The sequence below is a fragment of the Akebia trifoliata genome, chromosome 5, assembly GCF_017979445.1.
Source record: "Akebia trifoliata isolate Shusen 1 chromosome 5, ASM1797944v1, whole genome shotgun sequence".
Taxonomy (NCBI): Eukaryota; Viridiplantae; Streptophyta; class Magnoliopsida; order Ranunculales; family Lardizabalaceae; genus Akebia; species Akebia trifoliata.
Window position 1 is genome coordinate 25,616,039 of NC_141379.1, and position 144,179 is coordinate 25,760,217.

Here is a 144,179-nt window from a genome sequence, read left to right on the forward strand (position 1 = left end):
ATTGGAAAACGACCATCATAGTGTCGTCATAATCACCATCAACTTCAAAAAATGATCTCGATGGTCTATCATTATCACCATCGTTATCGTATTCATTAAGGTTGTCATCATCAATAAAAAATTTCTCAAAGGTTGAAGATAACTATTTTTTATTTTTTTAGGTCCCTTTTTTTTAATCTCTAAGAGAAGATTATGATCAAGGGAGAATTTGAGCGTGGTGATGACGATAATGATGACCATCAGATCATCATCAAAAAATTATAATGGTACCCATGGTTTTAAAACTCGTCCAATACTGAGACATATCGCCCAAGTTAACTTGGTATCGAAGCTGAACGAGACCAACTCACAAATCACTTTTTTAATTGAGATTTAATATCTCACGTTGAATTTTTTGAACGAGACATCTCAAACGTAACGAAAAATTCATTCGAGATGATTCGATATTGAGTCTGGACGAGACAAGACGTGATGTGAAACCGAGTTTTAAAACCATGATAGTACCCTCATCATCATCAATATTGGAAAACGACCATCATAGTGTCGTCATAATCACCCTCAACCTCAAAAAATGATCTCGATGGTTTATCATTATCACCATCGTTATCGTATTCATTAAGGTTGTCATCATCAATACAAAATTTCTCAAAGGTTGAAGATAACTATTTTTTATTTTTTTAGGTTACTTCTTTTTAATCTCTAAGAGAAGATTATGATCAAGGGAGAATTTGAGCGTGGTGATGATGATGATGATGACGATGAAGGCATTGTTATCATTAATATTTCAACGATGGTAATGATGATGGGGGCGCTATTGTCGCTGATGATAAAGAACACTATCACAATCACGATCAGGATCACGATGACAATGAAAATATTAGTGATGATGATTTTGAAATCTTTTGATTAGTTAAGAAGAAAAGACCAAGGTCCAGGGGTCATGCCATCAATTCTAAAACATAAGGAGGTGTTTTAAATATATACAAAAGCTTCGGTGATTGCTTTGAACGTGACAAGGGTAGAGGGACACGTGTTTGGATTTCAAAAGCTTTTGAGGGACCCTTGTCTTTACATGACACGTGGCCATTTCATGCCCATGGCTACGCCTCATATCATGATTTCAAACTTGACCTAGCAAACGAGAAAAATTAAAAAACTTCAAAGTTAATCACTCAATTAATCAAATTAGATTAAGCAAAGAAATATGATTTTAAAGAGAGGGATGGAGGATTTTGATTTTGGAAAATGCTAAAATGACAAAAAGAATTTACTGTGATTCTCACAAGTCTGACGTGGGATGTGCACATAACCATAGATGTGTTTTCTCGCGATACAAGTAAAAAAATCATATACGATAATGTATGCATGTGCAGGTCAGAATTGTGAGAATCATAATAAATCCTGTGTCACCCCAGCACGACTCTTTGATTTTTTGAGACGAATGTTTAAGGAGGAGTTGAATTGTAGTCATGTTTTCCAATATACCATTACAACAATCAAACCATCATCTCATCATAATGACAATGGTGATTGATATCGATCTGGAATTTTGGTCATTTTTTTTAATCAATAAAAGACGCAAAGGCATTAAGTATCTCAATAATTTACCAAATAAAGGGATACCAATTCAAGGTAGTTGGATATCCAAACCGAACCAACGGGATCTGAAACAACGAATTTATATAGATAGTACCAAGACTAAGATGCCAAGTTTATCGGAAAATATATTTTTCCATTACATGATATTTGACAGGAACAAAAATCGAAACAATTTATGTTAATTGTTGTAATATTAAGCCGAATAAGATTTTGGTCCATTAAATTGATAAATATTATTTAAAAGTTATGAAAAACATTGATGATATACTCTTTGTGAAAAAATTCGAAACAAATATAGAATAAAAATGATGATGATGATTACAACAATGATTTGATGGATTCCATGGCTCAATGTAAATATTTGACCATCTCACCTTTTCAACCAAAATTATAATTGCATAAAGGGTTGCAAAGAAATCACAATTAGGGATGATGAGTCGATCAATCATTTGATGTCATTGCACATTTCCGACCCATTGATCTTAACCCATTAAAGCTAAGTCAGGTTTGGGTACCCCAATGGACAAATTTCTCTACGTCATTCATGAACATGAACAGGTACCCAAGTGACCTTATTCGATTTGGCCACGAGATCTCGATCCATTTTCTAGACCTGAACGAATGTTGCGGTTTTGATATTTAGGGTCTCACTTTATTGATAGATGGATGATAATACAAAATCGATTGATTAATTTTCCTTTGTAAGTTTTACCATGAAAATATCTATTAATCATGTTAAATTATAACTTGAATATAAAGAGAAATAGTATAGATTCTTTAGTCTCCTCAAGGCTCTATCTAATAATTATAGCTTTAAATATGAGAGATTCTTTGACTTCAAGGCTGTGTATATGATAAGTGCAAATACAGTCTTAAAAAAATCATTTACAAGAGACAATGAAGCCCAAACCTTTATGGATTTTTCACAATGGTCCAACTGTGCCTCTTCGGCCTGTTGAACAAAGAACAGTGTACTGCAACGTATCTTTCCATGCATTGGGGTTATCATGATTATTTTCAAATTATGCACAATTCAATTGCAAATTGAATTATTCTTAGTAGTAAACATATATTATCTAAGAGTATTTAAGAAAATCAGAACAAAAAACACGAATTTTCAAAGTACACACATAAGCACGCCTACACGATTGCAACATTTGAACAAAAAATAAAGGCTTAATCACGAGAATTAGTCCTATTATCAAAGGGGGTGGGGACACCTTGTAACAAGAATTTTCAAGATTAAGGTACGTCCACAGATGACATCGATTCCACCATGAAGACAAAAACATAGTTACAAATTACATCATTTCACCCAATATATATATATATAATATATATATATATATATGTAGGGTCTCGTTCCCCACCCTAAGCTTTACCCTACACTTTAACAAACGTGTTTTGTCCTACATGGGTTAGAAGTTTTGGAATGGGCTGATTTTTGGTGAGGATGATCTCTATGGTGAGGAGATCATCCTCACCAAAAATCAGCTCATTCCAAAACTTCTAACCCCATCAAAAATGGTTTACAAAAAATGGATGGTCCACGATTTTTCAACTTATAAACATGAGGCTAAAAATTTCAGAATGAGCTGATTTTTGGTGAGGATGATCTTCTAATCATAGGGATCATCCTCACCAAAAATCAGCCCATTCCAAAACTTCTAACCCTTGTAGGACAAAACACGTTTGTTAAAGTGTAGGGTAAAGCTTAGGATGTTGAACATTTCCCATATATATATATATATATATAAAAGGTCCCGTTCGACACCCAACCATTTACCCAACAATTTGCCCACCATTTTTGTCTTACATGGGTTGGAAGTTTTGGAATGAGCTGATTTTTGGTGAGGATGATCTCTATGGTGAGGAGATCATCCTCACCAAAAATCAGCCCATTCCAAAACTTCTAACCCCATGTTTACAAGTTGAAAAATCGTGAACCGTCCATTTTTTGTAAATCATTTGTGACGGGGTTAGAAGTTTTGGAATGGATTGATTTTTGGTGAGGATGATCTTCTCACCATAGAGATCATCTTCACCAAAAATCAACCCAATCCAAAACTTCTAACCCATGTAAGACAAAAATGGTTGGCCAAATGATTGGGTGCTAAACATTTCATATATATATATATAGGGTCCCGTTCGCCACCCTTAGTTTTACCACACACTTTAACAAACACGTTTTGTCTTACATGGGTTAGAAGTTTCGGAATGAGCTGATTTTTGGTGAGGATGATCTCTATGGTGAGGAGATCATCCTCACCAAAAATCAGCTCATTCCAAAACTTCTAACCCCATCAAAATTGATTTACAAAAAATGGACGGTCCACGACTTTTCAACGTGTAAACATGGGGCTAAACATTTCGGAATGGGCTGATTTTTGGGGAGGATGATCTTCTAATCATAGAGATCATCCTCACCAAAAATCAGCTCATTCCAAAACTTCTAACCCATGTAGGACAAAAAACGTTTGTTAAAGTGTGTGGTAAAACTTATGGTGTTGAACATTTCCCATATATATATATATATATATGGGAAATGTTCAGCAACAAACATTTTGGCAAAACATTTTTCAAAACATGGGTTAGAGGTTTTGGAATGGGCTGATTTTTGGTGAGGATGATCTCTACGGTGAGGAGATCATCATCACCAAAAATCAGCCCATTCCAAAACTTCTAACCCCATCAAAAATGGTTTACAAAAAATGGACGGTTCACGATTTTTCAACTTGTAGACTGGGGCTAGAAGTTTTGGAATGGGCTGATTTTTGGTGATGATGATCTCCTCACTATAGAGATCATCCTCACAAAAAATCAGCCCATTCCAAAACCTCTAACCCCATGTTTTGAAAAATGTTTTGCCAAAATGTTTGCCAAAATGTTTGTTGCTGAACGGACCCTATATATATATAGGGTCACGTTCCTAAGACTCATATTGAGACTCACATTGCGACACACCGTTTTGTCTTATATGGCAAAAAATGTTTAGAATGAGCTGATTTTTTGTGAGGATGATCTCTGTGATGAGGGGATCATCCTGGCAAAAAATCATCCCATTCCAAAACTTCTAACCCCATCAAAATTGATTTACAAAAATTGGACGGTCTATAATTTTTCAACAAAAATTGGACGGTCTAGAAGTTTCATAATGAGCTGATTTTTGGCAAGGATGATCTCCTCACCATAGAGATCATCCTCACAAAAAATCAGCCCATTCCAAATATTTTTGCCCATATAAGACAAAACGGTGTGTCGCAATGTGAGTCTTAGGAACACTATTCATATATATATATATATATATATATATATATATATAGGGAAATGTTCAGCACCCTAAGTTTTACCACACACTTTAACAAACGTTTTTTGTCCTACATGGGTTAGAAGTTTTGAATGGGCTGATTTTTGGTGAGGATGATCTCTATGATTAGAAGATCATCCTCCCCAAAAATCAGCCCATTCTGAAATGTTTAGTTCCATGTTTACATGTTGAAAAATCGTGGACCGTCCATTTTTTGTAAATCAGTTTTGATGGGGTTAGAAGTTTTGGAATGAGCTGATTTTTGGTGAGGATGATCTCCTCACCAAAAATCAGCCAATTCCGAAACTTCTAACCCATGTAAGACAAAATACGTTTGTTAAAGTGTGTGGTAAAGCTTAGGGTCCCGAACGGGACCCATATATATATATATATATATATATATATATATATATATATATATATAATATATATATATATATATATGGGTCCCGTTCGGGACCCTAAGCTTTACCACACACTTTAACAAACGTATTTTGTCTTACATGGGTTAGAAGTTTTGGAATTGGCTGATTTTTGGTGAGGATGATCTTTATGGTGAGGAGATCATCCTCACCAAAAATCAGCTCATTCCAAAACTTCTAACCCCATCAAAAATGGTTTACAAAAAATGGACGGTCCACGATTTTTCAACGTGTAAACATGGGGTTAAACATTTCGGAATGGGCTGATTTTTGGGGAGGATGATCTTCTAATCATAGAGATCATCCTCACCAAAAATCAGCCCATTCCAAAACTTCTAACCCATGTAGGACAAAAAACGTTTGTTAAAGTGTGTGGTAAAACTTAGGGTGCTGAACATTTCCCTATATATATATGGGTCGGGTTCCTACGATCCTTATTACGACTCACATTGCGACACTGTGTTTTGTCTTATATGGGCAAAAATGTTTGGAATGGGCTGATTTTTTGTGAGGATGATCTCTATGGTGAGGAGATCATCCTTGCCAAAAATCAGCTCATTATGAAACTTCTAGCCCCATGTTTACAAGTTGAAAAATTTTAGACCGTCCAATTTTTGTAAATCAATTTTGATGGGGTTAGAAGTTTTGGAATGAGATGATTTTTTGCAAGCATGATCCCCTCATCACAAAGATCATCCTCACAAAAAATCAGCCCATTCCAAACCTTTTTGCCCATATAAGACAAAAACGATGTCGCAATGTGAGTCGTAATAAGGGTCGTAGGAACGTCACCCTCTATATATATATATAAGGAGCGGTTCAGCAATCCTAAAGTTTGCCAAACATTGTGCCAAATATTTTTCAAAACATGAGTTAGAAGCTTTGGAATGAGCTGATTTTTTGTGAGGATGATCTCTACGGTGAAGAGATCATCCTCTCCAAAAATCAGCTCATTTTGAAATTTCTAACCCTAGTTTACAAATTGAAGAATCGTGGACCGTCCAATTTTTGTAAATCACTTTTGATGGGATTAGAAGTTTTGGAATAGGCTGATTTTTGGTGAGGATGATCTCCTCATCATAGAGATCATCTTCACAAAAAATCAGCTCATTCCAAAACTTCTAACCCATGTAAGACAAAATACGTTTGTTAAAGTGTGTGGTAAAGCTTAGGGTCCCGAACGGGACCCATATATATATATATATATATATATATATATATATATATATATATAATATATATATATATATATATATGGGTCCCGTTCGGGACCCTAAGCTTTACCACACACTTTAACAAACGTATTTTGTCTTACATGGGTTAGAAGTTTTGGAATTGGCTGATTTTTGGTGAGGATGATCTTTATGGTGAGGAGATCATCCTCACCAAAAATCAGCTCATTCCAAAACTTCTAACCCCATCAAAAATGGTTTACAAAAAATGGACGGTCCACGATTTTTCAACGTGTAAACATGGGGTTAAACATTTCGGAATGGGCTGATTTTTGGGGAGGATGATCTTCTAATCATAGAGATCATCCTCACCAAAAATCAGCCCATTCCAAAACTTCTAACCCATGTAGGACAAAAAACGTTTGTTAAAGTGTGTGGTAAAACTTAGGGTGCTGAACATTTCCCTATATATATATGGGTCGGGTTCCTACGATCCTTATTACGACTCACATTGCGACACTGTGTTTTGTCTTATATGGGCAAAAATGTTTGGAATGGGCTGATTTTTTGTGAGGATGATCTCTATGGTGAGGAGATCATCCTTGCCAAAAATCAGCTCATTATGAAACTTCTAGCCCCATGTTTACAAGTTGAAAAATTTTAGACCGTCCAATTTTTGTAAATCAATTTTGATGGGGTAAGAAGTTTTGGAATGAGATGATTTTTTGCAAGGATGATCCCCTCATCACAAAGATCATCCTCACAAAAAATCAGCCCATTCCAAACCTTTTTGCCCATATAAGACAAAAACGATGTCGCAATGTGAGTCGTAATAAGGGTCGTAGGAACGTCACCCTCTATATATATATATAAGGAGCGGTTCAGCAATCCTAAAGTTTGCCAAACATTGTGCCAAATATTTTTCAAAACATGAGTTAGAAGCTTTGGAATGAGCTGATTTTTTGTGAGGATGATCTCTACGGTGAAGAGATCATCCTCTCCAAAAATCAGCTCATTTTGAAATTTCTAACCCTAGTTTACAAATTGAAGAATCGTGGACCGTCCAATTTTTGTAAATCACTTTTGATGGGATTAGAAGTTTTGGAATAGGCTGATTTTTGGTGAGGATGATCTCCTCATCATAGAGATCATCTTCACAAAAAATCAGCTCATTCCAAAACTTCTAACCCATGTTTTGAAAAATGTTTGGCAAACTTTAGGGCTGTTGAACCGCCCCCATATATATATATATGGGTCAGGTTCAAACGACAACCATTTCAACACACATATAGACAACGTGTTTTGTCTTATATGGGTAAAAAATTTGGAATGGGCTGATTTTTTGTGAGGATGATCTCTGTGGTGAGGAGATCATCCTTGCCAAAAATCAGCTCATTATGAAACTTCTAGACCGTCCAATTTTTGTTGAAAATTTATAGACCGTCCAATTTTTGTAAATCAATTTTGATGGGGTTACAAGTTTTGGAATGGGATGATTTTTTGCCAGGATGATCCCCTCATCACAGAGATCATCCTCACAAAAAATCAGCCAATCCAAACATTTTTGCCCATATAAGACAAACACGTTGTCTATATGTGTGTCGCAATGTGTGTTGCAGGAACCCGACCCTATATATATATTATATATATATATATATATAATATATATATATATATATATATATATATATATATATATATATATATATGTGGGTGACGTTCCTACGACCCTTATTACGACTCACATTGCGACACCGTTTTTGTCTTATATGGGTAAAAAGGTTTGGAATGGGCTGATTTTTTGTGAGGATGACCTTTGTGACGAGGGGATAATCCTTGCAAAAAATCATCAAATTCCAAAACTTATAACCCTGTCAAAATTGATTTACAAAAATTGGATGGTCTAAAATTTTTCAACTTGTAAACATGGGGCTAGAAGTTTCATAATGAGCTGATTTTTGGCAAGGATAATTTCCTCAACATAAAGATCATCCTCACAAAAAATCAGCCCATTCCAAACATTTTTGCCCATATAAGACAAAACACGGTGTCGCAATGTGAGTCGTAATAAGGGTCATAGGAACCCGACCCTATATATATATGGGGGCGGTTCGAGGGACGTGTAAGAAAACTGCTCAAAAACTGATGGATGTCAATCGTTAGATTTGGGAAAAACAACGGTTTGGATCGAGTGAAACGTCAATTCAAGTCTTTTATAATATTTATAATTAATTCCAAACACCTCCCTCTTTTTTTATTTTTTATTTTTAAAATTATAAACTCTCTCTCTCTCTCGTCACTGTCTCTTCTCTCTCTCCCTTGTCACTGTCTCTTCTCTCTATTGATGTAGAAAATGAGTTTACAACACATGCAATCCTCCACTATGTGTGATAGTCAAGGTTGTTTCAAAGAGTTTGATGGGTTGGGCTCTCTCCCTCCACCACTAGCTTCTCTTCCTCCTAATTTTTGGATTTCTAAGATGGGTTTTCAGGATTTAAATCCTCCATTGGAGCAACATAAGAAAGGTTGAGAGTGATGGGGAGGAGAAGCAAATATTCAGTGCTTTGATGAGGTACTTCCCATAGCTGGCGACCAGAAATCAGCACCGTTACTTTTTGCCACTTGTACAGTACATGCAACTGGGACCAGACACAGTCCCCTGCTCCTCAAATCGTATTTCGTTTCATCTTCGTCAACTCCTCCTCTTTCATCCTATATAATTAAAGAAATAAATTAATCACTAAAAATTACTACTTTAAAAATAATAATAATAATATTAAATAGTAGAAATTAGAGAAGGGAATTGTCTTTATTTACAAGCTTATGAGCACATGAAGGCAGGTGTTGCAAATATGGAACTCAGGACCTGAATCAAACCATTAAAAAAAAAGGATATTAATAGATGTCTAGACTCTATATTTTTAATAATTTTCCTATAATTTTTCTTACCTGAACTTGGTCGTGAAGAAATCTGATGTACCCCATTGCTTCATGAAGAACTGAAGCTGTGTCTGTCTACATTTTAGTCAAAGTTAAACAGTACAGACATCGTTGTCGTTATTTCAGTATTAATTTCCTTTCAAGTGTTTAACTTTCAACCTACAATAAATTATTAAAACTACACGGCATATTTACAGTTTTTTTTTTTAATTCTCTAATACTTGTTCTACTTCACCTTTCCAAAGGGAGAAACTAATTGCTGTAACGCTGTTATTCGTTCTCCAATTTTGAGAGAGAGAAGAGACAGTGACGAGGGAGAGAGAGAAGAGACAGTGACGAAAGAGAGAGAGAGAGAGAGAGAGAGAGAGTTTATAATTTTCTTAAAAAAAAATAAAAAAAGAGGGAGGTGTTTGAAATTAATTATAAAGATTATAAAAGACTTGAATTGACGTTTCACTCGATCCAAACCGTTGTTTTTTTCCAAATCTAACGATTGACATCCATCAGTTTTTGAGTAGGTTTCTTACACGTCCCTCGAACCGCCCCCTATATGTATATATATATCAGGAAAGTCTAACTAGGGTTTTACATAATATTATTGAAATTACAAAAATATCCTTGAAAATTTTCTTTAGGGAGCTTACCCCCATCCCCCAACAAACTCAGTTCCAAGCTTGACAGACGCATGGCTTGATTAATATATATATATATCAGGAAAGTCTAACTAGGGTTTTACATAATATTATTGAAATTACAAAAATATCCTTGAAAATTTTCTTTAGGGAGCTTACCCCCATCCCCCAACAAACTCAGTTCCAAGCTTGACAGACGCATGGCTTGATTAACAGTAGCCTCCTTATTGACCAATACTAGCAGGTTCCACAACACACTTATCACATCTTAAATAAAAATAAGAGTAATACATGAGACTTTATACATCTTAAATAAAAATAAGAGTAATACATGAGACTTTATACATCTTAAATAAAAATAAGAGTAATACATGAGACTTTATACTTAAGTTAGAACAAAAGTTTTGTCTTTAATTTAAAATTTTCAAGGTTAGAAGGCAAAATACTTTTGTTTTCCATTAAAGAAAAGTTGTGGTGTCAAGTCTAAAATAACAACTGCAACCCACCAAATAATAACTTTGAAATATTTATTTATTCCAATAAATCAAAGGTTAAAGGAAATAGAGCTTAAGAAAATTAATATTAGAGTCAATCATGTATAAAATACGCTAGGATGAAATGAAATGTTCATTTGTAGAACTTATCTTTCGGAGTTAAATTAAATTTACACAACATAAAAGAAAAGAAAGTAGACACCAAGGTGAGATCAATGTCGTTGTCATCCGCATATGTAGACGAAGCATTGGACTAGTACATATACCAAATAAATAGTAAGAGTCATTGTGTCTATTCGGTTTTGGTCAGATTATGAACAAAATAGCCATCCTAATGGGGGAACCTCTCAAGTCATTTAAGATGATGTCAACTGTAAACTCTAGTAGAACAAGAATGCTTCTCAGAATTGAGCAGTTATGAGCAAACGGGAGGTACGACAAATCTTTGACATAAGAGGTCGAACTCCTCTCCCTTGATAGCCTATTCCCTTCCCATTTGGAAGAAGCCAAGATAATAGTTTGAGTGTTGTCTCTATAAACACCTTTACACGGAATGAAAATGAATAAGAATAATAAAGATATAGCGAAGAATCTGCGCCAGCATTTCATGAACATTGATTAGGTGATTGACGTACGCCCATGTATGATTCTGACATGTGTAGCATTTACAATCATCGATAATAGGTGATGTATCTTTCCTAAACAATGAAGTTGCAAAGAAAAATCAAGAGATTGTCATAATTATGAGCGTAAGAAATAATAACAATTGCATACCTTTCATATTTGGTATTTAATTACAAGAAACCGAAGTTTTAAAGTGACTATCTCGCAGGTTTCGCGAGATAGTCACTTTAAATCTGCGAAATTGTCACTTTAAAACCTCTGAATTTGTTACCGTTCACGTTTTGATAATTAAAATGAACAATGAGCTGGAATCATAAATTCTTCAAATTCAGCTCACGAAATGGTAATTCACCCTGATTACAAAACTTTGAGCAAAAATTAACTATATAGTGAAGAGCAAAATCAGAAGCTGTTTCATCAAAATTCAACTTAAGAACTTAAGAATACCAAGAAGAGCAGGGCAACCAATCCAATTTCAATTTAAACAAGAGTTTCCTGGTTTTATCCACTTAACCATCATATGCTCACTACTCTTTTTTTTTCTCGACTTTGGGGGGCGGGGGTGGGGGTTAGGACTCGAACCCGCAACCCATAGTCATCTGATGCTCACTTTCGTTCCCTTATAAAAATTCTACTTAATAATGCCCATTTCGTATTGAGTCACGATCCAGAATGATGACACGTTCCTATAGCAACATACAGTGCCTACGTGGTATGTTTTGGTTGGATATAAAACACATAGGGCTGCGTGCACGACTTGTTTAGGAGCCCGATGTTTTAAAATACCAATCAACACTTGCCACGTAGACACCATTCCTATTCTATAAGAATGAGACACCATCCTGGATCTTGATTCTTTCTCGAGTCTAAATCGTATGCACCCAGGGTAGAGGATTGAAGCCTCCTCCCACACCTCATTATACGTGCCATGTAAGCCAAAATCCAAGAAAATTTTAAAATGGAGATATTTTTTACATTAATTCCTTGAATTGTGGCTTACATGGCATGTCACCCTAGAATGATAGTCGAGATAACAATCACAATGAAAAAAGGAACCTATCAACACTCTTATTGAAAAAGCAGTGGAAAGCAAGGGTGGAGCTAGTAAGGAGCTGGTGGGGGCACATAACTTTGAGACACCCCTATATTTTCAACTAATTACATGCCCCAATTGTCCTCATTCCCTCACCTCTCTCCCCATTTGCCCCCACACCCTCACCTCCCTCCCTTTCAATTTTTTTGCTGATGACATTGCCTCTTGATCGGGCCTTCTCATATACGAATTGGAAATGACCTAAATATTCTTTTCTTCAACTACTATCCAAAAACCTCTGAATTTCTCCTTAAAACCATTCATCTTCAAGTTCTTCAACTATACAACTAACCCTACTGCAAGAAAATCCTGGCTCCGCCACTGGAAAGTCCAAACCATAATAAAAGAGAGAATAACAACCAAATACACCTGAAAAGAACTAAACAAGAGCAAATGGTCCAACATTTGATATAGATTCAAATGGGCCTAGCGTTGCATGCATTTATTAAGTACTTAAAAGTTATAAACATGGATTAAAGTTTCGTACCATATTGGTCGAGAATAAGTCATGCCTCTGAAACATTCAATGTTTCAGATGATCTTGGATTATTTCAGGATGTCTCAAATTTTTCTCGACAAGATTCTAATCCTCACTTACAAATTTAATCCTATTTTCTGAATTTACCCGTTATTCTTTATAAAAGTATAGAAATACGTACAGAGCCTACATTTACGTATGGTAGGGAATCATGATACAACACGAACATGAGCATTAGTTAAGGTACAGACTAACTGGAAAGACGGACGATCACCTAAACATAAAGAGCTTTACTATTGAAAATAATAGTATGAATAAATCTTCCTAAGAGCTTAGGTTAAAGAAAAAGAGGAATGAAGGAAATATATTCGAGAAGATTCAATCGCCCTTTTTAGATGGATTGAGTCATTGATTTCTATCTTATTTATAGATTTACAGAAGTATATATGTTTCCTTGATTCCATTAAACATAAAAAACAGAAAATCTAAAAGATACACACATATACAAGTGGTTGGATCATCCAATCATCAATTTGAGGCTGATCTAATCCATTCTGTTATTGCTGCTTCTGTTGGCGCAGTCTGGATCATCCAATCTAATATCTTTAACATTAGGTACCATTTATCATTTGATATGTCCTCAAATTCACTGATTCAATTGCTTCCACTTTTACAAAGAACTTCCATAGATTTTCTTATAAAAGTAAATTAACCAACTAAAATATATAACATTATTTACCTGAAACTTATTCGATTTCATGAACCTCTTATCCTTCCTCATTCGATCAACAAAAGACGTTAAGTCTAGAAAACTTTCCATACTTTTGTTGGGTTTACATGCATCTTTTTTATTCATCATGCTTGGGTTTCCTGCTAAGTTCTGCATATCGGCCCCCCATGAGCTGCAAAATTTCCTCCCAAAGACCTTCTGAAGAAGAACCTAGCGAATCCCCACATAACAAATTTGCACTACATGCAGCAACATACCAATAATCTGATTCTATTTCCTTTTTTAATTGCTCTAGCGTCCACCCGGCATACCCAACAAAAAATCTGAAATCCTGAGGTCTAACTATTCCTTTCTTCACTAAGGCCGCAGCTTCATCGAAACTGTTTTTACCACCAAAACGAAGGCCAGAGATGACCTGTTCAATCCCAGGAAGGTGCGAGTTCTCCTCTGTATTTAACAAGAACATAGTAGTCTCAAGGGGGCCGCCAAAATATAAAGAACAATCTGCAAAGGTTGTAGCCAGATCAAGATTTGTGGGATTCATATGCTTGATCTTTTTGTGGACTGGGTGGTTGATGATGACCCCGACGGAGTCCTCCCATTTTTTTGGTATCGGTAAACCTGTTTTAATTGAGATCAGCTTCCTTGGGTCCTTGGTTCCTGATTTGAGGAGAAGGACAACACTTCTTTCAAAAGCACTAACACCATCAAGCTTGTCGGTGGCAACCAAGACACATCCAGTCTCTGGTACTGAGATTGGATGAGCCCATTTCGGGCCAAGTGGTATGGAAGTTAAGTGGGAGACCTCACCATGGCAGGGAGCATCAATGTCCAAGAGTTGTTCCTGCATAAGACCTTCAACTGTTTATTTTGTTTTCATTTGTTCTAGAAGTAAGAATTCCAAAGTGTCATTTACTTTTATTTATTTACTTTTTTGTAAAATATAATATATTAACATATAAAGAAACCGATGGTACACATGACCATTGCCATACAGGAGTTACACTAGGCCAACCCTCTGGTTTAAATATCAAATTCCATCTTAATAAAAAGACATCTATATAGTAATCTGAAGTGAGAAGAAATAGGGCAAGTCTTCTTCATTCTATTTTTTAAACTTCATTAATTTAATTTTATCTTAGGAAGAATAAAAATACATCTATTGTAATCTGATGTTAGAAGAAATGTAATAAGTTACCTGCTCCCGCTCCCGAGCAACAAAATTTGCTCTGAAATTTCTCCAGTCCGAAACATCAAATTCGTTGTCGTAGCAAGTAGGATTGATTCCCATTGAACCATTCCCCTCTGGAATAGATTGATCACTGCTTCCTGTAATGAAAAGTATTCTCAAATATACAACTTGTTTTCAAATTTATATATTACACTTGAAGTTTTTGAAAGGAGGTTATAGCCTTCAATACGCTTCATGTGACGTAGCACACAAGGCACTATTCAGATTGCCCTGGATAGAGCAAAATTTATAAGGGTCAAGAAATCCCAATGATCTAAGTTGAGAAAAGATTTCTTGATGCTGATGGTCCAATTGTGGACCAATGAATGTGATTTCTAAATGTCCAGAATGCATGATCTGGATCAACAGATGATCTCCACTTTGGGGTTGTAGTTCATCTAAGGTTCTGACTCATAGAAGGCTGCAATGGATGAGGAAATTGTCGCAATCCATTACAACAATACTTGGACCTTGCACTCTTGAATGCCTTGTATCAATGAGATGATCTTTCCGTAGGTATTTCACACCAAATATCTCCCTGATGGCACAATTGACAAGTACAAAGCTCGCCTTTGTTGCTAAAGGCAATACACTTACATGGAATTTTGATGAAATGTTCAGTCTAGATTCTAGTGGTGAAACCTACCACGATTCGTCTAGTCCTGATATTCATAGTCAGGGAAAACAGCTTTTTTTTTCCCCCGTAAAAGTCACCTTCAAAGCACATTCTGTACCTCAAGCGAATAAAATGAGTAAAAAATACCCCTAAAAAATTATTACAAGACAACAATAAGACCAACAATGATTTATGGAGCTATATGTTGGGTGATGAAGAAATTAACGACATGTTCATAGAATGAGTACCATAACAATGGATAAGAGATTGTTAGGATGGATGAGTGAGAAATCTAGGAAGATAAAATCAGAAATTTCCACAATTGAAACTTTCAAATAGCCCCTATAATAGATAAATATAAAGCAAAGTAAACAGAAATGCTTAGGCCATGAAAAATGAAGACTATAGCACCAGTGAGAAAGAGCACCTTACTACATGTTGCATGGTGAGATGGATAATTGGATGTATTAAGAAAGAAAAAATTGGAAATGAACACATGAGAAGAACGTAGGAAAAGCCCCATTAGGAGATAAAATAAAGTCAATTGAGATGATTTGAAGATGTTTATTAATAAAGAGCAATGGCAGCATCGATGATGAGTACTTTATTCAAGTTCATCATTCCAAGACACTGAGAGAAATGCCATTAGATTTATAGGTTTGAACAAACCTCTTGACGAACACCTTATGAACCTTGAACACGGAATTTAGATGCTTGGATATTAAAATTTTACTTCAACAACTATAATTAATCAATCAATCAAACTGGTATAACACAATGGAATTGGTGGCCAAAGTTCATATAAATGTCATTTTTATTGCAACACTAGCACTTTAGCTCAAATATTATTTTCTCACTAGTTTTCCACTGCAAACCACGATTTGCTCTCGTCAAAATAGAGAGAGATGTGCAAAGAAATAATTACCTACTTCAGTACAATCCAAAGAAACTATTTTCTCATAATAATTAAATACAATCAAGAAACTGAATATAATCTCCTTAAATCTTAATTATACCCAAACTTATAACCAAGGACTCAGGGGTGTCATTCGAGCCTGCCGGCCGGCTAGCCCAGCCCAACCTTCCCGCCAAAATAAGGATAGGCCTTCATATTGAGCCCACAAGGGTAGGGCAGGGTTTAATAATTTTCAGCCTGTCAAATCCGGGTTGGGCTACACGAAATAGTTCTCGGACCGGCCTGACCCTGGCCCGCTATTAGCCCTCATTATATGTTAATAATGTTAATAAGGCATTAGTCACCAATTTGATAAGATAATCTTCACACACACAACTTATTGTAAAAAATATACTTCTTTTCATTAAAAAAATTGAATTCTAGACATTTTATTTGGCTTGAATCCGGCCAAAATCAAGACTGAGCCAGTTAGGACCAGGCTAGAGCTTAGAGGCTGTTTGTTTGTGCTATTTTCAGCGCTTAATGCTGAAAAAAAAATTCAGCACTTTTTGTCAAATTAGCATGTTTGTTTACTCCATATTTTCATCGCTTATAACTGAAAATAAGTGAAAAAGAATTCAGCACTATTTTAATACTTTTTGCGTTGAAGTGGTAAGCACTTCTCTTTTTAGGCAAGGACAAGTATGGGCTTATATTTAAAAGGATATTACCTTTTATATCCCATGGATAATTATATAAGCACCCCCACAAATTAATAAACTCACACCATGACCAAATTGTTTTGTCTTATATGGGTTAAAAGTTTTGAAATGAGTTAATTTTTGGTGAGGATGATCTCTACAATGAGGAGATCATCCTCACCAAAAATCGGCCCATCCCGAAACTTCTAACCCCATCAAAACAATTTCAAGAATCGTAAATCATCCACTTTTTTTTTTTTTTAAACCAGTTTTGATGTGGTTAGAAGCTTCATAATGGGCTAATTTTTGGTGAGGATGATCTCCAGACCATATAGATCATTCTCGCCAAAAATTGGCTCATTCCAAAAACTTTAACCTATGTAAGACAAAAAAAATTAGCTATGGTGTGGGTTGCCATTATTAATTCGTGGGGTGCTTTTATAATTACACATCCTTCATTTCCATCGAAAAGTATTAATCCAAAATTAAGTTCTTTCAATGTTGATTTCAAATTTTGGTAACTTGTGTGACATTATTATTTTTAATTTGAAATTTATAGGATTTTAAAATTAAAAATTATTATTTAGAAATAAAAAATTTGAGTATTACTTATTATTTAAAAATGAATTGTATTTTAATTTTATAAAAAAAATAATATATTTTATTGTATTTGATAAGAAATAAGCATTTGAAACATGCAAACAACGTATAATATGATTGTAAGGGTAAAAAAGGTAATTTATCAATTTCAACAACATGTAATTAACATGATTCTACATCTAAACAATTAACTTTTTCAACGCTTATAAGTTTCAGTACTTATTTTTTTCAATTTAACAAATAGCAACTTTTGGACTAGGTTTAGGTGGTGTTTGTTTGTGCTATTTTTTAGTGCTTATTGCTGAAAAAATAAAATTCAGCACTTTTTATCAAAATAACACGTTTGTTTACTTCATATTTTCAACGCTTATTGCTGAAAATAAGTGAAAAAAATGTAGCACTATTTTAATGTTGAAAAAAAGTGTTAAAGCTGTAAGCACTTCGCTTTTTTCGACATAGACAAGTATACCCTTTATTTTTTTGGGCATGGACAAGTATGCCCTTATACTTAAAATGATACCTCTTATATTCCATAGATAAGTATATGAACACCCCACAAATTAATAAACCCACACCATGACCAAATTGTTTTGTCTTATATGGGTTAAAATTTTTAAAATGAGTTGATTTTTGGTGAAGATGATCTCTACAATGAGGAGATCATCCTCACCAAAAATCAGCCCATCACAAAACTTCTAACCCCATCAAAACAAGTTCAAGAATCGTAAATCGTCTATTTTTTTTTTTTTTTTTAACTAATTTTGACATGGTTAGAAGTTACGGAATAGGATGTTTTTTGGTGAGTATGATCTCTAGACCATATAGATCATCATCACAAAAAATTGGTTCATTCCAAAAACTTTAACCCATATAAGACAAAAAAAATTGGCTATGGTGTGGGTTGCCTTTATTAATTCGTGAGGTGCTTTTATAATTACACATCCTTCATTTCTATTGAAAATTAGTCATCCCAAATTAAGTTATTTCAATGTCGATTTCAAATTTTGATGACTTGTATGACATTATTGTTTTTAATTTGAAATTTGTGGGTTTTATGAATAAAAATTATTATTTATAAATTGAAATTTTGAGTATTACTTATTATTTAAAAATGAATTGTATTTTAATTTTATAAGAAATAATATATTTTATTATATTTAATAAGAAATAGGCATTTGAAACATGCAAACAATGTATAATATGACTGTAAGGGTAAAAAAAGACAATTTACCAATTTCAGCAATGTGTAATAAAGATGATTCTGTATCTAAACAAATAATTTTTTCAGCACTTAAATTCAGTATTTATAAGTTTCAGCGCTTAATGCTATTCAACACTTATTTTTTTCAGTTTAACAAACAACACCAAAGTCAACAAAGGCCCGACAAGGGTACAGGGGTGTTTTAAGTAGAGCCCGACTCTTTTGGGCCAGGTTATGGTTCAATCAAAACCGGTCCAAACCCACGCATTGACAGGACTTACCAAAAATAAGATTTTTTCCGAAACTAAAAGTACAAACTTTCCCAAAAGAAAATCCCTCAAACCAGTCATCTTTAACCTCAAAATTTCTATCTACTTCAACCAACGAACCACAAGAACAAAAAGGATTTTTGGGGAATTAGAAGATGAAATCTTTTGCCCTCATCTTGAATCTGAAAAATATAACTACTTCAACAAGCTACATACTTCATGAACGAAGATGGGTTTTGGGGGAATTAGAAGACGAAATCATTTACTCTCTATCTTCAACCAGAAAATTTTTCTTACTTCAACAAAGATGAGTTTTGGGGCGAAAGACACGGAGTTTTTTGGTTATTATCTTTGAAGATGACAGATTTTTGGGAAGAAAATCGCGTTTGAGTTAGAGGTTGAAGACGAGGACATTTAGGTCATTTTATTTAGTCTCTTGGAAAAAACCTAGGTTAAGGGGCATGTCAATGCTTTGAAAATACAGGGGTATCTCTGATATTAATCAAATCGTAGGGGTATGTCTAAATCACTCTAATGTTAAAGAGAGATTTACCGGGGCAGAACCATCAGTTGCAATTTTATTACACAAACTGACGTACTTCATCAAATTTGTTACTTTAACAAACCTTACTTTATGCTTTATGAATTAGGCTATATTAAGGATCGTTGGGTAGGATCGGTGGGTCTACATCATGATTTTTAAACTCGTCCGAGACCGAGACATATCATCCGAGTTAACTTAGTATCAGAGTTGAACAAGACCAACTCATATAATATTTTGAAACGATCGTGTATCGTGAGATAAGCGAGTCGTCTCGGACGATATTTTCTAATATCTCGGGTGATACAAACGAGACAAGATAGAAAATGATTAATTCACGAGTTAAACGGGACGTATCGAATAAGATTTTCAAAATCTCGTCCGAATTAATCGAGACAAACGAGTTAAAGTCTCAACCCTCTATTCTTTCACCTCCAAATTGATTTTTTTTTTTAATTTTACATTTTTTGGGATTCATTTTTTAATAGGAATCACTTTTGAATTTTTTTAGATTTTTTAAATGGTTAAAAATCATTGTCTCAATGTCGAATAAGACAATTCGAACGAAATGAGATGTATCATCCGAGTCAACTCGATATCAGAGCTGAACGAGACGAGATGAGATACCGAGTTTAAAAACCATAATCTTCTAGATTTCATAGAAAAAAACATATCCAATGACATAAAATTCAAAAAATAATTTTTTTGAGTTTGATCGAAATATAATGGTGAAATTTTACTTTTATTATTATTATTATTATTTTAGACTTCTTAGAATTTTATCCTTTATAATTTGTGGTATCGGATCATGTTTTTTTATTCCAAAACTTGATGTAGTTAGGATCCACTCCAAATATGTTAAATAAAAAATTAGTTACATCAATTTGAATTTTATGAAGTGGATCGTTCTTACAAGGTTTGCTGAGTAACAAACTTGATAAAATAAGGTTTGGTTGGTGATATCTTAAAACTAAGATAAAATATGAAAATAAAACTTAACTTTCTACACATACATGTCGGATTCGGATTAAAATGGTAAATTTCATCGTCTAGAAATACCAAATAGCAGAATTTTTTTTCCACAGCTATATATCCAGGGATTCTTCCAAGCTCAACCAAGCAGAAGAAAATCATTTTGGAGCATAAACTTACTTACCAAAAAAATAATCTGGAATAAAGTTTTTCCAAGAAGTTTTCTTTTGAGAATCAACTGAACTTAAATGCTTTTTTTTTTTTTTTCAAAAACATTTTTGCAATCTGAATTCAAACAAAACTGAACTCTTACCAGAAGAAGACGAATTGTCGAGATTCTTCTCTCCCATCGCTGTCACCACAAGAGACGGAAAAGGCTTCGACTTCAAACCCTTAATCTTGAAAAAGCTTCCATTTTGAGATCTCAAAGAACCCAATCTCGTAAAATTGCAGGAAAATGATCTTCTAGACCATGAATTTGCCTGCGAAAAGGAGCAGAGTTTGGGACACACAGAGCCTCGATTACAGTTATTTAGACTGAGGTATCGAAGATCCATAGCTCCTTCACAGAGAGTATCGAAGGATTCTCTGATTCAAGATCGAAATCGAGAGCTGTTGCTTCGATTTTAAGGAAACGATGAAACATGAGATAGATGAAAGTAGCTTTAACTAACTGCCTAACAATATAACTAATAAAAAAAAATGTATACATAACAATATGGGAAAATGACACTTAACCGCGAAGTCTCGAATATGGAGGGACATACCAGTTCTTTGCCTTTATTCTCATGCTGGGGTGACAAAAACGAGTGGTGTCGCGCACATCACTTTAGATGCTTTTCCACGAGATACGTGTAAAAAGCATATACGGTTATGTGTGCGCCACCCCATCATTTTTTTTCTTCACCATTGTGTCATTCCAGCCTTTTTCTATTCACATCGATGTCATCGACCAATATCTTCAAGAACTACAAAATTTTGATAGGACCTTTGTCATCAGAGTAGTCTATTTTTCCTTTTTCTTTTTTCCTTAAAAACAACTGGTTAAGGCAGACCCACACCAGCTACAATCCAAGTATCAAGACATCACAGGCATCCTTAAAAATAACTAGGATTGTCTATTTGCACACATCAAAATGGTAAAATTTAGCCCCTTGCTTGTTATACCCACATTAACTTTAAAATAGGAGTCGTGATAATATGACTTGCCATGTGGCATAATCAATTGACTCCCTGATGTGACAAGCTCGAGAGTCATAGGTTTGTATCTTTCAAGATACACGATTGCACTTTCTAAAACAAAAAAGTATATCTCGAGGGAGTCATGTATTCCAAGGGGATACAAATTTATGATTCTTGAACTTATCCACGTTAGGGAGTCGGTTGAGTATGCCACCTGACAAGTCATATTATCAAGACTCTTAAAATAATTATCTACGCACCAAATAAATGTATTTGAACCTAAACTGCTTATTTCACCTACCTAAGGGCATTGGACCATTCTTCTTCTTCTTCTTCTTCTCTCTCTCTCTCTCCTCTCTCTCTCTCGCTCTCTCTCTCTCATTTAGTCTTCTTTTCATCTAGAAAGATTTCAAAGAGAGTTTTAAGTTTTCATTTTATTTATTTTTCATACCTAACCCTACCAATCAAATCGAAGTCATTCACATGAGAAAATTATGTTTGGTAAGTACCTACGAATTTGTTTTGTAAGATTTGATACCTACTAAATCAATTTTGTAATTTTCGATAGTGAATTTTGCTTGTAGGTACTTACCAAATCTACTTGGTAATTATATTTAGTAGGTATCTACCAAATTTTATAAAACAAGTTCAATTTGAATCTATCAAATAAAATATGTCAAAAAATCTATGAGTTCTTTGATTCAAAATTGTTGTTTTATGATTTTAATAATGATTTTTCCATCTTCCTTGATAATTAAATGCAAAAAAGTAAAAGAAATATAATAACTTGAAAAAAAATATATAAAATCTAATTTTCATTTATTCAACCTCTCACAAAACTTAAAAGGAGATGAATAATAATAATAATAATAATAATAATAATAATAATTAGTGGGTTTTGGGCTTTTTGTCCAGTAGGTGATATTGGTGTGTGCAATAAGTCAAAATGAAAGAGGTAAAATGATAATTTGAATTTTTTTTTACAAAAATCATTTAAGTGGATGTAATTTGCTATTTCGGTGTGCAAATAGACCGACTCTTGTCTTTATATAACACGCGCCATTGTACATTTTGGTGAATATTTAAGGTATCTTTATATTTTCAAAATGGTAACACGTCTCTTGACATTGGTCTTCTCTTACAAATTACTAAAAAATAACCTAATGCCCCTCATCATCATCATCACCACCATCACCATCATTATAGTCAACTTCTTAAATAAGATGATGGTATTGATTATAATGATGATGAGGGCACGGGGGTTATTTTCTACTAATTTGTGAGAGAAGACCTTGGTCAAGATGTCATTGGCTTGAGAACTTAAAGAGGTATCTCAGATATTGTTAGAAATATAGAAGGGCATATCAAAATTTTAAAAATATTAAAAGACACGTGTCAATAAAGGGAGAGTTCATCCAAAATTTTGAAGCTGATCGGTTCAACTTGGAACAGAAGATATGTGGGATCATGCATATGTGCCACGTCAACAAGTCAGTTTTAATGCTGATGTGGGACGCATGCAACTTCGCACAATGCTTTCCTTGTGAAGTCTCTGCAACCCTTCTTACACGCTACGTTTCCCATTATGGTCTTCAAAGTTATAACTGATGAGACATGCCACCCTCATTTTCTCCATACTTTCAAACTGATTCGGAACTCCCTTGGCCTTGGTCTGCGTTGGCTAAATGTCCTCGTGATTCGTGTTAGTTAGTAAGAAATTTGTTAATTTTTTTTATTATTTTTAAAAAGGATAAATATTATTCATTTGAATTATTGAATTATTTAGAATAATTTATAGGGATAATGACGGCAAATATCTATTTTTTGAAAATATGTATAAAAAAATCCCTCCTAAAAATCTATGCACTCTTTAATACCCAATTTATCAAATATTAATTTAAAAAAGATTTTGTAAACGGAAATACCATAATTACCTTTTCAATGATTTTTAAAGATTAAAGAAACATGTTTATTTGAGAATATTTGAACTATTCCTATATTTTATAATGACATGCCCCTTAACTATGATCATCTCTTATAGAGCAATTAAAAAATAAATAAATAAATCTTGTTTTTCTTACCAGAATTAGTAATCTTTAAATCACATAGATGATGATGATGATGGAGATGAGCTTGATCATCATCAAATTGATTTGGTTTATGTATATTAAATTTATTATATAAATAATTTTAAATAATTAAAACATAATTTTAAATTTTGACTTGAATATTTATCGAATTGATTCAACTCAAAAATTAGCAAAGTCGATACAAATGAGTCAAATAAAATTATATTGAATTTAGTTTTTAATAAATAAAATATTTATTTTTTATTTTTAACAAAAATATTAATAAGTAAATAAATTAGTCCAAGTTTTTTATTTGACTCCCTATATTTTTAGATCAAACACTTTGTAAAATTGTTAAAAGGTATTTCAGGTATTTTTTTTTTTAAATCTTCAAAAGATCCTTAGTAGACAAATATTTTATTAAGTGAGACTTAAATGATTCGTATTCTTTACTAAGGGACTATTTGGTACATATTCTCAATAAAGAGTCCATCAAAATCATTCTCCCTAATTTATATATTTAATTAAAAAATAAATAAATAATATATATTTTTTTACGAATTTTTATAAAATAAGATAAAAACACTATTTTAATATGTTGTATGTTGTAAATTGTAAGTTGTAACATGTAACACATTTTCTTTTTATACATTCTTTCAAAAATAATGACATATATTCCCCTTTACATTTGAAGTACCACCCCCTTCATTTTTCAAACTCGTGATTTGTCTCTAGACTTTAGTCTTTTATAAACCAATGAAAATAACCTCAAAAGAAGTCTTGTTTATTAAAATATTAAATAATGCAAATCATTACTTTCTTAAGGATTAAAAATAATAAATAATAAATTTTCTTTTCTATAAAATGTCTGTTAATTTTTTTAATCTAATTATCATTCTTCATTAATTTTTTATATATTATTTTTTCTTTAATGTATTGGAGAATGCTAATGTTCCCATGAGATCTTGGATGTTTGCATTCCCCATATATATAAGATGGTGTTCAGTAGCCAACGTTAGGGAGCCAATTTTGTCCTAAATGACTTAAAATTTTCAAATTGAACTGATTTTTTATGAGGATGATCTCTAGGGTGAGTAAATCACCTCATAAAAATCAACAAAATCTGAAACTTTTAAATCCATCAAAAGTGGTTTACAAATTATCGGTAAAAAAATGATGGTCCACAATTCTAGTCACTTTTGATGGGGCTAGAAGGTTCAGAATTGACTAATTTTTTATAAAGATGGTCTCCTCATCCTTCCCAAAAAAAAAATCAGACAATTTCAAAAAATTATCCTGTATAAGACAAAACTCTTTATTTAAGAATTTGACAAATGAACGACACCCATCTATATGGATGGCGTTCGACCCACCCAATGTCAGGGAGTCAATTTTGCCTTATATGACTTAAAGTTTTGAATTGAGTTGATGTTTACAAGTTGAATGGACATATGTAAAATCAAGAGTAAAAAAAAATTCATTTTTCAAAATACGGGGAGCGTTCAAGTATAATTTGCCCTCACGAAAAAAGAAAAAAAAATCTTGACTCCCCTCCTGGACTCGCATGTCATATAAAAGAGAGGGTTTCTCCAAATATTTGAAGCAGCTGACCATTCGACGTTGGACTCGTCAACACCCGACCGAACCAAATCCAAAAGCAAAATTGATCTCCCTTCATGTACTAGAAACATTACAGCTAAGGTGCCGTTTGTTTTCTATATTTTTAACTACTTGGTGCTGAAAATGTGAATTTTCAACATTTTCGTATTTTTTTTTTTTTTTTTTCTTTTAGTGCATTTGTTTCAGAAAACATCCAGTGCCAAATTACCGGAATTTTGGCCCCTTTTTTGTTTTTTTGTTTTTTGTTTTTTTAATAAAAAGAATTGGAACCTATTGAATACAAGAGGCTCCAATTCAAGATACTTGGATATCTTAATTGAACCAATGGGATCCGAAACAACAAATTTATGGGGAGCATACTCATTTAGTGTAGTACATTTTACACGATTGAGAGAGGATACCGACTTTGATGGGGGCAGCTCGCTTTAAATTTTGAAATAATATTTTCTCATTACAAGACACGTGGCATTTTGAGATTGAGAGAGGATACCGACTTTGATGGGGGCAGCCCGTTTTAAATTTTGAAAGAATCTTTCTCGTTACAAAACACGTGGCATTTTGAATTTATTTCACGCTATATATTTTCATCAAAATTTGAAACACTTTCTTGAAAATGCCACATGTAATCCAATGGAGAAGGTTTCTTCAAAATTTTGAAGCAGACTGCCTGCTTCATAGTTTTTTCCATTGAGAGAGCATCACATCAACAAAACGTTAAAATCCAATAATTTAGATTTGAAAGTTTGGTGACCTTCTATTTTCAAAGGCTTCCATTATTTTATTTTTTTTCAAATTTGATCTAGACCAATAATCTTATATGTGTATTATTATTATTATGAAAAAAATTTCAATGTGGGGCTCTAAAACCATCTAAACAAATTCTACAGGATTTAAGACTGTGCTTGGATTGAAAGAAATGGAAAGCAAAGGATAAAGGAAGAGAAAATAAATGAGTTTCTCTCCATTTCCCTTATTTGGACTATTAAGTGGGAGAGAAGAGAAGGGAAAAGAATTTGAGAGAAAAAAAAGGTGAGTTTTCTCTCTCCAAAAGTGGAGAGAAGAGAGAAATCCTTTTAAAATATTTTATAATTCCCACTTTACCCTTAAATCTCTTTTTAAGGTATTTTAAAATTTCAAAGTTGTCCCAAATTCTCTCTTGTCAATCCAAACATGGCGGAGAGAAATTGAATTTCACTTCTCTTCTCTGTCAATCCAAACATGAAAGAGAGAATCCGAGAAGAGAAGAGAAGAGAAACTCAGTTTCTCTCCTCCATGTTTGGATTGACACGAGAGAACTTGGAACAGCTTTGGAATTTTAATGAATTTCTCCTCTCCACTTCTCTCAATCCAAACATAGCCTAAGTATTACAGAGGATCTGCATAGTGCCAAGATTAAGATGTCAAGTTTATCCTAAGTATCACAGAGGATCTGCATAGTGCCAAGATTAAGATGTCAAGTTTATCCGAATATATATATATATATTTCCTTTATATGATATTTGATTGGAACAGAAATTGGAAAATAGAAATCAGGACAATTTATGCTCGTCCGGGGTCTACCCTTAACAATTCCAGAACAATAAGAATTTTTTCAAGCCAACTAAGATTTTAGTCTATTAAATTAGTAAATATTGCCTAAAACTTATGAAAAACATTGATGATACACACTTCGAAACAATTAAAAAATAATAATAATGATGCTGATGATGATGATGATCTGATAGATTCCAAGGTTCGATGTAAATGTTTGACCATCTTACCCTTTCAATCAACATTGTAATTGCATAAAGGGTCAGAGAGAAATCATTTGATGTCGCGGCCTGTTGGAAAAATTATCTACCTCATACATGAACACCCAATTGACTTTATTCGATTTGGCAATGATCTCGTAATCCATTTTCTAGACCCGAATAAATATTGTGGTTTTGATATTTTGGGTCCGACTTATTACTACATTCCTTTGTATGTATTATTACCATCAAAATATCTATTAATCATGTTAAAAACTAACTTCAATATAAAGAGAAACAGTAGAGATTCTTTACATTCCAAGTCTCTATCTAATAAATATTGCTTTAAAAAGGAGAGATTCTTTGACTTTAAGGCTAAATCTATTATGATTGCAAATATAGTCTAAAGAAAAATCATTTTACAAGATAAAATTTAGTCCAAAACATAATGGACTTTTTCCAATGCTCCAACTGTACAAATAACAGTACATTGCAACTTATCTTTTCGCCTATTGGGTTTGTGAACACAGGAAGAAAGCTGGGTGGTCTGTATGCGTTCTAAAGCATTACGAGGTATAATTATAATTGTTTTCAGATTATACACAATTTGATTGCAAATTGAATCATTTAGTAGAAAACGAATAATGTCTAAGAGTCTTCAAGAAAATCAGGAAAAAAAATACACACACACACACGAATTTTCAAAGTACAACTCAAAGGGTACAATGTACATGCAGAAGCACGCCTATGTTATAGCAACATTTGAACAACAAAAACTAAGGCGTAATCACTGGGATTACTAATACTTGCAAAGGAGGTGAGGGAGTATCACATCAAAGTCCAACCAAAATACTTTTGTTTCCATCCACGAAGAGGTTGTGTCGAGTCTAAAATAACAACTGCCAACCAACAGATCAAATGTTTAAGGAAATATAATTTTGAGAAAATTACTAGTAGAATCAGTCATGTATGATAAGATGAAATGAAATGTTCATTTATAGATCTCATCTTTCCAAGTTAAATTAAATTTACACAAAACATATAAGAAAAGAAAGTAGATACCAATGTGAGATTACTATCGTCGTCTGCAAATGTAGATGAAGCATGGGACTAGGACATCTACCAATTTTGGTCAGATCACACGAGGAAATAGCCATCCGAACAAGAATTATTATCAGAATTGAGAGGTTATGAGCATGCGACGGCAACAGCTAGCTCACGCCTACTCTCAACAAATCGTTGACGGAAGAGGTCGAATTCCTCTCTCTTGATAGCTTCCCTTATCATCCGGAAGAAGCCAAGATAATGGTGAGTGTTGTGTCTGCAACACGTAGGACAAGTTCGTGTAAGATATAAACACTATTACACAGAATGAAAATGAGTAAGAATAACAAAGATAAAACGAAGAATTTACATTTCTAGTAAAATCTGAGCCAGCATTTCATGAACATTGAGTAGGTGATTGATGTATGCCCGTGTATGATTCTGACATGTGTAGCATTCACAACCGTCAATAATAGGTGATGTATCTTTCCTGAACAATGAAGTTGCAAAGAAAAATCACGAGATTATCGTAATTATGAACATAAAAAGTAGTAACAATAGCATACCTTCTTTTCATATTTGGTATTTAATTACAAAGCTTGGAGCAAAAAAATTAACTGGAATAGTGAAAAACACATTGGAAGTGGTTTCACCAAATTTCAATTCAAGATCAGTCACCTATAAATTGTCGCTCGCAGATTTATCTTTGTATGGTCTCCACCTATTTCACTCTGTTGAGAGTCGGGAATACTTCTCTCAGTTCTGTTCAGTGGAAAAGTGAGCGCAAAACCTCCTATTGTAAGATGATAAATGTATCTGTAAAACAGTAATGTAGTAGTTCAAGTTTTATTGAAAAATGAAGAATAGGACATTAAAACATTGGCTTGAGCTACATACGTAGAGTCAAAGAGATCAACGCCAGAAGCAACACCCTGCAAGACCTCCTCTGTAAAGTAAAACCAGAATTTCATTTTGAGACAAAATAAATCAATCTAACACCACTTATTTTCCAAGAATGTGGCAGGATATGCCCTAGTTCTAATTAATGATCAAAGCTTCATATAAGGATAGAATAGTCATTCCTAGAGTGCAACTCATTGAGCACTAAAACTGATTCAAGCTTGAGCCAACTTGCCATTACTGAGTTGACTTGGAATGGAAGCCACAAAAACTGAATCAACTCAAATGTGGCAATATTAATTATGAGTCATGGCTTGGCTGAGACTTCAAATCAACCCATAGGCTATAATTTGCATTTACTTCTATGTTCGAACTATTCATGCAATAAGGGGCTTAATTCTTGGATCAAAGAGAGGAAAAGAAGTTCCACCTTTTAATTCAAATGATGAATTTTGTAGACAATAGTTGTGTTTGACGTGTTATAGAAAGGGTTTGAATGTCCAATAAACGGGAGTATGAGTAAGAGAACTCATACCTGGAAGTCCAAGTCCACAAATCTGGCGTGGCCTTTCTTTTGGCAAGATATCCTGAACATTGAACAATGACATCAGCTCCCTGAATTAATCAAAGAAACTATCGATATTTTTTTTTCTGAAAGATGTAAGATATGTTTATAAAATTAGAGTGATGGTCGAGATGACAATCACTATGGAAAGAGCAAACTATCAACTCTCTTATTTGTTGAAACAAATGCATTACTGTTTTGTGATGTTTATTTTTCCTCCACTTAATAGTATGTTCTTCTTTGTATGCAAAGAAATGAACATCTTACCTTTCAAAAAAAAAAGAAATGAACATCTGGATATCTTACTGGAATAGGACACTGTCCTAAAGTAACTTGCTGATGTTGAAATATTATAAAAAAATATTTTGGCAAATTGGTGAGTCTTGTGGTATGGTGATACCTACTTATGAAGAAAAAAGGGCATATGTGCAAAACTACAACAATTACCATAAGATCAAACTAATGAGTCACACAATGGGTCTATAAGAGAATGATGGAGCAAAGATTTAAGATTAAAGATGAGAGAAATGATATTAAAGAACCAGTTTGGCATCATGCCTAGGAGGTTAACATCACAGTTATCCCCTTACTCAGACAATTAATAGAGAAGTTGCAACAAAAGGCAGAGAATCTCCATATGGTATTTTATTGACTACAAGAAAACAAATTACAAATGTCCAAGAGTGTTAATTTGGTGGGTATCTGAAGAAAAGAAAGGTTTAAAATCTCATATCGATGTGTTGTTTCAGTTTTCCAAAAAAAATAAAAAAAACGAAATGGAAATGAAACATTTGGGATGTTCCAAGACATTATGAAGCATTCACTTTAAATCAGAGATGGAGCTAGTAAGGAGACAGAGGGGGCAATTGCCCCCCACAAAACTTTGAGAAACCCCTATATTTTAAATTAATTGCATGCCCCATTTGATCCAACTCCCTCACCTCCCTCCAATTTTTGCCCCCCTCAAATTTGTGAAGATGACCTTGCCTCTTGACTAGGCCTTCTCTCATAGACTAATTGAAAATGACCTAAATATCCTTTTCTTCAACTTCCAACCAAAAATCTCAAAATTTCTTCCCAAAACCATTCATCTTCAAGCTCTTCAACTGTACCATTAATTATAGTTTGCCCCCACTACAAGAAAATCATGGCTCCGCCCCTGTTTTAAATCATTAATTTAAAAAAAAAAAATTATTCTAATTAAAAATAGAAACTATTTTTTAAGTGTTTAAAATTAAAGTTACAATTAAAATCATATTTTTCACATTGATAGGCGCTAGAAATGCTTTGGAACATTCTAAAACAAAGATAGGAACCTCAAAATATTGCAATTGATGCATATATAATGTTGCCAATATATTTATTTGATTAAATGGATCTTATTAGTTGCAAAACTTTTTAAATGGTTAATCTAGTCAAAACATTGATTTCAAAATGTTAAGGGTTCAAACTTCAAAAAAATACCTTTTTTTTTTGTATGTATTGAAACATTCCAAAACAGTGCGATACATTTAAACTTCGCAATGTTTTAGCTTCAGCATGTCAAAAAACCAGAATGCACAGCCCTAACATCTCAAAACATTGAAATTTATAGATGGAATATTATAATTATAGGGTTTCAACTAGTCTAGTCTTGTCCCTTTCTCTTTTGGGAAAGGCTCCTCTCTTTGGGGGTTCTCCCTTCTCTATGAACTTATTCATTTATCAAAAAATGGGAATGATGTAGCAAAACTTAGAACAATGTAGATAAAAGGAGAGAAGATGCACATATAAAGTGTTATTTAACATATCAAAGTAAGGGTATGCTTGTTTATTGGGAAAGGATTATACTCAAAAAAATCGTGTTCTCGAGAAACCATTAGCGTAGGAAACAGTTTTCTCGAGAAAGTGGAACATTTGTGTAGGTGTGCATGAAGGAGGAGAAGATGACGTACCAACATTAGCCATTGAAACCAGTCATTGATAACAGTGGTTACGACTATAGCAACCATAGTTGACGGTGGTGAAAACCATGGGAGCAAGATTGGCGACGGTGGTGACAGTGGGAAATGAAAAATAGATGAGGATTGACTATTGAGGGGTGATGAAAAATACAGTTAGATTTTCAAATGATGCAAGAAAATCAATATGTGCAGGGAGAATAATTTCCTGCTCCTGCAAGAAAATGATTTTCTCAGAAATCAATTTTCCAAGAATTCAGCGAACCAAACAACATAAAATATCGAACCTGGGAAAATTTATTTTCCAAACAATTTTCTCGGCAAACAAACACACCCTAAGGGGAAAATATTACAATACAATAATCAAACCAACTAAGATATATGGGAACATTTCAAGCAAAATATTCCTTTGATCTATAACACACATGTATGCGCCCACCTATCCATGTCAGTTGTTCTTTTCTCTAATATTTCTACCTTTTATAAGTAGATTTATATGCTATTGCATGTAGTCCTTATTTGACCTTCTCTCAGCCGATTACAACCCCAATTCGAAGGAAAAAATGCAAGTTGAATGTGCTAACAGGGTCATAGGAAGACCCAAACGATCGAGGATTGAGATAGTGAAAGCTGATATGAACACACTTACAATAACAGAAGTCATGACTGTAGACAAATTGAATGCGTGATTTGTTTAGCAGCCCCCAAATCATTGGGATAAGATTTTGATGATGATGATGGTGATAAGATACATAAACAATCTTTTGGCAAGCATAAGATATAAAAACAAGGAAAAGGTTGAAGCATCCTACATTGAGGGTTAGTAGCTTACAGTAATTGCACTAAGGAGAGTGGGGCGCTCATCCATACTCTCTCCGAGTCCAAATCCTCCAATCCAATAACCTGCATCACGCAACCCGAAACCATTTTTGAAAGTTAAGATTATCAAAGTCCCTACAAAATTCAGTCAAATCAACAAATATAGGACTTTCGAGTTTTCCACATAATTCACAAAAGATTATGCATCACCATAACGTCCATAAAAGAGAACTAGGAATGTTAGGGAATGGATGAATTTTTATCTGCAAAATTATATATGTATGCAATCATTTAGTTATCAATCTTGCAGAGCTTTCTTTTCAACATGATCTTCCCAGTCAATTGAGGGTTTACTAAAAGTTGTACCAGTCAACATCAAGTGACCAAGCATGGACCAATGCAAGGACCAGTATCGTATTTCAGTTAACTGACTGTATCATTTTTCCCATAATAAATTTCAGGGGAATCCTGAAACACACAAAAGTTAGCGAAGTAGTAGTTGAGAATGTGTTCATACACGCATAAGACATGTGATGCAGGACAACTAGATCATGTACCAAAATTGATGTAAGACAAAAGAGTAAGCTTTTATTGAGTTCGAAGATCCATCAAAGTGTGTGCTGTAAATTTATGGTTTTATGGGCTGAAAAGTATGGTTCAGAGCAAAGGTTTGTCTTGGCATGCCATTTAACAAGGCAGAGATTTTAAGAATGAAGTTGTGTTTGGATCATTTTATGGTTGGGTTTAGTAGAGAAAGAAAGAGAGATTTGTAGGAAAGGTGAGTCCCACCACTTAGCTTATCTAAGCACATGACTCACAAAATAATTTCCATTCTTCATTCTACTCCATCTACTTTGGGATAAGTGGTAAGAGAAGCGGTTTCGGATCAGTGAACGCCTCCCACCCATGGCGAAAGATGGGGTTGTTCAATATCTCCAAAGATAAGGAGGCACCAGATCCATCATGGAAGCTAGCATCGAAAAGGAGGAAAAGGTGGAATCGTGCATCTAGAAGTGGTTCTCAGTCGTAGAACGGGATGCTATGTGTGTAGCAAGGCGAGTCGAAGAGAAGAATATTGCATTGGGGTTCACTCACTATAAGTCGAAAGGCGGCGACAGGCCCGTCCTTACTCGTCAAGAGCTGGATAGTCTTTTCTTTTAGTGGAGCATTCCTCCTTTATTGGTTATTGGTTGGCGTCGACAGGAATATGATTGGTGGAACGACAGAAGCAAGAGTCTTTCTTCGGCTTGAGGTCAGATCTCCTCGGATGGGCAGCTCCTGTTGCAGGGAGTTTTCACTTGCGGGTAGCGAGTTTAGGTGGGCGATGGAATAGTCACAGTGGAGAAAGAAAGCAGGATCAGTTATTCGAGTCAGCGAGTGATGCAAAACAGTGAGGGGAGAAAGGAAAAATAGGGGATTTAGGAAAATCCTGTTGGGGATTGGATTAAGGATTGGAGATTTGGTTAAGGATTTGGGCGACAATAGGAAAATGATTTCCAAAATACTAACCGGTTATATGTTGAAATGTAAAACATAAAGTTTTCACATTTTGAAATTACAGGTTTAGGGTATTAGAATTAGATTTGGATAAAAAATCAATGAGGTAAGGGTTAAAGAAAGTGGGGAAGAATTAAAGGTAAAATAAAGTGGGGTTTGTACGTTTCAAGAATCAAGAATCAAGAAAGAGATTTCAAGAATCAAGCATCAAGAATTCAAGATTTCTTGAAAAAAATCAAGAAAACAAAGTTTATGGGTTGGGTTCTTGAAGGATTAGAAGGCTCTTGATGGTTTCAAGATCTCTCACAAATAAACAAAAGAGCATAGAGGATAAGAAGATTAAAGAAAAAAAAATGATATTTACCTTGGAATCACCCCAATGATTTCTGTAGAGGTAAAATCTCGGATGTCGTCGATTCCTCGAGATTTACCCCTAATAATCGATCTACACTATTATTGGTGCACACAAAACAATAAAAAAGCACGCAGAAAAATAATCAAAGAGAAAGAGAGAAGATAAGAAGCAAGATTTGTTCACGGGGTTTGTCCCAAAACCGAACTACGTCCCCGGGTACTGAAGAGTCATTCCATTATTCTTGAAACCATTACAAGATATACAAAAAACCTAGCTTCTTATATCTTTCTCCTTCTCCCAAGAGCCTTCCTCCTTCTACCTAATAACTCTCCTTATATAGATAAAAAATCAAACCCTAAAAAGAAAGTAAAACCATTCAGGATTCTCTACAAAATCTATCTTTATATAGAAATAGATATTCTCTAGTAAATTATGAGACTTTTTATTTCAGGATAAGATTACAATCTTAACCTAATTTATTAGTAGAGTTGACCCAACAAAGTATATGAGTGGGGGCTAATTCCGTGTCCAATTCGATCAAGTCTATAAACTCAACCAAGCAAAATGGTTCGGTTTATTATTCGATTTTTAACCCACCAAGTCACGGTATATTAGAACTCACTTTTAACCTAATTTATGAGGCAAAATTAGTAAATTACAACTTGGGGGCTAATGGCCACGTTATATTCCATGCATATACTTTTATTTTTGGTTGCTGTTGCCAAAGAGATGCAAGTTACAGGAAAAACATTTAGCAAACTAGACTTGTTGATAAAGTCCAATTTACATTCTAAGAAGATTTCAAGCGATTAAGTTTCTACCCCGAGTGGCAAAATCGTCTAAAGTAGTGATGGTGGGTCCAAATTGACCAAGTTTCTATCTTGAGTGGTAGAGTAGTCCCAAGTAGATAGGGATCATGAGTGGCCAAGATATCACGAGTGAAAAAGCTGCCCTGAGTTGCTTAGGGGTCTTGAATAACTAATGTCCCGAGTGACAAGTCTGTAATGAGAGGATGAGGGCCCTGAATGACCAATGTCCCAAATGACTACTCTACCTAAGTAACTAAAGATGTCCTAAGTGACTATAGGGTTATAAGGGACTATCATCTCCTCAAAAGAAGATAAAAGAACAATATTTTCATAAAGCAAAGAGAAGACACGAGAGTAGTGTAATATTCTCTTAAGTGAACCTCGACCTCATTAATCTCCACCTATGAGAAAGCTAACTATAGAGGGTAAAATTGATATTAGACACGTAACGTAAATAAGGCGAATATTGGTCACATAGCAGATTTAATACGTATCTCAGGCATTGATTGGTATATCTTAGATTATATTTTATTTGGTTAAGATTGTACTCTTATCCAAAGATAAAAAATTTCCTAATTGACTAGAGAATATCTATTTCTAGATAATGATAGATTTTGTAGAGAATCCTCAACGGTTTTACTTTCTTTTTAGGGTTTGACTTTTTATCTATATAAGGAAAGCTATTAGGTAAAAGGAGGAATGTTCTTGGGAGGAAGAGAAAGATATAGGAGACTAGGTTTTTTGTAGATCTTGTAATAGTTTCAAAAATAGTGGAATGGCTCTTCGGAACTCGAGGACGTAGTCTGATTTTGGGACGAACCCCGTAAACAAGTCTTGTTTATTGTCTTCTCTTTCTCTTTGATTATTATTGTGTGTTTTTTTATTGTTCGTGTGCATCAATAATAGTGTACATCGATTGTTAATCTCGAGGAATCGGCGGCTTCCAAGATTTTACCTCTACAAATTGGCATCGTCCGTGTGAAACGAAAAGGGAAAACCACGAAAAATCACGTGGAATTATCTAGGCTTCAATCAGGAATTGGGGGCTGTAAAATGATTTGTTACATATTCTTCAATTTGAAGAGTAAATTGATTTGGATTTTCAAATACCACATGATGAGCCGATCAAATAGCAAGATTTTGTGCTTAGTGATTGCAAAATTTTGAGTTTATGCGAAGGATTAATGGGGGTTGAAACCCTAACTAGCGACAACCATGGTTAAGTTTTAAGAACACAAAGGCACCCATGGGCATAATCAACATCACATAGGGTTGTGGATCGTGACATCACAAACGCCATGCAAAACAGAGGAAGGTTGGGAAGGCTGTGTTAATGGAGGTTCGTTCTATAACAGAATACAAACAAGGTAAAGAAAGGTATGTGTTTAAAAAGATTTTACTTTAATATATCCATTACACATCAAATATTGATGTGTAATGCAAGCTATTGTTTCTGCATCAGTGAAAGGCACTTGAAAAGGAAAAGTTGGTGGTGTATCTAAGGGATATCAAATTTGATGTGCAGTAAAACCCCACATTGTAAGATAACATTGGAATCTAAAAGTGATAAGTAGGAATTGGGTTAAAGTTATGTGCTTGGCCTATACATGATCGTTGATGTATAGGATCCCTTTCCCTTGATTAAAAAAATAAAAATAATATTGGGTGAAGAATAATAAATTGTCAAAATAAATTGGGGGTTGTTGGATGCCTTAAGTGCATACCAATTTTATTTTCCATTGAAACCCTATCTAGATAATGGAATCATGGTATAAAAGGTAAAAGACTGGCAACAAAATTGATGTTTATTGGGACTCAATTGAGTTGATAGACCTAACTGGTTGGTTGGTTGATGACTCAATTGAGTCAGAAGGGTTCGATTTGACCCAATTTGTAATTTTGTGACTCGATTGAGTTAAACAATAGAACTTGGGGGCTTAACTCATGACCTTATTAGGGACCCATTTTATCCAATTTATTAGTAGAGTTGGCCCAACAAAGTATACGAGTTGGGGTAAATTCCGTGCACAACTCGATCGAGTTTATAGACTCCACCGAGCTAAATGGTTCAGTTTATTATTCGATTTTTAACCCACCAAGTCACGTTATACTAGAGCCCACTTTTAGCCTAATTAATTACAACTTGAGGGCTAATGGCCACATTATATTTCATGCATGTATTTTTAATTTTTGTTGGTGTTGCTTAAAGAATGCAGGTTACAAGAAAAACATTTAGCAAGCTAGACTCGTTGATGAAATCTAATTCACATTCTAAGAGGATCTCAAGCAATTAAGTTTCTTCCCCGAGTGGCAAAATTGTCCTAAGTAATGATGGGTCCTAACTGACCAAGTTTCTATCCTAAGTGACAGAGTAGTCCCAAGTGGATAGGGGTCCTGAGTGACCAAGATATCCTGAGTGAAATAGCAGTCCTGAGTGGCTTAAGGGTCTTGAATGATTAATGTCCCAAGTAACAGCTCTATAGTAAGAAGATAAAAGCCCTGAATAACCGATGTCCCAAGCTACTACTTTGTACAAGTGACTAAAAATGTCCTGAGTGACCACAGGGTTCTGAGAGACCATCGTTTCCTCAGAAGAAGAGAAAAGAACAATATTTTCTAAAGCAAAGTGAAGACACGAGAGTAATTAATACTCTCGTAAGTGGACATCAGCCTCATCAATCTCCACCTACAAAATGGGACAAACTGTAGAGGGTAAAATAGATATTAGACACGTGATATGAATAAGGCAAATATTGGTCACATGGAAGATTTAATACGTATCTCCAGGCATTGGTCAGTATATCTTGGATTAGATTTTATTTGGTTAAAATTGTAATCTTATCCCGAAATAAAAAATCTCATAATTGACTAGAGAATATCTTTTTGTAGATAAGGATAGATTTTGTAGAGAATCCTGAATGGTTTTACTTTCTTTTTAGGGTTTGACTTTCTATCTATATAAAGAGAACTATTATGGAGAAGGAAGGAGGCCCTTGGGAGGAGGAGAAAGATATTAGAGGTGTTTTTGGTAGATCTTATAATGGTTTCAAGAATAGTGGAATGGCTCTTTGGAGCCCGGGAACGTAGTCTGATTTTGGGACGAACCCTGTAGACAAATCTTGCATTTTGTCTTCTCTCTCTCTCTCTCTGATTATTTTTTTGTATTTTTTGATCGTTCATATGCACCAATAATAATGCAGATCGATCGTTACGGGTAAATCTCAAGGAATCGACGGCAACCAAGATTTTACCTCTACAAAAGATTTCCCCCTTATTCGGGATTTGATTTGTGAAATCCCACGATCATATGAATCTTACTCAAAAAATGGAACCTTCCCTATCGTATTCCAGGAATCATGGGATCCTTCCTAGAATTTTGGATCTTAACGAACGAAGTAACGAATTGAATGGATACTCAGATTCGGCAAAGCTGAATTATTGACTCATCTTGTATACCCTTTGCCCTTCGTAATCTTCTTTTTCCACTCTCCAATTCCTGTTCTCAACGAGACACGTGTAAGGTCTCGATGAGAAACTGATTTTACCCTTTACAATTACCCCCTCTCATGAAGACACGAATCTCCGCTACCATCTCGAGAAATGTTCCCTCTCCCGAACGGGCGTCATTAAGAGCACTTAATTTTTAACTCTAATCATTTTTTTGCCCCTAACGCCTTATCGCATTAAATGGAATGTCATTTCAAGTTACGGATGGCCGAGATGCTATGTTTTCTATCGTTGGTCGTACACGCGTCCCACTTAGTGTCATAATGAACCCTGGAGTGGCAACGGTTAGGTTAGATGGGATTTCGCTAAGGGGTGTACGTGCTCTCCTACATTCAGGTTATAAATAGGTCGCCACTTTGAAACTCCTATCTTTCTATTGCCTACTTCTCTACTTCTGAAATTTTGTCTCTCTGCCTCTAAACTTTCTAAGCCATCCAAGCTTTGAGCATTTCTCACTTCTTATTCGAAGGAAATTTCTTCCCTTTCTTCTTTGCTTATTTCGAATTTTAGATCCTAATGACCATTAACCTCACCAAATTTTGCAAAACCTATTTGATCCCTTCGTCAATGTCCCTTAGGGTTTGTAATGATCCTAAAGATTCTAATGAGCATCGTCAAGGGGAAATAATGGTTTATGCTGGTAAGATTAAGGCCAGCCTAAGTTTTCCCTTTTCTCCCTTTCTGAGAGAGGTCCAAAGCAAAATAAACTGGGCCCTTAGCCAGATGTCATGCAACTTCTACTGTCTGATTGACCGAGTGGAAGAGTTGGGGGTAACCACCAATGACTTCCTTTCCAAGTATAACCTGAAGTCCAACTTCCACCGTCTTGGTCATTACTCCATGTCAGCCAAAACTGCAGCACTATCCTTAGTGCCTGCCCTTCCCAATGTTGATAAGGAATGGCACAAGGATCCCCTAATCGTTTATGGGGACTAGGAATTTGGTTCAGGCGTTCCTCGTGATGGGTTCAGAGTGCCCCAAACATTTCAAGGTGAGTAGTGCTCCTTATACTTGAAATTTTAATGTTTGATTTCTTCTTGATACTACCTCTTTTTTCTTTTACTGATCTTCAGATACTTTTGCTTTTTCTATCATTAAGGCAAGGAGGGAGCAAAGACAACTCGAGAAGAAAAAGGCCAACAAGGATCTGTTTGTGGTCAGAGCTGCTCAACCTGCTCTGCCCTCTCTCGCTCCCATTCCTCTTTCGACCCAATCACCTCTTCTTGTCCATCCACCCCAGCCCATCCTGCAGAGCAAGTTGCGAAGAGCAATTCTCTTGTTATTAGCCTGCATTCTAAGAACTCTTCCCAGTTTTGTCCAAATTTTCTATTGTTAAGCTCTTCTGTATTCTGAAAGACTCTTAGGAGAACCAAATCCCCTTATTTGAATTCTTTATTACGAACCTTCTTGTTGTAGTGACTTTGCAACCTTTGATGATAACTTTCCAATCTCACTCATGCTGCCTTACGTTTTTCTTCTAACATATCTAGCTCGACCACCAATTGTTTGTCGTTCTACTCTGATTGTACTATCCTTGAACGTGTAGTTGGGAAGCTATTTTCTATTGGGATTATTGCCTCTATTACGTATGTCATAACAAGGAGATAATCGAGTTGAAGTCCTTGCAATTGTCCTGTAAGCCCAGAGAACTCCATGTAGTACTGATGTCATTTGTTTTTGCCTCTCCTAATCTTCTCTTCAATATGTCGACCAAGACTTTGTTTGTGGCCTCTGCCTGCCCATTCCCTTGAGGGTATTGAGGAGAAAAAACTTGGGTTATGTCATGCTCTCTGCAAAAACCTTTGATCTGCTCTCCTGAGAATTGTCTTTTATTGTCTGATATGATGGAATGTAGCACACCAAATCGGCAAATTATGTTTTCCCAAATGAACTTCTGTACTTCTTGCTAACGAATCCTAGCCAGCGGGCATGCCTCTACCCATTTGGTAAAGTAGTCCATTACCACAAGTAGGAAAATTAGATTCCCTGGTACTTTAGGGAATGGTCCAACTAAATCCATCCCCCGCTGGGCAAAAGGTCAGGGACTAATTACTGAGTTAAGCTGAACTGTTGGTTGGTAGATGAGTCTCCTATGCCTCTGGCATTTATCGCACCGTCTGACATATAGGGTAGCATCCTTCTGTAAATAAGGCCAGATATACCCTTGCGAGAAAGTGCTTTGTGTGCTAATGATCTGGCTCCTGAATGATTTCCACAATCTCCCTCGTGGATCTCCCTCATTACTTGTTCGACTTGTGGCCCACCATATAATCTCCTATAGAGCTAATCATCGATTAGGATGTATCGTTCTGTTTTGGTCTTAATTTGTCTGGATTCTTTCGAGACGAGGAGAAGTTGTTCTGATCAGAGGTAGGAGATAATCAGGTTCTTCCAACTCTGATCCCTGGATGATGTTACACAACTGACCTGCTCTGTTTCTTCATTAGCTAGTCTCTCCTGAAAATCAAGTAGGAGCTCTCTCTTGTCTTGCCCTGCTTACATAGGAGCTACGTAAGCTAAAGCGTCAACATATCTGTTGTCAGATCCTGGTATGTGCTCCACCATTATTTCCTCAAGCTAGTTCTAGATTGTTCTGATCTTCTCTAAGTAGAACTGCATTTTGGGATCTCGTGCTTCGAACTTTCCATTGACATGATTAATTACCAGTTGTGAATCACTGTAAACTACACCACCCCTGACTTCGAGCTCAACTAGCATGTTTAATCCGAGCAGCATGTTTTGTACTTAGCTTCATTATTTGAAGCTCTAAACCCTAATCTTGATGTTTTTTATATTTTTGTGTTTCAATGGTGACCACCATTATCCCTATCCCAGAGCCTTCCGAATTTGAAGATTCGTCTACAAAGACTTTCCATCCTAGTAGGATGCCAATCTCTTCCAACCTTTCTTCCGTACCAAGTTCCTTTACTTGGAGGTCTGCCTTGTCTTCAGTAGGGAAATCAGCCAAGAAGTTAGCTATCGCTTGTCCTTTTAACGAAACTCTTGGTTTGGATTCAATCTCGAACTCGGCTAAATGAATTTGCCCATTTTGCCATTCTACCTAATTCTTCTACTTTCCCCAGTACTGATATCAATGGGTAATCTATTATGACCTGAATTTTGTGAGCCTGAAAGTATGGTCTCAATCGGAGAGCAGAGTATATTGGGGCTAGACTTAGTTTCTCCATCTTTGGTACATCTAGTCTCCGCATCTGTGAAGGTTTTGCTGAGAAAATAAATTGGATGCCCCTTTGTTGTTCTTGTTTTCACGAGGACTGAGTTGAGCACACACTCCGAAGATGCCAGGTATAGGCTGAGTTCCTCTCCTTTTGATTTGGAAAGAATTGGGGGACGCCCCAAGTATTTTTCTGCAAAAGTAGGTAGAGAGCCCTTTACTTATCTGACAATCTGGAGATAAACCTGCTTAGAGTTGCTACTCTTCTTACTAACTTTTGTACTTTCTTTTTGATTTTTGGTAAAGGCATTTCGAGCAATACCCTGATCTGATCAGGGTTGGCTTCAATTCCTCTTTTTGTGACCAAGTATCCCAAAAACTTGCCTGATGTCATCACAAAGGTACATTTCACTAGGTTCAATCTCATCCCAATGTGTCTTACCCAGGAGAATATACTCTCGAGGTCTACAATGTGATCTTCCTTCTTCTTACTCTTAAGTAGGTCATTTATGTAAACCTCAGCAATCTTTCCGAGTAAATCCCTGAACAGCTCTGCCACCAACCTTTGGTACATCGCACCAGCATTCTTTAACTCGAACAACATGACCTTGTAACAGTAGAGCCCTTATTCGATAATGAAGACTGTTCTTTCTCTCCTAGTCTTCTATACTGAGTTGGATTTGATTGTTACCTGAGTATCCATCCATGAAAGATAGTCTCTCATGTCCTGAAGTAGCATCTACTAGCTGTTCAATCCTTGGCATTGGAAAGTTATCCTTTGGGCAGGCCTTTTTTAAATTTGTGAAATCTATACATACCATGACCTTCCCATTTTTGGGGGGTACTACCACAATGTCAGCTATCCAATCTAGGAATTGCACTTCTCTGATGAATCCAGCCCTGACTAACTTCATGACTTCTTCATTCACTGCGTCTCTCAGATGCGGTGCTAGTCTTCTTGGTTTCTACTTCACTAGTCTTACGCTTGGCCCTACGTTGAGGTGATGGCAGATCACCTCTGGGCTAATCCCTAGCATGTCTTCGAATAACCAAGCGAAAATATCTTTGTTCCTCTTCAAATAGTTCGTCAACTCCTCTAACTCTTCCTGATCCAACTTTGCTCCTACCCCGGTTTTCTTCCCTTCCCCGATATCTACCATTCTTATATTTTCCAAATATGGTTTGATTTCTTATTATATTCAAGTCACAAATTTTTTACAAAGAATTAAAATCTCATATGTCATCAATTCCTTGATATTTACCCCTAATAATCAATTTACACAATTATTGATGCACACAAATGATAAAAAAATACCGAAAAATAATCAGAGAGGGAGAAGACAAGAAGCAAGATTTGCTCACGGGGTTCGTCCCATCTAGACCACGTCCCAAAGATTCATAATGCCATTCCACTATTCTTGAAATAGATACAAGATCTACAAAAAGCCTAGTCTCTTATATCTTTCTCCTCCTCCCAAGAGCCTCCTCTCTTCTACTTAATAACTTTTCTTATATAGATAGAAATTCAAATCCTAAAAAGAAAGTAAAACCATTCAAGATTCTCTACAAAACCTATCATTATCTAGAAATAGATATCCTCTAATCAATTAGAAATACAAGATCTACAAAAAAACCTAGTCTCCTATATCTTTCTCCTCCTAAGAACCTCCTCTCTTCTATCTAATAGCTGTCCTTATATAGATAAAAAGGTAAATACTAAAAAGAAGTAAAACCATTCAGGATTCTCTACAAAATCTATCATTATCTAGAAATAGATATTCTCTAATCAATTAGGAAACTTTCTATTTTTGGATAAGATTGCAATCTTAACCAAATAAAATCTAATTCAAGATATATTAAGCAATGCATCGAGATACGCATTAATTGTCATGTGATCAATCATCGATATTTGCCTTATTTACGTCACGTGTTTAATACCGATTTTACCCTCTACAATTAGCCCCCTCTCATAGGTGGAGATTGGTGAAACCGAGATCTACTAACGAGAATATTACACTACTCTCGTGTCTTCAACTTATTTTATGAAAATATTGTTCCCTCCACTTCCTCTTAAGGAGATGACGGTCCCTTGGAACCCAATGGTCACTCAGGAAATCTTTAGTCACTCAGGGCAGAGCAGTCACTTGGGACATCGGTCATTCAAGGCCCTCATCCTATCACAACAAAACTATCATTCAAGACATTAGTCATTCAAGACCCTTAGGCTACTCAGGGTTGCTCTTTCACTCAGGATATCTTGGCCACTCATTACCTTATCCACTAGGGACTACTGTGCCACTCAGGACAAAAACTTAATCAGTTTGGACCCATTGCCACTCAGGACGGCATTGCCACTTGGGGCAAAAATTTAATCGTTTGGGATCTTCTTAAAATGTGGATTGGACTTCCTCAATAAGTCAGATTTGCTAAGTGTTTCCCTGCAACCTGCGATTCTTAAACAACACCAACAAAAAACAATAGCAAATGCACAAAATATAACATGGTCGTTAGCCCCCAATCTAGTCACGTAATTCGACTTAGTTTCCTAACTTGATTGAATTCTCGAACTATAAGCTTGACTAAGTGGAGTTTTGTGACTTGGCCATGTTCGTGAATTAAATGAAAATGTATTTTATTTCAAGATTGTGAATCATGAAGAATAGAAAACTCGTTTATAATAAGATAGCGTGCCTCGATCTCTGCCTTTGTATCCTTACCGACCTATAATCTAGCTTCTTGTGGGATCGTTGACCCCGATAACGAGTCATAATCGCCTAGAATTAACACTACTCAGGTATACACCTTCAATGGATTCAGATAGGCATATCAAATACATGATTGGCATTGTAGATATTTTTGGGTCAACAAGATTTGACCTACGTACTAGATTTGAGACCCTTAATAAGCATGAGTTATATAACATGCACATACCCATTGAACCTTGTTACAGCAAGGTCGAAATGGTAATATTGTAACCCAAGAACCCTCTATGACGTGTCATGCTTGGTAGCCATTAAAGCCATATTACTCAACACCTAATTTCCATCTTTACCTTTCATGCCCCGAAATCCCAACACGAATCCCTATGATTCACCAGTCGAAATCTCGAGGTGTGAGGTAACCAATCACAAAATTTGTTAAAACATTCACAAGTAATAATACTTATGGAAAAGAAAATATACGCAGCAGAAATAAACATTTGACTAACATCTATACGAGAATCTAGAGTAAGCAAAAGAAATCGACAAACACTGATTTAAATCAAAATCCTCAATCTCATAATACATCAGGTTACAAAAATTTCTAAACTAACATGTTTCTTATCTACAAGCAAAAACTACTAGGATCCTCTACTAATCCTCAAAGAAACGGCGGCGACAAGACATCAATCTGACCCTCCTCAAGGACTTCCTCAAAAGACTCATCAAAGAATGGCTCTTTAATAATTGAATAATCTATAAGGGGAAGGATAGGGTGAGTAACAGGGGAATGTTACTCAGCAGGATGAACGTCGTTCTAACAGTGAGTCATACATACACAAGTAATCATTTGAACAGTTAAATAATGCAAGTTTTTCATAATGTATCATACGATAAATGTCTAAACAAACTCAGTAAACAGTTACAATAATTTCAATCTATCATTTAAACTAACCTATGCATCTTTCAAATAAAAACATTTATCAAACATCACAAAATAAGGAAAAGATACAAAATAAGAACACGGCGGTGTAGTCGATAAAAGAGTAGAGGAACACACCAATATAACCGCCTCGGCTATGGCAATCGTTATTCCAAACTTCCAATCCGACATGGAATCCCATCATTATAATCTGATTTTATGGCCGGTCTAGCATACCACAGTTAGATGACCATTTATCCGGCTCAGACTGGCCGTTGACCAAGAACCCAATACTGAGTTCAACTAACGGTGAGGTCAACCATTTAATGACTACAGACTAACAGCGATCACTAACTAGCCCAAGAGACCCCTCGTGTCGAAGCCTATTAAGAGGCAATGCATGTGAACCCCGCTTACCTCTACACTATACAGAGACCGCCTTTACACGCAACGTTCCCTAGAAATTAAGTAGGAGAAATTTTCGTATCTCATAAGGTGTAACATGCTTTAAGGTATCCCATACTACCGAAGAGCATATGACATCTAGCGCTATCTTACATTGACTCGCCGCTTCCGGATACACAGCAACGCGTCACTCTTTATAGGTTTTCTACGAACCTTTTCTGGTAAACAAAATAGTTTATTTTTGTATACTATATACTAATTTCTTTGTATCGAAAATACAGACAAGGTCTGGTAGTACTCTCCAGTGATAACCATCTACCATTTCCATCTATCAATCATCCCATCCATCTATCTATCTATCACGTATTACGTGGCATGACCACTACGTAGAACTGGAGGCATTGTCCCAACAATCAGTCAGGAACATAAGTTCTCTCTACCCATCCATCGATCAATCGTCTAATTTCCTACATATCTATCAAAGTATCTTTGCTTTTAAAGCTGTTTGAAATCCATAGAATATCAACCAATTCCATTCGATGGTTTTGGTTGAATAAAAAGGCTCGAAAAGCGTATTAAAATCGTAAGACGTAAAAACTGAAAATCTGTGAAAATTTGGCTAAAGTGTAAAAAAAAAATGATTTTTCAAAGTTGTCAAAATTGAAAAGCCCTCGACAACATGAGAAACACCATAATTGTTTTATTATTTAATTCAAAGGAACGCTTAAGATATCACGTTTTGAAAATCGGGAGAAAACGTCGAATATTACGTTTTGTTTTTTAAATCAAAAATCACATTTTGATACAATGAGATTTTGATCTTAAAACTATTCCCAACGTTTCACAATGGGGGGTAAAACCGTAACTTCATTAAAGAACTTAAAGTAATTGGAAATTATTTCAATGTTTTTAATGAAATAAAAGTAGGAAATGGGTATACATACTATAGAAAAGCCACACAAATAAAAATTGGAACTAAACTCAACATTTTGATTTTTTTTTTTTTTTTTTTTCGAATTACTGATTTTTTTGTCGAAACTTGACAAAAATTGATACAACCTTATACTACTCATAAAATACATAAAATACATCAAATAAATCAAATGAACTAAGATAAATAAAAAATAACCATGCAAACATGATCCAATATGTATAAATGTAATGAAACAATCGATTTATCGAAGATCACATGGATTTTCTATTAAATTATTGCATAACTAGAAGGTAGAAGGGAAGGCAACCTACATTAAGCTATATTCGACGGTTGAACGGAGTTTAAGATCGCCTCCGGCCAATCTCCAAATTTTTCCTCTGGCGAAAATCGAATTTCTTTACGTTCACGCATAGTCTTTGACGACGTGCACCACTTTCATTCTTACGGCAAAGCTTGAATCGTTCTAGTTCAGTGTAGATCTAAGTTGCAAATTTTGAGGAAAAAATAATGAGTTTGTTTGGAGAAGAGAATTAGAAGAAATCAGATTTTTCTAATAGAATTTAGATATTTATAACTTAAGTGGGACGTAAGCGTCATTTCAGGAGTTGTTTTTCCAGAATGCCAATTTAGATAATCTTATACTCTATTTAGGATTATTTTTCGATACGAATCTAATAGTATGATCAGAATCCTCAAATTATTTCTCTAAAGTGTCATTTACCTATTTGGTAAATATCTAAAGTGAAACTCGAGGATTTTGTAACTTTTCCGTCCGAACTCGAATTCGAGCGTGTTTACAGGGTAAAGTATGTTTTTTGATCATTTTGAATCCAATGGCAAAATCAAATTTCGTTAAAGATAAATAGAATAAAATCTGAGTATTTTACCTTAAGTCCCTTTGTTAGAATTTCTCCAAATTTCACTATTTTTTTTTTCGAGATACTAATTAGAATTTAGGGTATTACATTCCCTATTCAGTTCTTGATCATTCTTCAAAAAGAAATTAGGGGTTCCTATATATCAAGCATGATTTACATGCTTAGCATCGAATCTAACAACTTTTTTATACCTCCTAGTACATCAAGGGTTTAATGTAAATCAAAGATGATGTGCGGGACATGCATCCAAGCCAAACATTTTCCCCTTTTGTTTCCTTATCCATAGAGGTGGGTTTCTATGTACATCATGTTTGATGTCCATGAATACACACCTTAGCCTCTACCTTTTTCATTAATGTACATTAAAATTGATGTACATATGAAGCACCTAACTTTCTATTATCCTAAGTATTACTATTATTCACTGATGCATCAAGTGAGATTTATAGGATAAAGTGCTCAAATTAAATTTTGTACACTTACCTTCTTAGGAGTCAATTCTTCCATTTGTTCACTCTAAAGCCAGCTTCTTGTTATTAAAACCTCATATGAGACAACTTGCCATTATCAATGCTTTGAAGTGGGTTTCTCATAAACCGTGTTGATGGTGTAATTTGAGCATAATGTATCGGTCTTCTAGTACCATCAAATCACCGCCCAAAGGTATTGTATCCCCGTCCAAAGTGTTTGATAGCCGCATGAACCCTACGCTATTCCACGGCCTGCTTCAACTAAACAAAATTGGTTTTCTTCTTCACGACCTGAACAACTATCGATTTGATTGGAAAAATCAATCGGTTTATCAAGAACCAAACAATTGGTCAGCATTTAATAAATCCAACACAAGTAATAGATGTAGATCTATGGAAGAACCTCATAGATCGAGTAGAAAAATTCCAACATCATGGAATGAAGATTGATGAATTCGAAGAACACAATTTCTAGAATGAGAAGTCGATTCCCACAGACGGTGCCAAATTGTAGAAGTTGTTTTGGGCTTACCTCGATCTACTCTGCTGATGCTCCAAAAATACTCCTCGATCCCGCTAGCACCGATGTGGTACCTCCAATAATTCTCCGACTATCAAGTTAGAATTTTAGAAAATATGTTGCTCCTTTGTCTCTTAATTTCCAAAGACCGAGAAAAGATCATTTTTCCTTGGATCGTTCCTCTATTATATATCCCACCTTCAAAATCAGAGTTTCCCCCTTATTCGGAATTTGATCTTGTGAGATCCCACAATCATAGGAATCTTACTTAGAAAATGGAACATTCCCTAATGTATTCCAGGAATAATGGGATTTTTCCTAAAATTTCGGATCTTGATGAGCGAAGTAAAGAATCGCACAGATACTTAGATTCGGTATGCCTTGCTAGTCAAGGCAGACTTCAATTCATGCCCTACTCTTCTGATGGGCAAAGCCGAATTATTGACTCATCTTGTATACCACTTACCTTTCGTAATCTTTTTTTTCTACTCTCCAATTCCTATTCTCAACGGGACATGTGTAAGGTCTCGATGAGATACCGATTTTACCCTCTACAGGTTTTCTACAAAGAATTACAATCCTGGATGGATCAGGAAAATAATCGTCCGATATCCCACAGACGACACTAATTTGTAAAGATAAAATCTCGAATGTAGTCGATTCCTCAAGATTTCCCCTTAACAATCGATCTGCACTATTATTGGTGTACACGAACGATCAAAAAGCACACAGAAAAATAATCAAAGAAAAAGAGAGAGAAGACAAAAAACAAAATTTGTTCACGAGGTTCGTCCAACAATCAGACTATATCTCCGGGCTCTGAAATACCATTCCACTATTCGTGAAACCATTACAAGATCTACAAAAAACCTAGCCTCTTATATCTCTCTCCTCTTCCTAGGTGCTTCTCTCCTTCTACTTAATAGCCCTCCTTATATAGATAGAAAGTCAAACCCTAAAAAGAAAGTAAAACCATTCATGATTCTCTACAAAATCTATCATTATTTAGAAATAGATATTTTCTTGTCAATTTGGGGACTTTTCATTTTCGGATAAGATTACAATCTTAACCAAATAAAATCTAATCCAATATATACCAATCAATGCATCGAGATACGCATTTAATCTTCCATGTGACCAATATCCGACTTATTTACGCCACGTGTCTCATATCGATTTTGCTCTCTACAATTTTCATGGCAACAACAATGTTCAATGCACCAACATTCAAAGAAAATAGAAACTTCTGTAATTTGTTTATTCCATTCATTCTCCTTGTAAATAAACTCTAATACAATCTATAAATAAAAAATATGAACCAAGAGTCCTAATAAATTAAAATACTAACTTTCTCTCCTAATTTTTCATCCCTAATAAATTTATATAAAAGATAAACTAAAATTACTAAATTGCCCCTACATATTAAACTAAGATAATGGGCCAATAAAACATGAAAATAAGTCCAAAAAACATAAAAATAAAATCCTAAAACAATTCAAAACTTTAAAAAAAATTATAATTAATCTAAGATAATCTTGAATAATAAAACGATAAATCTAGACCCAATTAAGTAAAAATCTAAACAATTGCAATTTTTTTGTCGGAACCCTTAACCGTTGGCTTGATTTGTGTTCCGCATTAGTGAGCTACTCGCCAAAGAAGTAATGGGCAATTTATTGCTCTTTCTACTTTCTAGTTTAGATAGGCGATAGAGTAAGTCAGCAAAAAAAAGACACTCTCTCTAGGTGGGTAACCACTCACTTTATTCTACACCATTCCAAAAGTAATTGCATTATATTTATAGAGCCTTCAAAGCTTCTAGTTTATGATCTTAAACACCTCAATTTATAAAACCAGTAAAACTTCAAATTCTACCAACTTACTAATCAAGCAACTATTAAAAATACTAATAATTTAAAAACTTATCAACTACTCAATTTGAAAAATGGAACATAGCCTAGCAAGATTCCAAAGAATTAATCTGTAATACCCCGAATTCTAATTAATATTTCAAGAAAATAAAATAGTGAAATTTGAAAAAAATCTAACAAAGGGACTTAAAGTAAAATACTCAAGTTTTGTTCTGTCCATCTTTAACGAAATTTGACTTTGCCATTGGATTCAAAATGATCGTAAAACATACTTTACCCTGTAAGCACGTTCGAATTCGAGTTCGGACGGAAAAGTTACAAAATCCTCGAGTTTCGCTTTAGATATTTACCAAATAGGTAAACGACACTTTAGAGATATAATTTGAGGAATCCGATCATACCATTAGATTCGTATCGAAAAATAACCCGAAATAGAATATAAGATTATCTAAATCGGCATTCGGAAAAAATAACTCCCGAAATGACGTTTACATTCCACTTAAATTACAAATATCTAAATTCTATTAGAAAAATCTGATTTCTTCTTATTCTCCTCTCCAAACAAAACTCATCCCTTTTTGCTCAAAATTTGCAACTCAAATCTACACCGAACTAGAACAATTCAAGTTTGCTGCAAGAAGGAAAGTCGTGCACGTCGTCAAAGACAACGCGTGAACACAAAGAAATTCAATTTTCGCTAGAGGAAAAATTTGGAGATTGGCCGGAGGCGATCTTAAACTCCGTTCAACCATCGAATATATCTCACAGTAAGTTGTCTTCCCTTCTACCTTCTAGTTATGCAATAATTTCATAGAAAATCCATGTGATTTTCGATATATTGATTATTTCATCACATTTATACATATTTGAACGTATTGGATTATGTTTGCACAGTTATTTTTTATTTATTTTAGTTAATTTGATTTATTTGATGTATTTTATACATTTTATGAGTAGTATAAGGTTTGTATCGATTTTTGTCAAATTTCGACAAAAAAATCAGCAATTCAGAAAAATAAATAAATAAATAAATCTAAATGTTGAGTTTAATTCCAATTTTTTTTTTTTTTTTGCTTCTATATAGTATGTATACCCATTTCCTACTTTTATTTCACTAAAAACATTGAAGTAATTTCCAATTACGTTAAAAGTTTTTTTTTATGAAGATAAGGTTTTACCCTCCACTTCAAAACGTTGGGAATGGTTTTAATATCCAAATCTCATCGTATCAAAATGTAATTTTTGATTTCAAAAACAAAACATAAAATTCGACGTTTTCTCTCAATCTTTAAGACGCGATATCTTAAGCGTTCCTTTAAATTAAGTAATAAAATTTTTATGGTGTTTCTCATGTTGTCGAGGGCTTTTCAATTTCGACAACTTTGAAAAATCATATTTTTTTTAATACTTAGCCAAATTTTCACAGATTTTCAGCTTTTACGTCTTATGGTTTTATCGTGTTTTCCGAGTCTTTCGACTCAATCAAAGCCATCGAATGGAATTGGTTGATGTCTTATAAGTTTTGAATTACTTTAAAATGAAATTACTTTGATAGATATGTAGGAAATTAAATGATAGATTAATCGATTTGATTGATGGATGGATAGAGAGAACGTATGTTCTCGACTGATTGATGAGACAGTGCCTCCAGTTCTACATAGTGGCCATGTCACGTAAAACGTGATAGATCGATAGAGAGATGAGATGGTTGACGGATGGAAATAATAAATAATTGTCATTGGAAAGCACTACCAAACCTTATTTGTATTTTTGATTAAAAATAATAATATATTATATACAAAATAAACTATTTTGTTTACTAGTAAAGGTTCGTAGAAAACCTATAAAGAGTGACGCGTTGTTGTGTATCCGAAAGCGGTGAGTCAATCTAAGATAACGCTAGATGTCATATGCTCTTCAGTAGTATGGGATACCTTAGAGCATATTACAACTTATGAGATCCGGGAATTTCTCCTACCTATTTCCTAGGGAATGTTGTGTGTAAAGGCGGTCTCTGTATAGTGTAAAGCTAGGCGGGGTTCACATGCATTACCTCTTAATAGGCTTTGACGCAAAGGGTCTCCTGAGCTAGTTAGTGATCACTGTTAGTCTGTAGTCGTCAAACAGTCGACCTCACCGTTAGTTGAACTTTGGTCCCAATTTGAGCCGGATAAATGGTCATCCAACTGTGGTATGCTAGACCGACCACAAAAATCAGATTATAATGATGGAATTCCACGTCAGATTGGAAGTCTGGAATGACGAATTGCCATAGCCGAGGCGATTATATTGACGTGTTCCTCTACTCTCTTATCGAGTATACCGCCGTATTCTCATTATGTATCTTTTCCTTATTTTGTAATGTTTGATAAATATTTTTATTTGAAAGATACATAGATTACTTTAAATGATAGAAATGATAGATTGAAATTGTTTAACTGTTTATTGAGTATGCTTAGACATTTATCGTATGTTACATTATGAAAAACTTGCATTATTTAACTGTTCAAATGATTACTCATGTATGTATGACTCGCTGTTAGAACGGCGTTCATCCTGCTGAGTAACATTCCCCCGTTACTCACCCTATCCTTCCCCTTTCAGATTATTCAGCTATTGAGGAGCCATTCTTTGAGGAAGTCTTTGAGGAGGGTCAAATTGATGTCTTGCAGCCACTGTGTCTTTGAGGATTAGTAGAAGATCCTAGCGGTTTTTGCTTGTAGATAAGAAACATGTTAGTTTAGAAATTTTTGTAACCTGATGTATTATGAGATTGAGGATCTTGACTTATATTAGTGTTTGTCGATTTCTTCCGCTTACACTAGACTCTCGTATAGATGTTAGTCAAATATTTATTCCGCTGCGTATATTTTATTTTCCATAAGTATTATTACTTGTGAATGTTCTAACAGGTTGTGTGATTGGTTACCTCACACCTCGAGATTCTGACTGATGAATCATAGGGATTTGTGTTGGGATTTCGGGGCGTAACATAATCTTTACTCTAAATTTTATTAAAAATATTAGACAATAATTTATTACAAATGTAAGTCCAAAAATTATTATACTTCGAAAAAGAAAAGTAATTTAATAAAAATATAAATTATGCAATCCTAGTTTGAATATCCCAAAATTCTCTTAATGGGCTGAACTCCGGGGCTCATTGGACATCTGCATAGGCCTCTAGAACGGGTTAAAAGTGGCTAGACCCTATGCTAAATAATTTTCCAAGTGCAATTTGGTCTTAATTATTCTGATAGCTCACTCTACGCTGAAATGGTCAGATATCAACCTAAATAAATTATATTTGACCATGGAAATGCTTGGAGTTTCAAAGACAAGTTCAAATAGAAAAATAAGGAACTTGGAATCGTGTAGAGATGAACTAACCTGATACATTTCGCTTAGCCACTTCTTGAGCACAACGAACGCGTTCTTCTACACTAGATCCTCCAACAATGGCTCCCAATACAGATTTTCCACCTGCCTAAATTGCAAAAAGAAATCATCCAAAACGTCAAATAATCCAACTTCTTAATATAACGAGTTTGACAAAAGCATGGAAGGCATGAAGAAGGCAGGCTCTTTGGCCTCAAAACACAATGCCATGGGCCTTAGAAGTGCCACGACACAATCTGACATCCATCAGGGCCCATGTTCAGTAGAATTTTACCAAGTTTTTTGTTAGTTATATATTATTAGGTAGCTTAGGATCACGGTTCTAAAAATCAAATTGTGTTGAAGAATTTCAGCCAACACGTGTCTCTTTCCCTAGGTTCTGAATCAAAAAACACCAAGAATATACAAAATATTGGTCATTCCAGACCATGTCAAAATAAATATTGGTCATTCTAGACCAGGTGTATACATATATATAAGTATCTATGTATCATTGTTTTCAAGTTAGGGGATCAATTAAACTAATCAAGTATCACCCGTATGTGTTTGCCTTCCTTTCCTACTTCTTGTATTATTATTCTATGTCATGAACTTTCTCAATTTTCTCTTTTCTAATTCTTAAACTACTCTACTAGTTTCAATTAATGTCACCATTATCTTCACAATCCAAATGGATCATAAGTTTTGCTTTTCAATGTTTGTAGGAGATATCAAAAAACAAAGCATAACCCAAGGTTCTGCACCCCATTAAAAAGTTAGAATTCTTGAGACCAAGGGGTGTCTTAAGTACCGCTCTTTAAATGACAAAAAAAGACTTACAGGAGGACAGAGGAAAGCATCCAAATTCTCAAAAGAGAGCATTGGAATGGTTATGTGGGTGTCAACACCGAAAGCCTTACAATCCACTATGTAGCCTCTCGTTTGAATACTCTTATTCATTGCTCCTTCTCCAGTGGTATTTGGTCTTCATTCCTAGTTTTGTTTCAAATAAATTGGGTCTTTCCTAGAAACTTCCTTTTGTTGTCAGAAGGGTAGGTCTTGAATATCTTCTCTCACAAAAAGAGGTACTTGCGGGCTATTCTTCCTTCAGCCATAGCTTTGGGAGGAGAGAAATAATAGAGTGTTCCAAGGCAAGGAGAATAACACACATGGGTTTATGGAGATTTTAGGGCTGTTGTTCTTTTGGTTGAAGTTGAACAAGGAGTTCGCCAGGGTTATTTTCGAAGACTTTGGGTTTAGATGGGACAGCTTATGTCATTCGTAGCTTTGATTTTGGTAGCTCTCTGTACTTTCCTTTTATTTCATCAAAAACAAAAACAAAAACAAAATCTACAGCATAACTCAGACAGCTCAGTGCCATTGGTTGCAGAGTCCACGATGGTGGAACCCACAGAACAATTGAAGATGCTACCTCTTGAGCCTCCCGAATTTTGGGCCACAAACAATAATACTGATTAAAGGTAGGAAGCAAATGCATACATGTAACTAACCGGGTCTAAAGAAATGCAGTCATCAAGCCAGCGCACGGTTCGATCTACAGAAGTCCTGTTTCGCTTTTCAGAAACCCAGGCAGGCACTTCGTCTGCCAAACTAACCCATAGATTTGGCTTTAAGGATGAAATCATTTCCACATATTCAGCAGGTTTTATCTGTGAACGTTAGATGAGATGGAGAAGAATATAAAAAAGTTAACAAATTTTACATGTACACTAAGAACTTAATCAGAAGATGGATGTAGAAACATTACCAATCGACGACCACAAAGTGTCTCAAAAGAAGCTCCAATTTTGTTGGTGCTTTCGCACTCTGGAAGGCAGACAATAGAATCCCTTGGAGTAGCTATTAAGCCATAGTTATGCAAGCCTAACATTTGGTGAAGTCCTCCAATATTTGAAACAGTTCTTGGTGAAGGGCATTCTAAGCTGTAAAATTTCCCAATGTTGCACATATGACTCAGTTAAGAACTAAAAAACACAAATAAATAAATAAATGATAGATAAAATAATTTATTCATAACGAGCAAAATGGAGGCCAAGGCAGCTGCCTACAAGAATCAAAACAAAGCCAAGCAACTGCTATGATTTTGCAAATTTTCCCAAGTATCAAGCAACTGCTATAATGATCTTCCCCAATACAAAACCACAACATTATCTCTCTTACTCAGAGACAACGACACAACTGTTATTACCAAGTGAAAATCTCTCCTTTTTTGCCTATAACTAAAAAAAACTTTCCTTCTTAACTTAGTAAGATTTTAAGTCTTACTAAAGGTCATTTTGTTCAAATGGATTACCACATTGGCAATCCAATACCACAGCCCTCTAAATTTCATGGAAAAACTCAGACCAAAAAATAATAATAATCGAACAAAAAAATTGGGCTTCATCCAAGGTTTTCAAAATGGACAGCTACTGAACCTCCATGGAACTCCCAAATTTAAAATTAAAACTCAAGGGTGAAAAAAAAAAAAAATATATATATATATATACATATATATATACAGCTACCGAACCTCCATGGAACTCCCAAAATAATAAAATATATAAATATAGATATATATCAAAGTTCATAAAATTTTGTCCTCTACAACCTTGTGGGATAAGATCATGTTTTTGGATGTCATAACGTAAGGTTTAGGACACTTAGTAAGAGTTAATATCTTACTAAAACAGTAAACCTAGTTGGACTCAAAAAAAAAAAATCTCTTTTTTTATAAATTCTTAGAATAAAGTAGTTTTAGAGTAATGATATGGTTAGAGTTACGACTACCTACAAACATATACATCAATAGGAATAAGTTTCATGTACCCAAAAGCAATTCCTTCTTTTGGTGATGAATCAATTGCATTGCATTAATTGTAGTTTTGTGTAAAAGAAGATTTAACTGAAAAGCATAAAAGGATCTCTTACTATTAAAATCTTTGTTTGTCGATACCCAAATGTTAGTACATTTAGGCCAAGCCTTAAACCATATGGTTGAGTCAATCCTGACTAGAATGTGTCACTGCCACATTGTACCATGAAATAGTAATGACTCGGCTGCTGAGTCTGTTTAGGATTTTTCACAAAGCAACATCGAGGGACTCGATGTTAAACCATTGGGAGGAAGCCTGAACCATTAGGCTCCAAAATATATCCTGCTTGGTCATGGCCAACACTAAAGACCGAACCTAAGTTATCGGATTCATCCATCCTATACCGAACTGCAAACCCGCTTGTGGTACAGTTCATTTTGGGAACATGGAATTCAACAAACCATGTACCAACAGATTTGTGAACCACCATTGCGAATCACTGAATTCTTTTAATAGGGCTCAGCGAACTCAATATAGTATTTGAGCGAACCATGTGAATTTTTTTTTTTTTATCGATAAAGATAATTTATTGATAAGAAAATAGGGGGTCGAGGTGACCAACCCAAAACAAAGAGGACCAACCAAACAAAAGTTAAAACAAAAGAAACAGCGAAACAAAAAAGAGCTCGACCAACGAGTTAGACTCACTATAACAAACACACCCTATCCCAACGCACGACAAAGTCTTCAAAGAAGACCCCCTTGAACTCCTTGTAAAGTTTACTCCAAGAGAACATGATCTCTAAAACAGAAAGAATTAATCATTCCATCGTAAAAACCTTCCCCTCAAAGATACAACAATTGTGTTCTTTCCAGATACCCCAACAAATTGCAAACGGAGTTAGGAACCATAGAATCCGTTTAGAAAGCGAGAATGAAGCTCCCCAAGCTAACCAAGATTCCAAAACCAACTTGACTGATCGAGGAAAACAGCCCTCTACCCCAAATAGAGAAAAAAAGTGCGACCAAATGTGATGAGCCACCCGACAATGGATGAATAAGTGATCCACCGTTTCCGCCTGGGATCTACACATACAGCATTGATTTGGCGAGATGAAACCCCTTCTGATCAGTTGGTCTAGAGTTGCGAGTCTCCCTAAAGCTACCAACCAAAGGAAAACCGAAATCTTCGGAGGTATCTTGCCACCCCAGACAATAGAGTGAGGAAAAGACATTGTACTACTTGGCGCAATGCTAACATACAACGATTTGACAGTGAACTTTCCATCCCAGGTACCTACCCACAGTTTCTTATCTATCGAGGAACTCTGCACATAATTATTCTCCACCATAGCAATAAACCTCTCAAGCATATCCTCCTCCCAATCATTGAAAGTTCTTCTAAACCCAAAGTCACAGTTAATCTCTCCATTTTCCACTTTCTTGAAGACAGAAAGAACTTGCTTCTTCTTCAAAGATAAATTAAAAAGCACCGGAAACGAGTCCTTAAGGGGACCATTCCCACACCACCAATCCTCCCAGAACCTCACCTTAGTCCCAGTCCCAACCTTGCATTTCTCTTTGCTCCTAACTGCCGGAAGTCTCCTAAGAATTCCTTTCCAAACACCACACCCCAACGCACCTTTCGCTGGGCCACTCTCCCACCTATTCCCACTTACACCATATTTTTCCACGATTACTTTCCTCCAAAGACTATCCCCTTCCTCGCCGAACCTCCAAAGCCACTTCCCCAACAGAGCAGAGTTCATAGTTCCGAATTTGCGAATACCCAGCCCCCCATTTTTCTTGGGCAAACATAACTTACTCCAACGCACCCAATGGTGCTTTCTAATACCATCCTTGCCATGCCATAAAAAATCATGGCATATTCTTTCCAACTAAACTTCCACATATTTGGGCAATGAGAAAAGAGATAGAGTATAGATGGGAATACTAGTTAACGCACTTTTAATGAGAGTGATCTTCCCACCTTTCGTTAGAAGCTTCGCTTTCCAAGCACTAAGTCTCTTTCTCATCCTTTCTAACACCGGCTCCCAAATATCCTTGCTAGTGTAGCCTATCCCCAAAGGAAGCCCCAAGTAAGTAGATGGAAGCTCCCTTATCTGAAAACCAATCGATACCGCCGCTACTTCCAATCCTTCCTCTTCACCAACCGCAAACAACTTACTTTTGCGAAGGTTCACTGGGATACCAGAAATGGCCTCAAAACACCCAAGAATGCCACTTAAGAAACTCAACTGACGTGGGGAGTAATCCAGAAAGATTAAGGTGTCATCTGCAAACTGGAGATGAGACACCACATGGCCACCCTCCCTAGTGGAAAAACCGGAAAGATCCCCCATATCCACCGCCTTGGAAAGGATCCTTCCCAAGGCCTCCATGACTATCACAAAAAGAAAAGGCGACAACGGATCTCCTTGGCGAAGACCCCTTGAACTTCTAAAATACCCTATCGAAGATCCATTGACCAAAATCGAGAACGTGGAAGTTGAAATGCATTTCATGACCCATCTAACACACCTATCGCCACACCCCATCCTCCTTAACAGATACTTCACCAAATTCCAGTTCACATGGTCATAAGCTTTCTCTAAATCAACTTTGCATACTAAACCTAGAATCTTAGCTTTACGGCGCGAGTCGATACATTTATTAGCTATCAGAACCCCATCCAAAATATGTCTCCCTGAAACAAGAGCTCCTTGAACCGGACCAATGATATCCCTCAACACAGTCTTAAACCTGGAAGATAAGATTTTCGAGATTATTTTATAAACTGAACTCACCAGACTAATCGGTCTAAGATCCCTTATGTCCTCAGTCCCCGACACCTTAGGAATCAACGCAAGAAAGGTACAGTTAGAACCCAGATCTAGAAAACCTTCCCTATAGAAGTCCTCGATAGTTGCCATCATGTCTTCCTTCACTGTCTCCCAACAAGCTTTGAAAAAACCAAGAAAGAAACCATCTGGCCCCGGGGCCTTGTCGCTCGCCAAACTACTCACCACTCCCCACACTTCTTCGACTTCGAACGGCCTTTCAAGCCACTTCTGTTGCTCTAAGGAAATGGCATCAAAGTGTAGAGAATCTAATAAAGGCCTATCCACGTAATCCTCCGTATACAAGTTACTGTAGAAATTTACCACCCCCTCACACACCTCCTCTTACCCAATCTTCCACATATCATTTACTTTAAGTTTCGAGATGAAATTCACCCGGTTGTTAAAATTCACTATACGATGGAAAAAAGTAGTATGTTTGTCCCCCTCCTTGAGCCACCGAACTCTCGACTTTTGCTTCCAACTAATTTCCTCCATAGCAGCTAATTTTTGAAACTCAACTTTAAGGTTCGCTCGCTTTAGCCTCAGCATATTTGCCTGAAAATTCAATTATGTCTAATGGTCTTCTTTTATATATATAAACAGAAGGAACCAAAGAGACTTTCTATTATGCCTATGTGTTTTACTTCTCCTCAAAGACATCTTCAATCCCCACAAAAACTTTAATCTCTCTTCAGAGTAAGTCATCATTGACAAAGACGAAGAGGTTTTTTTTTCGCTATCTTCTAGTCGCCATCAAATGAGTATTTTTTTTAATACTTTTTGAAATATGAATACTTGATGGTTATAGTTAGATTAATCTAACATTTAAACTAGATAAGGTAATAGTTGTAAAATGTGGTACTTTTTTATGTATATGTACTTTTAAGTTCATTTTGTTACTTCAATATGTGATAGATATTATGTTTTTTTACTTTTTTTTTTTTTTTTTTGCAAGGCGAGCAAAATAAGTGTTTAGTAATTAATAGGTGAATGAGGGTTTTTAATCCAGGTTGCCGTATCAATACCCAGATTTTTAACCAACTTAGCAAGTTGGCACCTTCATATATTATATATTTAGAAGTAATATCATTGTATATAGTTTCTTTAAGAATAACTTAGGATATGTAATAATAGCCATACTTTTTTTTTATCAGTGCAATATGGGTGTACTTACTTGGATGCTTGAATAGTTGAATTATTTACATAAGCATTTTTTATATTTTATATTTTATATTTATTTTAGGATTTGTAACAAATGGTATAAAAGCACTTTTTCGGGTTAAAGATTGTGGGCTCAATGGTTAACAAGAATGTCTTTGAATATAGCAAAGACTTGAAGGACAAATTAGTTATGATCAAAGGAAGATTTTAATCCACAAATTTTCAAATTTGAACCAGCACAAGGTTTCTTCAAGCATGATGGAATGTTAACATCCATATTTAACAATTGAAATAAAATTAAAAGATATTTAATAAGAGTAGGGATCCAAAACAGGTGTCCGTACCTAACCAACGTCAGGCGGCACCCCATTTTGTGCCACATGGCATTTTTGGTCACCCACTGACCGAATGAATATGTGGTCCATCCCTTGAGAACCTAAAAATATCATTTTGATTGGGGATGTTCATCCATTGATGATAGCATTGTCTTAAGAATGATTTCTAATCGTTAGATTTAAACTCTTTTTCAAGACCTTAGATCTAGTGGATACAAGTTATCAAACACTATGATTTTTGGTACATAGGTTCACCAAGAGATGGACGACACATCTCTATGGTCAGTGGGTCCCCCAAAAATTCCACGTGGCATAAAATGGGGTGCCACCTGACCTTGATTAGGTACGGGACACCGTTCTGGATCCCTACTCATTTAATAGTTCCTCTGAATGTACACATCAAATCCAAATCACAAACAAGTGGTGTGCATCATAGATTGTAATCCTGAAAACCTAATACACATGGCATGCAATGAATTGGGGTTTTTGATTAATATGCGGGTAATGAAGTATAAGTTACTTAGAGATGGTAATTACTTACAAGTGGAGAGGACTAATTTGGAAGAGATGAGAATCGGGAGAAGGAAGAGAAGGAAGGAGATCAGGGGCAATGAAAACGGGCAGCCCTTTCCTGGTATAGAGAAGAAGAGTCGGAGTCTCAATTGGGTTTGGGCAGCTGCCCAGTTGTACAACACCTACACGTGCCCTTCCACCTTTGCCGCTCCATGTTTTCACAGTGAACTTCATTTTCCTCCCTCCTATTTCTTCTCCTCCTCTTGATACCCTTTGTTCTCAAAGTCTATTTTCGGCGTTGCTGATGACTTACAAGTACATGTCCCGACTCTCGACTTGGGGAATGGACCCTACCGAGATTGTGACTTGGCAGTAACCGGCCAGGCCTCTGCTAGAACACTGCTATATTACAAGGAGTGAACTTGTGTAGGGTGAATTTAGGGCATAAAATGGGTCGGATTTGATCCGAAAATCGAATTTGGATCCTTTGAATAGATCCGAGTAAAAAGAATGGATAAAGTAAATATGATTTAACGTACCTTGACTTTACTCGGATCTAGGTCAGACAAGGATCTATCCCTAGATTTATCGAGACCCTAATGATATGTTACTTTGAAAACTATAGTTTTTGATTTATCAAAATATTAGCTCTATTATTTTTCTGTAACATAGATTCTTATAAAATGAAATGGACGTAATGGCATACTAATTAACAAAGAATTAAGATTTAAAAAAGAAAAAAAAAATACAAAATTACGCCAATCCAACCTGAATGAAGTAATTCAAATCGAGTTGAGTTGGATCCAAGTCTGGTGAAAGACAAAATTGTCTATCTTCATCTGTTGAATTGGGACATCAATGTGGTGCCCACCAAACACCCTTGGACGCTCAATTAGAATAGAAGTTGCAAGAACTAAGGACTAGCAAGCTCCACCAATTTTCATAAAGGTCTTTTTCATATTGGTCTTCTCTCCTATTTATAAGTTAATCACATTTCTTAACTAACCCCTTAAACATGGCACTCCTTTCCTTATTTATAGGGATTTATAGTGATCCTTTCCTAGATTGTGGGATTAGTTAATGGAAAGTCGCACAAATTAGAAAGTTATCCACTTTAAAAAATAACATGACCGATAGGCACAATCAATCCTAGTTTTATAGTGATCCTTTCCTAGATTGTGGCATTAGTTAATGGAAAGTCGCACAAAGTAGAAAGTTATCCACTTTAAAAAATAACATAACTGATAGGCACAATCAATCCTAGATTCCTAATATACTCTCTCAATCAAGCATGAAATGTACATGAGCTCACCCCAAGTAACTACTCTTCCAACGGGTAATCAACTTGATTCTAGTATACCGAGTTGATTAGCACATCAGGTATCACGGGGTTGATCAATGTTGGTTGTCAAACACCACCCATATATAAGTATATTTAACTATATGACAAACTAAAATCACAAAGGCTTATAACAAGTTTTTTTGACTGGATGGAGTATGACCAAGATAAGATTGCATGGCTCATTATAATGGAGTTGAGATTTGGGAGTTCCAAAATAATCTCCAAATCACTTAGAGCATCCCAACACACTACGCATCCCCTCCCAACTGCTGTTTTGGATGATAGAGTCAAAAAATAGTGTCTCCAACACAAGACCCATCCCTCAACATTTTAAATTTGAATTGAATTAAAAAATTATTAAACAATTTATGTTAATGGGTAGTACAGTTAGAGTACGCCCCATGAATACCCATAATTGTTACCCACAACTATTAAAATGAGTATGGGTATAGGTAGTAGGGTTGGAGTTGCTCTTAATATCAGTATATACTATACACATTAACCAAAAAAGGTAAAAACTAGGCATACCCTTCCATATTAGAGAATATTTGAGATACCCCTTTCAAATTGATGACATGCCCCTTGTCCGTGGTCCTCTGAAATAGATAATGGAAATACCATTCCAAATGCCGTCCCCTCTTCAACCTCTAACAATAAAATGATGGATTGAAGGTCTATGTGAGAGAGAGAGAGATTTGAGAACTCACTTGAATAGTTGAATGAAGGTCGATAAGTCGCCAAAGAAAAGGGAGTGTGTGAGAAATCAAATCCCCTAAACCATGTAAGACAATGAGATAAAAGGGTGTGAGAAATCTTAACCTCAAATGAGAAAGAGGTGCATGTGAAAACTAAAGTTTACTAGAGAAGAAGACCTTGTGTTCCCGTTGAAGAAGATGGCGGAGAAATCAGAAGAAGATGAGCAACCCTTCACCATATTTCTCTCTTCTCTATTCCAAAGGGAAAGACCAAAAACAAAACCTAAAACTAAAAGGCTAAAAGTTTCTCGGAGAAGACAAATACGTGAGAAAATTATAAAAATAACAATTAAAGTTATTAAATTAATACGTTAAAAAATATAAATATTTTAAAATATATAAACAATTCGAATCAAATCGGATATTATCGGATTGGATATAGCGACATCAGTATCTGTATTTGAAATTGTTTCGAATGTTAAAAAACATTTGAATTCTAATCCAAAATCCGAAAATTCGAATTCAGATTTTCAACTATCCGTTGACCAACCTAATCCCTAGGCCTCTTCTCCAATTTCCATTGAAATCAAAATAACAAAAATAAAAACTCCATTAATATTGTTTGACATTGACTTCATCGAAATCTAAATAGGTATGGCTTATTCTAATTTTTTTTATTGAATGTTATTTTTTTATAGATACCCAAGAACATTTCTCTCTCTCTCTCTCTCTCTCTCGTTCAGTGCAAATTATCAATAAAAATAAAAGAGAACAAAATACATAAAAACCTTGAAAAGCAAGGGGTCTCAATCATAGAGACAACGTTGATCCAATAATTTTTTTACTTAAAAATAATCACAGTACAAAGCATTAAAGAAAATTGAAATAAAACTAATTTAAGACAAACAATAGTAGGAATCACAATGTAAAGAATTAGATCAATCAAATCCACCAAAATAATTTATCTTATAAATTTATTTGTTTACTTATTATCTCGATTTAATCAATAAAGCTAATGTTATTGGATCAGAAGATGAAATCTATTAATCCAAATATTGATCATAAATTTTGTGGTGATATTTAATAAGACGAAATTAAAAGGTTAAATATTAAATCTCTAACAAAACATAGTTTAACTTGAACTTATCTAAGATTAAACTATCAAAAGCATGAGAATAAATATTATATCTAATAATCACTACTTGACAAATTGGTATCACAATAAAAAATTGGAGCATCATAAAAAAAAACAAATAAAGTTAACTAAAATAATCTTGATCAGACTTCATCGACCTCTCTAATGGAGGTCTAGACACATATCATATCAAGAATAATAAATGCAAAATAAACATTAAATAAAGAAGAAATTGGGAAAAAAAATGATGATCATTTTTTTAATCTTGACCTGAAACTGGCAGAGTACTTATTCTATTTACAAAGCTTGAAAAAAAAAGTAGACTAAAATAAAAATTAGAAAAGATAAGAGATAATAAAAGAAGGTGATCCTAAGCTCTTATCAGGTCTCTTCTTTATAGAAGTCAGATTACAGTTCATTTAGAATTTGTAACACTTTCGTGTTTTACAAGGACTCTAAACCTTAACTTTCTACATTACAAATCACGCCGTCTTAACATTGCACGAATTTCGAGACAAAGTTTGCTGACATCACTGTGCCACCCAAGGTGTTTATCGCATCGCAGTGCTAGGCCCAATAACTTTGATCTTTGGTTTGTGGTTTTGTCTTGGGTCTTGAATCGTAATGTAAGTCTTTAATTATTTTGGTTCATCCTTTTGAATTTCGCAACTTTGGCCTATCATAAATAAATAATAATAATAAGTCCAAAAATTCATGATTTATTCAAAAACAATAATAAACATAGATTATCAATGTATTATGTCTATTTAGGGGATTTTATATACTATTAAACCTTAACGTCTCCGTAAATAGGACCTTAGAAACAACTTTCTAGGCCCTAATCATCTCTCTCTCTCACGGTCTGTGGTCCTCTGCTAGTAATCCACACTATCGATTCTTTAACATTTCTAGATGTTTCATATTTGTTTTGAAGGTTGTAGGTGAAATACATATTACATATGAAGAAAATTGTTAAAATTCCAAAAATTGATATTGGATCATGGCCGAACCTTCGATCAAGTAAGAAGAATATTAGATCTAACAATTGAAATTTGGTGAAATATCTACTTTTCTTTTTTTTCTTCTTTTTTTGACAAAATTAGATAAGATTACATGAATCTTTTCCATTAAAAAATTGAATTCTAAAGCGTTGATCAATTGTATAAGTTAATCTCTGATAAGAAAAAGAAATTCATAGGAAGACTAATTTTCATGTTTTTATTTTTATTTTTAATTCAACATTTTCTTCTCCCATAAAGAAAAGAAATTCAATGGAAGTCCCGAATTTTCATGTTTTCTTCGATTTTTATTCGATATTTTCTTGTATTATATTTCCTTGAAGATTTATATATTGGGTGAAGGCATGAAACTCTCATTACTTTTTTATTTTATTTATAAAAAAAACTATTATTGCGTCATTGAGATTTCAAAATAGATACATTTCAATTTATGATTTCATTTATTAAATATCTTTTTTTTTTTTTTTGCATATGTTATATTAAATGTCTACGAATATGACAACTACCTCAAATCAAGTCATTGAGAGAATAAAACCATTATTGTTCGCACTATGGGAAGAAGGAATTGAATGTGTAGAACAAATATTTGAAAGTGGTGAAGATTTTTGGTTGACACTGGAAAAATTTTCTATTGATTATCGACTTTCTACTCTTTCATCAAGAACAATAAAGAATGTATTAAGGTAAAATTCTCAATTAAAGGGTGTGATTGAAAGGTATTCGCTAGTAAAATTAGTATGGCAGTAGATTCACAATTTACAAGTAGATGAGTATGCATACACAATGTAATGTCACAACAAAGCTAAAGATCTCAAAGAAGTTGGTTGTTAATGTTGTGATTAACAAAATTAAGGATACGCCAGCTTATGCACCTATGAAAATATTAAAAGATTTTTTTCGAGGTTATGTTGTTAAGTTACAGTATAAGCAGCATGGAAAGGAAAATAATTTGTAAATGGTGAAATTCATGATGCATCAAAAGACTCATATATGCGATTACCATGGTATTGTAATTAGGGTTGTCAATGGGTCGGGTATTGGCCCGATACAGCTCGCCATGGACCGAGTTTGGGTTTAATAATTTAGCACATTTAGTTATCAGTCGAGCTAAGCTTGCTTTATTATAGGGTCGAGTTTGGGTATTGAATGTATGCATGTTGGGTGGCCCGATCCATCATACTATATTAAAATATATTGCATAATAAAAATTTTATGAATTAATAATGGTTCCCATAAAATTTTATTATATAGAATACAATTAATTTTGTCAAGTATGCTAGTAAAATACTATTTTAATTAATTTATTATTATTTGGTATGTGTTTTATACAATAAAAACGAATTTGGTAGGCGGGCTATAGATGGACCGGGCTTGGAGTAAAATTTTATTACTTAAGCTCGGCCTGGTCCAATATTTAGATGGGTAGTGCTCGGGCCAAGTTTTTTAGCCTTAAAAAGCTTAGTCCATTTAATGCCCTGCCTAGCCCGATCCATTAACAGGCCTAATTGTAATAGGATAATGGAGTTCGACCCTGGGTTCGTAGTAATTCATACAGTAATAGAGGATTCATATTTTCTCCAATTATTTGTTGCATTCCACGCATCCTTCCATAGTCTTTGGTCTGATTGTCATCCCATTTTATTTATTGATGGAACATTTTTGAAGGCAAAATTCAAAGGGACACTACTTGCAACGACAATTGTCGATGCTTGTAATGGCATATTCCCCGCAACATTTTTTGTTGTTAACTCGGAGACATATGAAGGTTGGAAGTGGTTTCTAAGTCTTGATAAAATGACTTGCTAGGTGGCATACTCAATCGATTTACTGACGTGGACAAGTTTGGAAAACATAAATCTTTTCGTCTCGGGATATACATCCCGTTCAGGACATTTTCTTTAATGGGAAAGTGCAATCGTGTGTATTGAGGCATACAGATCTACGATTCCCGAATTTGTCACGTCAGTGAGTCAATTGATTATGCCACCTGGCAAGTCATTTTACCATGACTCTTCTATTAACTCTAAAGATGACATTGAATGATGATTGGGATATCATATTTATTTCAGACAAGAACCAAAATATACTTTATGTTGTGGAAGATACTTTTGAGTCTAGATTTCATTCACATTGTTATTTCCATTTAAAACAAAATTTTATGCAACACTTAGTGGGATGTTACTTCTCGAAGCAAGTTCGGCAATCTTTGAGGTGGATTACCAAAAAACATTGAATGAGATTAAACTCATCTCATTTATGACTCATGATTGGGTGATAACACAATCACTTGAACATTGGGCGGAATGCAAGTTCCTGACCAAACGTTATGACTTGCTTACATCCAATCATACAAAATCATATAACAAATGGATTATAGAAGCATGTAATATGCCAATTTTAGGACTTATTGATTAGGAAAATGATGAATTTGATCAATATGCACTGTGAAGAACAATGGAGTGCTACAATTGATCATTTAGTTGATTTGAAAATAAATAAAAATACAACATGGAGCGAGAGTTTGGAAGCTTATCAAGCATCATGATTTGAATTTGAGGTACGTGGAGGATTGGTATACCATCGTGTGAATTTACAAGACATGACATGCTCATGTTATGATTGGATGTTTACCGGTATGCCGTGCATACATGCATATATTGTATTTTTGAAATTACATTGTTCAATGTATCCTTATGTCGACGATTGTTATAAAATCCATACACAAGTTATGATTTATTCACATCACATACGACCTATGTGGACACATGACATGCCACAGTTAGATGGTGATGGGATAGAAAATACCTTGAAAACCAATATACAATCTCCATGTACCATCCACCTGGTAGGTCGAAAAAGAGACATTGAATCTCAAGAAGTTGAAAAAGGCCAATACATTGCAGCCGCTGTCATGAAGAAGGGTATAATCGTCTTACATCCCAAGCTTCAATTTGAACATCCATATAGATAGGTTTTTAGTTATGATATTCTTCTTGTTTGAAGTCCATTTTTTTAATATTTTCATTAATTTCTTTTGAAAAACTATATTTTTGTGAGCCATCATCTTGGTTTTGTAAGATTTCTTTAATAGTCATTATTTTTATAAGGTTCTTTTTAATCTTGGTTATGTAGAATTTTTCTAATAGCCATTATTTTTTATAAGGTTCTTTTTTACCATAAAAATTGATTTGAATGTTGTTGGCCTAAGTTCTTGATATGACCATTTTAAGTGAAGGGTTGAGAATAAGTAAAAGTTGGGGTGCCAAAAGAAGCTCTCCCATTGTTTTGTTAGATTTTTTTTTTTTTTTTTTTGTTTAGAATTTTAGGACTCTAATCATAATTATAAACAATTATTAAAATTGTTTGATCGAATGTTATAATAGTTGATAATGTTGAGATTATAATTTGAGCCAATGTTTGAAGTGTAAGATTAAAAGATGATATAACAATCCGTAATTGCATAAGTGATAAAAAGAACTGGATTTGTAATTGTTAATTAATAATGGTAGATTCTCAGTTATAAATTTATAATAGAATAATGTTGAAGTTGCCTCAAGATTGGACCTCACATCGTACATCCTGACATGAAAGTGTATGGGAATCATAAATGCTTATCCTTAAGATACGAGTGAAAAACAATCTATGGTTCATATCCACTTTCATGTCAAGATGTGTGATACGAGGTCGAATCTTGAAGTCACTCCAGCATGACTCTTAATAATAGTTATAAAATCTTACTTTAGAAAAATGGGTCAAGCAATAAAACTTGACCTATCAACATTTAAAAGTTGGGTGTTATAAGTAATTTAAATAATTTGGGGTGTAATAGGTTGGGTATTAACATTTAAAAGTTGGGGCATGATAAATAATTTAAGAAATTGGGGTGTAATAGGTACAAGTTGGGGTGTAATAGGTATAATCAATTATTATCTCATTGAGAGAAACGAAAATACACATTGAACTTTCATGGTTCTTTCTAGGAGATTTGAAAGAGAGAGAGAGAGAGAGGAAGGTTAGGGTATTTTCAATAATTTATAAATAAATTAACAACTTAATATATATAAAGGGTATTTCTGATAGTTTTGGATAAAATTATAATGGATGTTACATAAAATCTCTATTACGAAAACGTTTCTAAAACATGATCTTTAAAGGTTCATATTCTATAACTAGGGACCTATTGGATCATATTTTAATAAATGTGATTTTAAGAGTAATTTTTTCTAAATTTTACAGTGTCGAGATTGGCAATTTTTTTTAATTATTGTTAACCTTGACAATAATTAAAACTAGTGAGGTGAACAATAATTTAAAAACAATTGTCGACCTCGACAATAAAATTGTCAACCTTGGCATTGTAAAATTTATTTGATTTCGTATTTTTCGAGTTTATTCAACTAAAATATATGGAAATATCAACTTAAAAGTTGACACAACGACTTTTATAGATGATTTCAAACCAAAAGAACCATCCGTAATTGATTTTAAAAAAAAAAAAAAAAAAACCTAATTTTTTATATATATATATTCAAAATGCTTGAAAATGACTTCTTCTTTCTCAAATCCTTTTCATCGGATTGGATTCTCCAAAACTTTATTGGGATGTTGGAAATCCAATTTTTTATATGAAATGGTGAGTTTGAATGGTTAGAGAAATTTTGGCATTTCAATATTGAGAAATGTCTAGAGTGGGATTAATGGACTGATTAAAAATTAGGGATTTACAAAAGGACCCTTCGCGGAAGGACATCTTTTTAAATAGTCCATAAATTTTCAACGATTGCTTAATAGGACATTTAGTAAACACATTTTTTCTAAATGGTCCTGTAACTCATCTCCCACATTTCTCAGGATTGAATGTTCTAACCATTTGAATTCATTATTTTCATCTAAGATTTGGATTTTTCACATCTTAATCAAGTTTCGGAGACTCCATTCCGTCAAAAAAGATTTTAGAAAAAAGAAAAAATCATTTTCAAATATTTTGAAGATGTATATAAAAAATTAGGATTTTTTTCAATTTTTTTTCTTAGTTTTTAGATGAAAATGGATTAAGAATGATTTTTTTGGGTTGAAATCATTTAAACAAGTTGTTATCTCAAGTTTTAAGTTAGAAAAACTCGAAATTGAAAATGGGTGGATTTTATCAGTGTCGAGTTCATCACTTTTTATTTAATAAGTGGTGAACTCGATAGTAAAAGGTGGTGAACTTGACAATAATAAAAAAGTATCAAATTCGATAGTAAATAAAAAGTAGTGAACTCGACAATAAATGGTGGTGAGTTCAACAATAATTTTTTTGAACTTGACACTAATAAATAAAAAAGTGTGGAGTTCACCATTAAAATTTTTGAACTTGTCGCTACGAGAGATCATTTAGGTGGTGTTTGTTTGCGCTATATTTCAGTGCTTATTGCTGAAAAAAATTAAATTCAGCACTTTTGTCAAAATAGCGCGTTTGTTTACTCGTGCTTATTGCTGAAAATAAGTGAAAAAAATTCAGCACTATTTTGATGCTGAAAAAAAGTGCTGAAGCGGTAAGCACTTCGCTTTTTTGAACACGGACAAGTATGCCTTTTGTTTTTTTGAACATGGACAAGTATGCCCTTATTCTTTAAAGGATATTACCTCTTATATCCCATGATAAGTATATAAACACCTCACAAATTAATAAACCCACACCATAACTAAATTATTTTGTCTTATATGGGTTAAAATTTTTGGAATGAGTTGATTTTTGGTGAGGATGATCTCTACAATGAGGAGATCATCTTCACAAAAAATCAGCACATCTTGAAACTTCTAACCCTATCAAAACAAGTTCAAGAACGGTAAATTGTCTCTTTAAAAAAAAAAAACTACTTTTAACGAGTTAGAAGTTTCAAAATAGACTGATTTTTGGTGAGGATGATCTCTAGACCATATAGACCATCCTCACTAAAAATTTGCTCATTCCAAAATTTTTAACCCATATAAAACAAAACAAAAAATGGCTATAATGTGGGTTGTCCTTATTAATTCATAGGGTGCTTTTATAATTACACATCCTTCATTTCCATAAAAAATTATTCATCCAAAATTAAGTTCTTTTAAAGTTGATTTCAAATTTTGGTGGCTTGTATGACATTATTATTTTTAATTTGAAATTTGTGGATTTTTATAAATAGAAATTATTATTTATAAAGTGAATATTATTTGAGTATTATTTATTATTTAAAAATAAATTGTATTTTAATTTTATAAGAAATAATATATTTTATTGTGTTTGATAATAAATAAGTATTTGAAACATGTAAACAATGTATAATATGATTGTAAGGGTAACAAAGACAATTTATCAGTTTCAGCAATGTGTAACAAACATGATTCAGCATTTAAACAAACAACTTTTTCAGCACTTAAATTCAGCGCTTATAAATTTCAGCGCTTAATGCTATTCAGCACTTATTTTTTTCAGTTTAACAAACAGCACCTTAGAAAGAAAAAATTTACTAAATGTCCTTCTAAGCAACCGCGCAAAACTCAAGGGACTATTTAAAAAGAAACTCTTATGCGCCTTTAAATAAATTTTCCTTTACTAAATGCACTGTTCAGCTCATAAGGATTAATCAAAAAGAAAAAATAGCATCAGGGACCATTAGGTAATTTTCCCTATATCTAAATCACCCAAAAACGATTTATCAGATGTTCTCTGGTTATCTTCTTGACTTCATTTGTCTCTGAAAGATGAAGAAAGAGCTATTGTCTTCAGCGCCATGGAGAGGAGACCAAGAGAAACCTGAAAGCTTCAAAGATGCGAAGCTCAAAGTCACCAACCAGCCTGGAAGTACACCCACCATGTATGTTCCTGGTAAGAAATCTGCCTCTTCGAAACCCATCAACGACAACGATTCCCTTTCGGAAATCGACCCAGAACTCAAATACAGCTTTCAGAGGAACTTTCAGGTGTTTTCTCTCTTCTCTCTCTCATACCCAATTCTCCTCTTTCTTTGCTCACTCTGTATTTCATCTCTGCTTTGGAGTTTACGCTTTAGAGATGAAGAATTAATCACTGGGTGTTACGCCTCATTTGCATTAAAAAAAAAATGAAATTCTCTTACGTGTTTATCAAAATGGGTTTTTATTTGGTACCCATTTCCTATTCTCCACTGAATTTCATTATTTGGGTAGTCTAATTTGAATTTGGGGTGTTTTCTTGGATACCCTTTTCTCAATTTCTCTGAATTTTGTGCTTCATCGACTGATTCCAGAGTGTCTTACTTTGAAGTTTAATTTTTTTTTTAACAATTTCACGCTTTCCTTCAATTTTGATTTGGGTGATTTAATTTGAAATTGGGGTGTTTTCTTGGGTACCCTTTTCTCAATTTCTCTGAATTTTGAGCTTCATTGACAGATTACGAGTATCGTGTTTTGTAGGTTAGTTTTATATACCAACTTCATGCTTTCCCTTAATTTTGATTTTTTTATTATATCTTTTCATTTCAATATTCTGATTAGTATTAGAGTATTAATTATGAAGATATACACTTATCAAAAGAAAGAAAAAAAATGAAGATACACCAAATCATGTTTGGTGTTGGCATGTGTGACACCTGTGTCAACATCTCGTCCAACACGAAGAATTCTTAGAAAGTGGGGTGTTCTTGCTGTTGGAAAAAATCTGCAGAATTTTCCAGATTTTTGTGACCAAGCGGGTCTTTTTGAGCTATGATTTAAGTGGGTCCCACAATTTATTTGAGGTGGGATCACTTGGAAACTTATTTTTCTCATTGAAGAGAATAATTTCCTTTATTTAATTTTCAAAAATCCCTTTTAGGTGAATGAGAAATAGGTTCCAAACAACACCTACTAGCCATGGTTTGTTGTATGTGGTTTGTAGAACTATTGAGTTTATTAGTAAAACTCTTTATTCTCACATCGGTTAGGAATAAGAAACTTGTCTAGTTCTTATATAGAACTTCTCATAGCACTTAAGTGAATATGAGAGAGAGACTTGCATAAGTCCACGCACTCGCACAAGGGGCCCATGGGCTCAAAAAGGATTTAAACCATTGGTCCAAAAAATCCTTAATGTGTGTGCGAGCACATGATGCGCGCGCAGGGAGGGTGCAAATTTCTACAATTTGGCTTCACATGGGCGTGCGCGACTTACGTGTTGGGCTTGGGCTTAAATTCGATTTTTCTTTTGAAGGAGCACACCTCTTTATTCCTATCACCGTCCATGGGTGCCTATTCCTTCATTTAGGACATTTCTTTTGATTTTTTGAGTTGTCTCTTAAGAGACACCTTTCCTTTTCCAAGAGACAGTATGTCTCTTAGAACCTTATTTTTTCAAGAGACACCATGTTTCTTAATATTCTATAAATAGGTCATTTCGACCTTAGTTTTTTCATTCAAAATTTTTTTCTCTCCTCTATTGTTTTAACGTGTTTGCATTATGATTTATCGTCTGCATTCCTTGAGAGTACAAATTTAGCGTTCGGTTCGCTAGACGTGTAGATTGTAGTGCTGCCTTTACATGTGTGATCGTTGTATCCTGGGAGATAATTGTTCATTGATCCGTGGGCACCAAATTACGGGAACAATTGTCTTAAAGACATTGTATCCAACACAAGCCTCGATTAATCTTTTTGTTCGCTTCTCGGGTATCTACTGGATAACAATCTTAAGATAATTTTGTCGGATTTTTTTTATTCTTTTTTCATAGATTAAAAAAAATGAATTACTCAGAAAAATTCGAGAAATTTAATGGCTCAGATTTCAAGCGCTGGCAACAGAAAATGTTGTTTTATTTGACAACATTAAATTTAGCCAAATTCCTTAAAGAAAATGCTCCTGTTCTTAAGGAGAATGAATCAGATAGCACAACTGTTGCTGCTATTGAAGCATGGAAACATTTTGATTTCCTATGCAGGAATTATAGCCTTAATAGATTGGATAACACCCTGTATAACGTATACAATCCAATCGCCATTGCAAAAAAATTGTGGGAATCCTTAGACAAAAAATATAAGACAGAAGATGCCAGATATAAAAAATTTGTAGTCAGCAGATTCTTAGATTATAAAATGTTGGATTTCAAAACAGTAATAAGTCAAGTCCAAGAACTTCAGATTATCCTGCATGAAATTCATGCAGAAGACATGTCTATTAGTGAATCATTTCAAGTGGCATCAATAATTGAAAAATTACCGCCATTTTGGAGAGACTTCAAAAATTATTTGAAGTACAAACGTAAAGAGATGAAGCTCGAAGACTTGATAGTGAGGTTAAGGATTGATGAAGACAACATAATGAGTGAGAAAGAGACGAAGAATAATTACTTCAAGTCTAAGGTCAATGTGGTGGAAGTTAAATGGCCTAAGTCGAACTCTCATGACAAAAAGAGGAAAATCTCTACTCTGGGTCCTTAAGGCAATAACTTTAAAAGATTCAAGGGAACCTGTTTTGTTTGCTAAAAACCTAAACATTGAGCCAAGGATTGCCGCGAACGCAAGGATCAGGATTCATCGAAGAATAAACTTGTTCAAGTCCAGTTGACTGAAGTGGAGAATCTTGTTGCAATTGTTTCTGATATCAACCTCTTTGCAGTTGTCTCTGAAGTAAATTTAGTCGGAAATCCTAAAGAATGGTGGGTAGACACAAGGACTACTCGACATATATGTTCTGACAAAAATTTATTTTCAGAATATATTAAAATGGAAAAGGATGGACAACTCTTTATGGGTAACTCTTGAACCTCAAGAATTGAAGGTCAAGGGAAGGTGGTGCCGAAATTTACTTCGGGGAAGAGCCTTACATTGACTGATGTGTTGCATGTACTAGATATCTGGAAAAATCTTGTATCCGGATCTTTACTTAATAAGAAGGATTTCAGATTGGTATTTGAATATGATAAATTTGTACTTACTAAAAATGGGATTTATGTGGGCAAATGGTACTTTACCTTTCTTACTAAGTAAAGATTCAGATACAAGATTTTTCTGGATGTCTGGTACGTGCAGCACATTAGTCAATGTAAGACTCTTCTTTGAAGTAAATTTCAGCACCACCTTCCCTTGACCTTCAATTCTTGAGGTTGAAGAGTTGCCTATAAAGAGTTGTTCATCCATTTTCGTTTTAATATATTCTGAAAATAAATTTTTATCAGAACATATATGTCGAGTAGTCCCTGTGTTTACCCACCATTCTTTAGGATTTCCGACTAAATTTACTTCAGAGACAACTGGGCTTGAACAAATTTATTCTTTGATGAATTTTGGTCCTTACGTTTGCGACAGTCCTTGGCTTGATGTCCAAGTTTGTTGCAAACAAAACAGGTTCCCTTGAATCTTTTAAAGTCTTTGCCTTTAAGACTCATATTAGAGATTTTCCTCTTTTTGTTGTGAGAGTTCGACTTCCACCACATTGGCATTAGACTTGAAGTAATTATTCTTCGCCCCTTTCTCACTCATTCTGTTGTCTTCCTCAATCCTTAACCTCACTATCAAGTCTTCGAGCTTCATCTCTTTGCCTTTGTACTTCAAATAATTTTTGAAGTCTCGTCAAGATGGCAGTAATTTTTCAATTACCTATGCCACTTGAAATGATTCACTAATAGACATGCCTTCTGCATGAATTTCATGCAGAATAATCTGAAGTTCTTGGACTTGACTTATTACTGTTTTGGAATCCAATATTTTATAATCTAAGAATTTGCTGACTACAAATTTTTTCTATCCGGCATCTTTTGTCTTATTTTTTTGTTTAAGGATTCTCACAGTTCTTTTGCAGTGGCGATTGGACTATATATGTTATACAAGTTGTTATCCAATCTGTTAAGGATATAATTCTTACATAGGAAATTAGAATGTTTCCATGCTTCAATAGCAACAACAGTTGTGCTATTTGATTCGTTCTCCTTAAGAACAAGAACATCTTCTTGAAGGAATTTGGCTAAATTTAATGTTGTCGAATAAAACAATATTTTCTGTTGCCAACCCTTGAAATCCGAGCCATTAAATTTCTCGGGTTTTTCTTAGTGATTCATTTTTTTTTAATCTGTGAAAACAGAATAAAAAAATTCCGACAAAATTGTCTTAAGATTGTTATCCGGTAGATACCCGAGAAGCGAAAAAAAAGATTGATTGAGGCTTGTATTAAATACAATGTCCTTATGACAATTTTGTTCCCGCAATTTGGTGCCCACGGATCAATGAACAATTGTCTCCCAGGATACAACGATCACATGTGCAGAGGCAGCATTATAATCTACACGTCTAGCGAACCGAACGTTAAGTTTGTACTTTCAAGGAATGTAGACGAGAAATCAGAATGTAAACACGTTAAAACAACAGAGGAGAGAAACAAATTTTGAATAAAAAAACTAAGGTCGAAATGACCTATTTATAGAATATTAAGAGACATGGTGTCTCTTGAAAAAAGAAGGTTCTAAGAGACATAATGTCTCTTGGAAAAGGAAAGGTGTCTCCTAAGGGACAACCCAAAAAATAAAAAAAGGTGTCCTAAATGGACGAACAAGCACCCATGGACGGTGATAGGAATAAAGGGGTGTGCTCCTTCAAAAGAAAAATTGAATTTAAGCCCAAGCCCAACACGTAAGTTGCGCACACCCACGTGAAGCCAAATTGTCGAAATTTGCACCCTCCTTACATGCGCATCGTGTGCCCGCATACGCATTAAGGATTTTTTAGACCAATGGTTTAAATCCTTCTTGATCCCATGGGTCCCTTGCGAGTGCATGGGCTTATCTAAGTCTCTATCTCATATTCACTTAAGTGATATGAGAAGTTCTATATAAGAAATAGACAAGTTTCTTATTCCTAATTGATGTGGGATTAAAGAGTTTCACTAATAAACTCAATAGTTCTACAAATCACATACAACAAACCATGGCTAGTAAGGGTTGTTTGGAGCCGATTTCTCATTGACCTAAAAGGGATTTTTGACAATTAAATAAATGAAATTATTCTTTTCAATGAGAAGAATAAGTTTCCAAGTGGTTCCGCCTCAAATAAATTGTGGGACCCACTTCAATCGTATTTCAAAAAGACTCACTTGGTCGCAAAAATTTGAAAAATTTTATAGATTTTTTTCAACAATCCCCCACATGAATGAAAATGGCAAGAACTAAAATGACGATAAAACAAAATAAAACTAAGAGAGTACAAATAGGAAAGATACTATATCAAGATAGGTAGCTTGTGGCTTTGAATCTTCCCTAGTAAAAATTATAGGATTTACTAGCTAAACAATGAACACGATGTCTTGAACTGTTGAACCTTAAGTATAAATCAAGACAATAAAATTCACATAGTTCCTTTCTTGACATAGTCGGTTTTCACGGTTGTGTTTATTTTGGCCCTGAACAATCTTAGATTCATGAGTGGTATAGAGAATTTTAACATTTATAAATTCTCATGGAAGCGGCCTAACTTCACACTCACATAGGTGATTCCTATTAAGAGTACCCTACTGTACCCCACTTGAGACTCAAGTTATAGGCATCATTTAAAGCAAAACTTACCCTAAAAAACCGTTACAAGCAGCATCGTTACATCATAGGAGTGGGTAGAAGGGTTTATCTCTTTAGTGCTATTGGTGAGTCACACACAACTAGTTATCCTATTGAACCTAGAGCTTGGGATCTCTAGTCAAATAAGTTGGGTTGCCATTGTGATGACCCTTTTGTGTAGGCTTTAATCCCATTCCTCTCAATGTGCAGTATATTTGCTCTCTTGTTAAATCTTTGGTAAACGAATCCATGAGGTTTTCCTTAGATTTTATATAATCAATGGAAATAACTCCATTTAAGAGCAACTGCTTAACAATATTGTGTCTATGACGAATATGTCGAGACTTACCATTGTAAATATTATTTTGTGCTCTTGCTATCGTTGCTTGATTATCACAATGTTTACAGATGGACTTGAGTAAGCCCATGCACGTGCATAAGGGGCCCATGGGCTCAAGAAGGGTTTAAACCATTGGTCTAAAAAATCCTTAATGTGTGTGTGGGTACACAATGCGTGCGCACACAATGCGTGCGCAAGGGGGGTGCAAATTTTAACAATTTGGTTTCACGTGGGTGTGCGTGACTTACGTGTTGGGCTTGGGCTTAATTTCAAATTTTTTTTTGAAGGGGCACACCTCTTAATTCCTATCACCGTCCATGGGTGCTTGTTCATCCATTTAAGACGCCTCTTTTGGTTTTTTGGGTTGTCTCTTAAGAGACACTTTTCCTTTTCCAAGAGACATTATGTCTCTTAGAACCTTCTTTTTTCAAGAGACACCATGTCTCTTAATATTCTATAAATATGTCATTTCGACTTTAGTTTTTTCATTCAAATTATTTTCTCTCCTCTGCTGTTTTAACATGCTTGCATTTTGATTTATCGTCTGCATTCCTTGAGAGTACAAACTTAGCGTTCGGTTCGCTAGACGTGTAGATTGTAGTACTGCCTCTGCACGTGTGATCGTTGTATCTTGGGAGATAATTGTTCATTGCTCCGTGGGCATCAAATTGCGGGAACAAAATTGTCTTAAGGATATTGTGTTCAACACAAGCCTCGATCAATCTTTTTGTTCGCTTCTCGGGTATCTACCGGATAACACTTGTTCCATAGCTTGATTTACTGTGGCACGAGATTATAACTGCTTAGTGTTCTTAGATGGTAAGGGTGACTGGGTTTGGTCCCCAGGTCACACCTTCGAATCTCTATATGCCCCTCCACAATAAGTGGTTATGTTTAACTGTTGTACATGTACATGGTGGTTGGTACAGGCGGCCCACCAAAATAAAAAAGAAAATTGATTAAATATATCTCTAACACTAATAACTTAGTTTTCCATGTTGCCATGCATCATCAACTGCATAAATCCTCTATTTCTCTGATTTAGATTGTTTTGCAAGTGATATGATCTTGAGTAATTTCTAAGATGGATTTCCTTTTTTACCCACAGTTTCTTCAACGAGTGTTTAGCATCGACACTGTTGTGAAACCTCTTCCTCCAGCAATGGCATACAATGTTTCTCGGAACTTGAGTTTTTTCACTCGCATTTTCACGCAGTTCTTTGGTAAGTTTATTGTAGCTAACATCATATAATTACTCAATTATTTATTTTGATATTACTTACTGTTTTTGATTCTCTATTCCATTGGGAACATACTAGACCATATGGACCAAAATTGACATCCAATAGCATCTGTTTCTCTTTTGCACTTTGTAGTTTATTTATTTATTGTTTAATCCATATAAACTATATGCATTTGTGCAAACTGCAAAGAGAACTTGCTACCAGAGATTTGATTATCCTTGGCACTCTATACTTTTGTATACCTAAATCATCATTAGTTTCTTCCCATGTTTGTGTGTAATCTTATTAGAATTGGAACTATTTCTGATTAAAAAAGAGAGAAAAAGATAAAGAAAAGAATGGGAAGTATCAATACAGGAATTCAGATTCATTTTTATATAGGTATGAATGTGTTTGATGCAAACTCCAATTTGTGGAGAAGGGTTATTGCTACTAAATATGAATGCGGTTTCTTGGGGTGGAAAAGTAGGAGGATGCGTTCATTTTTAATTTTATCTTTCTTAGTCTTTCCATTCATCACTCTTGTTATCTTCATCCCTGCTAAGCTCAACCCATGTAACGTTTTTTAAATACGTTGCATAAAAGTGGGGACCATTTGGAATGATGAGAGAATGTTTTCTGCGTGTTCATGGTAAGCTTGATGTCAGCCTCCCCGGTTATAAATAGGAGGATTGGTATCATTTAGAGAGTTCAAGGGAGAAAATTTTAGAGTTCATATGTAATTCATTTATACGTCTTTGCCTTTTGATTCTTGGAGAGGAGTATTTTTAGTACTGGCTGTTTCAAGATATGAACTCCTCAAATATTGGCTGACCTATGAGGTCCATAAACATTTGCTTGAGATTAGGAATGAGAAACCAAAACAAGTTGTTTGTAGCAATCAAGAATTCCCGCATTCTTAGATTTATGGACTAAATTCAATTCAGTGTGATCCAGTGTTTTAAAGTTCTTAAGGTGTACTTGAGGCATTTTGGGTTCTTGAGGCGAAGCGTAAGCCTCAATTAACTTATAAAAAAAATCGTAAAAATATATAACAATTATAATAAAGTTATAACAAATATAAAACTACAAGGAAATAAAAGAAGAAAAATAAAACAAGTATACGACCATCAAACATCAAATAAACATTATACAATAAAAATGTAGGGAAGTAAAAATGTAATATAGTAGCAATATATCATCATTCATAGTATCAAATATCAAATAAACAATTAGTCTAGGCTAGCAATGAAGATTTAAACCCTGATTATAAATTAGAGAAGAATTAAAACAACTAAAAATCATCTTCACTAGTAGGGTCCTCCAAAGAGTCATCATGATATCGGATTCCTGTATCATCTTCAGGATTTGTCTCTATATCTTGGTACTCTTCTTCATTGATCAAATGCAATGGATTGGTTCCTTTGGCTTTGCCCTTTCTTGCATTTAAAAAAAATTTAAAATTACAATAATTACTATAAGACAAAGTTGAAGAAAACTTGAAATTGTTTAGAAGTTAAGAACAACATAGAAGCCTAAACTAATTAATTGCTCAATGAACAAATCTTTGTGTAGGGAGAAAATATGGTTCAAAAGAGAGATTTCTCTACAAATCTTATGTTTCTTAACCTAAAAACACTTCTATTTATGACGTTTTAGTAAATAAAAGACATTGGGAGGTTTCTTTAAGTAAAGCAAAACAAAACAAAACAAAACAAAACAAAACAAAAAATAAAAACAAAAAACAAAAAAACAAAAAATAAAAAAAATAGACCCACGGTTGGGGTTTTTATTGTAGGTTTGTGGCTTAAGCCTCAAGGCGTGAAGCGTACACTTCAACTGTGATCTTGCACACAAAGAACATTTTTTAGAACTCTTTGAAGCTTTAATTTGGAATATCCTACTTTCATGTGATTCACAATGTTCAACAAGCCATCAATATTTAAGCATTGAACTTGTATAAAAACAAAAAAGTCAGGATTGATGATGTTATGCAACTTCATATAGTGGTCCTTATATATCGTACTAGTGATTGAAAGTCACTATTATTGTTGTAGATACCTTATTATTTGTAGGAGCTTCTTATTGAACAATTGAAACTTTTGATAGGTCTCATTTGTTGTTTTGAGCCCTTGTTGAGTTGACATTAATCCATCTAAAATCAAGGTCAAGGTTGGGGGAGTTGGATACAGGTTCTTGGGATGAGTTTTGGGATGTGGTGCAATTGCTTTCCCATCTACGTACCTTAGTTTCCCGTTGGGGGCCAACTATATATCAGAAGTTATTTGGGATCCCTTCATTGATGGATTTAAGCATAGATTGAATTTTTGGAAATCTTGTTTTCTTTCTATGGGAGGGAATGTTATGTTGTCTAGTATTATTGCTTACTTTGTGCCCATATTTCCCATTCTGATGCCCATAGTGAATAGAACTGGAAAATTGATTAGAGACTTTTTATAGAAAAGACTCATAAACATCATTTCGTGGAATGGATGATTATTTTCTCTTCCAAAAAATGGAGAGGATTAGGGGTTAGGAAACCCAAGATTATGGACACTACTCTCTTGGGAAAATGGTATGTAGGTTTGGCACAGAACAAATTAATCTTTTGAAGAGGATTATCTAGGCTAAGTATGGGAGTAGGAATCTTGAATGGGACATGGTGAGTTGTTTTTTCCAAGGGATATAAGATTTGGATAGGTATTCCAAGTTCATTAAACAACTCTTTTTTAGGATAGGAAAAGGAATAGGGTCTGCTTCTGGGAGGATTGGTGATGTGGGGAAAAATCTCGTGGAGCTTTGGATTCAGGAGAAATCTCAACTATTGGGAGACAAATTCCTTCTCTAGTTATTCGTTTGTATCAACAATATCCCACCCCCTCTTCTCTTGGTTGAATATAAGCGATTGTGGTTGAGGAATCACAATGGCTTGTTCACAATTAGACCATTCTATGTGGATTTGATACCACATATGGATCTTTCCTTCCTTGGGGTTCCAAAGCTCTAATCCTTGATTTTGGTTTGGCATCTTTGGACAAAATTCTCATTCTTGACCATTTAATTAATCATAGAAAGATAGTCATTGATTTTTTTTTTTCCATTTGCAAGTCTAGCAGTGACATTGGTTTTCATCTTCTTATCCATTTTAATGTTTCAAGGGTTGTCTCAGTCATCTTCTTTGGCCAATTCACTGTTCGTTGGACTATGCTGTGTTTTGTGTAATGTCTTCCCAAGTAGGTATATTTCGGGTTTGTCTTCTAAAGGGCGATAACTTTGGAGATTCTTGCTCTTTGCAGTTTGTTGGGGCATTTGGAAGTAGGGCTTAAAACGGGTCGGATTCCGGCCGGATATGAATATGTCCGTATCCATATCCGAATTCATATCTGGATCTGACTTGGATCCTAAGTGTTTACACCATATTTGAACCATTTTTCTTTCATTAAGTCTATATTCGGATCCAATCCGACCATTGATTCGGGTCGATCGGGTTGGATAATGTCAAACCGTTCAAGGTTATTTCAAATAAAAGTGCTAAAATGTAGTCAAATGGTAACTTGAACTCAAGACCTCTCCATTTTGAAGAGAGGCCTTGACCAATACAACCAACCGTTTTTGGTTTTTTGGTTGATGAAAGATAACTTGAAAAATATAAAAATTCAACTTGCAAAGTAATATATCATTTGGATCTTGGCGGAACTAAGGATGGATCCGGACCCAACTCAGGTCAAGGGACATTAACTCATATCCGAACCATATTTTAATTCGGATATACTTGAAGGAACCAAACCCGCTAAATTTGGATTTGGAACACTCGGATTTCGGATAAAATCCTTCCCATTCTAGGACCTATTTGGGAGTGTAATATAATGGTATTTGAAAAAAGAGGGAGAGACCTAAGTAATCGTATTAAAGATCTTTTTATTCAAATGGGATCTTAGGGGTCTCTCTCTCTCTTGTGCGTGTGTCAAGGGACATCTGTCCATTGCCACAGCTTGATGCACTATTTCCATTTAATCCTTAATACAAAATGCGAGAAAACAAGGAAAAATCCATGGATTAGCCCCATGATCTTCACATAGTTGGAATACCCCAACAATTGTCATCCAGGGGTCACAGATCGACAATATTGTTCAAAAACGGTACGCGTTAACTGTACAATATTAGTTGGGGAGAAAAAAATAGTTCCATTTCAATATTCTATTGGGACTAGTTACAATTTTTTTCACTGGAAACCAGGGAGATCATGTACTGATGAATGTGATCCTTCTTTTTTTGTTTATTGAAAATTACGTTTACATGAGAAAGTTACTATCCAAACTTAGGAAGCTGTCATCTTCAACTCGGAGCCTAACATGAGTTTTTGATGCATGATTTCTTCAAACACATTATTAGATCCATGATTGTTACTATTTACCATGGCACAAAGTAGAAAAGTAAAATGAAACTCACATGAATTTGATTGTAAATGATCGAACATGGGTTTTTTTTCCCTTCACATGGTTGCCATTTATGATGAACTTATAATCTGAGTTATTCTTGCAGATACTGAGGGCATCTCGAATGCCCAGAAATCTCTTGGATTGGGACAAGAAGAGAAAGTACGCCGTGTTCGCTGAGTAACTTCTCATGCCATACGCAACTCCCCCTCTCAAAAAAAAAGAAAAAAACAGAGAGAAATATGTTGTTTGGATCTTTTGTTTTCTTCATGTTGTTTGAAATAATTTTTTTTTCCTTCTCTAATACATTTGAAATTTGAACATTTAATCTCCCAACTATATGATAATCAAAAGTCGGTCAATTATAAAACCACAAACTGATTAAAGTACCAATAACTTAGCTCATAGCTTGCTTGAAACCACGTTGTTACTTTGCGAGTTTGCTGAGTTTTATTCGGAGCAGTTGAGCAGACAAGAGGTGAAACAGGTGTTACTAGTCAGGGCTCTTACGGGTTGCACCTCAGTATTGCAATAGTTCCGGGGGGGGAATCATCGATAATGTTAAAACTTTTACCCCCATATGCTGTTAATCTGCAATGTGTAGTGGTAGATAAAGAGTGGGCTCTGGTGGGGGCGTCCAGCTGAACTAATTTCCCGGCAGACTTGGACTTTAAACAGCAAATTGCACTTTCAAGAAAGATTATCAGGGGGCTTCAAACGTTCAGCAGCTTAATGCTAAGATGTTCAAATGGTGTGTGTGACCATGTGATCTTTAATCCATATTTTTTAAGAGCTACAACTTCGGATGAGGAACCAAAAAATAGGACCCAATTGTTCAGAAATAAATAAGTACACAATTTCCTGAACAAAAACCTTAATTTAGGGCTAGAGGAAGATTCTGGTTAGTATTGAATGGTCCCAAGGAAAAATGGTCCTAATAATAGAGACAAAAAATAATGTGACCCAATGGGATGATCATAACCTACCTTACCAAGATTTTCTCACAAGTGCCAAAACTTATTTGGACTGTGATAGGCTGGTAGATTACGATAACCCAATAAGCTAGCAGATTATGTTCGCACGATGGTGTTAATTGGAGTGCCAAAATATAATTGGTCCATCTTGGCATGATATGTTGATAGGTTATGATCACCCGATGGTGTTTATTAGAGTTGATAAGGACAAACAATTTTTTCCCTTTTAAGTCCATTAGCTAGCATAATTGATGCATCGGAATCAAATTTTATAAGATGAGACCAAGAAAAATATAGTTGGAAATGAATGTATTCCTGAAAATGTATGATTACCTGAATAAAAAAGTGATGATTAACTAAGAAAAAGTAAATTAAGATGATTTATTTGCTAGCTTTGAACACTAGAAACATAAGCAAAAATAAAATTTAAACAGAGGAAGGATGAAGTAGGGAGTCGATAAGGATCAACATTTTTCCTTCTGTTTACGTCGACTCATTCTGGATTACGATTAGATCAAGCTTTTGTAGTATTGGTGGCACCCCCCACCCCCAAAGACCCTAGTCTCAAAATTGGGCTTGGTAACGAACCCAAGGAGATACCTAGGTGTATTGGTTATCATTTGGCATCAGAGTCACCCATCACAGAGGGCCACCATGAATGTAAGCCCTGGCCCATCTGAGGCATGTCAATGTCAGCTTCAGCCCCGTGATTGAGGGCTTACGCTAGCTGGTCAAAAGATCATTGCAGTCTACAGCACCCCCCTCTCTTCAGTTACAATTCATATCATCAAGTTCCCAAAATAATTGAAAGAAAATTTGAAATGTACAAAATAAATAAATAAAAATAATATACAACAAGGTTTTATAACAAGCCAAGGTTTTCTTTTGAGAGACGACTGTACAAGAAGAATTAAACTTACAGCAGTGCTGGGAGCCTGCCAACCAGTTAGGTGCTTTTTCTCCACCAAGATGATCAACTTGGTTCACCGGTCCAGAAGACGCATCTGAGAATATTAGCAACCTTAGGAATATATCAATTGACATGGAGATAACATAGCAGCCAACTTTCACAACACAATGCTTTATTGAGGGGAACCTCCACGCCAATATCCCCAATCACTCATTCCACATTCTGAAAGGAATTTCTGATACGCAGGTTCAAGTTTGGTATAGGCATGAGAGATATCGTCAAAAGGAACTTGAGATTGATCTTCTTGAGGATTCTAGACAACAATTTCAGTACTTCTTGTGTTAGTTTCATTGTAAGAAAGTTTATAGACACTTGTTAGTAAGAGATGATTCAGAAACACTGGAAGGTTCTAAGTTTTCAATCATGGCATGTCATCTACACATTCAAAACTTCAATCAAATTGTCTTTCACTCTTTAGTCCCTAGTTTATTTTTGTTCTCAACAACTGGCCAAAAATCTATCTCACCTTTTATACAAGTCTGGGTGCAGTATTGCTAAGATTACACCAAAAAATGATACAATCTAGGAAAACAACCAAACCATGATCTAAAAAGAAAAGAGCGTTAATAGTAAAACATCCTAGAAAAGCCACATTGAATGCACAACAGACAGAAATAACAGAATTTTAAGTACGCTAAATGATACAATGCAGCGGATAGATGCATGATATGGAAGTTTTAACTTAACTCTACAATGTTAGGATTTAACTGCCCACCAAGACTCCAGATGCAAGATATTAAATCAAGTCTAGAATCATAAGAGATGTACTAGGACTTCTATTTTATTTAATAGAACTAAAAACCTGCCCACATTCTAGGCTGAATTGAAATTGGAGAACATAAATGACAATAAGGTTGTGTCGGTACTTACAACAGAATCTTGTCTTGACTCAGCATCCAAAACATCTGTTTCCCTTATGTCACTAAGCGCAATTTTCCACCTTATACTTCTGGATCCAGGATGGCATGCATCTGCTTCATTTACAACTTGATGTTTCAAATATTCAACAACTCTATGGTGAAATGCTCGGATAATGCATTTGATGCAAAATGCTATAAGAGGAACCAGAAGTAGGAAATAACCAGTGGCTTTAGCCTGATAATAAGATGGACAAGCCTGTCGAGGTCACTACTTTTGATAAACTTCCAATCTAAATAAAAAGTAGTATTAGGCACACACAGGACCCGTGAACCTATCAAAGGCAAGGAAAATTTCATATACTATGAATCATAATGTGAAAATGCTTACAGGTAGCAAACGATGAGAGGATAACATTGTGAAAACCTTATGGGTTTTATGTCTGCCCAAGATATTCAAAGAAGTTAGGCACCTTCGTTGTGCATCAACGCGATATAACCAACTTTTTAAGGTGAGACCCTGAGTAGGATACAAAAGATGTGCCATTTTAGAAGCCAGAAATAATCTGAACAATTTGAAATCAGGTTTTGCATTTTAAAGCAGTTCCTAGTATATTTCAAAATGAGTTTACACTATTCATGGTTATCCATTCCTTAATATGTTTTTGGTGCAACAGACACAGGTTTTAATTCATTATGAGGTTTACATGCTAAAGGAAAGCCCTTACACCAAAATTTGAAGATGCACAATACCAAGATTCTGCAGTCTTCACATGCACTCCAAAAAAGGGGTATTTGGTATTGTTGTAGTAATTTGGGGTATGTCAATGATCAGCCTAGATAAAATTTTAGCCTTTCCATATCCAGCCCCGAATGATACACTAGCAAGTGGAGATGACATTGATGAAGATGATGGTGACTATCTTACCAATGAAATGTTAGAGAATAAGGATTCAAATAACAACGACATTGAATTTGATGATTTTTTATCGGTTGATGGATCCTAATTTAGATTCATTATTGTAATATTTTTATACAACAAAATAAAACTTAAATGTGTAGGGGACTGTGATTACTTCTTCTGAATGATACTAATATGAGATTTGGTCATCTATTATTTTAATTTAATTTAGGATTTGATGATATAAGATGCTAACACTACTTAGTAGGAACAATTACAGTCAGATTTTTTCCCAATTTTTCTGAAATTTTCCCTGCCCGACTTTTTCCCAAACCCTGACTTGGTGACTATGATACCAACAATTGTTTTGCTCACATTGAACTTATGCATGATTAGTAGTTTGGAGAATGATAGGTAAAAGGCAATGTAGGCAGGGAAGTGATTGATCATTTGATTGAGATCCATGTGAGCTACATACAATTAGGAAGAATTGGTAGAATTTTCTTAGGGTCAAGAGAAAGATGAAAACTATCGTTAACATAAAAGCTCTCACATATAAATGGTCAAAGTTACCTGCAGAGTTCATACAGTTTTTCATTGAAGATTATGTATTAACATGGGAGTTCATAGTAAAAAGGAGAATAGGTCTAGTTCTATGCCGATTGTATCTTCCTTCTTTCATTGGTAAGTATGGAGGCTTAAAATCATTATCCTATTCAATCGACACGTATCTTGAGACATTATCATGTCACGGGGCCTTATCAATATTTGATCCTATCTAGTCAGGAAATAATCCCAATAGTAAAAGATTCTTTCCCTACGGATAACGGTAATATTTGGATAACTGCTATATTTGGATAAAGAAGAATCTGACAGTTACATCCTAAAGAAGATTATGATTCCTTTTTAGGGCTAAATGCAACCATGTAATATTAGAATACAAAATATAGTGGAATGGTTCCCATGGAAGCCATGGATGTAGGCATTTTTATCGAACCACGTAAAATCTTGTGTTCTTTTTTACACTTTCATCAATATTTTGTGTGATTTCTTTGTTGAATCAAGATCTCGAAGTGGATTGAGGATTGCAAAATTTAGCATCCCCAGTAGGCTTTCTACACCTCTTAGTATATTTTGTGATTATTGCCTTCAATAAATCCTATAACCTATCAAAAAGAAAGAATAAGCTCACCAACATAGTATCTTCGACCTTGGAAGAAGGTATGTTAAGGCATTGCCCTTCCAAAACTAGATCAATATCAACTATTTTAGCATTAGCCGCAGTAATCGACTGTATAGACATCCCATATCGTCTTGAGATTGATGTCAAAGTTTCACCTCTACAAGACAAAAATTTCAAATTTTATTAAGTGGGTATTAGGATTAACACCCAAATACAGACAACCATCTTAAATTAGATATTTACAAGGAACACATTATATAACTAAGTGAAAAAATTAGTTAGTATTACTCTTTGACGACATGAACCAAGAATTGGTTGGTGGAATTTTGACCCTTGGATCTTTCACGATCTTGAAACTTCCATCTCTGCGTCCACGATGGACCACATGTATGAATCTACACATACCCAGATTAAATTTACTCATGCATAATTGAAAAAAAACATCTTTTTATGAAAAAAATGAACTTTTTTATATATATATAAAAGTACCTCTGTAAGTAATCGAAAGGGCTTCACCAGGAATCTCTTCTTCTTCTCCCCAGATTCCAAACAGAACCTACACAGTAAAAAAGAAAAAAGAGAAGAATTTAGAAGCACGAATCAATGAAAATGAGAGAGAGGGAGAGAGAACCTGTGAGAAGGAGAAGAAGTAGAGCTTGAGGAGGATCGAAGAACCCTAGATTTGAGGATAATGGGGATTTCTGGTCTCTGGCTTAGCTTCGCTTCCATTACAAAAATACAAACAAAATTCTCAGATTTTAACTTTTCGAAGATCTTTTAAAGTTAATTAATTACATAAATAAATATAATTAAAAATTAAATGTTGTTGAGATATTGGTCCCGGCGGGGCTCGAACCCGCGACCTTCGGCTCATAAGACCAACGCTCTAACCAACTGAGCTACGGGACCATGAATACTCGTGTGTGATTAATTTTGAAATACTTATTATTTATTTATGAATTAATATTGTTTGTTACCCAAACTTCCATGATAACTGACTTTAAAAAAAAAAAAAAAAATACTCAAAATTCACTCAAACGACGTGGCATGTGGATGGAGCCATAGATTTTGTTCTTGGGATACACGAGAAATATCCTTGGTTCTATGCAATTGAGTGAATTGAGTGACCTTTTTCGAGTCATTTTATCATGGTTCATTAGTAAAAGAGAAAACGAAAAAGGGTACTTAAAAGCTTACAACGTCTCGTCAAGGGCAATCAAGCCCACAAACATTTGCTGTGTGAAAAACAAGCACTAGACACTACAAACATTTTGTTTTATGACATTTATTAATTGTCGATATTTTTTGTTCGACATTACATAGAACTTTTTGAAATATCCAAAATGCATATATCAGTGATAAATAATTAATATTCAAAGCAAACGTTAGGACTAAATCTTTAAAATTATGAGTTTGATGTTTCGATTCTTGAAAGTTATATCTAAATCTTCAAAATTAAAAGTATATTTGAAAAAAAATATCCCTCTTGACAAGGTCCATTTTATAATTTTTTTCTTCTCAAGTTCACATAATCCTCAAAGGGACTGCAACTTGAGTGAGTTGGACTCGGTTAGGAATGAGCCTAACTTGAACTTGACAAACAATGTGGATAGATCGAGTTAATTCATCCGGCATAAATACTAGATAACTTTGTAATGACGAGGACTTTTAAAAAAGAATATAACATGTGCAATTATTTGTTGTAAAAATGTATTTTAAGGTTTACATTTATAAAAATTAGAAGTAAATTTAAAGAAAAGAAGATGATTAACAACCTCTAACCTTAATAAAGTCTGAAATGCAAATTGTGGATGAGACAGAAACAAAGATATAAGAAAATATTTTTAAATTATAATTATATTAAGCTCGAAACTATTTTGATTTGATTCAGTCAATTTTTTTTTGGGTCAAGTAAATACAAGAAAGCTGTGACCCGGACTAACCCAAGGTTGGGTTCAACGTGTTAAGAAGTCCTACGAACATAATCTGTTAAACACCACCATGATCAACAATGTAAACCACTGGAACGTATATAAACTAGTATTCTTGAAGTGTAATCAGAAAAACAAATGACCATATCTATAAAATATCTTGAAAAATTTTCACCCCATAAAAGAAATTTAAAAGAACGAGAATTACACCACACAATTTCTTATATTCAAGTCTCAACTTCGTGTGTTGAAAGACAATTACCTACTTTTTTTATTTTTATTTTTTATGGTTATGTGTTAACTGTAATTTCTTAGCGGCATTTAATGTGATTTTCCGTGAGAGAAAGGATTGTAATTAACTTTTTTTTTTTTTTTGTGCGTCTCTGATCATCGTGAAATCGGTGCGGTTCTAAGATTTAGGATTTTCATGTAAATTTGTGTACTATGGTTGATTTCTTGTGCTTCGTTTTTTAGTTTCGTTTCTCGGAAGAATTTTGAACACTAGTAATGGATGGATTACTCACCCTAACCACTAGATTGTAGAGACTTTCCTCTTTGATCAAAATTCTGATTAAAGAGGTAATTTCCTAATTCAATTATAGCAACCTTCTAAACCATAGATTTTATTTTATCAAAAGTAAATGTCTAGGATCATTAATAGAGGCTAGTAGGTGGCACGTGCAAAGCCACATGTATTACACTTTTTTTTTTTCATAATTATTTAAAATTTTTAATAGATAATCTAATTTTATAATTTAATATATTATAAAAGCTTTTTTGTAATTTAAAATGTTAACTAAGGGGATTTTGAAGAGAGTAGGGATCCATTCAGGTAGGGGTGTCAATGGATAGTCGAAATCCGAATTTGAATTCGAAAAATCGAATATTATCCGAAATTTTCAGATATCGGATTCGGATTCGGATGTCAGTTTAACATTCGAATGAGTTTCAGATACGAATTCGGATATTGCGATATCCAATTCGATAATATCCGCTCCGATAAGAATATATATATTATGTATTTATGTTTTACAACAAAACTTTAACACATGTATATATGGTGCCGTGTATTTCTGTTTTATAACAAAACTTACCTTATAAAATATCTTCTTCTCTTTCAATCAAAAACGCAAAACCAGTCGAACGGTAATGGAGGTTTGGACTGTGCGAGGTTGCGAGCTCCAAAACCCCCAGTCTTCTCCGGCCGACGAGCATCCAGGTACGTACATACTCTCTCTCTCTCTCTCTCGGTAAAACCTATTTTCTCGACTTGTGCGAGCTCCATTACCACCGTCTTCTCCGACTGACGAGCATCCAAGGATACTTCCTCTCTCTCTCTCTCTCAAACATAGTAAAACCCTCTTTTACTCTCACACAAAGAGGGAAATTTCATTTGTAGGTTTTTATCGGATCGGATATTATCGGATATCCGATATAATTTTCAAGTTCGGATTCGAATGTTTGGTAGTGCTATCCGATCGGATTCGAATTCGAATTCGGATATCATTCTTTTTTTTCGGATTCGAATTCGGATATAGCAATATCTGATCGGATAGCTATCCGTTGACAGCCCTACATTCAGGTGTCCCGATCCTAACCAAGTTCAGGTAGCACCCATTGTATGCAGTCTGCTCGCACTAAGTAGCACCTCTTCAAGATCCAACCAATTATAGTTCCAAGGAAAGCCAATTAGCTACCCAAAAAAAAAAAAAAAAGCTTGATCAATCAAATACGTCATGGACATTTTGGAAGATCTCTTGGTGGATCTGTAAATGTATAATCAGTTTCATCACTACATAGGTAATATTATTGCGATTCGATTTGATCATTTTTTTCTTCAATTTTAGTCTCTCTTTTGAATAAAGAAATATAAGAAAGAGTCATTCTTGTAAATATTACCATTGATGCAAGTAGTAGTGAGAAGATGACACTAAATCAGTGATCGAAATAGGAATTGTGAACATTTCTGCTGGATGATTTTAAAAAGGTTGAACAAAGAACCAAGGTCTCGGATTTATAACCGATCAATCCTTAATTTCTAGAACAGTCACACCTCTGATGCCACCGAATATGATCCTTTCGGAGAATAACAAATAACAGGGCACAGTAAAATCTCATTTATTTAACATCAAATTCACAACTCAATTACTTGAAATAAGTATTTTACAAACTCCTATTCTTTTTCGTTCATCTACTAAAATCGGATTTTCTACACTATTTCTGAAATCATATGAAGCAAAATGAACAGAAAGCCTGACAAAAAACACTTCATAGAAGAACCATTGGAAACCCAAACAATCTTGACAACAACAACAGAACATAGTTCAAAACTAAAAACCATTGAAAACAATAACCCCCCAAAAAAGACTAAGATAGAAATCACCTCTACGATGAAGAGCAGCACGGTTTCTTTGTGTTAGCATCAGATGCTCCAACGTCAATTGTTTTCCCTTCTTTGATGCTAGCAGGTGCAGGGTCCCCTGAAGAGAGCGTTTTCTTACTAATTATACGGTATATCTCTGCTAGGATCGTCTGGAAAGCCTTTTCGACATTTGTTGCTTCAAGCGCAGAGGTCTCAATGAATGATAGACCTTCCTTTTCAGCATAACTCTGAGCATCCTCTGTTGCGACCCCACGAAGGTGTTTCAGATCAGTCTTGTTTCCAATGAGCATGATTACGATGTTGGAGTCGGCATGGTCCCGTAGTTCCTTGAGCCACCGACTAATATTTTCGAATGTCGTTGGTTTTGTCACATCGTAGACTAGAAGAGCTCCAAGTGCGCCTCTATAGTATGCGCTAGTGATTGCTCTGTACCGTTCCTGCCCCGCCGTGTCCCATATCTGTGCTTTTACAGTCTTGCCCTCAACCTGAACCGAAAGAGAGGAAAAAATTTAAGTATCATTTGTTAATTTACAGCGGAATCTGCAAAACATAGGACAAAATTATTGGATAAAAAAAGAGGAACGAAATCAAAATATGTAATTAAGAAAAAAATATTAATATCAGATTTAGTCCCTCAAAATACATAGTTAAAATGCAATATATACGTGTCAAAAAACAAACTTTTCTGCTTGTCAACACTAGCTTGTAGTTCAGCCAAAGAAAGACCCTCTCTTCCACATTTTTATTGAGTAATCATGCAAAATCTTATACTGCTGAATCTGTCACACCCATCTGACCCAATCGCCAAAATCTTTTATGCAATAGTTTAAAGATGAATGATAATGGATAATATAGAATTCCGGATATCCTGTGCTTGAGTAAGACAATAGTTGCAGACTCTTCCCTATTTATCATGATGATCATGTCTTCCAGAAAACAAAAATCTGAATCCTACAAAATCTTAGAAACACTAAAACCACAACGAAGGAACCTTATAACAAAAACTCCAGATGGGAAATGAATTATAACCCAAGGGCATGCATGGATAAACTTCTATCCCTGCTCTCGGTTGTCCTTCTTTTTAAAATTTTTTTGAGAACGAGTGTGTTGGGCAAAGAGAGAAAATTTTGGCACAGAAAAAGGGGCCCTAAAAGCAGGATTATGGCTATGACGAGGGAAAAGACCCCACACTTGGAGAGCTCGGAGAGAGCTGCATATGAATACAAACCTTAAGGGAATTTTCAGGATAATAAGTTGCACATGAGGTAATTTGGAGATAGAATAATGCTGGAGTAACCTCAAGATCGTACCTCATATCACACTTTCCTAACGTGGAAGTGTGTAGGAACCATAGATACTTTTCATCGAGATACGAGTTAAAAAGTATCTATGGTAACTACACACTTCCACGTCAGGAAAGTGCGATATGAGGTACGATCTTGAGGTTACTCCAACACAACTCTTGGAGAATGTCTAGGTTTTATGAAAGGTTGATGGTGGAACCATTTGAGTCAATAAAATGGCTTGGACTTGGATAGCTCAAGGTTTTGGCGTGTTACTATAATTTTTTTTTTTTGACAGGTAAAGATCAAATTTGATTAAAAAATAAAAGGAGACCAAGAAGGTGTTAACCAACCAACTACTCCAAAAGACTGATCTGTTGGAGAGGGGGAGAACTATGAATATAAGAGGGTCACAGGACTTATCTAGGGTATGACACACCCAAGAGTGGAGGAAAATATACACTCGACAGAAGGCTGCCTAGATACAAAAGAAAAGCAGGGGAAAAAAAAAAGAACGAAGAAAAAATACAGCCAAAAGAAAAACAGAACGTAGTATGACCTCGTGATGACTAGAATGACCTCGTGCAAGGAGGGCTTCTTCTCATAAAAAGCCTGATTGTTCTGCTCCATCCAGATTCCCCCACAAATAGCATATAGTGTAAAAAACCAGAGAATTCTTTTTTGTTTTTTGAAAGGGATTGCTATTGAATGACTACTTTGAAAGAGAAGAATTGAAGAAGAAGGAAAATACCAAGGGATTTGTAAGGTGAGGATAATTTTAACAATTTTATCTGTAACATCTTTGAGAGAAAAGAGACAGCTAGATGCAATGGGTGCTTGGTGAAATCAGGTGACTCGTAGAGGAGTCCAACCATGATCTCCAACCTTCAACGGTGATTTGACCAGCAGGAAGGCCACAATTTTTGCAATTGTTCCTAGCTACGATTAGTTCAACAGTGGATTCCACCATTGTATCCTAATTCTACTATCATCAATCCACCAACATTTTCTTTCTTAATTTTTTTCCAAGAAATTTCTCTATAATTCAATGACTTTTCAAATCAATGGCAAGTGATTCATTTGGGCCAATTGTTGTCCAAATCCTTTGTCCTATTGATGGACCAAGCAGGGAACAAGTAAAGTAACTCTGTTTTGCCCAACTGACCCCCCATACCAAACACCCTTATGAATGAAAAACAGGTTTGTTAATTTTTCTATTCTTAAGTTTGGGCATCCTGCAGTGGTCATGCAAAACACAAAGAACTGTATCTCCCCTTGAACTACACAACTCCGACTCCATGGGAAAATCCTCATTGATCACCCCTCATGAATAATATAACCAAGATGAAAGACATGGTTGCTTTGGACTATATCCTAGGCATCAATATTAACTTATTGTATCTAAAAATCTCCTCTAGATAGAAAGTGACTAAAGTTGCATTCCATATGTTTTATCTTGGCTCGAATTAATCTATAATGTTGGATACCATTGCCATCCCCCACCATATTTGCAGTTCTATATCTCTGTCCCCCCTTATGTCATACATACACCAACAATACCTTGACTATAAACCAAATATGGGCAGTTAATTCATCCATAACCAAAGCAAACAGATACGACCACAAGGGCAAGACCAAAGTTTCGTGAAAACTCACCAGAAATTCAAAAATCATTTCTTTCTCCACTCTATGATACCCAGAAACTTCAACAAGACTAGTAAACCAGTATCGATACATGAAACTAATAGTAGTACCAAATACAGCATATATACTTCCACAAAAACCATTGGTTCTTTTTCTTAACTTCTAACTATTTCATTACTTGTTTAGTCAGCAAATTGACATAAAGAGTATATTGGAGCAAATGTTACTGTAATGTACTTTTAATATTAAAAGTCCCATTACAAAGCAATTTTCTTATTTCTCACTGCAATATTGGTTCTTTTTCTTATCTTCTAACAATTTCCTCATTTGTTTTGTCAAAAAATTGACTCATTTTTTTTTTTTTAATAAAAAGATTTTTTTTATAAGTTATAAAAGGGTTACTTCTAATATATATATAATTTTTTATGGTTAAACTGGACTTGAACCAAGACCTCAAAGTCATAGAAAGGATTACTTCTAATCTTAAAGTTCCATTAGATTTCACATGAATTAAGTACTGAAAATGATACTCCGTAAAACTAATTATTGATGCATGGTATCAAAATAAAGAATGTGACACCCATATGTCCTAGATTCAAAAAAATAAAGATGTGGCCTGTTTGCAGTACCAGTATCCATGCCCCATATGGGCATTAAGTCACTACAGGTTTGACACAATCAAACATATAGATTGGATGACAACTAATGGAACTCTATAGAACACACTAATGATTCGAATGAAAAATCAGTATCATGGATATCAAATTGAGTGTAATCAAGGTTGGGGCCACTTTGATTGTCCCAAATCTATTTATGGAGTCAGCATCTTCCGATAAATCCATTTCAACACCATGAATCCTTTCACATTTATGGAAAAAGTTATTGATAATCAGGTTCAAAGCATCCATTGCCTTTTTTTCCACACATAGCACAAGCTTGAGGTAACTCTTGATGGTGAGATCTTCATAAGCACGGTGTGCAACTACCTTTCTTTTGAGAAATGATATTATAGAATCAATATTTTCAAACATTGAGGCATGAGGCAAGGCGCTTGACTTGACAAGGCCTCAAGGCATATGGCATAAACCTCATATGCATGGAATGTTTTAAATAAATAATATAACAAACATAAATAATTAATCTTGAAAAACATAACAATTAAGGTACCCACCATATATTTCTACATTTCAAGTTTCAAATCCACATAATTGAATTCCAACTTCTAATCCTAAGTAATATAAAACATTGAATCATCCAAAGTTTTTGGAGTAAATAACTATTTTGTATTTATTATAAAAATATAACTAAATACTATATTTCAATAATTTCTTTGAATAATACTAAATACTACAAAGTTTATTAGTGAACCAAACCAATTCAACAACTTTCCCATGTCATATTTAAATTCTTAAATATTCCAATTATATTGCATGCCAACATCAACTGAAAATTAGAAAAGAGAAGAAAGAAATAAAAATGATTACTATATAAATAAAAAATAGAAACAGTAAACAAAAAGAAATTAAAAAAAATAAATAATAATAATAATGTGTGAGGCGCATGCCTCAAATAAAAAGGCATGTCTTAGCCAGGCCTCACGCTGAGGCATAAGACTCTTGTTATAAGGCATACACCTTAGCTGTTTTAACATTTCTTCCTTGCACCTCAAGGTGTTTTTAGTGAGCCTCGCCTTGAGGTGCGCCTTGAGACGTATGCCTTACACATCCTTAAAAACACTAGTTAGATTTGAATCCGATCATAAGGTTAGTAGTTGGAATCAAATTGTTGGATAGCAGAAGTGTTAATGATTTTCCATGAGTTATAAACACGATAAAAAATTAAAATATATAAAATATTTGTAATAACTCCATAACTCAATATATAACAAGGTTTTGAACAACACTGTAAATAATAACAAAACTATTTTCCTAGCCATCCGAATATGCATTACTTAGATAGTTTCATGATTATACGAAAAGAAAATCTTTCCTAAGAGAAAGATCAAAATCATTTATCAGCACTTCATCATCAAATTAATCGAGTTTCAATCTCTCCTCAATTGTCTTTGATCTAGTTATCCATGTTATGCAATTAGTAAAACTAGTAACTTATGTTACTGATAGAGAAAAAAAAAAAAGATATGCACTTATTTTCTTCTTTGTAATATTTAAGGTTAAGGAAAGACAAATAATGCAAGCATAGGAGTCATTGTTTTCAAATGCAGATGTGACTCAATAATTTAATAATGAATCATACTCAAACCATAAGCTTCAAATATAAAAATTATACGAGTTTTATGCAAAGGGATTCATATAGAGGAGTTCAGATGAATTAGGTTAAGATTTGATTAAAATTATAGGATTCAATCTAAAATCTTGTGATTTTAACAGCATTGCTTCTAAGAGTTCAGAAAGTGAGATAGGCACTTCTGCCATCTATTCAGTAAACATTTCAGCAAATGCTTTGTCGGTTGCCTTGGACCTTCCAAATGAACGGAATTTAAGCCATTGGCATTTGATGTCAATATTGGGCTAACCCTTCGATTAAAAAGTCACTAGTCCATACCAACTACAGATTTCATAAAAAAATCCCATAATTGACTATAAAAAAGAGTGGGTCATTCAAGAACTGATTGAGTTTAACTGAAAAAAAAAAGACTTGATTTATTGGATGGGATTCACAACCTTCAACAACAAACAAACAAACAAAAAAATGATTACCCTTAAAGGGCCACATCTTCAAGTTTATTTCATATGGAAGGGTATTTGACAACAAATAAATCAACAACCATAAAAATTCAAAAGAAAAAATGGCAAGAAAATGTTATGCGTAGCATAACCTAAGGTTCAACAGAGATCAAGTGTTTCACTGGTTAAGCAAGTTATTCATTCGTATGGAAATAGTTTTTTTTCTTAAGTATAAGGCAGATGTTAGTAGCGGTTCTTAGTTTTAGTATGTAAAAGAGTTTAGTCTAAGTTATGTTAGCATCATTAATAGCTGAAATGATAACATTAATAAATATAGTTATGTCGTTCAAGGAGTGTTTGGAAAGGGGTTCTCAAAGTGAGCGAGGATTTTGAAAAAGGGATTAGGTACAAAGTAGGTTTGGGAGACAGAGTTAGATTTTGGGAGGACAGATGGTGTGGTACGACGTCTCTAGCTATTCAATTTCCGTCTTTGTACGCTTGTTCTATTAAGAAGAACCGCTCTATCCAGTAGTGTTTGAATTGCAATGAGTCTGGTCCTACTTGGGATTTGGGGTTCAGGAGAAACTTTCAATGATTGGGAGTTAACTGAGATGGCCTCTTTCCTTGATCTCCTGCATACGGTCCATCTCAACGACAGCGAACGGGATAAGTGGGAATGGACATGGGCTAAGGAGTTGAGATTCTCTGTCAAGTCTTTCTTTATGTGGCTCAATCCATGTACAGAGCGATCCCTATCGGGACTCATCATTTGGTCTAGGTTAGTTCCCTCTAAAATTTCTTTTTTTGTTTGGCCGACTTCCCTTAATAGGATCCTTACATTGGATAATTTGATTGTGCGGGGTTGGATTATTCCCAATTGCTGTCCCCTTTGCTTGAGAGATGGGGAATCGGTTGATCATATTTTAGTCCATTGTTCATTTTCTTATAATTTTTGGTCAACTTTCCTTGGTATGTTCCATATTAATTGGGTCCTTCCCCGTAGGTTCTCCTCGTTGTTAGAAGAATGGACCAGTAATGCTTTTCACACCAAAAAGCGGATCTTGTGAGCTATGCTTTCTTCGACTATTACTTGGGGGGTCTAGAAAGAGAGAAATAACAGAGTGTTTAATAACAAGACTAGTAGCTTTTATGCAACTTTCTAGGAGATCTTGGGGTGTTTATACCTTTGGTCCAAGCAGAACATAGAGTTTGCGGGAACTTCTTTCGATGATTTCGTATTTAGATGGAAATCTCTATGTAATCACTGAGATTGTAGTTTCTTTTCTTTATTGTTTCTCGTGAGGCTTTCTTGGCCTCCTTGTATCTTTTGCCATTATCAATATATTATACTTTTTCAAAAAAAAAAAAAATAGTTATCTCGTTCAAAGAATAGAGTTTTGCTTTCGCTTTGAAGAGAAAACCTTCCCTTTTCTCACTATCATACTTTCTCTTGTCCTGTTCATCAAGAAGGCAAAGTGGAGCGGACTTGAAAGATTTATTTTTGTAGGACCAACAAAATATTACCATCACCTTTCTTTTCTTCTTGTTCACAATAGTAGAGACTAATTTATTGCACAATACATGTGAACATTGGCTACTTTTATGTTCGCACACATACCACACGTGAACAGATCTGTAGTTTGGGGAATTGTTGATTGTCTTCCAAAATTGATCGTACAATCATTCAATTCATCTATTCTTGGACTACATCATTTGAAGAAAACCATCTTAATGTCATTAATAAAGGACAATTATATAATTCTGCGTTATTTGAATTTCTCCAAATCTTTTGACATTTTTTTCTTCTTCTGATAAGTGTAAAATTATATTAATAAAAGAATATTATAAAAGACAAAACAAAAGGAGAGGGTCAAGGTAGCCCCCAACAAAACAAGACAAAGGAAGATAATAACAAGGGAAACAAAAAGAAACAAGCAACAATACTACGTATTACAAATAGAATTCCATCTAAACACAAAATCGTCAAAATAAACCCCCAATAAATCCTTGCTCAATTTCTACCAAAGGTATAGCAAGCCCATAATCTCCATAAATACGCCTTGAGAACTCCATTCCTTGCGCAGAAACACCTTGTTATTTCTTTCTTTCCAAAGCCCCCAAGCAATAGTCGAGGGAAGAATAGCCCATAGGCAGGGGAGGATTTACAATGGGGGCACTTGCCCCAGCAAGAATTTTCAAAGTCTATGGATTAGGGAGCCATTGCGACAAATTTTAACGGCGGATAAAAAACACTACCACTATTGCCCCCAAATTTTTTTTCCACTCTTAGCTACCGTCACAACTATTTCTTTTCACTCTTAGCTGTCCCCACAAAAGATTTCTTGTCTTGGTTGCCCGCACATGGGCAAAATCTTGGCTTCGCCTTGTCCATAGGTGCCTTTTTCGAAAGAAAAATATATTATAAAAAAAGCGAGAAGAAATTTTGAGGTAAGACCAAATAATCTGAAACTGAGAAAGAAAGAGTGACCAAATATCCCGGGAAAAGGAATAATGAATTAAGGTGTGATCAACAGATTCCCTACCACTCATGCATAAGGGGCAGAAATTTGGTGTAATCCAACCACGGGCGATCAAGTTGTCCACAGTTAGAATCCTCTCTAAGGACGCCAACCACACAAAAAAAGGATACCATTGAAGAAATTAAAGCGGACCAAATGATTGACTCAAAGAGGATCGGTCAAACGGTTGTAATGGGATCTTGTATAAAGAATGGACAGAGAATCTCTTATCCTTAGCCTTTATCCATTCCCTCCTATCTTGTTCATTCTCCCTGAATTGAAAAGAATTAAGGATATCAAGGAAAACTATTACCTCAGTTAGCTCCCAATCATTAAAATTCCTCCTAAATCCCAGATCCCAAAAAGTAGTGATTTCGTTGCGAATCAAACAATGTTGTATCGAGCATTTCTTTTTTCATAGAACAAGGGTACAAGGATGGATATTGTATTGACATAGCCGAATTGTTGTATGCTTATCTTCCCAAAACCTAATTCTATCACCTGACCCAACTCTGAATCTAATCTCTCTGTGAAACTGCTCTACTACTTTAAGGATCCCCTTCAACACATTGCACATATGCATGCCTTTTGCCTCATCACTATACAAACCAAGCCTCTTCTTCCAGTATTTCGCTCGAATCACCTTCCTCCACAAACTTCCATTTTCCTCCCTAAAACGTCATAACCACTTGCCCAAGAGAGCTCTATTAGCCAATCTTAATCCCCTTATACCCAAGCCTCCATTTTTATTAGGAGTACAAATCAACTTCCACTTAACCAAATGGTGCTTCCTTCATTCTTATCACTCCACATAAACACTTTCATGAGCCTTTCCATTCTAACTTACACAAATTTTGGTAACGAGAACATGGAAAGAAAGCTTATCGGAATACTCCTCAACATACTTTTGATAAGAGTTACCTTCCCATCTTTGGAAAGGTTTCTAGTCTTCCAAGTGCTCAATTTATTTTCTAGTCTCTCGATAACTCCTTCCCAAATTCTCTTGTTGCTATAAGGTGCTCCTAAGGGTAGACCCAAATAAGACGAAGGAAGTGAGACACAACAACAACCCAGATTCTCTTTTGACATTCTTGTGACTATTAATTGTTCTACCATACACTTCATTTATTTGCTTCCTCTACCTAAAGTGTATTTGTTCTTAAATAGTTCAAAATGTATGAATTAATTGGAAATTCAATAGCTCTATCTTTGAACTCTAGATCATGTACAACATACCAATAGGAAATAGCTAATCAATGCGAGAGACATTTATAATTGAATACAAAAAATTATGTCATTATGGATCTCATTTTTAAATTGCAAAATCTAATGGCTTTAAAAATCAACACAAAGCGATCTCACAATTAGTCATGTTATATGTAAGGATTGCAACATGAATCGTTCTTTGATTATAAGATCAAATAAAAACAACACAATTTTTTTTTTTTTTAATTACTTCATTATGGATCTCACTTTCAAATTGCAAAAACAATTGGAAACAAACTTCGACACATATGAATTGTTTTTGGTTGTAAGATCGGATAAAAAACAAATAATTTACAAAATTACTTAATTATGGATCTCATTTTCAAATTACAACATCAATTGGCCGACACATATAAAAAACTTACAATTCATCATGTAATATGTACAGATTGCAACATGAATCGTTCTTTGGTTGTAAGATCGGATCAAGAGCAACACAATTAACGATAATTCTAATAAATTCACATTAAACTGATACAAATAGATCCAGATCTCAACTGTAAAAGTTCAATAGACTTAAGATCTAAAGTTGAGATCCAACAAATCAGATTAAACAGCTAAAGAAGAGAGTGTGATTAAGGATTGACCTGAAGCGTACGTGTGGCGAATTCTACACCGATTGTGGATTTGGATTCCAAGCAGAACTCGTTGCGGGTGAATCTGGAGAGGAGATTCGATTTCCCGACGCCAGAATCGCCGATTAATACGACTTTGAACAAGTAATCGTATTCCTCGTCCGGTCTCCTCGCCATCAGTTTATTGCGGAACTAACAAAAGAAAATCTCAAGATGTTTCTCGACTTCTGCAATTTTTCGTTTCTCGTTTCTAACTTCGGCTCTCTGCAGTCTGGACCCTTATTAAACCTCTCTCGCTCTCTCTTCTCCAGAAGGCAAGAAATGATGATTTTGAAACATATAACTTGACTAAAATACCCCTTACATTTCCTAGAATACCAACTAGGTGTGTACTGTAATTGTGACAAAATGACAGAGGTGTAAACGGATCGGATTCGGTCTGGGAAGAACTTTGTCTGAACTCCGAACCCTACATTTGATATATTACAGGTTACGTTTAGCCCGGATCGAATTATTACTTGGCCAAAGATTTCAGGCCAGACCTGGCCTAGTAGTGGTTTTAGGGATATGGGACATTAGATTTGAGTCTAGTTTAATTTTATGCATTACGATGAATGCATGTGGTCTTGGTACGCGGTGGGCTATGTAGCTGACATGGCAAAGACATAGAATCACATATCTTTTTTCTGTATTCCGATGAAAATGATCTATGGTTATGTGCACTTTCCACATCATCTGCGTACCCAACCACGTACCAAGACCACTTACATTCATCATGACTCTAATTTTATTTGGTAATTAGGGTTGTCAATGGATTGGATCAGACTTGAAATCCAATCGAATTAATTGTGGATTTGGATTTTGATCCAGTAATCTATCTGATTTTTTCTAGATCAACCCCCTATTGATTCAATAAAATGTTATTAGTATTAGTATATAAATTATGGGTCGAGATCTGTAGACTCATGAAAAGTAAATTCACACAAAATCCGACGATGTATATGTGAGGTCTAACGGTTGGGATAAAAGATATTTCTCGAGAATACATTGCAGATCTTTAAGATATATCTCAACCACTAGATCTCATATATACATGGTTGGGATTGTGTGTGAACATATAAGTTCACTTTCTCGAGACTATGGATTTGAACCCATAAATTATATTATGTATTTTGTTAATTTTATATAGAGAATTTATTTAGATTTAGTAGTCTAGGTTTCATTTGATCTGGATTCAATCTGTAGACACCCCATTTTTGCATTTGCCTGATTATTCAACTCATCAACCCGATTGCAACAGTTCCTAATTATGGATGTTTATTTCAATGTTTTATTTTGTTACTAGATATGTTTCAGAAATCCGGATGAGGTATCTCGAACTGACAAAACTATAGAAACCACGCTACGTTAGGAAAATATAACCCTAAAAACATATAAATCATCAATTTTCAGACAAAAATAAACTTTACGACAAAAATCACTAAAAAATTACCAAATTACCAAAATAACCCTAACCTCAAAACATTCATAGAGCCTACATTACGTTTAAGAAAACTCATTTAAATACATAAAATAACAAATCGAAACCAAATAAATCATTTCGCCAATTTTCACAAAATTTGACAAAATTACGAAAATGCCCCTCATAAAATTCACGACCATTTTGCACAAAAAATTTCATAAATGACACAAAACAATATTCACATTGAATTCCTTACAAAAAATCGATTCTAAAACATCCTAGAACATCAAAAATTGACTTCGCAAAAGTTCTCTTTAGGGGCAAAACGGTAATATTTCAATTAAATTTTTTTTAATTTTGAAATTAATAAATAAAAAAAATTAAATAATATAAAGTGAAACATTAATAAATTTAATTTAAAATTTTGAATAAAAAAAAATCGATCAATTAGGCTCTCAGGCAAAATTGTTGATGGTTGTCAAGATATTTATTCAAGGACCCCTCCATCTGGGAGCCCAAAGAATTAAAGATATAATAAAGGGGGTTCTCCAAAAAAATTAAAGTCAATTAAGTAAGACTAAATTAAATCTTAAAGTCAATCAAGTAAGACTAAAGTCAAGATCTTAAAGTCACTCAAGTAAGACTAAAGTCAAGATATTAAAAATCAACCAAGTAAGACTAAAGTCAAAATCTTAAAATCAATCAAATGAGACTAAAAGTCAAAACCCTAATAGAGTTCTAATTAAATAATAATTCTAAGTAATTATAATTAAATAATAACTCTATTTAATAGAAATCTAACTAAATAATAACTCTTTCTAAGAGAATTATAATTAAACAATAATTCTCTCTAAAAGAATTATAATTAAACCTTAACTCTATTTAAAAGGCATTTAAAAAAGTTTATAAATAGGAGTCTCCACACCCTATTTTCATATTAAAGAAAAAATCTTAAGAGAAGTAGGTCAAAAAGCTTCCCTAACCTCCCATAAACCCTAATTTTGAAGTCCTAACTCCTTACCTAACACCCATACATTAATTTTATCTCAAAAAACACCTAGAAGCCCTTCAAAAACACCTAGAAATCCATAAACAAATTCGAAGAATCCAGATCTAAGAAAGAGATACCTTGCCTCGGAGATCAGAAATCAGATCCGGAGATAGAACGAAGCGAGGAGTACTGTACAAGTAGTTACTCTACTAGATCTGAGGGAACAAGACCGTTATTTTCGGAAATGTATAAATTTTTTATTACTTAGGTCTTTTAGCAATGTAGTTTATTTGGGAATTAGTAGAGACCGGCGTTTGCCCAGCGGGGTTGGTACCTAACACCTTCCAACCCTGTAACGTGATCCCCGGACCTGTTTTTTTTTTTTTCCTTTCGTAGATTAGTAATATTTACCTTTTTAGAGTTAGTTCAGTTCCTAGACCGTAATAACTAGGTGGCGACTCTAAAACCTCAAAGGTCAAAAGCAGATCCACACACCCCACGGATCGAGGGCGCTTTCACAATCCAATTATTATGGGATTGGGTATGGATCCTAACATTGAGATAAAAACCCTATCCATTGAGAGTCTAATGCTTAACAAATCAGTTTCATCTTCGATCCTTACTAGATTGATCCCAAATTAACCCAGATCCGATTGATTGACAACCCTGATTTTTAGAAAGGACGCATCTATTAGATAAAATTTTAGGATGGCGGTGGGTTTTGCCATACGCTCCAATGAATCTTGTAAATTACAAAATTAGGTCTTTTACGGAAGTTTAGAATTATTTTTTCACATAAAAAAGAATTTTGCTTCTAGGATCCGCCCCGAGCCCCCGCCAAATTATAAAAACAAGAAAATATAATCATTTTGTGAATTTTTTTTTCCAAGTATCCATACATGCTATGATAAGGTCATTTGCAATGCTTACGTTTGTCTATTATGCAAGATCCTTATGAGATAAGTTTAAAGAACACTAGCATCAAACGATGTTGAGGCTCTCCATCAAATATCAAATGAAATGAATCCACCATAAGATGCATCTATTAATCATTAGGAAATCTATGTTTTTCCTTTCCATCTCAGCCATATGTCTAATGCAGTTGATCAAACTTGTTTGAGGTTAAAGAAGTCCATGTTTGAATATTCAAATTAAATTGCACTTGTTTGAAGTGACTACTTGTGGGGATTCTAGTCATTTTTGCTATATGCACCCAATTTAATTTCCAGTGATTCTTATATGTATTGCGGAAAAACTCCCAATGACCGAACAAGATGAATAAACTACAAAGATTAAAAAAAAAAAACAAATAACATAAGATATTTACGTGATTTAGCAAAATTCCTTACGTTCACGGATGACGATGATAATTATTTATTGATGAAAAGTGCGAAAGTACTGTGGACACATGATTTATTTATTTTTGAATGTATCAACCACTTTGAGGGATTTTGGAGTCGCCACCATTCATATTGGAAATGAGTGTGAATGGTCACCCGAGTTGCATTTTTCGAAAAATGTGTCATTTCGGCATTTGGTGACTCTCGTACGGATACGGCTTGTTTGGTCTAACCTTGGATTCTAGGTAAGGGGGTCCATATTATGAAATAGGCAAGGTATTAGGCACCCTACTCCATCCAGCGTTAGTGGTAACCTCTGATTCGATCGATTTTGAAGATAAAAATAAAATAGAAAGAATCGAAAAAGTCTGATATGTGCCTTCAAGTATGAGGGACTTTGATGTTAATTCAATCCATTAAGAGCACCTTTATTGAAAAATGGATCATTCGATGATTCAAATCATTTATGATGTGTGTATAGGTGTATGAAAGGGGGATAAGTAGAAGAGGGTTAGTTGGAGGGGTGGGAGGGTGAGAATCTTTGTCCAAAACCACCTTGTTCCTTTGTTGACTTTCCTTGATGAATCTTCTTTTTGACTTTCCTTGACTTCCTTGAGAAGAAGTTGAGAGTTGAGAATTGAGAATTGAGAATTGAGAGTTGAGAGTTGAAGGGATGGGTAAGTTGAGAGTAGAGGGTGAGTATTAAGAATTTTAGAGATAATAATTTCTTCTTTAGTCTTTTGAAGGTGTGGTGCCCCGCCGAACGCTAACACAAATCCCCATGTCAGATCTCGAGGTACTAGGTGACACCTCGAAAATTCGGCATGGTCTCCTCTGTTTATGTTAGCATTCCAAGGCGTTCAACCTGCACCTGATAAACGACATACAATCATGCATACATATACAAATTATAATACTAGCGGAAGCTTATATAAGTCTAATAACGTACGAAAGATCAGAGTGCGGAAGAATAACCAGAATACAGGATTACACAAAATTTCTCACTCTAACATAAGTCTTATCGCTCAGAACAAAATCTATAATATTTTTTTGGACAAATCGATACTAGTAGGGGTAATAACCCCAATACTCATCCAGTGACGAACTCTGGCTGTCTATCTGACCAACCAGATGATCCTCATTCGTACTCTATACTTGTCTCGCCAAGCTCTGAATCTGAAACTAAAAAATAGAGAAGGAAATGATGAGTAACAATGATTACCCAGTAGGGAAATAAACAATTTCTGCCAATAACCCCTCCTAGCATGAACAAATAAGCATACTGAATCATTTTAAAATAATCAAAGTTTTATATAATAAACTACGATTAACTGGTACATATAGCCAGGGATGAGCAACTAAACATTTTCAAACTAACATTACATCAATCAACAGTACTCACTATACCATTTTCTTTATGTACAAATCTAATTGATCAAATGGAAACATTAAACATGCATTTCATTTTATATATCAAAGTAAAGCAACAGATACATAATACACAATGGTGGAGTATTGGAATTAGAGTGTTGGGATTCACGACTGGATCGCTCCCAGTCGGGACATGATGTTACAATTTCTCTCTGACTTTTAGTTCTTGATTTTGTGGCCGGTCGCTGCACTTACCACGTTTGGTTGACCATTTATCCGGCTCAAGCTGGTCGTTTGACGTGACCGTAAGCAATGGGTCTCTTTTCGATGTGTTAGAACGTTCGACTACTATAGATTGTTAGTGATTACTGACCAATCATCTTCGTCTATGCCTATCAGGCGTACATGTGATTCCCAAATATACAAACCATTCGTATACGACCACCTTTACATTACAAGTTCACTGATAAAGATATAGAGGAATAAACCCGGATTCCAGTTGTGACTCTACTCTCATACGCGTCCCATACCACGTATGAGCTTGGTGGTCCCTACCGTACATCCCAGGATAGTACACCACTCCGGATGATATGACGCACTATCCCTTCAGGCATTCACAAACTCTTTAACAGCTCACAAAATAGCTACATATATATATATATATAATATATATATATATATTATTTTCATTTGAAAATGAAAGAGAAATTAACAATACAAGGTTGAGAATAGATATCCAGTTTCCTACTATGCAAGTGTGGCCACCCGGCCTAAAATAAATAACATAACGGAAACGTAAACAGCGCCTCGCGCTAACAGAAATGAAATAAACATGCAACTAATAATATTATCCCTGGATATCTGTTCACCAACCTACACACAACACAACAATGTAAAATGCAGACATCACCCCTCGGGTGTGACTCTGACATTTTATCGTTTCATACCCTTTTTCCCTCTTTTCGATTTTTACACTTTTCAATCTCTTCAATAAAACATCCATTTTCTGATATTCATCAACTCAATACGAGTTCATTGAATATTAAATCACGTTTTCCAACTAAAGAATTTATTTTCATCAATAATATTGAAAAGAAAAATAAATTTTATATCAAAACGGGGTCCGAGCAGTATACAAGACCCAATTTATGGAAATAACCCATTCAAGTACCCCACCCACGTATAATTTGTTAAAAATAAAATTAAACATATCAAACATGCAATTTCTAGCGTGAATTTTTTTGAAATAACAAAAGAATTCTATATTTCGAAAATACATCTAATTTTTTTTAATAAAATCCTAAATGCAATTTTCACAATCTACGATTACTAATAGAAATTGAGAGTTCTTTACAATGTCTAAGCAAAAGGATCGAAGCATGTGCGCGGAAATCGAGGTAATCTGTGCGAAAATCGAGATGGACTGAACTTCAAAGCGGTTGATTTTCGAAATCGACCCGGTGGTTTCGAAGATCTCGATGTGCTTGTCTCTTTTCCTTTCTACGGCGAAAGACAGTTTGACCCCGAAATCGATGAAAATCGAGGTCGAAGTTACGAAAATCTCCGTATAAAAATACGGCTGATTTTTGACTATACGGGGTGAAAAACACGATAAAACGGAAGGCATTTTGGTGGGTTTTATAGAGAATGAGGCTGCGGACGTTTCTCCCTTCTGCGTCGGAAGACGGTTTGACCCCAAAACGGACGAAATCCGAGGTCAAAATTTCGAAATTTCCGTATCTAAATACAACTGATTTTTTTATGATATCGGTTGAAATAGAAAGTGAAATGAAGAAAGGTTGGGTGGGTTTTGTAGATGTAGAAGCTGCAGACATTTCTCTCTTCTGCGTCAGTCGTCGACAGCGAGCCGTTTGCACGAGATCTGAGGTGGAAGTTTGTAAAAAAATAATTTTTTTTTGTTTCATATGTCTCGGCTGTATGTCGAGTTGGGGAAGATGATATATTAAAAAAATTAAAATATTATTTAAATGAAATTTGGGACGAATTTGGTATTTCACCTATTGTTTTGATCGATGATAACTTGATCATTTGGTCTCCAAAACTGACAAATGAATACTCTATTTTACCTAATTTTTTGTTCCGGATCTAATGGTGTGGTCAATTTCTATAAATTATGTCTCCATCAAAAATTTACATTTTTGGCCTAAGGTGACCCCTAAACTTGATATCGTTTTCGTTTTTGACGATAATTCGAGTTCCTGATCTCTAAAAATGACAAATAAATAGTCCATGTTGAATAATTTTTCATTATGAACCTAATGGTATAATCGAATTTTAAAAATTATTGCTCTAACAAAAAATCACTATTTTAGCCTGGTCCGACCTAGTAATCAAGGATTTTGTAACTTTTATATTCGGATTTGCATTTGAGCGTACTTACAGGCTAAAATATGTTTTTCGATCATTTTGAATCCAATGGTGAGGTCAGGTTCCATTAAAAATGATCAGAAATATTCTAAAATTTTACCCCTAAGTCCCACTTTCAAGATTTTCTTAAAATTCCACTATTTATTTTTTCCTCGAGATACGAATTAAAAATTCAGGGTGTTACAGAAGGGTTAGACATTAGGTTGTGAGTTGAGGATAAGGGAATTTTTTTTATAGGATTTGAGAGTTATTTTTAGGGGTAGAATTGGATGAAATAAAGAGAAATAGTAGAATGATGTAGGGTTCAAGAGAGAGGTGGGGGTAAATTAGAGGGGATTGAAGGGTATTTGTGTAAGAAAGTTAAATGGGTTGTTTACAACCCAAATGGGTTAATCTTTTGACCCATTTGGGTTGAATGTTAGGTGAAAGAGAATGAGTGATGAGGATGAGGGTGTAAGATAGTGATAGATAGGTTGAGTGCTTGGTGAGGTGAATAGAAGTGGTGTTCGATTTGAGAGAATGGGTGGTGTAAGAGGGTGGTTGATGATATTTTGGGAAGGTGAGGGAGATGATGCCATATGTCAAAATGGGTAAAGATGAGTTGATGGGAGAGACTGAGTGTTTGATTTGAGAGGAAGGGTGTGGGTTTAGATTGTAGATGTGAGTTTTGTAGGAAATGCTAATAGTAGATTAGGGGGAGGTATAGGTTGGAGGTGTAAGTAGATAGATTTTTTAGAGAAAGGATGATATGCTGATGTGGGGGGTAGATAATGTTTAAAGAAAATGTGATGGGATAAGTTAGGAATGAGGGAGGTGAGTTGAGGTGGTTATATGTGTTCCACCTTGATGATCATGGTGATTGGTTGTGATGTTGGGTTGAGTTGAGAGTTGGACTTGGGTAATGAGTTGGACTTGAGTAATGAATTGGGTTAATTTGAATGGGCTTAAGTGATGTGTTTAGGTTGGGTTGTGTTGAGGAGTGTAGAATAAGAATGAGTTTGGGCTTATAATGGGTTGAGTTTAGGAGTATAGAAGGGTGGTGAGGAGTTATGGTCCATGGGCCACGTGAGTAGGCTTAAACCATTTATTAAAAGATAAAGTGGACTTTTGGAGGTATGGGTTTTTTGAGGGCTCCATCCGATTTTTACTATTTTTAGGCATTTTGCATCGAGGGCTTGGTTAAATTTGGGTGCCTACAAGTACAATACAATTTTTTAAAATTTCTAAATTTGGAATATATATGGTATCTTAGGGCAAAACACAAATTTTTTAATTACATACAGAAATGCCCCAAAAGTCGTAAGGACACCCAAATCGAGCCAATTTTGGGCCAAATCGGAGGTCTGCGACTCCCACACCCCCAACTACAAGATACCCCAAAAAATCTCTAGTTAAGGCCATACGAAATGTGATGGATCCAACATTGGTTCTTACATGAGTGTTAGGATCCTCTTACTAGAAAATAAAAATTCAAGTTGCATTTTCTTTTGATTATCAATAAAAATCATCATCTGTCTCATTTTCTTTTGCTATCTTCTGGTTGAACTAATGTATTCTAACATGTTTACTTATAGTGAACTATATCTAGCTTTCCGCATGTAAGAACAAATTAAGATAGAATGCATGCATCTTGGACACCCTTATACCAATTTCACTTGCATCACCAATATGATTCACCAAATAAAGGTGTTGCTTAGAGGCCTCTTTTCAATAAAAAAAAAAAAAAAAATCATTCTTAAGCCTTTCCTAAGCAATCATTGCTCATAACACACAACAATTTGTGATACAAATGAACCCAAATGTGGTAAATCTTTTTAAAAAAATTCACTTTGAAAATATTTATGTTGGAAATGGCTCAATTGCTTTATCTTGTAGCATTTCTTTGTCTTGCTTTATCGTAGAGCATAAAAAATTAGGGAAGCTCATTTGCATGGCATAATTTTTTTTTATCATAATCCATGGAAATTTCGCCAACTTTTATAAGCCATATAACCAAAGATCAGCTTTGTTGGTGATTTCTCATTTTGAATTCAAACTATAGCCTATTATAAACTTGTTGACTAAACTCACATATTAGCTCCAAGTGCATGATGAAAATTATTAATTCCAAATAGACATCAATCAACAAATCAACGAGCCTAACTTTTGGTGTGCAGGTCCACCAAAGTGCAAACACAATATTCATTAGTTAATGGACCAAAACTATTTTTTCGTGTGACACATTAAATAGACGTGGAGTGCCTTGAGTAAATGTATGCACTCATATAATAAAATACATCAACTTTTGATTATAAAAAATAAACATAAGCACATGAGAAAAATATCAAGAAATTATTCTACTTTATCAAAGGCAGAGATTAGTTGGCAAATTTTTATTTAAAACATCATAGCTAGTAAATTTCAAGTAGTAAATGTCACTTTATCTAGCTTTTCACCATAGTAAATGTCAAGAAGTACCTCATTATTGAAAGGTTTTATAGATGCTACTACCAAACTATAAAAAACCTCATACAATACCTAGGCATAATCATTAGGAAAGTTATACAATTCATCACCAATTAAACACACCACACAAGTACATACATATAAACTAATACTCCTTTGGTAAAATCTTTCAACATTACTATGGATAGAACCTTAATAAATTTATGCAAGTCTTCCCTTCTAGAACTGGAATATTTCATTTGATATTGTTTGTTGATGTGGAGTTCCCATTAAAATTGGAGGTGCTTCAAAAATTCCATATTGCTCTTCCATCTGCAAGAAAAGAATTGTCCATGTAAGCGTTTTTTTTCTCATGTTTAAACCGTACATGATTTGAAATTACTTATAAAAATGGTAACAATCATACACATCAATTGTCTTTTTCATAAGCATTTAAATCTCTATTTATATATGTCATCATTGTAAGATGAATTTAATTTCTTATTATTTTATTTTATTGTTTGAATTCAATTAAAGCAAAATAATTTGAAAGAATGTAAAGACTTTGTGCCATTACCTCGTTTTGAAGATACTCATTAGCTGCTCTCAATATTCCCTCCTGTGTAATAATCAAACAACAATTATATTTCTCAATATAATAGAAAAAATAAAAGTACTATATGCATGTATATGTATATATATTATTATTGTTATTAATAACTAAAACAATGAAATATTTATATTGATAGTTAATCCAATAAAAAAAAGTTAACAAATAAAACTAGACTATGTTAGTAAATTGTTTTTTCCTCATTTGTCATGCAAAGCCAACAAGAAATTAAAAAAAGTTTCACAATTGAACCTAACAAAATTTTCATGACTTATTTATGAGTTTTTGACTAACCTTATTCTTTAACGATTGTATTTCTTGACACATAGCTTGTAACTGCGAATAAAAATTTCAAATTTTATGAATATTCAATTAAAAAAGTTAAAATAATGAATAATTAATGAAAGTACAAAAATTAATAAAATAAATGCATAATATATTCAATACCTTTGTTGAGCGAATATGATTTATCCAAATCTCAAGATTCTTTTCTAATAAGTCTAACTCACCGAACTTCATAGTTCCTGCTCCCCCACCAAACATATACCTGAAAGCATTTAAATTTTATGAAATTGCCTAATTTTATTAAATAATCTCTAGCTCTTTGTCCCTACTTATATATTTAAATGATTTAATTAAAGTGTGTACATGAAATTTTAGCATAAACAACTATTAAACATCATAGATTTTGATTAGATGACCTTTAAATATGAATAGGCTTCTATCAATATAACATTAATAGTTATCTATATCATACCTATTTATTAGTTTGAATGTAAAGAAGTATTTTGAGAGAGAATGACTAAAATATTTTTTTTATGAAGGATACTAAAAAAAATTGAGTAACTTTTTTTATTTTTTTTCTTAATTTTTTCTAATTATTTATTCAAACTCTCATTTCTCCAAATAAGAGCTCAAATAAGCAAATTCAAACTCGGCGTTAGACCCATAGCTCAGTTTTGACATATTGCAAAACAACTTTGAGGTCGTCGGTTCGAGTCCAACTTACCCATAAAAAATTAAAAAAAAAAACTCAATAAAATAAAAAATAAAATAATCATAGTCCCAGAGTTGGCAACACTAATCCTCTTGTTCTATTTCAAAAATGATTTCAACATCTTCTTACATTTGAAAACTCAAATGTTCACTTCTTTGGGACTAATATTCATAGTTGTCTTTATCAATGATGTGTATATATTACATAAATGATCATCATGAGAATTGTATTAACATTTTTCTTATTTACTAGAATTTAAAAAAATAATACTTAATTAATTTCACTGTGACGAGCAAACTACTAGTTTAAACTCAAGTGTGAGTAGAGTATTAGAGAAATTCAATAGATTTGATCTTGGAGTTATATAAGGATTAAATTAATCTATATTTAATGTGATTATAGTGGCAATTATGAAAGCAAAACCCAATAGCCAGCTTGTCAACATACATACGATGAAATTGATCAATATGAAAATATTATTTAATTTTTCATTCTGTAAACGACCATTTTACTTTTAAAATAAGAAATTAACACATATTTTGAGTGTTAAGAATTTTCACAAAATTAGATAAACTTATTTAAGTTGTTTCTAGAAAAAAATATAGTATTTTCTATGGCTTGAGTACACAAGCAACGTCAAGGTTGTGGTTTTGCAACAACAACTGAGAAAAATGTTGTAATTGTCAAGTTGAGGCATATTTTTCAAAAATATGTTAAGCATACAATAATTTTATATTTTTTCTAGGAATGCATTAAGGTCATGTATTACACACAAATAATGTAATAAATTGCTCACATTTGTACTCCTAGGTGACTTATTATCAATGCTCGATTGTCTGATCATAGTTTGGATTTAATAGTTTTATGACTGAAAATAATATTTATATATAGTGAGGTTGCATACACTCGCATCGCTATATGTATTCTTTTATTAAAATGATAATTTAATTTTACCTGAGACCTTTCTGGAGTAGTTGAATCTCTTGTCTCAACATATTCTCCTCTACAGATTCCTGATCAAAACAAATACATTGTTATTGGTTATTTGCTACAAAATAAATTATTTTTCTTATGATTTAAATGTACAAGTAAACTCATTTGGTAGAAAAAAAATTATTTTTAAAGAACAAATAAAGAGGATTTGAGAACCCTATTGTCACCGGAATGTGTCATAATGCACTACGATTTTTTTTTCTTAAGATGTCATCATTCACTAGAAGCATGTCTATTTTTATTTTTTTGGGTACAACTACAAGGGAAAATACAATAACAATTCCATTTAAGAATGACCATATTAGGGGAGATATTAACTAATGACCTCCCACGAAGAGAGGGATACACCTTTATATTACTAAAATATTTATGCCCACAACTTATTAGCTAAAGACTCTAAATGTCAATTTTGTATAACTATTGAAAATTTTAATATTTGATGTGAACAACACATAATTTATCTTCGAAAACTGCAAATTCTATTGATTAAATGTATATGAATTTGTCTGATAGAAGGAAAAATATTTGTCTGGCAAATCGTTTGTCGGGTTTGATTTGCCAGGCAAAACATTTCTCATAAAATCCTTTGCTCGTGTTTGAATGCACCATGGAAAATCATGAATTTTTTTATTATTTAAATAGAATTATTTTGATTACTATGTAGAAATAATGATGAAACCATTAAAAGTATGATTTGTTGTGAAGAAAAATCTTTCAATAACTTTTTTTTTCCTCCTAAAATTTCATGAAAATGAGTCCAGAAATTGTGAAAAAATATCAATGTAAAATTAATCATAATTAAATTATTTAATAAAGCTAACATCGTCAACGATGTTCTGTATTTCCTTATTAATCCAGTGTGAAATTTAAGCTTCTTCTTTTCATTGTGATATTTGTGAACTTGTTAAACATTGTCAGAAAAAAGGTCAATTTTTTCTTACCATAAATCTAAGAAACAAATATTTTTGACGATGAAAATGGGCAACATTTTCAACCCAAAATATCAAAACATATAAATAATAAGTGTAATTATAATTAAATTTTTTAAGAAAAAAATTAATTAAAAATCATAATAATTGAAAATTTTATTATAAATATTAGAAAACATTTAGAGTTAATTATTGGTATGAACAAACTTTTAATTGATTATAGAATATTTTTTTGGTTTTATATATTAGTGTAATTCAAATATTTTGAGTTATTTAAAGGTACCTTTTGTCTATAAAAGGTCATTCACTAAACATATTTTCCCCATGGGCTGGAATTTGATTTTCCTAGGGGAAGGGGAGAGAAAACGATTTGCTCATTTGAAGGCCAAATCTCATGCATTGGGCAAAAAAGTTTTCACCATAATTTGATTTACATAGCAATCAAACAAGTTAAAATAGCAAAATTTCCTGACAAATGATTTTTCCCAAGATTTGCTTTGCAGTCAGACATGCCCTTAATTCGCTCTCATAAAGGGCCCTAAATATAAAAAAAAGAGGGATGATGCATATTAAGCGTAAACCCCAACAAATAGTATTTTATTAAGTCATTATTATTCATTATAAATTGGTTTTGAAGTTCTCATACAAATATACCACTAATAAAAAATATGTAGATCTTTCAATGAATATAATTTTTGTTCTACGATTTCATCAAACCCCAATTTTTTGTTAAACATCTCAAGTTAGTCTTTCATACTTCAATCTTTTATATTTTAAATCTTGTCATGGTATTAGAGTCATTAATATTGAGTTAATGACTCTTCTCTCTTATAATTGAAAACTCAAGAATAAAGGTATGATTTTTTTCTTGAATAATTGCTAAACAAATTTCTTGTCTAACAAATCTTATACATTAATTATCTATGTGATGTGAATCTAACAGGGCATTTTGGTTGATAAAATAAGTTATTTTAGCTATTGAAGTATTTTCATAGAGCCATTTGATTTAAATGCTATATGAAGAACATAAGCCAGACCCCTTATAATGTAAAAGATCATAAAAAATTGGCATTATGTTCACATGGCAAGCAAGCAACCCACCGCTGAACCAATTTGGAAATAGCTTTTGGAGCCAAAATTTATTTGCGTAAGGTTTGCCTGACTAAGTTAGCAAGATTTCAAATCTTATTAAGGGTTGTTGGCTCAAATGGATTATCACATTAGCAAACTGACACCACAACCCTCTAGATCTTCATGCAAAACCTTAGATTAAAAAAAAAATTAAAATATATTTTTTCAGCTTCATATGAGATATTGAAATTTTATGGCTACCAAACTCTCAAATTTAAAATTAAAATTCATCGGTGAAAAATAATTATTTTAATTTTAAAAGTTCTTAAAATGTTGTGATCTACATCCTTGTTGCTTCCAATCACGTTTGTCGACACCACAAGGAAGCTTTCCTTGGTAAGGAAAGTGTTTTTCAAATTATTTTACTCCTAATTAATTACAGTTTTTACAAAGAAGGGAGCTAAGATTTATAGTATACACATACCAGAGGTTGGTTTGCTCCCCCTTCAGAAATCTGATCTCCTTGGGTTGAGTTCATGTACCTCTCAATCAGTCCTTCCATGCTTCTTCAACCAGTCAACAAAAACTTCAATAAAAAAAATCCACCCCCATAGAGGTATCTAACATTCCAAAAGAACATATGAGAGAGAGAGAGAGAGGAAAATTTTCAACAATTCAATAAAACTAGGTCAATTGCTAGGAAATTTTCACTAATTCAACAAAACTTCTACAAGGAACTCATCCGCATAATGGTATCAAACTTTCAAAAGGAACATTAAATGTTTTCAATAATTCCACAAAACTTTAAAAAGAACATTCGAAAAAACATAAAAGTATCAATCATTAAAAAAGAACACGAGAAAGACCCATTGGTGGAAAATTTTCAAAAATTCAACAAAACTCAATAAGAAATTAAGAAACTCGTCAATATAAAGGAATCAACTCATCCATACAAATGTATCAAGCATTTAAAAATAAAATAAAATAGAGAGAGAACCAATGGTTAAATTTTTTGAATAATTCAATAAAATTTCAAATAAGAATCCATATAAAGGAATCAAACATTCGAAAGAAAAATTAGACAGATATGAGAGAGAGAGAGAGAGAGAGAGAGACCCATTAGTGGAAAGTTGATGAAGCTTTCCATGGGTGGAGAAGATGATGACCCCAATATCAGCATCACAAAGTACAGATAACTCTTTAGCCTTCTTGAGAAGCCCTGCTCTCCTCTTGCAGAAGGTCACCTGTCTGTGAACTGGGTTCTCAACCCTCTTCATCTGCACCTTTCCTCTAACCATTATATATAATATGTATATCACACACACCACAACTCCTCTTCTCTCTTCCCTTGTACACAACCTCCCACTAGTTTAGACTAGCTTCGAGGTTGTTGTTCACCAACTCTCTTCTTTCTCTCACAACTTCTCTCCTTTCAGGAGAAAAATAAGTCTTATATATATTATTTTCTCCATCTCCTGGAGCCTGAAGGAAGAATATATTTGGTCGGCGTCTCTTTACACATCACAAGATCTTGTTTATTTAGTTTATACCTCCTCAATTAATAAAGTATACTATATTACATCCCTAGACTAAAAAAGATTTAATGTTTCCTCCCTTGACTTTTTGAATTTAATAAATCTATACCCTAAAAATACAAATTATTCATTTGTTTAAATTCCGAAAATGTGAATACTTTGGATAGAAATCTTATATACGATTCAAATTGAAAAACTCTAAATTGACTATGATTCCCAAGCTCCACACTAGCTAACACTATTTGGTGCATCACATATTCACGTCGGGATAACATCGGCTAGCTTGAGCGGATTAATCACCTATTGAGTAGAGCCGTTCCCCCATATGGTGTGCGTAGAAGAAGTGTAGTCAGGGTTAGACTCACTCAAAATCAAGCTTGTGGATTTTGTGTTAATACCCCTACTCTTAATTATGAAATTGAAATTATTAATATATAAATGTACTTCTAACATTTCAAATTTCAATTCAAATTTATTTTTCTAAAAATATTTAATACACATAATTAACTCGGTCAAGTTTCCAATATGACCTGATGGATGAGTCGACTTGATAAATCAATCCTTCAAAAGCTTGTATATCGAGTCACCTTGAAATTCTAATGAGTCAATCCTGACTCACAAAAGTTTCCTAAAACTATATGGTTAACTAAAAGAAAATTTTAGCCCTCTTTCATGTTTACTGCGAGCTTGCAATTGTTTTCCACCCAATAAAAGAGCACCATGTGGAGAAAAAAAGAGTACCAGTCTAAGAGACCTAATACATTTTAATTAAGATCTTTCTAAACTAAACCAGTGGATATTCCACATATTGAGAGGAAAGCAAATATGTAGTAAACAATAAGGTGAGCAAAAATTCTCTCCCCAAACTTATGAAAGTCAAAAGGTCAAGGGAGGCAAGTCTAATTTTCCTGAATTAAGGGAAAAAATCAAAAGAAAATCCATTGTTCTTCCTCCGGTCTTCTTTGGCCATTAAGTGGTGGATGGGGGGTCTTTGTAGTCTTAGTCAGCTTGTAATTGCTTTTCATGTGCCTTCACAAGCCAACGGGCTGCTCATGTTGGGTTGCCTTTTTTCCACCATGGGTGGGTGGTCTTCACGCTTTCCTGTTTGCTTTCATAGTGACAACTCCTGAGATTCTAGTGTTTCAGTTCTGAACTATACACAATAGGTTTTGATCCTGTGCTCCTGGACTAGGTGTAATGTTTCTTAACTGGTCTCCTTTTTTTCGCCACATGGCATACTCATTCCACCATTGAATTCGGGCAAGAAGTAACCTCAATTCACACTTTACTGACTTGGAAGTGTATACAGAACCATAGATGATTTTCATCGAATGCAAAGTGTGAATTGAGGTTACCCAGCATGACTCTTTCTCAATACAATGAAGATATGTTAATAATAATGCTGAAGTGACCTTAAAGATCAACCACATTGCGTGCTTTCCTGACGTGGAGGTGCCTATGAAACATAAACGCATGTTTTTATTGAGATACAAGTGAAAAGCATCTATGGTTCTGTGCACACCTCCACATCAGGAAAGTGTGAAATGAGGTCACTCAAGCACCACAATAATCATGAGTAGTAGCGTTAGAAGTTCAATTTTATTCATCCATGATCTTGGTAAATTAATAACAAATTATATAAGATTTACTAGCTTCAATAAAACATCTCCTTCTGAAAAAAAAAAAAAAAAAGAATTATTATTCTTTTATTATTATTTTGGTATCTAGTTAAAATAACTGAGGTAATTTATAACTTATGACCCACACTTAGCCCAAAAAAAAGAACAAAAAAAAGAAAGAAGAAAGATAATTTATGACCCATGCTTTAGGCCATTGAAAAGTGCCTTAAGTTTTGGCTTTGGACTTTAGAGAATTCTCCATGTGCGGACTTATATGAATCATTTAATGAGATTGATTAGACCCAATGGACCATTAAATCTAATGATAAGTGTATCATATGACATTATGGTGCATTGAGCAATAAGACCTCAATGCCTATTTTCTCCCTAAAATTCAAATAAAGGATCATAGTATCTTTTACTTTCAAGAGAGAAGAAAGTAGAAATCCAAAGATCCCTGATCAGATTATATTTCTTCCTAAAACTTCTCAATCGATACATTGACTTTAACAAGTACATACATTCTTATCGTACATGCACACCCTAATTTTATCCGATCAAACTTGAAAGCCCCAAAAACTTGTGCAAGGTCCTCAGTCTAAAACACAGCAAAAGTCCTAAGTGAGGAGAGTGTTAATGGAGGGAGAGTTGCGAAATTTAAGGGAGTTGAGCCAGTCGTGCCTAAGGTTTGGACCAACCAAACTTGCACTATGTGAAAATTGGAAAATTCGACATAAAAATTTGACGGGTCAAGGCTCACGAATTTTAGAAATTGAATTTTGACGGTCTAGGATTGTCAAAATTCTTGATGTTCCCAGATTTGACGGCTTAAAGTTGTCGAATTTCTCTCATCCTTCATTAATTTGACAGTTTCGACTTGTTGAAAAAAAAATTTGACAATGAAAAATTCAATACCAATTTGACCTCTTGGTTCATCAAATTTTATGAAATTTGACAGATTAAGGTCATCAAATTTGGGCTTTTTTCACATTGTGTTGGCTTGATTCGTTCCTAAAGCAAGGAACCCTTTTAGATTTGCCTGATCTGTGCATAGAGCAAGGACTAGTGCAAAGTTGCACATATCCTTGCCTTGTGTACCTATCAATTCGATTTCTGTTGAGCGTTGAATCTTACCCCATGTCATTACAAATTTTATTAAGTTGTTTTTACACCTTTACTCTCCTTTAAACTTCTCTTTGTCACTTCTATATTGAGAATTAAGAGATTTTCTTACTTTTGCCTATCATGTAATTCCATGAAAGTTTTCAAATAAGGTCTTCTTGTAATTTGTAGCACCCTCCAAGATACTTTCCTATCCTCTCTTAAAATCCAATCACCTCCCTAACCTCGAGGTGTTAACACTCAAGAAGACATAATTGACTCTTAAGACCTTGGATAATTGCCTGCTCTCTCCAAGTTTTTTTGTTGTTGTAATTTGAACAAGATAATTGGGTGTGAACCTTTTTACCCATTAAGTCGAATTCTGTAGAACTTAAGAAGCAATTACTCTCCTAACCCTAAATTGTTAAGACTCAAGAAAGAGTAATTTAAGACCCTTCAAATGTGAATAATTGCATGCCACTAATAAAGGATTTTACAAAAATTATTAAACTATTCTCAATGGCATGGACAATTCAACCCCTCAAAGAATATTCTTTAGAGACCTTGAGGGTACTTTACACTCTTAATCATTGATCATCAGGTAATACTTATTAAGAAGTAAATGACCATCAAGACCTCTAGGATGAAGGGAAAACAAGGTCATTCAAAGTAGTTTTCTTGAAATTAAATTGAGCATGTGATGTGTGGACTATTATATCCCCAAGGGTCTTCAAAGGCCTATAAATAAAGGAGGCTTCCAAGACAAGAAACCAAGCTTTTTCTTTTCCCAAAATTCTATTCAATTCTCTCTTCTTGAGAGATTCTAAGACTAAAAAATTATGTCCAACTCATATTTCAAGCATATTTGGAGTTAAGTCTTGAAGACCAAGAGAGGAAGAGTCTAATTTCATTTTTATTTTACTTACATCCCCCCTTCCCACTTCTAAACCCTCACTCTAATTTTTTTTTTTGTTGGCATTAGAGCCTTAAATAATCTAAATCCCTATCTCACTTAGTATCATGGTAATTCCACCTAGAAAATGTGACGGATTATAAATAAAGAGAAATGATGAATAAGAACCTCTATGACCTTTTAAGAACCCAAACATGTACTGTAATTAAATTTCAAACTCATCATCATGTAGTATAAGTATTTGCAATGATAAGGTGAAATAAGAGAGTATATCCTCTATGATGTGATCTCCAAACCTTTGAACTCCCTGAGATCATTTTTGCATATATATCATATAATTAAAATCATGACAAGCATAATCGTATTCTCCATGTAATATTAGCATCAGTTTACATATAATCTCTATATTCCATAAGTAGCAAAGTAAGGTTAGAGAATAAACATGAGGTGATGCCTTACATTTGTAAGTCCATGATATGTTTCTTTGGAAATTTTTTGCATGCACACTTGCATACACTCACTTAGACACATAATACATTTCTGTGCATAAATATAGTGTAAAGCATGAAAATGGGGAAGTCACAATAGGCACCCTCATTCATGCATGGGTTCTCTCTCAAAGCCTCACCTACAAAAATTAAGCACAATCTTAGGTGCACTTCATTAAGCATTCATCATTGCCATTAAAAATGCTAGGAGCAAATGAGAACCATCGTTATAGGTTCATACTCCTAACTCTAAGCAAACATAAAACCTCCTAGTGGAAACATTTCATTTGCCCTCTTAGAATTCTCATGCATAAACACATCATTTTACTAACCTAAAAATAGCCTAATTCTTCACATATGATCAAACTTAGGTAACCACCAATTTGGTGAGTAGGATGGGGTGCGTAACACCTTCCCCATCCTTCAGCTGAACTCCCTTACCCGAATCTTTTGATTAAGACTAGTTTGGGAGTAACTTTCAAAGGAAAAATTGAATTTTAGAAAAAAAATGTTTTGAGGTGATCAGTCACACCTTGATTCTATAAATGGTGGCAACTCCAAAGTTCAAGTAGAGTGGAGATTTCAAATCATTTATTACCATCTTGTAGATTGATGTTTTTTTTTTTTTCGTTAAAATTTATTGTGATTGACACAACGTGAAAAAAGCCCAAATTTGACAGTCTTACGCCGTCAAATTTAATAAAATTCGACGGACCAAGAGGTTGAATTGGCATCGAATTTTTCATTGTCAATTTTTTTTTTTCCGACATATTGAAACTGTCAAATTAATGAAGGACGAGAGAAATTTGACAACTCTAAGCCATCAAATCTGGAAATATCAAGAATTTCGATGGTCCTAGACTGTCAAAATTCAATTTCTAAAATTTGTGAGCCTTGGCCCGTCAATTTTTTCCGTCGAATTTTCCAATTTTCACGTAGTGTGAAGATCACATATAAAAGTATTGTAATTTTGCTAACAATGAGTAATATCAATTTTTATTTTTTAAATTATGGCTAAAGCCCAAAAAGGCTTAAACTTTCTCAGCAGTACTCTAAACAATTCTATGACAGTCGGTGCTCCACTTTTGCTGAGGCAAGAATCTTCTCAAAACACAAGCCATTCAATAAAAATCCCTAGTTGAGGATCCTCTCCTCTCCAATCTTCAAAACATTCGTTGCATTGGGAGGGTTCATTAACTGCCACGTGTATACTTTTTTTGTAGAGATTTGACACGTGGATGTCTGTCTTTCATCGTATATATAAAGCTTTAGATTCCATCTTTTTGTTAAAGAAATGAAACAGTTGGTAAAGTTAAAGGTTCTTTAGTCACCTTTCTTTTACTATAAATTATAACGTACGGCTACATGGAATTGGTGAGATCCAACTATCTTTGTCTAGTGTAGATCCAGTGCTTCCGGATGCTAATTTACAATCCAAGATCCGGTCTTCATTGTTCTTCGAAGGGCATAAAATGTTCGACCCACTTTATATAGTCCTGCACATCAAAAGTCAAATTGATTTCTAACCATTGAATTTGAACATTTTTGCTATAGACTTTACTATTGCATGGGAATTATAGTAGCTTGCGACTTACCAAATCAAACCTTATTTCAAATATTCAAGATTCTCTAGCCGCCAAATTAAAATAAGACTTAACAGCCAATCAATCGAGAGAAATTCCATTGAGACATGGTGTGGAATCACTTTTCACTATCATAATAATAATCTCTTAAAACAAAGAAAAGCTAAAATCAAGATTCGGAAATTCATGAAAAATGTCTGATGGGAAAAAAAAAAAGCTTGATTCCTTTGAAATATATTGTATATTCTATTAAGTGGGGATTGGGTTTTCAAATCTAAAGTAAAAAAATTATCTTCTATCACATAATCACTTATGATAAAATTAAGTTCTTAAGGGGCATTATAGAGTTTCCAATTTTGTTCTCCACATTCATTGTGATTGGACAAGTCCGTACAGTCACACCATAGACTGATATTATAAAGTATTTAAATCAAATAGATACAATTTTTTGATGAGTAAAATTATTTAGAGCATTTTTTTTTCCATTATCAATATACATGTTTTTGATGAGTTTATTCACTCTATGATGATCAGATTTAAACTCAGTCTCTAGTATCATGACCCAAAGACTTTACCAACTAAATCTATTGGCATGTGCAACATTTAGAGTATTTGATTTCTTTTGTGTTGGGATCCATAGATTCTGGAAGGGAAATTCATAAGTTTATTCACAATTCTAATTATGTAAACATGAAATCCAACGGTTGGGAGATCGTTTTCAATGCATTTTGGGATGTGGATCATCGAGCTCAAGATCACATCATTGCCCATTATAAATAGGCTGATTTATCAAAAGATGTATCAGAATTTTTTTATTCAAGTGCATTATTCATTTTAATTAAGAATAATGATAAATTGACTAAAATTTTTTTCGCTAACTGCACAGAACCATATATATTTTCTTTGTATATCTTGAGGAAAAAATCAATGGTTCTGTGCACATGCCACATCAATTGAGTGAATTTTGGCTGTTTTTTTTAATTAGTTTATCATGACACTTTACTTAAAGTGGGGAAAATTTTTACTATTTTATTGGTTGAATTTCTTTTAACAATTTATTGAAATTAAAGTGGTGAAAATATTTATTGTGTTCTAAAAGAATTGTGATAATCTAATTACCCCATGTGGCAAACTCAATCGACTATCCTGACGTGACAAGTTCGGAATCGTAGATCTGCGCTCCTTGAGATACATGGGCTGCACTATCCTATTAAAAAAGTGTATCTGGAAGGGACCGTATATCCCGAGGAACGCAGATCTACAATTCCCAAACTTGTCACGTCGGGTAGTTTTTTGAGTATGCCCCGTGGGATAGTCATATTATCATGACTCTTTCTAAAATTGGAAGCTTTTTCTCCACTTTAAAGGTGTGTTTGGAAGCAGGAGTTAATCGGAGTTGGAGTTAGAATTGGTGGAGTTAGTTATAACTCCTCAAATAAACTCTAATGTTTGGTTTATCTAGAAATTCAACCTAAGAGTTGTAAAAGAAACTTCAACCCTTGTATTTTGCTAAGATTAGCTATGACTCAGTCGAGTTAATTTAGTTATATATATAGGTCAAGTTCAAGGGCCATATGAGAAAACATATGTAAAAACTTTCGTTTTTAATAAAATTTTAAAATATGGGTTAGAAATTTTGGATTGAATTGATTTTTTGTGAGGATGATCTCTATGATAGGAAGATCATCCAAAAAAAAAAAAAAAAAAATCAGCCAATCTGAAACTTCTAACCCCATTAAAAGTGATTTAGAATGTGAACCGTCGATTTTTTACCAATTTTTATCACTAATTTGTAAATCACTTTTGATGGATTTAGAAGTTTCTGATTGAGCTGATTTTTTGTGAGGATGATCTTTTCATCATAGTGACCATCCTTGCAAAAAATCAGCTCAATCCAAAACCTCTAACTCTTATTTTGAAAAACGAAAGTTTTTTCATATGTTTTCTCATATGGCCCTTGAACCGCCCCCATATATATATATATTACAAATAATTAGCTTTAATTGTTAATTTACATTTTTTAATTATATTTAAGTTTATTTATTAATTATGACCTGATATTTAGATGGATTTAGTTAGGGCCTATTTTTTTGCCTAAAAAGCCCGACCCAATCCGGTCCATTGACAATCTTAATTTATATACTAGATGACTTAGTTGAGTCAACTCGATTTTTGAGATTAAAGAATTTTGTTTGGAGTTGTAAATCCCACCTACATAGGTTGGAGTTATAACTCTTTTAAAAATTAGACTTGAGGATCTTCTGAGAATTGCAACTCCATGGAATTGGTAAACCAAACAACTAATTAGAATTCTAAGTGGGGAGTTGTAACTCCAACTCCCATTTTCAAACACGCCCTAATTGTTTTGGAGAGTTGCTATTCACATCCTAACTTTTACTTATTACACTCTAACTTCTTAACTTATTTCTCACCCCCAATAAAGATTAAAACATACTCTTCAAACGATACAAAGGTTTGACTCAAATTATAATCTCAACATATTATGATACTTTTTCAAACAATTTCAGTAGTTGTTTACGATTAGGCACATACAAAATCCTAAACCCCAAAAATAGAAATCTAGCAAAATAAAAATAAAATTGATAGAGCTTCTATTGGCACCCCAACTTTTACTTGTTCTCAATCTTTCAATTATTTTATTTATTTTTAATTAGGGTGTAATAGGTAAAAGTTGGGGTGCCAATAGAAGCTCTCATGTTTTAATTATGAAATAAAATGAATAGTGAAGTGAAATGAAATTTTTACAATTATGTTTGAGAGCTACTAGTGGCACCTAACTTTTACTTGTTACACCCTAATTTCTTAAATTATTTATCACACCCCAATTAAAGACTAAAACACACTTTTTAAACGTTACAAAGGTTTGGCTCAAATTATAATCTCAACATTACAAAACATTATAACACTTTTTGGAACAATTTCAGTAGTTGTTTACAATTATAATTAGGCTCGTATAAAATCCTAAATCTAACAAATAGGAATCTAAAAGATAGAGAGATTCTATTGGCACCCCAACTTTTACTTAATCTTTACCATTCATTTATTTTCTTTATTTTTAATTTGAGTGTAATAAGTAAAAGTTGGGGTGCCAATAACAACTCTCTTTTTGGTTTTTTATGATGCCTTCTGACGTGGCATGAGTTAGAACCATAGATTTTTTACCCTTGGGATGTACAATTGTACATCCCCATGAATATGTGTAGTTGTATATCCCAAGGAAAATAATTTATGATTTTATCACATGTCACGTCAAGAAGCATATGGGGGCATGTGTCCAAGGGAAAAGGAAATGGGGAGGGGGGTGTCGATTATTCATAATTGTAAGCAACAAAAAGAACTACGAGAGAAGGATATCATAGGATGCGTATTACATGACAATTGATTCACATAGGATAACTATAAAAGCATCTCATAAATTAATAAGGACAACCTACACTATAGCCGAATTATTTTGTCATATATAGGTCGAAAGTTTTAGAATGAGTTGATTTTTGGTAATGATGATTTGTAAATCAAAGAGATCATCCTCACCAAAAATTAATAAATTCTGACATTTCTAATCCTACTAAAATAAGTTCAGAATCATAAATAATTTATTTTTTTATAAATCAATTTTGACGGAGTTACAAGTTTTGAAATAGGCTGATTTTTGGTCATCCTCAAAAATTCATCTCAATCGTAAACTTTTAACTTGTCTAAGGCAAAAGAAAAACTGGCTATGGTGTGGATAGCCCTTATTAATTCGTGCGGGTTGCCCTGTGATTGGATGGAAAGTAGGAAAATATAAGGTTATTGGAGAACTCTATGCTATCAAATCTTCGTATGAAATTCGATGCTGATATTCCTCAACATGCCTAGGACATATTCTTTTGGGCCCCACTATTGATCCACCTTTAATTGACTCACAAAACAAAACTAAGGCCAATTAATTATCTGTACTCATTGGTTTTTAGTAGTTCCTCATCTTGATCTTAAAGACCATTCTTGGATCAAATCTTCCTGAATATTTGAACAAAATGCTCAAATCTAATGGTTAAAACTCACTAAGTTTATCAAGTGGGAGAGCCTTAGTTTTGTTCTTTATGCTTGTAAGGTCGAAGCGTGTCATCTTGTTCTTTATGAGACTTATTGGTATCATCGTCGAGACCCAAAAACATGTACCACATGGCATGTTTTGGGTATTGATACTTATAATCATATAGATGGTTTGTTTAGATCAGTATTGATGATGCATCGGATCATTTCAGCAAGAAGGATTTATTAATCATTTCATGATGAGGAGAATCATTTGTAAAGAAAATTCAAATTTTATTTCAAAAGTTGACAGAGAAATGGAAGAAAAGTTCCTCCACAATCACCATTGATTCTAATATATCTAGTCTCTTCAAATCAATCAATCTTATGGGGGAATAAATGAATCTCATTCATCAATCTAAAATATTCCAAGTACAAAAAAATTATTATATACCATTGATCAATAAAGCCATAAACAAAATCAATCAGGATTAACATAACATTCTGCATTTCTTGCACAGGGGATATTGTTTTGTTTGTCACAATTTTTTGAGACCATATCAATCAATGAATAGAGTTTGATTCCTTTTATATTGGGATATCGATAATGTATTATACTTTTAAGTAGAAACGAAGAGTACTCTCTATAATAGAAGCTACTATTCATCATTTTATAGGTTCAAGTATGGTAGAGCTACGAGCCTTAAGTTATCGTAGAAGTTCTTGGAGTTTGTTATTGGAGAAGTATAATAAAGTACTCTAGACATAGTAGTGATATACAAAGATGCTTCAAGGAGATAGAATCACACACATAAACCAGGGATTTACATGGTTTAGGAGTGTTGCTGCTGTTATATTTATGTGTCTTTTATCATAGTTGTTGATTTTAATCTAATGGTTATGATAAGTTCTACTTTTGAAATCTTATAAATAGTAATGTCATGAGATTTTTTTTTAGTAAAAATAAAATAAAAATTAGGGTTTTCCTCTTTTAAGATTTGCTAGAGAAAATAAGAGTGGTGTACAAGGATTTCAAGTCTTAGGTTTGGGATTAAAATTTGAGTGACTATTTCTTATATTGTTCTTTTTTTGATTTTTTAGTGAAGAATATTGGATCTATCTGTGGACTAGGCATCGTTGTTGAACCATGTAAATCTTAGTGTTCTTTGATTTGTTTCTTGATTTTCTTCGTAATCGTATTAAACAAGAATCTCCAAATTCACAACAATTGATGTTAAAGTATCAAGTTCGTCTGAAAAGATTGACCGTATTTTGAAGATATTTTTCTTTTGATTTTTGTGAAGGAATGTGAAACAAAACTAGGGTTCAATTCAATGGAAGTGAAGAGTTTGGACATGAAATTTGAGGTCTAGAGATTCAATGAGAGTGATAGTTCTATTCTGAGGCAAAAAAAGGTGAAGGATATCTTGGTTCAACAAGGTCTGGATAGGGCGTAAAAAGGGAAATCTAATAAACTAGAGAAGATGACAAATGTAAATTGGGAAGACATCGAAGTGAGAATAGTTAGTATGATTCTACTTTGTCTTGCAGATAACGTCTTATTTAATGTTATGTAGGAAGAATCAACATCAAAACTTTGAGAGGAATTGGAAAATCTCTACATGGGTAAAAGCTTGAGGAACAAGTTATTTCTAAAAAAACAATTATATGCCTTGAAGATGATAGAAGGTGCAAATCCCCTGGAGTACATGAATGTGTTCAATCAGATCTTGAATCAATTGTAATGACTAAACCCTCGAGATGGAACCGATGGTCATGTGATACAGAGTCGCCACCATTCCTTGAGTTAACTGGGTGTGAATGGCTACTCGATTTGATTTTTGATTTAAAATAATTTATTTTACTAACAAGTTGTCTCAGGGGAACAATCTATGGATCATAAATTCAAGTTTGGGGGTTCAATTATGACTTAGGGAAGGTGTTAGACACCCCGACTCACCCGTTTACACGGTTACCAACTTAACCTCACTAAATTTTCTGAATCGTTATTTTTATTGATTAGATTTCAATATTTACAATTTATGTATAGTGAATTTGGTCGGATTTATGTGAACCATAGGTATTTGATTCACTTGTAGTTTGAGGACTTTCAATGCATGCTCTGTCACTGCTTTTGGTCACTCGTCCATTAGGGAATCAAAATTTGTGATTCAAGTTGATTTAACTTGATTAAATGTGTGTGCATGTGTTGTTAGCAAGTTTATGAAAATAAAATATATTTTTTTTATTTTTTTATTTTTTTTGTGAAACTCTTGAAGCCTCATTATAATTTGAGCAAAATGCAACAATTAATTATTTTTTTGTGCTTTCAATAATGACTAAGTTGACCCAATATTTCTTTAACATAATGGTCTTTAGTCTGGTTCCATAATCGAGCGACTCCCAAATCAATTTATAATTAATTTTATGCACTTTCAAGTTGCCACATCAGTGATAATTTTTTTTACAGATGGTAACTCATCGAGTCAACTCAAAAAGAACTGTAATATCGAAAATAACCCTATAAATACACCCCGAAATCAAATTTTGGGGGCACAAAATCGATATTAAAATCCAGATTTTTTATCTCTCTCAAGCAATTGAAAAATCTGATTTTACCAGTCCCACAAACCAATTTTGTAGCATAAAAATCAAATTTTCCATCTTTAAATCGATTAAAAAAACTCTTGTTTAAACCATTCAAAATGATTCTAAAAAAAAACCAACTTTTTTTCTTCAAATCTCTACAATAGCAACTGAAGATATCACAAATTTTTTTTATTTTTTATGAAGCTTTCTTTTCTTTTGATATCACCATATAAAAAACTTTACCCATACACACTCAAAGAGAGAGAGATAGAAAGTGAGAGAACTTGTTCTATGGACATTTTCCTTAAAAAATGGGGTGCCTTTGCTCCTCGGGATCTAACCACTTTTATAGAAAAAAATTAAGAGAAAGAGGAGGTGAATATTGACTAGTTGGATTAAGAGAGAAAATAGACGATGATTATTAACTGAGAAAGATTAGGAGAAGTTGGTTTTTTATTTGAATTTCAATTCAAATTTAGGTTTTGACTTGGTTTAGGTTTGGGTTTTGGATTTGGGCATGGATTCATGTATTGGGCAATCTTGAGTGTCTAACTACGCTTTTGTACGAGAAAAAGATACGATGAAATTGAAAGATGCTAAAGGCACACTCCTATCAAACGATATTAGGGGAAGGGCCAATCTTGAAGGTAATGCTCAAGGGTTGATCATTCCTAAAGGGAATTAGAGAGTAAAAACTTTGGATAGAAAATCTGAAAATAGGAGTAGATTCAAAACAAAGGGGAAGGACAACAAACAATACTACTACTACAAGGAATATGTTCACTTAAAAAATGACTCTCCGATTCGTGTAGAAAAGATAAAAAAGAAAATAGAGATAATTTTGGTAGTGCATTGGGAAGCGAAGTTGGAGAGGAAGATTATTATGAAGATGTTTTCATAGTCTACTAAGGTATATTAGATTCAAGTTGTTTTGTTCACAAAGGATCTAGGAATGATTATTTTGATATGTTCCAAGAAAGGAAGATAGATGTGATCTCCTTGAGTGGTGGATCTATTTTTGACGTCACAAAAATTGGTACGGTAAAGATCAAAAGGTATGATGAAACGATAAGTAATTTTGATGGTATGAATTTTATCCCAAATATACGAAAGAATCTAATATCACTTGGAAGGTTGGACTCCATGGATTGTAAGTATTCAGTTGGGGGTCGAGTTATGAAAATTACACATGATTGTGTGGTCCTAATAAAGGGAGAAAATTGTGGTGAATTGTATCGAGCGATAAATACAATGATACATATTTTTTCAAGATCCTGATGGGTGGTTAGACAAGGGATATGTGATGTAGTAGGCAACTACGAAGAGTCTCTTTCACAAATGGAGTAGAGACAAATTTGAGTTTCCAAGTTGCAGATGATCATGAGGAGGTTCCTATGGTTCAAGATGACAAGTCGAGGTTCCTATCTAAAGTTGACTAGGTGACTAGCTTGGAGCATGTACACATATGCATTGGTCATTTGATAGAGTTAGTGTGAACCAGGATGATTCGATAATTGTGTAGTTGGTGGCTTAAAATATTAATGATTGTTTACGGTCTTAGCAAACAAGTGACTGACTCTGGTTGATTCCGGTTTGAGGTGGAGTTGCATCCCAGACATAGGTGATGCAAAGTTCATTTTGAAAGACATGAACAATTTATCTCCAAGTTGGTTATGGTATTAAGGCCAAGGTAGAGTGATGAGTACGCGTGACAGGTTATTATCCCATGTGATCTTCGATGTGGTTGTGATAAAAATGAATGTGGAAATTGTTATATTTATGTATTTTATCATAGTCGTTTGATTGGTTTTAATCTAATGGTTATGATAAGTTCCACTTTTGGAATATTATAAATAATAATGTTATGGGATTTGTTAGTAAAAAAAATAGAGTTTTTTCTTTCTAGGGTTTAAGAGAGAAATGGAGATGGGTATACAAGGATTTCTGGGCTTGGGTTTGGGATTAAAATTTGAGTGACTATTTTTTGTATTGTTCTCCTTCGATTTTTTAGTGAAGAAGATTGGATCTATCCGTGGATGTAGGCATCGTTGTAGATTCACGTAAACCTGTGTGTTATTTGATTTGTTTATTGATTTTCTTTATTATTTTCTTCGCAATCGTATTGAATAAAGATTTCCAAATTAACAACTACCCCCACAGACTAGATCGAAATCTAATCGCACTATATGCTTTCAAAGTTATAGTATTAGATTCTCTAGAAAATAAGAACAACATAAAATGTTATCCCTTTTCTCGAAAAAGAAAATCCTAGACAATTTTTCTCAAAAGAGTACATTTATACTCCAAATTTTTTGCTTGCCCCTGAACCCTGCACATGGGCCTCGTCAAGAAGCCTAACTGACAACTTTACCCTAGCGTAAGGCTTAAACATAATACAAGGCATCTTACATAACATATCTTTTGAGGGGGAATCCAGGTGTTTGGGATTTTATCACCACAAAATTGGATTAATTGTCTCCAGGTGTTTGGAAAGGGTAATTTAAGGTACTTTTTGGGTTTGTTGTGGGCTTTTGTTTATAAGAATTACAAAAATAAAAGTGTGTCGAAAGTAAATGCAGTGGAAACGTGGTTGTGCAAGTTATTAGTTGGTAGATGTGTTTGTGGGCAATGAAAATTTGTGAAAGTCCTCAGAAATTTTATAAATTAAAATAAAATCCTTAGAAGTCACAAATGGATTCACATATCCAAATTTGGCTTCATTAATTGAAAATAAACCTTCTAAAATTTGCATTTTGGATTTTCGCAGATAAAGCCCATAATCTAATAATTCCAAGTGATCCATATTAAATATTAGGTTTTACACCCAAATAAATGAATTTGACTCACTAACAATCCATAAAATTCTTAAAATTGGATTTGAACAAATTTAACTTTTAGATGAACTAATCAAAACTCTTTAAGTCGGGATATAATTAAAAATCTAATTACCCTTAAGTCTATATATATATATATTAAAGCCTCCCTCAATTAAAAGGGAATCTGATTCATTTTTTCTCAAAAAACAGAAGCTCACCCGTTAGAGAAGAAGAAGCTCTCAAGCCATCCTCTAGAGACAAAATAAAATTTTTCAAGAAACTCAAATTCTGATTAAAGAGAAGATTAAGCCTAAAGTCCTTCTTCGAAAGTCAAGAAATCCTTCTTAATCGATAAATCGCAAAGTCCAAAGAGAAGAAAATTTACATAAGCTTATAAGAAAATCAAGCACAAACAAAGCCACAATCAAAGGAATCTTTTCAACCGATCATGCTCGAAGCTTGGAGAAAAGAAAGCTACACACGTCAGCTTTATTTTTATATTTGACTATTAATTAGAGAAAAACACTAAGATTTATATTATCATTTTTATCAAAATCATTTACGATCTTATTTCACAAATCTCGAGGTAGATTTATGAAATTTGTTTTTTCATTTGAGTTCAAAATCTTTATTTTTTCAAGCCAAAATTTCAATCCAATGAAAAAATTTACCAGCTTTCATGGCATTCCTTGTAGCAATCATACCTAATGTTTTAATGCGGAAATGTACCTTGTGCTTCTTACAAAGGGTAAGAATGTTATTTGAATTTTTTAGTGATCCAAAAAATCTATATAATAGACTACAACTGTAGACTCTACCTTGTTATAATTTTGTGGGGGATAAACCTCCTCTCAAGGCCTCTCTCAACTATAGTTTTGTAGAGGACAAATGTCTAATTGAGTTATAATTTTTATAGGATTTACTTTATTATCTCTCCATTTCACCTCTCTAATTTTATTATATTTTCTCTTTTATCCCTTTAACCCTTTTTATTGTTTTTCATCTTTTACACCTTTAACTTCAAAAATATTTAATAATACCCCTCCAACTTTTTTTTCCTACTTTTATTACCTTAATGCCAAAGATGATGCTTGTGCTGTAGGGCATAGGCAAGCTCCAATATATTTATGTTTTTAAAAGTATTAAAATACGCCCTTAATTTTTGACAATTACATTTGAACCTCATGTATAATAAGTCAATCAAAGAAAATTTGATACTCCAGTGATATGTAGAAGTTTTTTTTTTTTTGTGATCGATCTTGATATACAGAAGTTGAAGTCACAAATCTTTCACTTTTGATATAAGTTAATTATGCAACATTATGTTAAGGGTTTAAGGTTTAGGGTTTGTAAACATGATCTTGACCATGTAAACATGAAATCTAATGGTTGGAGTTCATGATGAATCTCGACATATTAATTTTGAGGTCACATAGTTGGAATCATTTGTTTTTCACAAGAGTCATTTTCCATGAATCATCAAACTTGACCCATATTTATATAATAAAACAAGATAGTGACACCTTTCCTCTTTGTCTCAATCTTTATTCCCCCCCCCCCCGTAAAGAGGGGAGTGATTTAATCTTGTCATGAATCTCGAGAAATTTATTTAATTTTACTATCTTTTCTCTCCAAGAATACCCATTCAACTTCATCTATTGCCTTTGAATTTTATTATTTTCCTCTTCTACCCCTTAATCCCAAAAAAGATGCATGTGCCTAAACTAAAGTACATATAATCTAGATTGAGATTATCATTTGAACCACATGGATTGTCATGGTGAGATCTAGAATAGGTTTAAAAAGATATTTAGAAAAACTTTATTTTTTTTAGCCTAATGAAACTTTGTAAATGGACATCCACTTTTTTATTTTTTTTGAAAATATTTCCAGATTAGAAATCTTAAAATTTTGTTCTCTACTTCCATGTTGGCATTATATAATGCCTTTTTGGGTTGCATGGACTTGAAGGACCATCTACATCTACCTATATGGACTATGTTCACGAGACACCTTAAAAATGATTGGGTGCTACATGAATCATGAACTCGAATTTGTGACAAAGATTGATATGATTCATCTATTCATTCTATGAAAAGGAGACAACTTCAAAAGAAAATGCAAAACTAAATCAGAGAAAGAACTTGGAGCAAACTAACTAAAAAAAAAATACATTATGGCAAAATCAGACATACTTAAACATAAATACTCCCTCAAATGAGAAAAATAGTAATACAAACTCCACTTGCTCTAACATTCTCAACTGAAACCCAATCACTAAATTTATTAAATGGGTGCAAATAATCACACATTTTTCAATTAAAAGTCTGAAATTCAAGAAAGGGGTATAGATAATAATATATTTTCAATGGGAATTGGAACTGAATTAATCTGAAAACCAGATCCAAGAAATGGGTAATTAGTGTAACCAATAATAGGATCAGTGATGTAGAAAGTATAGACACCCCATTTTTTGCATTCGCCTGATTAATCAATTCGTCAACTCGATCACGACGATTCCCAATGATGGATGATTATTCTAATACTTTATTTGTTACTAGATATGTTTCAGAAATTTAGATGAGGTATCTCAAATTAATAAAACTGTAGAAATCACGCTACACTAAGAAAATATAACCCAAAAAATATAGAAATTATCATCTTGCAGACAAAAATAAGCTTTACTATAAAAATCACTAAAAAATAATCAAATTATCAAAATACCCCTAACATCAAAACATCCTTAAAGCCCTCTTACGCTTAGGAAACTCATTCAAACACATAAAATAATAAAATGAAATCAAATAAATCATTTCGTAAATTTTCACCCAATTCAATAAAATTACGAAAATGCCCCTCATAAGGGTTGACAATCATTTCATGCCAAAAAATTCGTAAATGACACCAACCAATAATCCCATTGAATTTCTTATAAAAATCAATTCCAAAATATCCCAAAACATCAAAAACCGACTTGAAACGCAAAAGTTATCTTTGGGGGCAAAATGATAATTTTCTAATTTTTAAAATTTTTTATTTTGAAATTAATAAATAAAATATTAATTAACGTAAAGTAAAATCTTAATAAAATTAATTTAAAAATCTAAACCAAGTCAATCTCATAAGACTTAAGTCAAAACCCTTATTAGAATCCTAATCTAAAGAAACCAAGTCAATATCATAAGACTTAAGTCAAAACCCTAATTAAAATCCTAATCTAAAAAGACCAAGTCAATCTCATAAGACTAAAGTCAAAATTCTAATTTATCTTATCTAAAAGAAACCTAATCAAATACCAACTCTACCCAAAAAACTCTATAAATAGAGAGCCTCCACAACCTAATTTCGCAGCTCAAAGAAAATCCTAGAAAAAGTAGGTCAAAAAGTCTCCCTATCATCTAAACCCTAGTTTTTGTTCACAAACTCCTAGAAACTCTCCACAAAACACCCAGAAATCCATCAATAAATTTAGGAAACACCTATATCTAAGAAGGAAGTACTTCATCTTGGAGATCTGAAGCAGATCAAGCGATAGAAACGAAGCGATGAATATTTTACGAAGAACCATTCTACCAGTTCTGAGGGAACCAATTGTTGTGATCGTACATATATATTTTCTTTTTATCTTTTTTATTTATTTTATTTATTTAGTTTAGGTTTTTTTAGTAATGTAATCATTTTTTGGGTAATAGTAGAAACTGGCGTTGCCGGGCGGGGTTGGTGCCTAATACTTTCCAATCCCGTAACGTGATCCCCGAACTTAGTTTCTTTTTATAGATTAGTTGTTTTTATCCATGTTGAGTCAATGCTCGGTTTCTAGACCGTAATAACTAGGTGGCGACTCCTAAACCTCGAAAATCAAAAGCGGATCTGCAGCCCGCGGATCGAGGGCGCTTTCAAAAAGTATCTCTATTGTACTTGTTAAGATGAGCATTAATTTCAAATCTCTTTGACAAATCAGGGTTGGCTAGGAACAGTCTTCCATATGCAATAAGATCTGTATAGTTATCATCAATAGCTTTGTTACTATTTTCTTTACCATAACCCCCAACAACAATGAAAGTCCCCTTAAATGCCTTTCTGATTAGTAGAAGACATAAGGTTGTTTTCAACATCTCTTCTATTGTATCCGTTCTTGGCTTGACCATGTGGGAGTAGAGAATCCTGTATTTGTTTAGAGATTCGACCATGTACAGGCCAAGAGCTTCGGGATTTGAGTCCCCGAACTCCATGTTATCATCGAAGGGAGATAGCCTTATCCCTACTCTATCAGCTCCAATTTCATTGACAATAGCTTCTACCACTTCTAGAGCGAAGCAACATCGATTTGCTAGTGTTCCACCATATTTGTCTGTTCAGTCGTTTATCTTTCATGAACTGATCGACAAGAAAGCCGTACGCTCCGTGGATTTCAACTCCATCAAAACCTGCATATTAAAAAGAAGTATTAGAATAGTCTAAATTTTAGTGTTCATTCAATACAAGCATAATAGAATGATTTGTATCTCATCATCGTTATCAAATTAAACCTTATCCCAAATATTTTGGATACTGTGTCAAAATTAAGTCGCCTCTTTTTGTTGTTGAAAGTGTGTTCATATCTGCTCTCACTATCTCAACCCATATTTTTCTTTATTTTTCTTTCAAAACGATCAATTTGAATGTTTCTTCTAGATAGGGTTATAATTGGTCTTTATTTTGGATATGATCATATTATTTCAGTCAATTTTCTGTTAATTTATCATCTACTAATTTGGACAATCCATTTTTCTATAATTGTTTCATTTCTAATTTTACATTTTGACGTCTCTCTGCTCATCCATCTCAGCATCCTCATCTTTTTCACGCTCAATTTATTAATATGATACTTATTGACCATCTAACATTTAACTCCATAAAGCATATTTTCTGTTTGGTTAGTTTGTAAAGATTACTAAATCCAATTTGTAATAAATGTATAACAAAAGATATGTACTTTTAAAAAAATATATTATTATACCTCTCTTTTTTCATATCCCTTTTCATAGATCTTTTCATCTTCTAAACATTCAAAAGCATTTCTTTGTGGTAAAAATTAAATTCATTGGAAAAAATTACCAGCTTCCATTGCATTCTTTGCAGCAATTCGAAAATCGTTGACAATTTGAGGGATTTCATCCATCCTTAACTGCCGGGGAGATGAGTAAGCGTCAGTGCCTTTGGATTGCATTTGGGGCTTCAACGGCTTGTCTGTACAAGAGATTGGAGCTTGCCCATTTGGCTGAAAACCTATAAACAAGAATTCATTTAGAAGATATAGAAGATCAAACAAAGAATAATACTTTTATGTATGTGGGTTTGTAGAGAGCTCTCTCTATTAAGGTCCATGGGCCTAACTCAAGCTCCAAACCATGGTCTTCAGGTGAGGGCTGCCTTCTCCTTATATGCCGCATGGATTAGGCTCCCACAAGCGATGTGGGACTATCGTTCTAACACCCTCCCTTACGTAGGACACCACATACAGAATTAGGGAAATGCTTCCACACATCTAGAAACAAACAGGCCCAGCTCTGATACCATGATAAGTTTGGGGATCCAAGTTAAAACCAATTGGCTATGATTGGAGAGGTCAAGGAGATTATAAGGAGAGAGACGAGGCAAATTGTCTCTAATGTGGACTAAACTCAACATTCACCATCATCATTAAAGCCTTTATCTTTAAAATTTGGGGTCAGTAAACAAATCTTACAGTTCCTCCATTCAATTATGTCTAACGTCATGTATTTTATTCTTCATAATTATGTATGACAATTTAATAAATTCAAAACATACCATAATTGGATATTCTCCCAACATGTGCTATCTGACAAAAGAAAATCCCACCTTTGGCATGAACATCATCCACAATAGGTTTACAAGCTTCAACTTGTTTCATTGTCCAAACACCAGGGAAACCTGTGTACCTAAAAATAAGGAGAAAAAATGATAGCCAATGACATTAGGATAATCAAAGGGTACATACATACATACATACATACATACATGACTTGAGAAATATTAAAGCACAATGCCTAATCGTTTTCTCCACATAGAGTCCTAAAAACAAACAATTTTATCTTCTATTAATGAAAAGTAAGGATTTTATTGTCATTGTCCACTCAAAGACAAATCGGATTACTTTTTAAAAACCTTTTATAAGAGAACAAGATATCGAAGGTTGCTAACATCCAATGTTTGCATTAGACATTTGCATTTTCCTATATACATATAATTTTGTTAGCACTTACCCTTGAGCAGTGTGTGGAAATCCCCGTGCCTTTGAATATAAGTAGTCCTCCTTTGGTGGTTCGTAGTAATATAAGATTGCATCCGACTGAGGTACATAGTTGTAAGATCTTTGTCTTGTCATCGGTGCCATAACTGTTCTACAAAATACCCAACAAATATTTTTTATATAATTAAGTGTGTTATAATCTCCTCATCAAATAAATGCGATGAACCAACAGAGTCCGTAGTTGCGTATACTATCATCATCAAAGTGTTTTACCAAATATTCGGGATTGATTAAATGAATGTTTTTCCTCTATTCAATTCTGTCTAAAACCATACATTTTTCTCTATTGAGTATATGTTAATAATATCCATTCTCACTACCTCAATCAACTTTCTATTAGCACATTTTTAATACCTTCAACTTGAACCTTTCTTTTATTTGGTACCGCTATTGGCAAATGCTTATAAAAGAAGGTAATTGACTCCATATTTATGTTGTTATAAGAACTTATCCACTAATGGAAGTGTAAATAATCAATTTTTTAAAATTAGAAGTAATTCTAAGTACAAATACGATAATTCAGACTCTTCGAAACAAGGTCTAAAAGATATTTTTTTCCTTGAAAAAAAAAAAAAAACAAAAAAACAAAAAAACAAGAAAACAAAGTTCAGCTCATTATACACCAAAATGAAAAACAAAGTTAAAAATAATAGTAATACTAGTAAGCTTGTTTTTGCAGTAATCAGAAACTCAAAGGTGGAAAACTAGTTTTTCGATGCCTTTTGATGTCGTGGAAGTGCTGCATGCTCCAAATGCACATTTTTGACAATAAATGTTAAATTTTATTTGTTTGAAAAATTATCAAATTGATACTAGACCAAAGACTTATGTATCAAGTCTCGCAAACTTCACTAATTAACCGAGTAAGTCAAGCCCTTTCGGTCATGATGGGTCAAAAGTTTAATTAGCAATACTGTTAAGAGATGTCTAGTATTCCTAAGTTGGGCTAAAGTTTCAAGTGGCTAATTAGAACTAAAGGGACCTTATCCATGGTGTAGGGGCTCAGCCTAAGAAACACCCAATCATGCTTCTCAAACTGCCCAATGGGCAACCAAGAGCCCAAAAAAAAAAAAAATTTGTGGGACAACCAAACGAATAATTTTTTTTTTTTGGGAGCGGCAACCAATAGAGGAATAAAAATTGTGGGGGATTTTATTTTCTGCCACTATTATTTATTGCAATAAACTCATGTATACTCGTAGACTTAAAAAATTCTTGTGGGGACAAGTACTCCGACTGCCCCCAATGTAAATCTGCCATTGCATGCGAGGGTTCGGGGGAAGGGCCCCCAAGGAAAAAAAAATACTTGGGTATATCGTTTTCACTACTCTGTGAAAATTTTTAATGGCTGAGAGAATTGTAGAGGTTTGTAATCTTGAAATATTTATCCTTGATAGTGGAATTGATCTCCCTCCCCTCTGAGGTGGACGTAGGCAATTTGCCAAATCACTTCAATTCTTATGCTCTCCTTGGATTTTTTTTATTATTATTTTAATTTCTTGCATTTTTCACTTCCGCACAACAATTACCCAAGTCCACATCTCTATTACCCACCCATGGGTTGCCTAAGTGGTAAGGGAGAGCACGTGATGTGTGGGTTAGGCGCACGTCATGGATTCAATTCCCCTCTTGGGTTTTCTCATGATTTAACTAGGGGACCATGGCGGTGGGTTGCTGTGGTAGTCCTCCCCGAAATTATTCGTGGTGAGTGCAAGCTGGTCCCAACACTCGTTTAGCAAAAAAAAAAAAAAAAAAAAGTCCACATCTCTATTTGTTTTTCCAGATAACGTATTATTTCAGCTGTAGCAGCCAACAATTAGCGTATGGCCTTCACCTTGGTGGATCCACAGTATACTTAAATCATGATCACCTTTGGAATTGGAACAATTATCAGCTAGGGTCCAATCATCATGATGATATTAAAAAAAAAAAAAAAAAAAAATTGAAATACAAACATGAGAATTCAACAATCAAGTTGATTTTTGGTATGCTGATCTAAGAAAAAGAATGATGGGTCAAGTGGGCCCAAATGAGAGGACTAACATAATATCAAACAACATATGCAAATATCAACATAACTAAACTTAGCCACCAAAACAATGATGGGAAAGAAATAGAAGTATAGACCTGTGGGAAAGATTGAAATTTCCAAACTTATGATATGGAGGTGAGAAGTGGTATTCTTGTATCTCCCTTCTCTACTTCCTCTGATTTAAACTCCATTTTCTTTAATCTCTCATTATATCACAGCTTACGTGTATTTATAAGAACCTATTATTTGGTGCGCCCACCCACCGACCCACCGACCGACTGCTTCCTAGTATTTTAAGAAAGCCTTCCTTCGTCACCACGCGCACCTACTCTCACTAAATTAATACTTTAATCAAACATTAACTTGCCACGTGTCATATTTTCATTTCTCCTCGTATCTTGCAAACTACTCATCAAACGTACGGTAGAGATGATAGGGATTCCCAAAAGGAAGTGTTTTTCGTCTTATCCTAACCACCAGTTTGAATGGGAGCCACGTGACTTGAGAGGCTCTCAATTTTACGTTTGAAATAAGAGGAAAAGCCAATAGGGATTAATATAAAGTTAAAGTTTTTGGCAATATGTTTCTCTGGGAAATTCAGAACATCTCAAACTTTTGTTTAGTTATGATGGCCATAGTAACAATAGTCGAATTTGGGAATATTTCATTAATTCAAAAAAAAAAAAAAAAAAATTGTAAAAGATTTTAAAAAATTTAGGGGATTATACAGATAATGCTTTTAGGTATTGTAGATGGTGAAAATTGTAATAGGTCTGGGGGCTGAGTAAATATCAAGACCACTTGAGAATAGGAGTTGAGTAAGACTCCAAAAGTGGTGGTACCTAGATGTGCCATAAAGCCTAGTCCTGCCAGGTAATATATCTAGGCAGGATTAGTTCTCTGCCATGATGTCAGGGTACGGGAGGTAAGGGTGGAATGATGGATCTGATCTCTGATGATCAAGGAAAGATATCAAGATCTAAGGAATCCAAATTGGAATGATTCTGCTTCGGTTAAAGATCTCAAAAATCATGGGATCGTCGATGATTATATCCTAAATTAAGGGGAGCAGAATCTAAAAATTAGATTCAAGGGAAATCCTATAAATAGGGTGAAGATCAAAGGAGAATGAGATCTTTTTGTAAAGGTGTTTTTCGAGTTACCTTAATCAACTTAGCCCTACAAATCAGATGGAAGACTCACCTTTGAGCACCAATGAGGTATCATA

The 144,179-nt window shown here is 34.1% G+C and overlaps 6 protein-coding genes, 1 non-coding gene and 1 pseudogene across 10 annotated transcripts; 1 reads left to right on the forward strand and 7 right to left on the reverse strand.

Moving 5' to 3' along the window:
- Positions 1–13,128: 13,128 nt before the first annotated feature.
- On the reverse strand, positions 13,129–21,226 carry LOC147401789 (uncharacterized). The gene is made up of 3 exons (XM_086443203.1): positions 20,831–21,226; positions 14,690–14,820; positions 13,129–14,335 (listed from the first exon to the last, which is right to left on the reverse strand). The coding sequence occupies exons 1-3, from the start codon at positions 21,072–21,074 to the stop codon at positions 13,610–13,612; spliced, it is 1,101 nt and encodes a 366-aa protein (XP_086299329.1). The 5' UTR covers positions 21,075–21,226; the 3' UTR covers positions 13,129–13,609.
- A 5,861-nt stretch (positions 21,227–27,087) lies between these two features.
- LOC147401790 (uncharacterized) lies at positions 27,088–62,040 on the reverse strand. 3 transcript variants are annotated; one of them, XR_015178705.1, is made up of 11 exons: positions 61,503–62,018; positions 55,575–55,749; positions 55,318–55,476; positions 53,819–53,915; positions 32,400–32,470; positions 29,598–29,649; positions 29,060–29,108; positions 28,841–28,978; positions 28,533–28,652; positions 28,181–28,439; positions 27,088–28,017 (listed from the first exon to the last, which is right to left on the reverse strand). XR_015178705.1 is itself a non-coding variant. In XM_086443204.1 (10 exons), the coding sequence occupies exons 1-10, from the start codon at positions 61,706–61,708 to the stop codon at positions 28,307–28,309; spliced, it is 1,200 nt and encodes a 399-aa protein (XP_086299330.1). In that variant the 5' UTR covers positions 61,709–62,018; the 3' UTR covers positions 28,038–28,306. The 3 variants fall into 3 exon arrangements, 2 of the variants coding, with proteins under 2 accessions (XP_086299330.1, XP_086299331.1); XM_086443204.1 differs by lacking the exon at positions 27,088–28,017 and having other exon boundaries at positions 28,038–28,439; XM_086443205.1 differs by lacking the exon at positions 27,088–28,017 and having other exon boundaries at positions 28,299–28,439; positions 28,533–28,603; positions 61,503–62,040.
- A 10,305-nt stretch (positions 62,041–72,345) lies between these two features.
- LOC147401791 (zinc finger/BTB domain protein) lies at positions 72,346–84,501 on the forward strand. Its single transcript, XM_086443210.1, has 3 exons — positions 72,346–72,610; positions 79,628–79,742; positions 84,285–84,501. Exons 1-3 carry the CDS (start codon positions 72,392–72,394, stop codon positions 84,356–84,358), a joined length of 408 nt encoding a protein of 135 aa, XP_086299336.1. The 5' UTR covers positions 72,346–72,391; the 3' UTR covers positions 84,359–84,501.
- Positions 84,502–85,956: 1,455 nt separating this feature from the next.
- On the reverse strand, positions 85,957–89,848 carry LOC147401792 (uncharacterized). Of its 2 annotated transcripts, none has more exons than XM_086443207.1 (7): positions 89,695–89,848; positions 89,553–89,619; positions 89,352–89,458; positions 89,073–89,220; positions 87,371–87,499; positions 86,993–87,217; positions 85,957–86,365 (listed from the first exon to the last, which is right to left on the reverse strand). In XM_086443207.1, exons 1-7 carry the CDS (start codon positions 89,790–89,792, stop codon positions 86,273–86,275), a joined length of 867 nt encoding a protein of 288 aa, XP_086299333.1. In that variant the 5' UTR covers positions 89,793–89,848; the 3' UTR covers positions 85,957–86,272. The 2 variants fall into 2 exon arrangements, with proteins under 2 accessions (XP_086299333.1, XP_086299332.1); XM_086443206.1 differs by having other exon boundaries at positions 85,957–86,375; positions 89,695–89,847.
- A 50-nt stretch (positions 89,849–89,898) lies between these two features.
- TRNAI-UAU (transfer RNA isoleucine (anticodon UAU)) lies at positions 89,899–89,972 on the reverse strand. Its single transcript has one exon. It is a non-coding gene; the product is annotated as a tRNA-Ile (tRNA).
- A 3,116-nt stretch (positions 89,973–93,088) lies between these two features.
- On the reverse strand, positions 93,089–103,661 carry LOC147401794 (ras-related protein RABA2a). The gene is made up of 2 exons (XM_086443208.1): positions 103,364–103,661; positions 93,089–93,862 (listed from the first exon to the last, which is right to left on the reverse strand). Exons 1-2 carry the CDS (start codon positions 103,526–103,528, stop codon positions 93,380–93,382), a joined length of 648 nt encoding a protein of 215 aa, XP_086299334.1. The 5' UTR covers positions 103,529–103,661; the 3' UTR covers positions 93,089–93,379.
- Positions 103,662–113,322: 9,661 nt separating this feature from the next.
- LOC147401795 (MADS-box transcription factor 33-like) lies at positions 113,323–119,379 on the reverse strand. The gene is made up of 7 exons (XM_086441586.1): positions 119,044–119,379; positions 118,412–118,493; positions 115,889–115,947; positions 114,385–114,484; positions 114,232–114,273; positions 113,905–113,946; positions 113,323–113,660 (listed from the first exon to the last, which is right to left on the reverse strand). Exons 1-7 carry the CDS (start codon positions 119,223–119,225, stop codon positions 113,568–113,570), a joined length of 600 nt encoding a protein of 199 aa, XP_086297712.1. The 5' UTR covers positions 119,226–119,379; the 3' UTR covers positions 113,323–113,567.
- Positions 119,380–136,940: 17,561 nt separating this feature from the next.
- Positions 136,941–143,142, reverse strand: LOC147401796 (putative 12-oxophytodienoate reductase 11; annotated as a pseudogene).
- Positions 143,143–144,179: the final 1,037 nt, after the last annotated feature.

What these genes read in the sequence shown, in the direction of transcription:
- LOC147401795 (XM_086441586.1), bottom strand. Translation starts at nt 119,225, where the DNA reads ATGGTTAGAGGAAAGGTGCAGATGAAGAGGGTTGAGAACCCAGTTCAC. An exon ending in TACAATCGTTAAAGAATAAG is followed by an intron (nt 113,947 to 114,231) that starts GTTAGTCAAAAA and finishes ATTATTACACAG; the next exon opens with GAGGGAATATTGAGAGCAGC. An exon ending in ATGAGTATCTTCAAAACGAG is followed by an intron (nt 113,661 to 113,904) that starts GTAATGGCACAA and finishes CTTTTCTTGCAG; the next exon opens with ATGGAAGAGCAATATGGAAT.
- LOC147401791 (XM_086443210.1), top strand. Translation starts at nt 72,392, where the DNA reads ATGAAGAAAGAGCTATTGTCTTCAGCGCCATGGAGAGGAGACCAAGAG. An exon ending in GCTTTCAGAGGAACTTTCAG is followed by an intron (nt 72,611 to 79,627) that starts GTGTTTTCTCTC and finishes TTTTACCCACAG; the next exon opens with TTTCTTCAACGAGTGTTTAG. An exon ending in CATTTTCACGCAGTTCTTTG is followed by an intron (nt 79,743 to 84,284) that starts GTAAGTTTATTG and finishes TTATTCTTGCAG; the next exon opens with ATACTGAGGGCATCTCGAAT.
- LOC147401794 (XM_086443208.1), bottom strand. Translation starts at nt 103,528, where the DNA reads ATGGCGAGGAGACCGGACGAGGAATACGATTACTTGTTCAAAGTCGTA. An exon ending in TCGCCACACGTACGCTTCAG is followed by an intron (nt 93,863 to 103,363) that starts GTCAATCCTTAA and finishes CTTTCGGTTCAG; the next exon opens with GTTGAGGGCAAGACTGTAAA.
- LOC147401789 (XM_086443203.1), bottom strand. Translation starts at nt 21,074, where the DNA reads ATGGATCTTCGATACCTCAGTCTAAATAACTGTAATCGAGGCTCTGTG. An exon ending in CGACAATTCGTCTTCTTCTG is followed by an intron (nt 14,821 to 20,830) that starts GTAAGAGTTCAG and finishes TTTTCATTACAG; the next exon opens with GAAGCAGTGATCAATCTATT. An exon ending in TTGCTCGGGAGCGGGAGCAG is followed by an intron (nt 14,336 to 14,689) that starts GTAACTTATTAC and finishes GGTCTTATGCAG; the next exon opens with GAACAACTCTTGGACATTGA.
- LOC147401790 (XM_086443204.1), bottom strand. Translation starts at nt 61,708, where the DNA reads ATGAAGTTCACTGTGAAAACATGGAGCGGCAAAGGTGGAAGGGCACGT. An exon ending in CTGCGAGCGACAATTTATAG is followed by an intron (nt 28,653 to 28,840) that starts GTGACTGATCTT and finishes TTCATTGTTCAG; the next exon opens with GAAAGATACATCACCTATTA. An exon ending in GCTCAGATTTTACTAGAAAT is followed by an intron (nt 28,440 to 28,532) that starts GTAAATTCTTCG and finishes TACGTGTTGCAG; the next exon opens with ACACAACACTCACCATTATC.
- LOC147401792 (XM_086443206.1), bottom strand. Translation starts at nt 89,792, where the DNA reads ATGGAAGCGAAGCTAAGCCAGAGACCAGAAATCCCCATTATCCTCAAA. An exon ending in AGGTCGAAGATACTATGTTG is followed by an intron (nt 87,500 to 89,072) that starts GTGAGCTTATTC and finishes TATCCTACTCAG; the next exon opens with GGTCTCACCTTAAAAAGTTG. An exon ending in CCTCTCATCGTTTGCTACCT is followed by an intron (nt 87,218 to 87,370) that starts GTAAGCATTTTC and finishes TCTTATTATCAG; the next exon opens with GCTAAAGCCACTGGTTATTT.